The sequence below is a fragment of the Strix uralensis genome, chromosome 3 (assembly GCF_047716275.1).
Source record: "Strix uralensis isolate ZFMK-TIS-50842 chromosome 3, bStrUra1, whole genome shotgun sequence".
In the NCBI taxonomy this organism is placed as follows: Eukaryota; Metazoa; Chordata; class Aves; order Strigiformes; family Strigidae; genus Strix; species Strix uralensis.
Genome location: NC_133974.1, coordinates 107,993,363 through 108,112,502, shown reverse-complemented (window position 1 = coordinate 108,112,502; position 119,140 = coordinate 107,993,363). Strand labels below are relative to the sequence as shown.

Sequence of the window (119,140 nt, the reverse complement as noted above, 5' to 3'; positions counted from 1 at the left end):
GATGCAAGGCTTGCTCTTAATAAGGCACAATCTCTGTGTTTTCCCTGTGACAACCACACACTTCCACAGCCATAACAGGAATTCATACGGTAACAGAAGCTTATCAATACGTATTTCAAATAATTCCCCATTTTTGATGCCTCCAGGAACTTCATCAATAGGTGCCTTAGCAAATAGGTACTTCTGTAAATCAGAGTATCAAGCACACAGAAAAATCAACTACCCAGGAACTGTTCTCAGCAGGAGTCACAAGCAACATCTGCCCTGGTACATTACCTTCTCCATTAGCCTTCTGAAATTAGATTTGACTTTGTGAAAAGGAGTGTGCAGGTACCCTTGTCAGCTCCAGAGGCATGAGACAGGAATGGCACTTTAATGACCCACTTAAAAGTAATGAAACAGCCATTTATCCTAATTGGAGGAACACTAATTATATCAGAAAGTGGTGCACTCTTAGATGGCAGAGTGCAAATGCTATCTAATCAAACTTAATGAATAGGTAAAGTATCCTGACAGAGCATCTGTGCATCACTCACACATTCCTGCAAACAGAAAAATTAGCCTGTAGGGAGCCGATCTGAAAATGGAGGTTTTAAAATGGAAGGTTAATTACGGTAGTTGAATACATGTGCTTTATCTGAAAACAAGTTCATATCATGAGCCTCAAGGGACGTTTTCCTTTTGAAAGAAATTAGGGTAGTTGAAGGGTGGCTGGAACATGGGGGAACACCCAGTGTGGAGGGCCTGTGGTGGTTAATGGGAACATGTGAGGGACTCCCAGTCTTCATTCATGGGATATAAGGAGGAGGTTCAAGACAGCCTTTGAGTAAAGCCTCCACTGATGCTCACCACTGCTGCTAAGCCACAGAGGTAAATCTTATGCTGAAATGTCTTTGTTTTCTCTCTAATTGGCTCCCAGTGAGCAGAAGAGAGAGGGCTTTGGCACTGCTGCTGGGAGGGAAAGGTCAACTCCAGTGTCTTTCCAACCAGACAGTCTGGAGTGCAGCAGAAGCAAAGCATACGGCCATGGGCTGGCATGAAGCACTTCACATCCTTCAGCCTCAGTCCTTAAGGACAACAGGGCCGCTTATGCCAGGCTCTGAAAGAGATCTCATTTGCTCTGCATTAGCCAGGAGAAGGATGGTTGGGATGCAAGGGCTGGGAAGGGACACAAAACAAGGATCAGTGAACGGGTCGTGGAGAGTGCATCAGAGCCCAGCACTCCTAGAAGAGGAGATTATTGTTACAGGGGGGGTGTAGGGGTCTTGCCTTCAGCAATCAGATGGATGTACTAATGCATTTGTATGAAAGTGAGCTGGGCTTTCTATGAGCTGTTCACTGATGGGATCCCAACAGCTATGAAAAAAGGATGAAAACTTTGCCACCTCTTTAAAAAAAAACTCTAACGAGGAATAGCAGTGAATTGACAAAATTGAAACCTCTGCCAATGAAAAAAGCCATCAACACTTGCTCCTGTGAGCAAGATACAATGTTAAAGTCAGAGAACATTTACCCTCAAGCCACATTAGACAGAGCCTTAAAATATTAGCAGAATTGGCTGCATGGAAGCCATGTGAATAGCGCTAGTTTTATATACTGAAGATGCCAAGTAAACACAGAAGCCTTGACCAAACAAGTACTGCACTGACAACTTAGCTAAAAAAAAAAAAAAAATCTATGAGGGATGTAATAAAACTCCAAGCAAAATGTGTTCCCAGCCAAAAAAACAAAACAAACCTCAACAACTCAGGATAAAAAGACATTCACAGCCTCCGAATGCTTACTGAGATTAGACATAAAAGCCTCTTCAACTTATCTTGAGTTGTACTTTCCTCTTAATGTCAAAGGGTACCCTGCTGCATAGGGAGATGTTTATACCCTCTCATGGGAAGCCAGAGGCTTCAGATAAGGGAGTGTCTTTGGAAGAAGAGAGCTTTAAAGGCTTGGGAAGATAGCCTTTATTATCAGCCAACCCTCTATTAGGTTGGTGAGATTCCTGTTTGATTTGGCTGCAGTCTCTAGCCTCAAGTTCCTGCCCTAGCTTTTAAAATAGAACATGATCTCCCTGCAGCTGAAAAAGGGCAAAGGGTGGAACGTGTAAATAGCAATTAAAGCAAAAATCTTGTTTTTAAAAAACCCTCCCCTAAAAGATACTCTGTGCTCTTCCCTAGTGGCCAAGGTTGGCAGGCTGACAAAGCCAAACATGCCACACAAAACAGTTCAAGTTAAAAGTAACTTGCCCAGCTATGTCAAACTGTGGACAACAACACAATCCTGACATCACCCTTCCTTGCTCTCATGATTACAGGCAATTCAACCAGAAGGACAGACTGCTGGGCTGGGGCTCATTACTGCTGGGGGCTGTCCTGGCTCCCCCCCTAACCTTGGGACATGTCTGTTGCTTTACCTTTCTGAAGAGACCTATAAAGAAGAATTTCTGGATTAGGTATTACTATATATTCTGACTATCAGCAGTTTTTGTTCCATATAGGTTGGTAAGACTGCATAGGAAAATAAAACAGCTAAGCAAACCAAATGTGTTTTGGGAATAAGAAGCCCCCATATCCTTCCTTACCACCATGGAGCAGACCTGTCAGGCTCGTGCTTCACAGGAGCTGAGTGCGCTCAGCTCCCATTTACTGTTCATGTTTTGTGACCTTACCTCGTCCGTTTCTCAGTTTTTCACTGTAATGTTATAAATCATGACTTTCTTGTCTCTCAGCATTTCAATCAATATATAAAATGTCAGATCAGATAACTGGTACTCTCTCAATGCACACTAATGTAATTTCATAATGTGATTTCATTTTTCAGAGAAAGAATCAGAGAAGCTATTATTGGAACAGGAAGAACTAGGTAATCGATCAAGGACACTTTAAAGACAAAATTGTTAGAGTTTTGAGTACCATATTTGGCTTTGGATTATACACGAGTGGCTTTTGTGACTTCTGCTCCATTTGTACGTACTACAAAACAAAACTATTTGCAAAAGCTAAGCGCATATACAACTGACCTAGGACAATGTGGATTCATAGGATGGTTAAGTGCCAGCACCTTGGGGAGATCAGTTAAGTCGTGGAAGTTTTTCAGTATCTATAATTTCTTTTTATATAGCATTAGTATCATGTGGAAGAAATCACACTCCAGCTCATTTCTACCTCGTTTCCAAGCAATATCTGACATATGGGATGAATCTAAGCTAACATGTATCTCCAAGTATGACAACATGGTATAGAGATCTTGAAGAGCTGCAAGGTACGAGGTGTGAAATGGAATCAACTACAGCATTTTGGAGAATAATTAAAGAATTCATACAGGAAAAAAAACCACTCCAAAACTCATACTATTGGTTTGAATCTGTGCTCAAACAGAAGACAAATCCAAATGTGCAGTCAAGACCCAATCTCAATCCTTCTGGCTCTGAAACCAGAACTGTGCAATGACAAGATGAAGTTCTGCTCACGTCTCCGCACATTTCCTCTCTATTTGTTCACGGCGATATCATCCCATGTGTGTTAGGAGATGATGAGATTTTTCAGTTAGGATTCTTGGTAGGTTGGCTTCAATAAGTAGGGAGGTAGTCCCTTTCAGGAGCAGATTAGGAATGTCTGGGTGAACTGCTGATAATTCGTGCTATATAACAGCAGCCTGCACATTCAAAGTACTTTGTAAACTTTCCTCAGTTCTCTGAATTATCAGCATTATCATCCCCACCGCTCAGACTTGAGAGCACAGAGAAACTAAGTAGTACAAGTAACTGGAAAAGCCAGGGTCTGGGCCAGAGTCACAATTCTTATGTTTCTTGCTTGAGCCACCTCTTGGACCATCCAAAATCTTTTGAAAGAATAATCGAATAGTTTAATTTTTGCTCAACTTAGTAAATAAACTCATTTTTTTGCTCAAGGACTGTGTGGACACACTGAACACCTCAGTGGGGAATACAAGCAATTTTCTGTGATAGCAGTTTCACTGTACAGTCTTGATGACCTGCCTCTTTTTAACTCGTAAAAGCTTTTGCTTCATAGGGAGGGACGTTTGGTTTAGATTAAAAAAAGTCATTGCATTGCACAGTTATTCTTATAATGTCCCTAATTTCCAAGTACCTTTGCTAAGCAAAATATCATAAACAGTTTTTGTGTGAAACATGGAAATAAGCAAAGAAGCAGAACTAAGTATTACTGAGATAGACTAATTTGAGATGAGAACAGAAGGAATTGCAAACAGAAATTAAGGTATACAGCAAGGGAAACTGGCACAACACTGTATGAACATCTTGATGAGAATCAAAACCACCCAAATAACCTCACTGAAACCACAGAGTGATCTCTGATTTTTTTAAGCACTGATAGGCTGTGGGGGTGCCAGCACTCGAAAGAAGATATAACTTTTCCTAAGAGAAAAGAAGGTGTAAGATTTTGGAGATCCAGGCATCTCCACACAGAAAGTTTGGCAATATGGGAGAAAGAAAGGCATTTTTCTTCAAATTTTATGGTGCTAAAATTAAGAGAAATTCAGACTTCACTGGAGCTGGATTTCATCTGTGGTGTCTGTTTGCAGGGACTCGTGTTGCCATACCGTTAGGCACGCAGGGCAGAGCTGAGAAGTCTGGACAGACATTGATTTTAATCAAGTTACCTGAAAAAAGTCTGTGTAGAAGGTGACTTCAGTTTGAGGTGACAGAGATAAACCAGATACCTTGGACACTGTTACACAGAGACAACTTAATGTCAGTGTGTGCCTTAAAGCAATGAAGGTTATGTGGGCAATTTGACACAGGCATACCTGACATTCTTCCCAAATTGGAGTGAAAAGACCAGCCTGTGATTTATACAAATGGGAGACAAAGCTGCACAAAGGCCAGGGGCAGAAAAGAGATCAAAGTTCTTAAACAAAATAAGTTATCCTTATCAGATTGAGGCTTTTTTTCATTTCAGGAAACATTTAAAATATTAATTTCCAGCAAAAATCTTATTCTCAGAATCATCTTCCTAAGAAATGAAACTCTGGATCAAAGAAGCTTCAGTCTTCTTGTCTTTTTTGTTTGGTTGATTTTCTTTATCACTTTCCTCCTTTTTCAGTTTTTCAGTTGCAAAATAGAAAGATTTAGAGAGAGAGAAAAAGAGAAAATGTCAAGCAGCCACAAAGAAACCCAGACATTTTCTGTACAAATGCTGGTGAAATATTTTGAATTAATAAGGTGTTTATGCTGTATGCAAAGGCCTTCAAAATTAAAACATTTTTAAAGATCATTTTTCTACCATCATTACTTCACAAGCCCTGAAATAACACTCTGAGCCTTACAAAGCATTTCTGACCATTTCAAGATTTTCCAAACTGCACTTGAATAAAATCGTAGTAATAACAGTTTAAACAAAGCCTGGAGGTCTGAGTCTCTGGATTCAGGTATCACTCAGCATCAGTTTGAAACCAAAGAGCATTACGATTGTTTATTTTTTATTCTCTCTCCAGCTTCTCTTTTTAAAGACAACATTTACAGGAGTACAGGGCTCACTGTTTCTTATTCCTGCCTAGCATCCTATGGTGAATGGCAACCAGAACAAAACCAGCACTTGCTACTGCCAATCCATGGCCAGACACAGCTAAAGACTGTAATTTCCAGGGCTGATAAACAGGGTTTATTTCTCTAAATGGCTAAATTTCTTGTATTTGTGTTTTCCTTAAGGGTTTTCTAGTTCAGCCATGTTCTGAGGTTTTCACTTAAAACTCAGGCCTCCAAAATAGTGAGATTTCTGACAACTCCACGCTCATTCCAGCCCCGTGAGTCTGTTAATTCTCTCCAGGCTGCTGGAAAGACAAGGTAGAACAGCAGTCAGTCAGAAAGACACACTTATTTTCATCTCTTATGCAGCTGATATCTGAGAAGAACATCTCCGTGAGGCCCTAAGGGCAACAAGGACTTTGATTTACTCCAGAAACTGCTTTCTTAGACAAGTTGCTCTCTTGGCAAAATTTTTAACAAATTCTTGAACTATAAAGGCTCAGGGAAGGTTTTGACTTCCTGCCTCACTTGAATAAATATTGTTTGCACTGTATCTTGTGTGACTTCCCCAGCCCCCCAGCAACAACACTTAAAATTTCCTGATGGCATGTCAGTATGTTGCATGTTTAAAGGCTTCATTGTTTATAAGATCAATAATTATTCTACAAACACAATATTGAAGAATTATTTCAAATCCTCATAAACTTCAGTACCAACAGGAAGAGGAACCTAGGGCAGGAAAAACCTGCAATTACTGTTACGCATTCCCAGTAACATCAGTACACTGTCTTCCTTGTTCTTCATCTCTCTTCATCTCGGATATCCTCTGGCAGAGACAGCTCAGAGAACAAAAGCTGGACTAGACATTTGTACCAATAAGAACAGTATCTAATATTACACTAGCTAATGAAAAATGTCCAAAGATATCAACTGTCATGCTTCAAGGGGATAAACTGATCGCCAGCTGAGCTCAAGAAAAAATAGCTTCCTCACCCTTACTCCACACAACACTTCAATGTAATTACAAGGGGAACACAATAAGCATTTAAACCTTTTTTGAAACAGCCACAACTGGAAGCACTAGAAAGAAAACACTTGACCAGACAACTCACTCGCCTCAAAAATTCCTACAGCAGTGCAAAAAATAGGGTAGCAATCCAGACCAAGGTAATAAAGGAATTTTGGCTTTCCTCTTGAAATGTTGGCAGATGAGCCACATATGGCTGTTTGCTGCAATTCATGCCAACACATTAATGAGTGTCTGTTAAGGTACTACAGTTACTTCACAGCATATTGTCTGCAAATCCACCAAGGACCCATATCACAGTTTAATTCTAATTCTTCTAATTACTGGTCCTGCAAGGTCAAACTACCTTCGTTAAGTCTGGCAGTTCTTCCTAACTCAACTCCAGAGCATTAACGTCCACTACTCAAGAAAACAGTAATACACACTCTCAGAGGTACATGTACAACTCAGACTCAGCTAGTCTGTCTCTACATATGTTCCTTTTATTCCTTGTTCAGTCGATATTAAATACACCTCTGAGTAGCTAGTTTTGCCTCTGCTTTATTTACCAGGCAGAAGGATTTATCTGGCTGCCAGTGCTGTAGATTTAACCCGTCATCTGAGAATTAGGCTTATCTTCTTATTTCATATATCATTTTTAATAAGAATAATCATGCAATCACAGCAGAGGTGTAATTTATGAGATGGTGCCTTCTCCTGGAGCTGTGCAAATTCTGAATCAGGAGTAGCTAATATGTATATTAATTATCTGGCTCTCCCTAATTCTTGTATCTGTTCCCCTCTGGTAATATCCTTGCCTTATATTTATCTGTAAATCCTGGAACATCCACAAAAGGCTGCAGAAGCAATACAGAACTAAAAATGTGGGACAACCAAACTATGTGTCTTATTTTGGCATTCTTTTCACTGTTGCCCCATCTGTAATATTGCAGAAAGGAAGCAGATACCACGTAGTGACTGGCAGTCTTCCCTCTTGAAGGTCAACATTGATTGGGGAAAATAGAGAAAGGGCAGGTGGGAGAAGATTTAGAGATACAAGAATGAAGTTCACAATTAAGTACCCAAGTATAAAAAGGCTTTCTAAGGAAGGTCTGAAATACATCCTCAGGGAGTTCTGATTCTAGATTCATCTAATATCTTCTGAGAGGTTTCTTCCTGTCAAACAACAAGAGAATGGCTATGTCTGGGCTGTGTGTCTGGTGTGGTCCTACAAAAATGCAGCAGCCAGAGTCATACATAGATTAATATTCAGCTTGTAATGACGCTGAAGTTTGACCCGTTTATTGATCTGAAAACTAGATCAGTGCCTTAAATTGGTATTGAAACTAAATGGGAAGCAGAAAAGAGCAGGCTTTAGATGCCCACTGTGGCCTGAAGCATGGAGAAGGCAGGCAGGCAATCACATGCTGTCCCCACTGAAATCTGTGCATCATCTTCAAACCCAGCTTTAGATAAAACAAATCACAGTAATACAATCTGGAGGTGATGAATGAATTGACATAATGTGGCCAGATGCTGTGTAAGGGAAGAACAGCCAAACTTTCTTAGAAAGCTGGAAGTGAAAGATTACATTTTTAGAAACTAATGTAAACCTGAGCTTCCTCAAGTAAAGTATGCTGATGTGTCTCAAAGCTTCAGCTGACCTAAACACCATAAGTAAACGGTTACCAAGAAAAAACCACCCCAAACTTGTTCTTACAGCCACAACCTTTATGACCAACTCTAACCTTTAAAGAAATCCGGGTTTATGCCTGCTCCTTTATTTTATATTTTTATACACACACTTATATATATATATACGATGCTAGAACTTTACCAGAAAAACTGTTTCCCACTGGAAATTACTCTCTTCATTTCTTCCTACAAGACAGGATGACTGTAAATTCCAGGGTCAGAGAGGGTTTGTTCAAAACCTAAATCAAATGATGGCTCCTACATTTAAGTACAGAGGTGTGCAAGAAAACTGCTGATCTGTAAAACCAAGAATAGATCACCTGTATTTCCTAGCCTCTATATTCACACACTGGAAGACTCTGAACTGGAAATCCAGTATTTCAGTTTACAAAAAGCACACAAGATTTATAACTCTTTTATTAATATGCATATTGCACACAAAGAAGTATTACTAGGTGTCCTGGATGAGTGCTGTCCGCTGCCATAGATTAAAATCCACGCCTTTTCCTGTTAAAACCTACACAAACAAACAAATGGGAACAATAGATTAGTCAACTGAATTAAGTTTTCCCAAGCAGCACAGAGCTGATGGCCGACTGTTAGCAAGAAAATGAACTGGATTTAAAACATCAGCACGGGGAAGACAAGAGACAAGAGCTGGGCACAGAGAGCTGGGCCCAGGGACTACTGTAACCACTGATTCTACCCTCTCATGAAATAGGTAACCAGTTACCCAGAAAAGGAGGTGCTCTGTCCCTAAAAGGCAACTGCTAAAGACTGTTGTATAGGATGACTTTCAACAGAAGTCAACATTGGCTTATGACTTGATTTCCTATTGCAGACCACAGCACAGCGATACACGTGGTAGCTTGAGTACTGAAGGCAGGATAAATAAGACAGGCCAGAGCTTGTGCTGTCCCAGCTTGATTCCATTGGTCGCTAAAGGGAGCAGGGCATGTATCTCAGGTAAGGCTGTCAACCCCTTCCTTTGCCTGGTCAAATAAAAAGATTCATGGAAGCAAAGTAGCCCCTTTGCCAAGCTTGCTACCTCAAAGAGGAAAGAAGTATTTCACCTGTTCCTGTGCTTGTCCAACTTTCCCATGTTATTCCAGTTTCAGGTTTCAATCCACTTGTATGTTAGTTTACAGGAAACAAAGAGACTATACTGCACTGTTAGCCAAAAAGACATTGCAACCTCTGGAAACCTTCGGAGAGTGATGTTCCAAGTTAGGTACAATTCACTGCTCCTAAATTAGGATTTTGGGCTCTCTGGACATTCATTGGGAAGAGACACAGGTGCTTCCAAAAGGTTGCACCCAAATTTGGTGTCTGAAGAAGACAGTGGGAGTACGTCTCAGATTGCTATTGTGCAGTCAGTAGCTTCCTGTCCCACATTTAATTTGGAGGTTTTCTGTAAAGAGAACAGAGGGATTTCGGGCAGGACACCACAGCCCAGGATGCACATGCTTTTTCTTAGTGACAGCAGTCAGCTCTAGGTGCTGGCATACTTATCGTCTGCTGCATCCATACCCAGGCAGGCTGAAGCTCTCAGATCTCACTTTACTGAACTAACTGAGTATATGCCAAAACTTGGTAGCTGGGAGCCAAATTATCAGATCAGCCACTGTCCTATAGAGAAGGGATGGAAGAGATTGAGTCTTCTGACACAGTTCCTGTTTGTCTCCCCCATTTCCCCTTGTGGTTTTTTTCAACAGAGCAAAGAGGGGAAAGAAAATTAGATAGGAGAAAAAACCCCAACCCTTGTGGGTAAAACAAAAGCAGTTTTAATGTAAGCAAAGCAAAGCAAAGGTCCATGCGCGGAAGCAAAAAAAGAAAACAGATTTATTCTCTACTTCCCATGAACAGGTGATGTCAGGCCTTCTCAGGAAGCAGGGCTCCAATACGCGTAGTGGTTGCCTCGGAGGACCAAGGGTGACCCCACCCCCTTCCTCCTTTTTCCCAGGTTTAAACTCGAGCAGACGTTGTATGGTCTGGAATATCCCTTTGGTCAGTTCGGGTCAGCTGTCCTGGTTGTGTCCCCTCCCAAGATCTTGCCCACCCCGTCCCACTGTGGGGGGAAATGTTGGAAGGAGCCTTGGTGCTGTGTAAGCACTACTCAGCAGTAGCCACAACACCAGTGTGCTATCAACATCCTTCCAGCTCCCAACATAAAATACAGCACCATGAGGGCTGCTATAGAGGAAAACCAATTCTGGCTCAGCCAGACCCAGTCCATCCCTCCCGCTGTAGGACAGGTTACAAACAACAGTTGCATCTAGTTGGATGTACTAAGATATGACTTCAGATCCTCTGAAGTAAAAACATACCAATCTGAGAGCTGCGATAGCTTTGAGGAAATCTACATTCAGTCAGGCACACCTAAATGTAAAAACACGAAGAGGCTGTGGTTTCCTCGCTGTCTGGGTTTCCTAAGGAAGGGTGGACCCATTTCCAGATAGCACGGACTTGGGTGGAGGGAAGTGGGAAGACACTAGCAGCAACAACATCCGACATGAATCTCTGCTCTCCTAATCTTAAAATACAACAATGTGAAACCAGAGCAAGTGTGAAAGCTGAAAACTCCAGCAGGGTTTCACATCAATCAGGCTTTTCAGGCTAAAGTGTATCAAAAATCAGGAGTGAGACAGCAAATGTTAAATGTCAGGATGATTTCTGAGCTCTTGCATAGACAGAAGACAAAACAGGTTTAAATCCGCAGCCCTTAGATTTACAGTCCACCTCAGAAGCTTACGCCGCCCCTGCCCCATTCCCAGTCCCCAGGTGGCAGAGGAGGTTACAATACAAACAATAGCTACCTTCGGGGCAAGGCCACTTAAATAAATGAATCGCGCCAGCTCTCCTCCACTGACAAGGGGCTCCAACAAGGCTGTACACAAGCAGCGGGGGCTCCTTCCTCAGCAGGGCCTCTTTGCATGCAGCAGCGACTGCAAGGATTTGAGGAACCAGGAGGGAGCTGCTCTCGGTTGCCCAAAGGAGGAGGAATAACTTGCAGAGTAGCACAATGACAATGGACAAAAGGCAAATTTAGGCCTAATATCAGAAAGATAAATTGCTGAGAGCTCTTATGACTGGAGACTAATCCTCAGGGATTGCATGTCCCAGTGCCCCCCTGCTGCACAGGCCATCACACCTGCTCTGCTGCTCAAGATCAATCACTGCCTCATGGTCAGAGAACTTGGCGGGATATAATAGTGGGTCTTATTCAAGCTCCGTGTCTGGGAACATACACTTAAAAAGCAGTCACACAATGGCATAATTGCAGCCCCTCCAAACTAGCTGGCCCCTTGCAGTATGAGAACCAGCTCTTGTCCTTCAGGATTCATGTTCAGACACTGCAAGGAAACAAGAGCTGAGCTGGAAAGGAGAACTTGAAGAGAGAACAAAGGTGGAGGTAGTCTTGAAAGGAGGGTTGTGAAAAGGGCAAGCTAGACATGAGACATCTGTATACAGACTTGCTAGCAATGAAGTATACTGGGCTTTTGTTTTACTATTATAGGTCAATTCCCCCACCCCCCCCCCCACCCCAGGTTGTTTCAAGCAGTTTTAAAGCTAACTGTAGGTACTTTGAATCATCTGTGTGTCCAGGCCTAGCATTCTGAATGTATTATTTTAAAGACATCACAAAATACAATCAATGAAGTACTAAAAATGGTAAATGAAAACAGAGTTTATACGTCCCTACAGTGCTGGACCATTTATAAAAATACTGAAGTAATGATAACATTAAACATTAGTTTATAATAATAGGAGTTTGAGACTGGGGCATATTATTCTAGATTTTATATATTTAAAATAAATATGAATTTAAACGTAAGAGCATAGTATTTCTTTGAGAGTGCCAAAACAGAAACAGATCACACCACTTTTTACACTTAGCCAGGGTGAACTGAAAAATTAAACAATCAGTTTGAATATCAGTAACTTCTTAGCTACAGAAACCCAAGTATGTATTTGGAACACCATGGAATGCAAGCACATACACACAATTTCAGCTCCATGTACACAGCATCACAAGGACTTAATTCTCCTTTTGAATTTTGAAATATCTACACTGGTCAAAGTTATCACCCTCTGTATTCAGGGGACAAACAGAAGCACAGATTTCAACCTCCCTCCTCCATTGCCCATAACAAACCAGTATCTGGCAAAAGCCAAACAGGCATACTCACATTCTGCTTTTACAGATGGTCTCAGTTTTGAGCTGCTCATGAAGGAGGCAGTTCAGTCTCCATCCAAAGTCCTGACTGGTGACAGCCAAATTTGCTGCACTAATGTACCTGTGAACCTGTATAATAGATGCCAAGTGGAGTATTTCAAAGTTATAGCACTAAGAACTATTTGGATATACTAAGTTACTGGTCATCTTGAACAAGTACCAGCATTTATTGCAGGTTCATGGAATGTGTGCTTTTCAAATACCACTGATTTTAAATGCATATAAACTTACAATTCCCTAATTAAACACCAATCACCTTTTATATGCTATTGTTTGCAACTCTGCTCCACGCTTATTACTCTGAGATCATAAAAGTTACTGTAGCCTCAAATGCTGTGGTTTATACACATTTTCAAGACATTTACTCCCCCTGTATTGTGGACAAGAGTATTTCAATGCAAATAAGGATTTGGGGTATGTTTCTCTCTCTCTCTCCCCCACTACGTCTTAAACGAGGCTAGCTAATTGAAGGTTGTGTATCTGTTATCCAGTGCACCTACTGAGCTATCTCAAATTCTTGCATACGGGCTTGAGTAGCTTGCAGTTAAAATATATTAGTTCAAGTCCCATATTGCTTCTCAGCTGCAAATGATGAAAATGCCAGATTGAGTAACGCTTGAATGAGTCTTCATTATGACACCTTATTTTGGTAAGGTATCTTTCCCCAGTGCTGTTATTTCACATATTCAAACTTCTCTGGAAAGTGATACTGTCTAGAGATATCAGAAGACAGTTTCTTGAATTTGCATTCAACAACAGCATGTTGTTCACCTGGGACATATTAAGCTAGGTGGTTTAAAAAAGTCCTTATAGAGCTGAGAATTGAGAAAGTAGCAGAGCTTACCTCCTGGCCAGCCACTGTAATCCTAGCATTTTTCAATTTTATGTTGCTTTGCTTAATACTTCCTGAATTACTTCTTTAAAGTTTTTCTGTGTGAAGATAATGCTACACAAAAGAAGCTAAGAGTAAGTCATTATCTGTCATTTATGTTACAAAATTCATAATGCCCCTTTGTAAAGATTATACTCTCTCAGAGCTATGCCAAATAAAACACCTTCAAATCATGTAACTACCCACTGCTAGTAGTCAAACTAGTGTCAGTGTAACACAGCACTCTTTATTTCTGCCCTATTTAATAGTGTAATACTGCTGTGAACTGTTAAAAAGCTGACATATTATACTCCCCAAATGTAAATAAAGCTTCTCTAATAAGAAAGGATCAAAGAGATTATGCTACACAACTACACAAGTTGTATTTCAAAAACTCAAGAGAAATGGGAATCCACAAAAGGAGAGGAAGGCATGCTACATGCAGTTTTATGAATACATGAAATACAGAGAAAATTGGTTACCTTTAGTGTATATTAATGTCAAAATGAGCTACAACTGGCACTTAACAGATTCAGTACTAGGTCAGGAAAGAAATCAAGCTATTAGGGCATCTAAGAAAAGCCCAAAATTTTAGAGTCAGATGAGACAGAACCCTAACTAAGAACACAGAATAGAAGAAAAGGTGAATAAGGGTCTTGCTGCTATGACAGCCACAGATTCAAGCTTCATCAGATTGAAAAAAGCATAGATTAGGAAAAAGATTTGATGTTCAGCCATGTCATACCAGATCACTTGGAAAATATTTGGGACAATACTATTACATATTATAAAAATAGATATTGAAAACAAATTTTAAAAACATAGATTAAAAAATATATTTAAACAGACTTTTGTAAGAAAAAGGAGAGTATCTAACCTTGTACTTCAGGATGCTACTGACAGAACTCTCCATCCAAAGCACTGCTAAACCCATCCTTCTGTGCTGCCAATCCTTTTAGTACTGAGTTCATGTGCCTCCAGTTGCCTATTTCTGTCCATTTTTACCTGAACTCTAAGAACATCCATGGGTTCTGCTTTTGCATATAAACATCTCTCTTAGAAAATGGATTTAAGGCCAAACACTGAAGTGTACTAGGAATTTTTATGAGAGTCAAGAACTCAGAGGTTGTGATACCTCTCTTTCTTATGCCAACACAGCTCCAGCAACTCCAATTAACTTACTTTTGATTTATACCATTAAAGTGAGAGTTGAATTATTGTCCCAGCTTGCAACACACAGGTTTTCTTATTACAGAATGAAGAACTTGACCAGTGAGAGAAGGGGAGAAGAGGTGGCTGATGCAGTTATTGACTCAAACGCTGCTGTTACAGCAAGATGATTTCAGGTGACCTGCTGCCAGGATTGGGTAAGGGCAAACAAGCAGAGGTGTCACGCCTATACTCATCTCAAGCCAAGCTGTCCTCACTTGTCATTCATTTGTCCTGAAAATTACTTCAAATATATGTAAACTCAGTAATAATCTTAGTACATCATCCATTTTAAGATTTAAATCATGACATTTCCTATTATTGAATACTGTTATATGCAGAAGAGATGGCTTAGGTGAAATTTTTAAGGGTCTGACATTACTCAGTTTCTATTTTAGACATACTGTTTTCCGATGATCAAGGCACTGTAATATAGTCAGCATTACTAAAGAGTCAGTTATGAATAAACTGCTCCTTTCCTAAGCCACAGAGAAATGTGCTAGAATTTCTATTAAGATAAATCTACGGACAATTTTGGTTAAGGCTTTACAAGGGTTTAAGAAAGTTTGTTTAGGCCTCAAAGCAAAGCCATCCATCTGCTCTGAAGGCTCGTTGCTGGAAGAGTTCAACTTCTAACACTACCATCACTGTGGCCAGCCTGCAGCAAGAGAACATGTGTTATCCCTGCAGCTTTTAAGAAGACAAACCAGCACCAGTTTTAATTAACTTTAATGGTTTGGAAACTAGACTCAACATACATTTTTAACTAACAGAATTTAAATAAAAGTAACAACCATCTGCTTTTCTGCAATATGTCTATCCATTTGCAGGTAAAGTGACATTTATCAAAACCTAAAACATGGAATCCAAATCCAAGTGGGACATATTACCTTTAATACATTTCAGGAATCAACTGAAAATATCTCCAGGAGGCACCTGAGTCTATGCAACTTTCTAAAGTGGAGACCTTAGAAAAAACACTCCAAATACAAGCTGCCAAGTAAAGGGAAACAGAAAAGTCAGAGTTCTTGGTGTGTACAACTACTTAGTATTCAGAAGTTATAGCATGGCAGTAGCTAAAAACTACAACCTCTCTAAACTGCACACGACATGTTTTACAGACTCTCCAGACATCAAAGACCTTATTCTGATAAAATGAGTGAACTGTTGAGATACACAGAGGCAGAATGAGTGATGCCAGACTAATACTACATACAGAATAAACAAAGGATAACAACATTAAAATGAGGGTAGTTCTGCAGTAGTTACACTGGATCCAAATTCAGGAGTCTGCGGAGATCCGTTATGAACTCAGAGAAGCTATTGCCTTTCTTCCACCTCTTGTATATAGACTGAGCTTTTTTTGCAAAGGCAAGTATTGTTTCACACTGTGGGAATACGCAATATGTAGTAGGATAGTGCCCCAACTCACCATCATAAATCAAATGCTAGATGTATTAGGGACTTCAGATATTACTGGCTGAAGTAAAATTTAATATAGCTTGCCAGCACGTGGAAAAAATTTAAGGTCCAATTCAATGAAGTCAGTGTGATTTTGGCCTGAATTACCCATCTGCTACCTATATTAAGTAGTATAACATTCTCTATATAAATAAAATATATTCAACTTTGATCACGTTTGGCATTTCTTACTGTGCTAAAATTTTTGTCATTTGTCAACCTGTATTTTCAGAGCTCTCTTGGACTGACTCTCAGGGCTCCATCTGGCAAAATTAGAGGTATTCCTAATCCAAAGCATTTCAAAGCAATTCTCCCACATTAGGTAAAAAAGACCAAATTAAAGTGATTGCAGGTGATTGTAAAAAGATGGATTTTCATTTTCTTAAAAAAACTAACAATGAAATAGTAACTTAAAAACCCCCTTTATGTCACTATACCACCTGCCTACCCATCTACCAATACTTTGTATGAGGCAGCTGCATTCAGCGTGAATATATATTGAGCCTGGTGTAATACTTTAAAGGACTTACTGTAAACTGCTGTACCATTTTTTGTTAAACTAATCGCTGTATTACCCACACTATAAATGTGATTGTAACCTGAAAAACACAGAGTCTAAGGACAATACAGACAACTGAGGTATCTAATATGTTAAATATAATTTTTTTTCCCTTGGTGAGGTGAATTTGAGAGAGTTGCTCTCAGATGCAAGTCCCACTCACAGGAAGATTCTTGACTGTATTCTTTATTCCTGAAGAAAGCATACTAGCAACTTCAGAGCCACAAACTGTCTTCCCACATAAAGAAGATTACTGTCTTCCCACATAAAGTCTCTCTTTCCTTCCTTGGATAATCAAAGACATGTCACTTTAAAGACTCACTGCACATACAAGTTACAGTAAAGTCTTCCCTCGCCTTTGAAAAGGCAGAAAGCTCATGTCATGTCCCAAGCTACATGTGTCATCATTGCCAGAACAATTACCAAATACCCTCCATGTTTGGTAAATACCCCAGCATGGATTATCCATAAAGCTCTACATCTTCTAAAGCCAGGACCCTGTCACTCCACGGAGGAAGCGCCAGCCAGCGTCAGTGGTAGGGCCCTTACCCAAAGTGGGCAGCCTACAAGAGAAGCACCACACTGAGCCCACATGGTGTGCACACATCCAGATTCACTGTGCGATCCCAAAGCAAGGGAGGACCTCAGTGATAGCGAATCAGTTAATGGAAATCAGAGTACTCTAGGCTCCTCAGCCTCCCTTAGGCCTTGGCAATCATTGACAAGTCTTAGAGAGATGTCTCAGCAGGATGTAATGGTCCTTGTTAAGATTTCCTCAAGTGGAACAGGATCCCACCTCTCCTCGCTTGCTCCTAGCAGCCTGTAAAAACTTTTTTTTTCTCATGAGTTTTATGGGGATAGAGTAATGCACAGCATCATCAGCCCTCAACTGTCACTGGAACCAACTCCTATTCTCTTCCACTCTCCAGGAGCTGTATTGGCTTGGATTTTAGAGTCCATGCATGAATTGACATAGATGCAGTACACACACATGTGGTGCTACATACATAAATATTAACCAACTATTTCAATGGTTGCTCCTTGTCCAGCTAAGTGATTTGGAAAGAATAAAGCAGTTAGCAGGGAGGCAATGGCAAAGTCACAAAAGGCAAATACAACAGCGATACTGTTTGCTAGCCAAGTACGTCAGCTCATTTTAATCTTTTCTAAGAGTACATTACATCACAACTCCTTATCTGTCCCATTTTTTTCACTGTATCACCCTTTAAGAACATACAAATCATAATGAAAATACAACATTAATCTCTCTCGCTTACCTCACCATTATAAAAGAAGTTATTAATATAAGCAGTCGAAAGGGATTTCCTTATACAGAATGCAGTTGTGGAAAACTGGCTTAGAAAAAAACCTCACTTTTGAGCTCATCAGCTCAAAATGTCCTATGTTCTGTAGATGTGTTAGCTGGGGACCTTCCCTAAGGCCCAGGTCTCAAAGGCACAGCTGTGTGACAAGCACTACATAAGCATTACACACTGCTTTGGCAAGGTCTGACTGCAGGTCCATTAAACTATCATAACGTCATTTTTATTTCAGGAACGATTTATTGCTTAGCATGTTACATACACCCCTCACAGAAATTGCACACAAGCAGGTGCAGTGGTCAGGAAGAAAGTTGGACAACAGCAACAGCCCAGTTTATTTCTTATCCCTTTTAATTTCTTTAGATTGCTAACACTGCAAGTCTTGGCTCTTTATAATTAATGGCCCCTATGGTGCACAGAAAATCTGTGAATTGCTCTCATTACAGACATTTAGAAAGAATCTGGATCTAAATTGAGTTATGAGTTTTAAAAGAACTAAAAATGAGTTTTATTTTATATCTAAGAAATAATACTACTCTTCTTAAACCACGTAAAACTATTTTAGCTTTTTCTGTAGATTTCAAACTCTTACTCTGTTCCAGTCACTGGGATATATAAACACTAACATCACTACTCCCAGACAAACCAAAGTGGTTTGCTGTATGATACTCATCTTCTATGTCCCTTCAAGATGAACCTCAGAAGAGCAAAAGCCAGGGTCTTCCTCCAGTGATTCATAACACACCAAGTACATGATACCACATCAGCCCATAAAATCTATCTTCTGTTATCTGTGTACAGTAAATCAACATAATCAGCATAACCAAACGATTATATGAGGAGAGATTTGTCATCAAGGTGCATAGCAATTATGACATACGACACAGTCCCAGCTCTCAAATCTACTCTCCTTGAATGACGAGACCAGCAAGTATTCCCACAACCAAACTGTAGCTGATATTTGACTAAGCCCTGTAGTTACACAAATACAGTGTCTGAAATCCAATGTCTTGGTTACATGGTTTAGTTCAGTATCTGTAACTAAATCTTGAACTTCTCTGGGTAAGAAATCTCAGAGCACAGTATTCTAATTTATGGATTTGAGCCTTTTGAATTAAGCTGATACTACTGACAGTAAGTCTAGTACAGGTGCATTAACCACGCCTTTCTCCACAGTAGATTTACTTCTAGTTTCTATACTTTGTGGGAAAAAGTTCAGTATTGCAAGGCACTCCATGCCCAATTTTATAACTCCTGATCTCATATTATACATAGTATGTCATACACATGAATTATATTTTTCTTGCCATCACTAAGAAGTAAAGAATGTTCACTTACTATTGTTTCCACCTGTATTCTCTGGTATTTAATGGTCTATACAGTAAACGCCAGAAAGGGCGATTTAAAATGTTTTACTGCACTATTTACACAGATATGCAACAATGGCAGTGCAAGTGCTGTTGGCCTCTAAAGAGCTTTTCTTTAGATTTTGTTAGGATAAAGAATCAAAAAAAATCCCCAAACAGGCTGCACTGCAGAGCTGGTCTTTCAGACAATCCTGAATAAACACAGTTCCAGTCCTGCCGCTGTTTCAAGGTATAAGCCTGCCAAGGCAGCAGTAGAATAAAGGTAAATGATGTACTTGGAAAATGTGGCAATCTCAGTCCACCCCAAACGTTTTCAATCTCACAAGTCCTGGCTTTGGAAAAGGGAGAGTTTCTTTGTAACACTTTATTTCTTGAGATGGTTTATAAGGAGAATTCAAACTCTAATGCCCTGGGACAAAAACTAAATTAAGCATAATCCATCTTACGAGTTACAGCAAAAAACCATTCTGGACAACATCAGGTTTTACTACATGAAACGGCTTTATGAAATGTATAAATCTTACTGTTCTATAAAATACATTTTTCGTTCCAAAATGCAAATTATAATAATTAGTGTTTTAAACTTACTTTTAAAAGAAAGACACAGGATTGCCAAATTAAAGATTTATTATAGCGTTTTTATTAACAAACTTTCATTGGAAAGTTCTGGGCGCATTAACATAGGAGGCACATTGGCTTCGATGTTTGGCATTTGACAGTCAACAGAATTGCACTTCACTGTGATAGCCTTGCTACAACAGTGTGAATTTTCACGGCAACCCTCGTAGCGAGCCTCTCTCGCTGACCTATTCAGCAGATGTTTTTTATCATTTTGGTCAGCCTTCAAAACCCCATCATTCTGCAAAGAACGCTGATCTATCTTGCTCTCAGCTTTCTTTTTCTGCTTTGACAGAGAGGCTTTCTTGCTTTCAATCCCATTCGCTTCTGTACCACTCTTTTCATCACACTTGTCTGTCTGCTGACAGAATCCCTTTTGGTTATTTGATACACTGTTCTCACATTCAGAGCAATGCACTATTAGAGGTCCTGCGTTTCGACAGAGAAACTGTGAGGAGCTCATCACCCTTGGAACAGTTCTTACATTTTCCTCCGGGTTTTGATGAGCATGTGAATCTGTCCTATTTATTCTTTGATGTGCCTGAAATTGTTGCACGGACTGGAGGAAAAAATTTTTAGGCAGGGAGTTCTGCGTCATCGTTCTTTTGAGCCTTCCTTGAAGGCAACTGCAGTGGAGGACATGCTGGACTGGATGCACGTACCCTTCGGCAGCTTGCTGTAAAGCATTTATAGGAGCTACAGAGCTTTGGATCTGTACAGCTGCCGGTGAAGGAGAACACTGGTAACAGAAGGTGTCACTTAACTGCTGACATGAGTGTGGGCTCCACTTCACTGCCACTTGCTTATATGCATCGGGACAGCTACACTGCCTGTTTTGAGAGAAAATTGGGCATATGGTGTGTTGGTCAATAGATGTCTGTAACATAGCTGAACTAGCAACATTTTTTATGCTTTTACTCATTTCACTATTATAGGCTGAATGCATAGGCATACATGTGTTTTGGGGCCTGCTGCTGAAGAGCTCTGAGCAGATATGAGTTTCTTCGTAAGTCACTTTCTCTGCAGGGTTACAGATACCTGTTTGTGATGCCAGAGGCTCGAGCTCATAGTGCTCATGCTCCATTTCTGGTTTTTGACTTCTGGAGTCCAGCTGATATTTGCTAACAGGATGTGATTTATTTTGACCTCTGCCCCCTTGGGCTCCTGAAAAGGTCTGAGAAAAGGCATTACACCGCAATTTTTTTGGTAGTGGGATCTGGCCACAAGTGCCCTGAGGTCCAAGGCATCGGCACATGCACTGGAAGAAGAACGTTGCAAAAGCCCAACTAATGCACATTATAAGCATCATAAAAGTGCCAAGCTGCGTGTACGCCAACACTGTAGAGGGCATCATCATTGCTCCAGCTACAAATGTGGTCAATGCAGCCATTGCAATAGCAGAACCCATACGGCTTAAAGAAAAAATTACTTTTCCCTCTCGGTCAGGGTCAGGGGCTAAGCGATAAGCCACTCCGTAATGAACAGCGAAGTCTACAGATAAGCCAACGGCCACCGAAATAGTGACGGATTCTAACACATTTAGCTCCCATCCAAGAAGAACCAGAGAACCTACAGTGACAAAAATAGTTCCAGCTATTGAAACTATTGCATAAAGGCTTATAATTATATTCCAAGTTGTAAGAAGCATTACACTAAACGCAACAGCAACTGAAAGACCCATGGCAATTAGAGTACCATCAGAAAGACTGTCCTGAAGATCATAAAATTCAAGGTTACTCACAAACCAACCATTGCTAAGACCTTCAGGAGCAGAGCTAAGCTCACTTGAAATCCATGAGTCTACCTCTCTGTAGAACTGATGCATTTTCTCATAAGCCAGCGTGAAGAGGTAGGTGCTTTGGAACTCCAACACCACTGCCCTGATGGTGTCATTTAGGTCAAAGCGAGGCCCTGGGGTTTTACTATCTAAATGGTACCCTGTGCTTCTTTCTAGCTCCATTATAGCTCTCTTGATACATAATTCGAAAACTTCTTGTTTGTATGGAAAGCTCCAGTGGCTGCAGCAGGGGTAAAGAGATGGCTCATCACAGTCTTGATTTTCCATCCACTGCTTAAATGTTTCAATGAAGCAGCTTGTGAAGTCTTGTTCTTCAGTCTGATAATAAAATGTTTGATTTCTTAACTTCTGACAGAAACGTAAAATCCAAACCTGTGAAGCTGGGCTAGCGATATTAAAACTGCTATCTAGCTGCAGCTTTCCTTTACTTTTAGGGTTTAAAGGGTCACCATTATCCTCAGGTGTGACACCCCAGATTACTGTAATTGGCATGTGGAGCTCTTCTCCATGATGGACACGTTCAAACATAAAAAGCTTTTTGTATTCTGCATCATATCGTTCGAATGGGTGAGAAGACCTAAATACCTGAAACTCAGAGAGCTCCAATGACGGCAATTTCATCTTTGGATTTACACACACAATATATGCTCCACCAACTGTTAAGGCAAGGAACCAGAAAAGCCAAATATATCGAAATTTGATAACAATGCATGGCAAAACTTTTTCAAAAAATATCCTGGATGCTTCTGAGACTGCAAAAATAATCTTGTGGAACATTTGGCACAACACTGTCCAGCAGTTTTTGTTGTTGTATACCCTCTGCTGAGGTTTCTTAAAGCAACTGAAAATATTGAGAAGATATCGTTCATGTAATACAACTACAGCAGGTAGCCATGTAACCATCAGAACATAATTCACCAAAATGGCAGTGCCGGCATAAACACCAAAACACCTGATTGCTGTGATATTGCTGACATAATTAGCATAGAAGGCAGCAGCGGTAGTAAAACTTGTGACAAACATAGAAAGAGCAGCGTGCTGCAATGTGATGCTCACTGTTTCAGAGGTTCCAGCATGAGGTTTATCAAATTTTGTGTAGTTCCAAACGTCACATAAGACAAAAGCATCATCTGCTCCAATCCCAACAAGAATAATCAATGCTGTGAGATTCATGAATGGAAAGAACTCAAAATTAAATACTACCCGATAGAGAAAATAAGAAATAATCAAGGAACTAATTATTGCAAACATAGTCATCAGCGTGATAAACATGGACTTCGTGTATACACACATAACTAATAAAACAATTACAATGGCTATGGCAGGATACACAGTATCCATCAACAGGTAATCTTGAAACAATCTATGTTTTATTCCAAACTCAATCCCTGTGATGGTTGTTACACCATCCGAAGCGTTCCAGTTCTCAAAGTTATCTAGGTAAATACTCATCATGCTTTCCCCTTTCTCAGTCGGAGAGAAGAGCATGCTGTATTTTAAAGCTGGTAAGACATAGTCAGCTGTCTTTGGGCTTAGAAAATCCTTGTCCACTAGATAGTGAAGGATCTGGTAAACAGCATTGTACTTGGTACATTTGCGAGGCACGTTTGTACACTTGAGTTGGTCCTTCCTTTTGGCATTCATATCCCAGCAGTCCGGCCCCAGGGTTCCGTTGTAGTAGTATTTGGTACATGTGCGAAGCAGCTTTAGGGTGTGAGACACGTCTCGTTCTACAATTTTTTGACACGATGACCTGTTGTTTAGAATAGCAATATAGTTGCCCAGTGTCCAGCTGGGACAGCACGAAGCAGCAGTGGCTCTCTGGCAGAGATCGCCAAACTGGGAATGGGATCTGATCTGTATAAAGACAGGCAGGGCAAAAAATCCAGTTTAAAGTAGTAGTCTGAATTATTAGAAACATTCACCCACAAAAAAAATCCCAAAGTGATGAAAATTCAGCTTATGGTCCTTTTGTGTTAATATTTTAAATTCTTACTTCCACGCACATTGTTTTTGATCAGTATCCTCTTACACCCAGCAGACTAAACCAGCAGTAACTCAGTACACTGACTTGTCACAGTGGCATAAAATTGGCAGAGGTGTTAAGAATATTGTAATTCTATTGTTTGAAGATGCACTGAGGGTTTTCTTTCCAGACTGAGGGCCATTAATTCTATTATCTTGTGCTATACTCCTGAAAATACACAATCAGCCATACATCAATGAAGTTTCATTCTGCTTGGAATCACATACTGAAGTTCCTAGGAGAGGCAGGGACTTACCATCCAGAAAGAAAGGATGTGACAGCTTTATGACGGCTTCCATCATCTGACCTCTCTCCTACAACATCACTGTATGAGTCTTTTTTAGCTCTTGTACAGCTGACAGACATTTCCCCCAACCAGGCCCTAAGGCATGCAGGATTTCCAAGGCACAAGCACAAGATAATTCCGCTGTGGCATGAAGCACCCCAAAAAAAGCCCTGCTGCACAGAGGCGACGGTCATGGCTCTGAATGCTGCACCCACCGTGGGACGAACTCCCAAGAATTGATTCAGGAGCGGAGTGGAGGAAGATGCAGCAGCAGCAAGGCCAGAGAAGTCATGGGGACAAGCAGGCACAGAGTCAGGTCGTGGGGGAGGACTGCTGTTGTCAGCTCAAGTGACTGCCCAAAGCCTAGGAACTCCTACCAGGGCTTTACAAAAATTATAGGAATTTTAGCATTTTGGTTAAGGACTCTCCTTAGCTAAATAAGTGTTAATCCCTTACGTGGATACTCTTCTTTCACTTCAAGAATATTCCAGATTTAGCTGAAGCCAGTAAGAGCACAACTTATCTAAATCACCATAAGGCACTTCTGGGCAAAATTGACAGGATCTATGAAACAGAGCTGAAACTCTTAAGTAACAAGTCTAGGTCAGGGACATTTTCTCAAGTTGGGAAAACTCAATCCTGATAGGGCACAGGGAATATAAATCTTAAAAGCCATAACTTCTGGCTTGTTACACATGATAAATTGGAATTAATCCTTCAAATAGTTAGATATTTGTAAAATTTCAGTCTTAATCAAGTTACACAGAATGAACACATAATAATACAGCCACGTGCCTAAGAGTTTACAGGATTGGGCCCTGAAACCATTATCCATGTATGTTTTAAATTTAGGTATTCTGAAATATATCACTTTGCTTTTTTTTTTTTTTTTTTTAAAGCAAAATCACACCGGTTTATTATTAACAATCCTTTATAATGCAGACAAAAAAACTGCACGTGGGGATTCTCATGGCAGTGATAAAAGCTTTAGTACGGACTTAATTTTGTCAACCAGTTTCTGAACAATAACAAACTGGCATTCCAAAAACCCAGGATAATTCACATTTGATTGTTTCCAGATAAAAACACTCACACATGCAAACTCAGGAAAAGCTGAACAACCTACTAAATAAAAGGAAGCACTGGAATAGCATATCTGTATTTTTCATGGCACATCTCCAGCTTAATCCTATGAGGATATAATAGGCAAATTGGGAGGAAAGGGTTGTATTGTCTTCTCTATGTATTCAGGTTCAAGATGGGACAATGAGGTTTATATGCTGTTCTTCAACACTTGCTGCAGGCCATAAACATTCACTGGTAAATGTTGCCAAAGATAAAGTAACACGAGCTGGCAGCTGGAAATTAGAAATTAAAATACAAAATTTAGCTCTGGATAGCTCATTAAAATACTTTGTAAAATGTTAATATATTGTAGCATTGGGCTTTGTTGGTGATCCAAAGGAATTGAAAAAGGCCATTTTGCTGTTGCCAGACTTAGTCTGCCACTGGCAACGTTTTCATTTATTTTGGAACAAGTAAGGAAACTAAGCTGTGCAACCTGTGCACATGCTGTATCTGTGGGCAGACCTGCCCAAATGGATCTACACAGTGACGGAGAATCACAAATACACCGTTTTGGGGAAGCAGTCTGAGGAGATCATTTACGGTCTTTGAAGTTTATAAAAGAACTGTTTACAGTTTATAGGGAAAACATTCTGCAATTAACAGGTGAAAAAAAGGGCTCTTCTTATGCAAGTAGTAAAAAATTAGAACACCTCCTACGGCTATTTTGTATATAAAGTTTCCATGAAGATTATAGGACTACCATATGCTAAGCAGCTGCAGGATGGAGCCCCGAAGTGTCAGTAAAACATATAGTTAAAGTAGTTACAAGCAGATGGGAATACAATTAACACATAGGGGATATACTGTTAGTTCATACTAAAGCAAATACTAGTTGGTGCTGAAATCCTGCTTATCATCAGAAAAATACAAAAATTCTAAGGTTTGCATTTCCAGAAAATAGTGTCTGATTTTCCTGTCTTTGAATACAGAAAGCTTTGCCACTTATCTCAACAGAACTGTGGCCCTAAACAAGCATGAATTCAACAACAAAAATAACTACAGCCAGAAGAGAGTCTGTAAGACCAGAAGGTCACAAGTCATCAATTTCTTCTGATAGCTGCAGTGCAAGTCAGCATCCTCTCTAGGGACTGACTGCTAGCAGAACTTAGCATTCAGAAGTGGGGCATATCACAGCACTTCATGCGTTCTAAAAAGTGTTAGAAGTGCTTAGAAATTGTTAGAAAGTGTTAAAGTGTTAAAATCATTTAAACATGTTATTTGTAAGTAACAAGCATTTTTTAAAAAATTTGGTGAAAAAAGCGTCAGTCCTTTCTGAGCACTGAGTACCTAATTTTTATTATAAATTTACATGTAGGCCAGCAAGAATTGCAAAACCTAACCAGAGCAATTTGTTTTGTCTAGTAACTAGCTAAAAATCAATGCTTGCTATCATGATGCACGGTCATTCTGCTCAGCTGAGATGTTAGATTACTATATTCTTAAGTAAAGACCTAAATTACAAAAAAGACCCAGAGACACATTACCTGCAACAATATTCTCTCTAAATATCTATACAACTATGGGTGTAGCTGAAGTAACCAACATTTAATTTTCTGAAGTGTTCTTATTTCAAAGGAAGAGCTATTTTTAAGGATGCAAGGTGTGTGGTGCTTGTTTTTTTCAAGTAAAATAGTTTCATCCTTCCCTCAGAAAGTAAAGCAGCATTTGAAATAGTACATTACTATTGAACTGTGCATATAAGGGAAAAAAAAGATAAATTCCTCAGGAGTAATGCAACTATACAAAGATTATTCTTCAGAGGTAATTAACTGTCTTTATTCTGTTATACAAAAATATTTTGGTTTTTTTATTCAGCCTGCATTGCTTTGCAATGATCTATACTACCCGGGATTTACCTGCATCAGTTGTCTATATGACTAAACTTGTACAGTTAAATACAGAGATTAGCATCTGCTTCCTAACTCTTAATTTTTGCCCTTGTAAAAGATTCTTCACCACTGTATCTCCTGATTGAACTGGTGATACGATTGCTCCCTAGCTCAGTTCATTCAAAACTGAGCTAGGTTAGTTTAAATACAGTACTTTGCTCACCTAGCTCATTCTGATTGAAAGAGATAAAGGGTAATCACATGAGCCATCCTGTTGATGCAATAATCACTGATAGGGAAAAAGGAACATTTCATGAGCATGTGAGGACAAAAACCACTTACACCAACTGAGGCCACCCAGGACAAAGTGCCTGCCAGCAGACTGACAAGGGAGATTCATTATACAATGTTTCACTACAGCTCAACATTTTAAGCAAGCAAATGTCAGCTGTTAGGGAAAACAGTTTGGGAATTCTCTAAATTAATAGAGTTGTCTTAAAGGCAATGATAAACAAAATTAATAATTAAAATATTCCTTATTAAATAAATGTGGTATAATATGAATTGCTTAGGTTTTTTTTTTAGGAGAAAAAAATTGGAAATAAATAATTATTAATAGAAGAAAAACATATTGCTTTATTTCCATACAAAGTAACTAATAAACAAAATTTTATGGTTACTCAGCAGTTCGAAGGAGTTCACTCCAGCAAGTGACAAGCTTTTATTTTACAAATATACCATCTCAGTGATTATTTTATTTTAGCCTTTGTCAGTTAACTTCCATCAGTTGAAACTGGACATCAATTTCTGTCAGAAAGTGATGTCCAGTGAAGTGCTAAATTATCTTCTAACACATGCAAAAGAAGCTATGGTAGCCTCTGAAGCTGGCTATTACAATGGTTGTTTTGACTATGCAAGGTACCAAGTACAAGGAAAGCCAAGAAAAATTGCAACAGTGCCAGACAGACAAGGCCAAAATGTCTTCTTTCATTTACCCACTTTTAAAGAGAAAACTAGTATTACTCTGGAAGTATCACTATCCACATCTAATTAATTGGACTATATTTCTCGCTACTGTATCTATGTTCCTTTGATCTCCATCTGCCAACTTATTCTGTTTTGAGCTTTAAAAAAAGAAGTCTGAGTGACCCACTGGGTGAGGCAGCTAATTCACCTGAAGGTGAAAAAGCAAGAAAAATGAATAATTTGCTGAGAAACAAAACCAAAAATCCATGGAATAATATTCTAAGAGGTAACACACAGCAAAAGTTAAGATAGTCCCTTCTGCAAAGAAACTTCTGAAGCAACCCTCCTCCATCCCATTCTGGATGGTGTTAGTAGCAAAATCAAATACATTCACCTATATAATCCGATTTACAAAATAAAAGTTGCTTTTTAACTTCATCTGCATGCTGACTGACCATTTGAAAAGGATATGAACAATGTGAAGTCCTCTCATATGTTATTGCATGGCAATGGGCAGCAAAACAGTTTCAAATACACGCTTTATATTTGCAAATTAAACAAATTAAATGCCATCTCTACTTACCCTCAAGTTATCTACATTGCACATTGACTTAATTGCATTCAAATTCCATAAATTCTCTCCTTCTGTTGATGTAAACACCACTCGTGAATAGCGATCACCTGAAATTACAGGAGGGAGGTTTTATAGGTTGTTTGGGTGTGTCTGGTATCAAAGACTGAGGCAAAATCCCACCATTCAAATGACACAGATGAAATCTTTGTCAGGTCATGGGAATTCACCTCCTTTTCAAGATGAGCTATTTATCTGTAAGACTCAGTCCACATGAAAGTTTCAGTTTCCTTAAAGTGCTTATAGTAAATATGGCATCTTCAATACTATATACCACTCAGAAGCTCTACAGACTTCTATTCAAGCAAACTATCTTCTGAAATGTGACAAACAAATAAAAATCAAAAGATCTAATCAGCAAACTATGAAATTCTTGGCACAGCATAATGGCAGTACACAGATAATAGTAATCAAGGGCTGATTTAGTAAGTAATTTGGGAATATAAATAATAATTATAAAGCTGTTTCTACAAGAATGTTTTTGCTTTAGAAGCAAATGACTGCAGTGGAAATTGTTGCGATATCCTTGAGGCCATTTTAAAGAATTCTACATTTTAGACACATACAGCTTAAATTACAAGTTAAATCACATTTATTAGAAGACAGCTTTTAGGAAAGGAAGTAATTACTTAGTGGCAGTGAGATCTTTATGCATACCTAACAAGGGAAACATATATACAAACACACGGTGCTGCATATATGGTACTTTGGGTTAAGAAACATTATCGCATCCATTACAATATTCCAAAACCCAAAAGGCTGTATTTTTCTCACTGCTGTGAATGTGCAGAATTTTTGCCTTTCACGGGAGTGTAATGAAAAGACTCGGGGTAGTGCTCTATGAACCTCTGACCGTGCTTTAGTATGAAGCAAACTGAAATCTGCAGATCCTGGAGCAAAGAAAGAAAGATACCAGGAATGACAAAAACTGGTTAAGAGGAAATCAACTGTTTTCTTTACATAACGGACTAGCAAACTTTCCCATAGAAGCACAATTCCTTCATGACTGACACAACTGAGACTACGCAGAAACAGTAGTGGAAAGAATGAGAGTGAGACTATCCAGAAACAGTGGGCAGGATAAGAGGAGTTAATTCTGCTACACGTTGCAGTTAATGCTCAGTAGAGTTTCGAGTACACTTCCTCTTCCTTACACAAGATATGCTTGGTCTAATTTGGTTCTGCTCACAGGAGCAGAAATGACAACCTTGCTCACATCCTCTCACTTAGATGTAAGACCATACTGTAATCGAAAAAAAAAAATAAATCATAAATCTGTTTTCCACCCTGGTTTTTACTGGTCATTGCTCTCTCAGATCAAGTAATATAAACAAAAAATTTCACAATTATGTTTTTGTGTTCTGTTATCAGTCCTCACATATTGAAGTAGCTGCAAAAGAGCCCAGGTCATTATATGAATAAAGGCAAGATCTACATCTGCTAATGCATGCTCTCTGCCAGAACAGGACTTATCAAAGTTTTGCAGTATGCCTTGCAAAAAGTTAATAAAGACTTCTTTGTCTTTTTTGACCTCTACTTTAACTTAGACAGTTTCATAAGCCTTCAGTACTTTAAGGGGGGAGGGGGGTTAATTTTTGTTTCTTTGAGGGGGGTGTTTTGTTTGGGTGGTTTTTTTGTGTGTGTAGTATTTTGTGGGGGGTTTTTTTTTCCTAAACAACGCCCTAAATTCTGTACAATATATGACCTGTGGATGTCTTTTACGACATATACAGGAAAAGTATTTTGATTTAGGTTTTTTAGAGTTAACGGCACAGATAAAACTCAGTTTCTTCCCTAGAGTGAATTAAGTGCTACCTCCACAGTTATACACAAACCACTGCTTTTATAACGATCAGTATTACCAATAACTAATAAAAATCCTTACAGGAAATGAAACCACTTAAAGGAAGCACTTTAAGTAAATAGAGTTGCTTCCTAGGAAGAACCAATAAAACACAACATTTCTTCAGACTTCTGCACACAGAAAGAAGGTGCTTATTGTGAATATACCAAGCAAAAAATATTTTCCTAATAAGGGGTACAATATATAGAAGAGCTCAGAAATGATTCAACTGGCAGAAGTTTTTAGCCTTCCTTACATAATTTCTCCACTTACTTGGAATATCACAGAAAAAGGTATCCTTGTGGAAGTTCCAGTCTGCTTGCCTCTTCTCTCTTTCGTAGTGATCATCTGACCATCTGTCATCTTGATGACTAAAACAGAGTAAATAGTTTTACCTTACCTTAGCAAAGAGATTATTAATAGAAGCAGCATCCAAACAAGCCACACATCATAATAGCTCTTACATATGAGAAAACGTATTTTTACCAATGTGACTTTGGTATACAAAACCTGAAACACTCACTGAATTTTTTGTTTAAATTAGAGACTTCAGAGGAAATTACTTTGAGCCCAGTACTGACAATATCAATAATTCAAAGAGAAAACTAAAATGATACACTTTTTTAAAGAGCTTGAGATGGGAAATACCTAGTTCCGTGTGGAAGGCCTTGAGAATTGTAGATGATCAGATTCAACACTTATTGGAATCAGTGGCAGTACATATATTAACTTCAGAGGGTACTGAAGCAAGCAATATGTACATACAAAAAAAACTCCAATAAAATAACATGCATTTTTAATATAAATTCTTACCTTTTAGCTTGTTCATCTGCATATTTGAAAGGATAGTTTGCAAGTGTTGCTTTGTACCCTGTGTTTTTCACCATATTGTTCCATGTGACCAATCTCTGTCCTATGGCTGTCCCTCTTGGTTCAAAACCCTAAGAGAAGAGCATCGCAAAATTCCATTAATACTTTTCATTCTTTCGCTCAAATGGGAAAGTGGAAACATGATCAAAGTGATGGATAGTTTTCATTATGAAGCACAGTTACTCCAGACATCTACGTTTAAAAGATAAAATGCTTTATGACAAGTCAGACAAAATAATGACTGACTGTATAGAGTGATAAGGAATTAAGAATTCTTGCACATACAACTTTTCTCCCCAAGAAGTGATGATGATTTAGTCTATCAAACATTTAACACTTAGTTTTCAGAGCAAGGGCATTCTATAAAGTCCTCTTCTGTATCTCAGTTATCACTCTTTACTGATTAAATATGATTAAAATCACTCAAGTGTATCTCCTCTATTTCTCCAAGAATAAGGCAAATCTTTAAATAATTTTGAAAGTGACTTTGAAATAATTTTAATACCTTGGCTGTTTTCAAGAAATATCCATTACATATGGAAATGTACAGATATACACTACTATAAGTAACAAAAACTTATAGGAACAGTGTATTTTTATTTGAGGATAATAATTAAATACAGTATTTTCAATAAAAGTCCTGAAAGCTACTCGCGGGTAAGACAGCTCATGAAAAGTAAGAAATGACCACAGTATTTAATAGAATCTGATAAAAATTACTTTCAGTCTTTCAATATGGATATAATTTCATCCCCAGAAGGCACTTAGAATCCCCTTTCCTTTAATAGATCCTGGCCCTCACTCTTTGAAACCTGATTTAGAACGTATGGTCTGTGTTGTACTGTGCTGTACATCTAAAACTGGGATGAATTTACATTATTCAATCTACACCAGTTCTGTTGAAGGACATATGACCTTTCAACAGCAAAATGCAGAAGGAATTTAAGCTAGTGGATAACACTCTCTGATGGCAACTGTATCTTTGTATAACCATTAGCTGCTCCAATGTCAAGATTTAATAATATTTTTTCTTTAATTAGAGGAACTACGAGGCTCTTCAACAACTCGTTTCTTTCCTGGATTCATTAGACAGAACTTGCTTTTGCAAGCTTACTCCCAATTGAATGTCTCTGAAAATTGATTCCCAAAGAGATTCATAGTACAGGAAACTTTTCCAGGCATATTAAGAGAGTCGGTTTTTTCCTCTGGGCAGATCTCAGTTTAAGAGGAATCTTGTACTTGCATCTACTGTTTACTGGTATCACTGAAAAAACAGCAAACCAAAAATACTTATTTGACAGCAAAATTGATTAATATTTACTTACCAGCAATGGATCAGAGAAATCTGGAAGATCTGGAACCAATATTCCAACCAGCGCACACACCACTATTAACACAGTACACATGCCCAGGACCACCACAGGCCAGTCGGCTATCAGCGCAGCATAGCTACGTGGAGAGGAGAGAAAAAGACATTACAGAAATAAAAGTTATACACAAAATTAATCCATAGTTCTCTAAAGAACCATGTTGAAACATTGATCTGTTTTCTTTGTTATACTTACAGGAAATTAAACTAGCTATCACAAAAGGATGGAAAGCGTTTGGAACAGTTTATTCCTACACCCTTTTTTTTTAAAGTAAGGAAACAAAAAAAACCCAACTCATTTTCTATCAAATTTCTCTACTCCCTACCGAAACTTTCTATTCTTATATAAAAAAGCTTTTCATGTCAGACTACTATTTTCCTCCCCTAGGATTCTGACAGAAGTGTAGGCTTTATCATAGATTTTCTTTGTGCTGCTACAGAGGTGATTAACTATGGGCTACTGAAACATGTATCTCTGTTGTTTAATACATGTTCAGTATTTAAAACTGCCATGGCAATAATTTACTTAAAATGCTTTTACATAAAAAAATGCAGAAAAAAAAAGCATATGTAAACTGTTGTTCAAGACTACACACAATTTTTTTACATAAGTACTTCTTCCTTGACTTTATACTCAACGTTTGGAATGGATATTATCCATAGTTGGGGACCACTAGAAAATAGATGCTTTGTTAAAAATTTAATGATAGAAAACATCATAGTTTCTTCTTTGAAAGCTCAAGTTTTTTTAAGAAAAATATCAAAGAGAGGAAAAATATACTCAAACCATGTATACTAATGATCCATTAAATCTGTTGTAAATTCAAAGGTGCAAAGGATTTGTGACATGATACATAAACTAATCAGCATTATTTAGTCTTCTAGTACAACACATATCCTTGGATCTTAACTCCTAGCTTATTCTAAATTTTAAGAGTGCGAGAATTTTTATACGCAAATCTAATTTTCATCATTTTCATAAAATATTTTTATTTTTGTTAAATTGACAGCTAAGTATCAGAAAATAAAATGAAAGCCGGAAGTCTTAATTTCTTAAAGATCTGAATTTATAGAGTTTATGTTTCAAGTACAACATAGTCTAATCTTGGGAGCAAAGAGAGTACAGAAAGTCCCAAAAAGTTGAAAAGGCATTAGAAAAATAATTACAGGCTATGAATCATTCTATACCAACAGTCTCTGTACACACTAAATACTGATCAAGAAGATCTATACTCTTATTTCCTCCTCAACTTGCACGCAACGTAACATGAAGGTTTATAGCAGAGGGCTCCTTTGCTTATTTCTACTATCTTAAAAGATTATGGTTCTTTTTCAATTTCAGAGCAACTCATTATCTAATCACAGTTCAATTGTTGGCTCTACAGAAATTTTCTGTCCCACTGCTAAGAAGGGAGGTAATGCCCAGCTCTTCACTCCAGCAACAGCTTCCCAGTTTTCTAACTGTAACATCAACTGCAGTGAGCAAGCTTATTGCTGACTTTCCATAACATGTGGAAATAGGTATGGTCTAGGGGTCTAAATACAGTTTTAAGGAGCAAGGAAGTTCACAGCACTGAATGTAACTCAATTTCCCATTAGGTAAACGTGGAATAATTCTTACATTCTCACACAAGAGGTTAATTAGCAAAAGCTTGAAAAGCAATTTGAAGTGTAAGTTTTTATTAAAGTGAATCAGAAAGGGGCAGCTTGCCAAATGAGCAATTGTACAAAGCAGAAATGAAGGGAAGTAAATGACCTAATAGAATTTTCCTATTTATAGGAGTAAATGTTTTCATAAACACCAAGCTAGATTGGCCAGCTATTACAGACATTTGCTCTGAAGTCATAAAAATTATACCTGAAAGATTTATTTTCCTATTCATCACTAGCGCCAGATTGACTACTTTGACATGTTGTCTCTACACTTCCATTCTCAGCTGAGCAGTTCTTAAATTGGTTAAATTCTTCAGTCACTAGTAACATGTTAATAAGCCACATACAGAATCAGATAAGCAAAAGTGACCTGGGCTAGAACATCAAAAAGGACTAACTACGCTATATTTTAATTTTATTTGTCTGAGCATCATCTGGTGCTGCTGAGGGCTCTGACTCCAACCAAGTTGCCTACAGCCAACTTTGATCCCAACCCACTGTCAGTGGCTAAGCAGATGGCAGTTATTCTGTTTCTCACCCATTAAAAAGTCATAAAATGAGTTTAGTTACTTTTTATTTTCTCTGTGAAAAGTAAGACATTGCCCTGATTTAAAATCTGCAGAAATGACCACTTGCTTGTAAATGTCTGAGTCCAAGAGAAAAATGCTTAAATCAATTCCTCAGCCAAGGAATCACATTCAGAAAGGACATCCTTAGTGCTGAGCACATCCTTTAGTACTTTTCTAAATCAGGATAACACCTCCTGCCTTTTGATGCCTAATTAAAACTATGGTTGTGCAATGAGCTGGACATAAAGCTACACAGATACGTTATCTTCTTTTTTTTTTCCTCCAAACTATTCAAGCACTGAACGATGATTTCTCAATAACTATGACACTGACTGAAATCTCTTCTTATGCCTGCTTTCAATGTAGTTGTTAGAATGGTAACACTACTTTAAGTTGCCTTGTACCATTAAAATGCATATAGTTTTCGTTAATTTCTTTCCTCCTGATGTTTTTCATACACTTGAAAAAGGTTTAGGTTTGGGTTTTCTTTTCATGTTTTCAATTATTAAAAATGCTTAGGAGATACAGTAAGTAATTCAATCTATATTTATCTCACCCATTTAGCACCACTAAAAGACTGGTTTCAAGCAATTTGCCCCAAGGCGATCTAAGACCTCAGATGCTTTCTTCAAAAGAAGGGAAAAAAGATAGTGTTTGCTTTTCCCTCCCATTTTAAGCTACAGCATAACGTGGATAATGTTAAACTTTTCAATTCAGCACCTATCTGCAGGCATACTCGGGTTAAACCACTACCCAGTCTCATATAAAGAGACAGCAACATAATATATATAGTTTCTGTACTGTAAAGTGGTCACTAGGTGCAATAGATATTTGTGTGACTGAATTCATATTAACAGATTTATGTAACTCAAACCAGATATTTAGCGAACAGGCCTGTTCTTCACTGAAAGCAAATCCTAAAGGTGGATTACGTTTTTAATGTATTTTCTCTTGAGATGGTTTCGTGTTGCTATTACTGATGCACTAAGTTCTAGGTAAATTGCTCTGCTGTTTTCTATGACCCTGCCACTCTTCAGAGCATATACAGTCCAAACTTAGTGGTCCTGATTGTGTGGCATTTCTGGTTTTAGGAAGAATAAAAGACCATTTTGATGAAATTTTCTGAACTTTTTCACTAGGTTGTTTTATCATTATTGATGATACAACCAAGCTGCTTCTCAGAACAACCCTTAATCAAAAAGGCACCAAGTCACAGAGTTCTCATGCTTGTGCAGATAGTGTACATACACAGACAGAGGACTATAATAAAAAATGTCATAAAATATTTAAAAACAGCGAACATTGAAATCTGCATGGATTTTAAATTTCTGGCCCAGTATTTATGGAGGGACTACTTGTCTCTCAATAAATAAAGCACGTGAGTTTGGCCACCTTCTGTGGTCTATCCTCTTCCTGCTCCCTCAGGACTCAGAGGTGTGTGACTGGGGATGTTAAAGAGCTTGTCCCTGGCTCCTTCTTCCAGTGTTTATTTACGGACCCACCGTAGATCAGCTCTTCTAAACGTTGTTTGAACTTGCTGATGCTATCTGCCTCCACAGTCTCCTGTGGCAGTTTCAGAAATTCACTACCCACTGCATAAAACAAATACTTTTTGATTTTCAAATCTGCTTTAACTTGATTGTCTCCTGTTTTCCTTGAACATTCCTTACTCTTGCATTGTGTGGGGAATAACAGCTTTGCCATCATCTCATCTACTGCCTTTATGATTCTGTAAACCTCACATGTGACAGTATTAGACCTTACCTTTTTGGTAACTTGAGTGGTCTGGCTGGCCTGGAAGGAGAAAAAAAGAGAGTAATTGAAAATATATTAAATATACATGCATGTATCAATTTGTTTAATTCTTCCCATACACGGCTAAGTAAATAAATTTTAAAAATCAGATATTTTAGAATATGAATTATTTTAAAAGGCATACAATCATATTCAATTGAGTCTTTGCAAACAAGTAATTCAGAGAATAATTACAGCTACAAAGACAGCTGGGTTTTCAAAAGTGGAACGTTATGCAGCTGATTTTTGGGATTACTATTCCAGAGGCTTTTCCACTTTTCAACAAGAGATCAAATAAACTAACATGATATAAATTCAGTACCACTGACAATCATGACAAAGTTTGCATATGATGGGAACTGACAACCGAAACACCATGTTCTTACATTGCAATTCACAAATCTTCTTAGTTGTCCTTCGTAATTCCATTACAAAAAAATATTTTTTCCATAAATTCTGTCTTGCCATAATACAGGAAATAGAATGACAAAAGGTACCTATATAAATTAACTTTTCTATGCAAGTTTTTGTTATTTATTAAAAATCTAATATAAACAATATTACTTTGATGAGGAGATAGCAAACCCAAATGTAAATTACTCTTATCTGCCACTGTTCAGTGAACACTTCATTTTGTTAGCTATTGGATCAGTAAATTTCACATAAATTTCACTTTTAAAAAAATTCCCATGAAGAATCTGCAAGTCCTTTCGAGAATTTCCTGTCTATGAATGTCATACAATCACTCCAAAGATGTAAACATACTATGGCTTCAGTTAAGTTATGGACTTGTTTTACTTTTACCACCAAGAACATATTTAATATTACTACTTTAAAAAGGTATAGAAAACAAGGAATTAAGAAGCAGCTGCTTGCATAAAATAGAGCCCTTAGTATTTCTACATTGAGGTCTCCAAAAGAGTAGATTTGTATGCTTTCACACCACTGAATAAAGAGTTCAAACTTAGATTCCCTGGAAATTTTCACAAAAGTTTAAAGCTTAATTCAGTGCTCAGGAACGAGATTTGCTGTCCTTCAAAGCACAAGATTCACCACACTGTGCTACAATTCTAGTCCAGGAGAACCAAACTGTTCCGGCATAATCATCTCAAGGTAGCTGCAACCATGCCCACACTAGGTGTGAGTACTGCTTAGGCCATATCTATTTCTAACGGAGCAACAGTACAGGGAAAATAATCCACATAAAACTGAGCCTCTGAAACACAACACTCTGCTACACCAAACAAAAAGTACAATCCAATGCAAAGCAGCTCTTAAGGCAGCTACAGGCCATTTTAGATACATATTCAAAGCATTGCTAGCTAACATGATAGCGAAAGGGTGATGAAAATGTAATTGACAGTGAGAGTAATATAAATGTAACCATTCCTGTTATCCCTTTCCTTGGCAGGGAGAATGGAAGAACAAATTAAACTAGCAAAGCCCTCTTTTACTCTTCATCTTCATTCATGGTGTCTCTCCAGCAATATAGTACATAAATATAACTATGATGGATCATTCCATCAAGAATTATAAAGCTATTATATTTATTTCCTCAAGAAACATAAATCCATTTTAATTTAATTGTTGTAAGAAATAAGAATTGTATAAAAGCAAATTTCTATCAGCTGTAATTCACTGCTGTCTGGAAATGCTCCAACTCAACAAAGCAGTAGAGCTGCTAACGGGTACGTGCCCGTAGGTAGTACATAGTAGTAAAAATTGCTCCTTGCAGCCATGAGGAAGCTGCAGAAAAGCAGAATAACCAATATGCAGTTGCAGTTATCAAGGATTAAGAAAATGTACCAACAAGGACTTTCTGTTAAATCCAGACACAAAAATCAAATTTATGAAATGTCTCCAACCTTCAGACTGTAGTCCAAGATGCACAAATCTGACTTTCAGAGGTACTGAACACACTCAGTTTCACATCTGATGCCAAAAACTTCTGGTACCACCACAAGAACAACAGACTTGTCAGCAGTCAAAATGTACAGAAACCCAAATAAACTGAGTTCTGAAATTATTTTGCAACAGTAAGCTGCCTGAGGCTGAAAAGAAGTTGTGGTAGGCTCAGGGGACTGCTCGCAGACCTATCTACAGTCTCAACCACAAAACCAACTTTTCTCAACTAAGGCTAGACTGGATGATAAGAAACTAGGTACTGAAGTCAGAACTCACTAAACTTGTATCTGAAGTTGGTGTAACAGGACTCTGTATGAAGAGAAATGCTTAAACAGACAAGCCTTTTCATGGACTAATTCAGCACCAACACAGAGCCCAAACTGAATATGTGCTTCCGTGCCTGTATGAAAAGGGGGACAAAGCTACAGAGTCAGGTATAACAGATTTTTGTAATTGCAGCGTACACTCTTGGGTTTACAGAATAGAGAGAAATACCTACAGACATATTTACTGTTAATACGGGGATTCAGACATGAATCTCTAGCTTTTATTTGTAAAGATCTGAATTTCCATATATATTCAGTCACTTGGGAAAGTGAGTCCTGTTTTCATGGGTCATAATGGACCCCACCATGAGCAATAATACCATAAAACTATCTGGCACAACCAAGAGCCATACAAGGACAACTAGTACAAGCTTTGTAATTATGCTGACTTGTATAAAGTTTTATATGACAATTTCAGTTTATACTGGCAGATAAAACTGCCTTCCATACTCTTGCACTTTGTCAATTTTAGTACCCACTTTTACAACAAAGTTAATCTACAAGGCTGAAAAACCAAGCAGGTGCTTTAGTTTAGAATTAACTCCTATAGAGGCAATGTTTTCCTCTCCGCACGCTGCAGCAATGCTGTCCACATCATCATACACCATGCTGTACAACTGTTACCATGATCTCCATGACTCTATAAATGGTTAGCTGCTTCATCCAGAGACCCATGTCCAAATCACTACACACTCCCCCCCAATACAAGGGTTTGTTCTGACAGTGAGGTACAGAACCCCATCTGAGGTTCTCAGAAAACTGTCAAGACAAACATTTGTTGGGGAGGACCAACGTGTAACTCTGCAGATGATGTAGGCACTTTCTCAACGTATCTTCTTGTATATTCACTCTTTCCACAGTTCTCCCAGCCCCTTCTGCATGCCAAATCTTAGTAGATGGGCATGTTTTAAATCTCTCCGAGCTTTACTCTGTCTTTCAATTATGTCTCTGTAACTGTATGACAAAACAGTTTTTCTCAACAGAACATAAAATTTGTTTTAAACAAAACTTTCAAAAATTAACTTTGCCTAATTTGGTTTACACAAAAGGGGTAAAAATACCAACACAACCATTCTTCACCATCTCCCTTTCCCATCAAAACCAAACTACATTTCCCTCTGTTTCCTCCACCTGCAAAATATATTCAGTGCTGAACAAATGATGATGATTAAGTTCTTCAAAGTTAGGGAGGGTTAAAGGTCACACCTGCTATCAAACTGTTTTGTTTCGAAAAGCATGCATTAAAAAAACCTGTGCACACCCGGGTGAATTCCAGCAGTGTAACCAATCCCTTGCAGCTGTTGTGATGACTCTATTATATCGGTCAATAGGAAAAGTTATCCCTGAAAACTGTGCCCCAAAAATTCTTTAGTTATGCTATAAAATACAGAAATGCATGGCAAAACCAGATCTTTCCCACTTAATTAATGCTGCTGTATCTAATTTTTGAAGTATTATATTTTTATTTAGCCAGTTTAAATAACACCACTAACCTCCAAAAAGAGGTCTAGACAAAAAAAAAAAATCCTCATCAGTTTTCATGAGAAAGAAATGGTGAATTCCATTATTTTGTTGGGACAAAAGCCAAGTTGATCTCTGTATTAAATTACCCCTCTACTTAGTTCTCACAAGTTTGGTAGTGGAAAGCGACAATCACAGTTGTTTGTGACAGGACTAGTACAACCAAGTTATTACATAAATTACAGTCACTGATTAAAATCTACTACATATTATGCACCAAGGGGGGGAAAGGGAAGGCAGAAGAAAAGAACAGGCTCTATTCTACCACCATTTACTGCAAGTCTCAGCCCCTATTCAACAGGTGTTTAGCTTCATCCTGTCCTTTCCTAATGGTGACTTTAGACTACACATCGTACAATTAGGAACTACATAAAGAAGAGAGAAATAGATTGGTTAAAAATCCCAGACATTTCTCAACATGAAATGTATTTGGATGACCAGCATCCTTCTGTGCAACATGGTGAAAAGGAGGAGTGGTGTATTTAAAAAGTGTTGCTATAACAGCTGAAAGTTTACTGTAGGAAATAACAAGACTATCAGGAAGATGGATCAGGGCACTGGTGTGGATTGGATTACCACAGCTCTAATAACTAATACTAATTACTACACCTCTCCAGCCTAAATAAGCACTTCACCTCAGTGTTTCTACCAATATTTTAAACAGTGAGGTAACAGAAAACATTTATGCTTTTGTGTACATACCAACTTGAATATGGGCAGTTCAATACTCTTTTCAATCTGTGAAAGACAACAGCCAGTGCTCTAGCTTCCTTAAGAGGAATATGCCATGTCCCTCAGCCCCATCCACCTTCAGCTTCTCAATGAAGACAAAGTTTCCTTTCAGCTACAGCACTGAATGAGTTTTCTCATGAAAACTAATAGATTGCCATGGGTATAACAGAGAGGGAAGTTTGGTCCTAATTTCAAGAATCACCATGGAAAGCAAGCTTTTCGAAATCGTAAGCATTATTAAACCTAGTTCTATAACCTTTGTGTCACCTGGACGTTACATGGCACAAAGCAATGTTTTACGAACATGTTCCTCGGCATGGGACCATTCCAAATGAATTTAACACTTAATAATAAAATTATGGATGGTTTACCGCTTTTGCAGTGTATTTGTTTCATTAATCTAATGCATTTCAGGGGAATACAAACCCGAATGTGTCAGAGGACAATAAAAGTATCTAGATATTCCAAGACATTCTTTTGCAGTCTTTCTTTGCAAACCTCACTTGGGAAAAAGGTATCAATTTAAGTTACACCCTTTGCCTCACACCACAAGGAATCAATGCTAGCTGCTTCCTGAGTGGGTGCAAGAAACCCCAGAAAGTAACCGTGAAATAGAAAATTAGGAAAACAGGCTCTGTTTTGAAGCATATTTTGGAGAGAGTTTTCTACCTGCCGTGAAGCAACTAGCATTTTTTAAAAGTGTTAGCAGCTATCAATAACCTAAAAGGTTGAAAAAGATACTAATATGATTTTGAACAGGAACACTCCTGCCTACATTGCTAGTAACATTTTTTTTTTTTAAAGTTAGTTAAAAATCACAGAATCACAGAATCATCTAGGTTGGAAAGGACCTTGAAGATCATCTAGTCCAACTGTTAACCTAGCACTGACAGATCCCAACTACACCATATCCCTCAGCGCCATGCCAACCCGCCTCTTGAACACCTCCAGGGATGGGCACTCCACCACCTCCCTGGGCAGCCCATTCCAACGCCTAACAAGTACATTCCAAAACATACATTTGTACTAACTTATCCAAACAATACCTTCCTAAAACATTTTAAATTCCTATTATAATTCTGGATAGTGCCCTGGCTAAACATTTGATTTCTGATTTATTCCATGCCACTTAGATGCAATTAATTTCTATTTAACAGTATACAGATGTAGAGAGTGGAGCTCAGACATAGAAGGGCTTTTCCCCTTTTTTCCTTAGAGGAACAACAAACCAGTTAGACTTCAAGCTAAAATTGATGCCTGTGGGGCTACCACCTTGACAGCACAGAGGCACTGCCTCGCATCACTGCGCCCTATTCTAAGATGTAAGGAAACAATTAACAGCGTTATAGATAAATCCAAAACTGTCAGTACAGGTGCTTCTCCTTGGTTTTGTTCCTGGGAGACAGCAGCTAAGAGAAGCAGAAAGCTGTGCTCCCAGCAGCACCACCCAGCTGATTTTGGTGCTGTGCTGCAGCTGAGTCAGCTTCCAGCATTGGCTGAAAGGGACCATCTCCCAGCTGGAACCAGCACTAATTGAGGAAGCACTGCTCTTCACACCATTGCCTGCCATCAAGCAGTTTATTATGAACTCACAGCTGACTGGACTAGAAGCATCTCAAAAAGATACGCACCAGTCTTTGCAACCACTTTTCCTACTTCACTGCAGGAACTGGTCTCAGATGAAAAAGTACTGACTGCTGATAAATCATCCCTTAGAAAATCCAGCTGAGATCCATGCTCAGTGACGTCTGAATATGAACAGTGACAGCCAACCATAATTTCAGGGCTCAAGCCCAGGTGCAAGTATAGCACGGAAATGGTCACTGACAGAAACCTGACAGATTAGGAAAAACCCAATTTTCCAAACAATCATTCAGAGAAAACTAACTGGTCAAGTGGACGACCTCCTTCATTCTGGTGCTGAGCTGCATAAAATTTCGAAAATAATTGTACAGCTTACAGTTATTTATCATAAAGTAGTTGTCCCAGGGATGTAAAGCAACCGCTAATAGTACTGTAGATAACACAGCAGCAAAAGCAATCATGACAACTGCTCTAGCAAAATAGGGTCCAGAATAAATGAAAATTGTAGACATTGCAGTAGACATGTAACATCTTCATTTTCTGGCAGCATGGACAAACACTGACAGTTTTGCATAATCTTAATTCTACTTTCCTCATGCAGGTATTTGTAAGAGGGATGTATTATTTCTCTTAATACAAATAACATTATGTCCATAAAAACACATAGCATGTTTGTGAAATAGCATGCTCTTTAGGACACAAATTATATCTTCTTTTTGAAGTACCATGTATACCACAGGTGTCTAAACATACTGATATTAAAAAAAAAAAAATCATTAAAAAGCCAATAGGAGAAAAACTAATTTTGCACCCTTGCTTTTCACGTAAAGATTCACTTGAGTCAAAAATGTTAAGTTACAATAAATAGCTGTACTAACTGAAAAAAACAACAAAAAAGATCAATATAAAGACTCCTCTGTCCAAGGATTATGAGGTGTTTAACCTCAATGCTTTACTTTGCCAGAAGGAAACTATTCCCTTTGTTGGTAGATCTGGTTACAAGAAGCGATAAAACATAGCTTTTTGTCATTATTACACTCAAGGATAAGCTAAATCCCTGCAGGATAGAATGAGATATGCATCATATTGTACGTCTTCCATTAGAACATATAATACAAACTAAATCCCTGCAGAGGAAGAAAATCCTCGTGTTTTCAGAATGTCACTGACCCATGAGAACAATTTGAATTGCTCTTAAATATCAAGCTAGCTTTTGCTGCTATATCACATATAACACCTATGTGCTTTATCATTTTAACAATCACTACAATCACTCAGACAACAAATCCAACAGATTAATTTGCCCAAAAACTTTTTACAAGCCTCCCAATTTAATTTTTTGCTATGTAGAGTTTTCCTTGATTCTAATCATGAACTCTCTAGATGTTTTTTACATATGTAGTGTTTATTGTATTTGTCTGCACTTAGCTTTACTTATTTACATCTATAAAGGAAGAATAGGATAACCCACAGCAGAAGGATGTTGTAAAGATGACAGGGAATTCAGTTTTCTGGTAAGCTGCTTTTTTTAAGCTTTTATTGAAAGCAAGAAAAATGCAAAGAATTTTCTCTCCCACATAAAATGACATGGAACAATCTAAAGGAAGCTTATTTTATCTCTAGATTATCAGGGTAGATGACCTGAAATTAACTGCTATTTCATCCCATTAAAAAAATGTGAAATCTCAATGTTATAGCTTTGCTTAACCTTACGAATTATTTCTGCTAAGACTATTCTTTTGCATAAAATTAAGTAAATTTAAAGTCTTTGTTGTAGAGAGATCAAAAATCAATATGCTATTTGGCAACTGCATTATAGATATCAATTCACATTTTTAAAGTTGAGATAGCTTTATAAAGGTTCTTGTCTGCTCTTCTTTTATTCTTACCTACCTTTTTCACTGAGGATCTGCTCTATGTTCACAGCAAGTATAAGCAATTGTAAGGATGGTGTTAACAATAAAATCACTGTCCAAGTGATTCTTGCTCTCTGATCTAGATTTAGCATAAATGTATATGCTTTACGGACCTACAGCACGCACACTGGGTAAAACCAGAGTCCTTGAACATCGGTGGCAAACCCTACAGACTTAACTAAGCCAAGGTTTTGCTCACTTTCCTTCTGCCATGAAATCAATATTAAACTTTATTAACCTACTTTGAAAAAGTAACAGGTAGTTTTGACATCTCCTAATCACAAACTTCTGGCTCATGGCAGCATACAACAGGAAACTATGTTTCCATCAAGTCAAAAGATGGGAAAAGGTCAATGCAATCATAGTGACATCCTATATATATATATGTATTTTCATTTGGAAGTTATTGTTATCAGTATCAGGGCTGGCAGGCATGCCCTGTGAAAAGTGGCTGAGGACTTTGGGTTTGTCTAGTTTGGATTAAAGGAGGCTGAGGGGTGACCTTATCACTCTTTACAGCATCCTGAGGAGGGGAAGCAGAGAGAGAGGTGCCAATCTCTTCTCCCTGGTATCCAGTGATAGAACATGTGGGAATGGTTGAAAGCCATGGCAGGGGAGGTTTAGACTGAACATTAGGAAGCATTTCTTTACCAAGAGGGTGGTCAAACACTGAACAGCCTTTCTAGAGAGGTGGTTGATGCCCCAAGCCTGTCAGGGTTTAAGGGGCATTTGGACAATGCCCATAACAACATGTTTTACCCTTTGGTCAGCTCTGAACTGGTCAGGCACTTGGACCAGATGATCATTGTAGATTCCTTCCAACTGAAACAGTCTATTCTTTCTATCCCAGTACGATTCATTATCTGCTAAAATTAAATCTTCTATAAATTTATAACATACAGATGACTTGATATTGAAATAGTCCTATAAACAACTCCAAGGTTTAGGGTTTGTTGTTTCTTTCCCCCTCCTCTCCTTTCCCTCGCTGGTCCATATGGATGGTATACATGCAAGAGCTCAGGATTTACTCACAAAGTCTTCAAGTTTAAGGTTCCTTAGAAACTCATTTTTGCAATACTGACTTCTAATGCCTTCCCTCTTTCATCTTCAACTGACTAAATATTATCAGCTACTAGGAAAGCTGGCTCTTTTCCTTAATAGTGTCTACTTGGTTCACTTGTCTTGAACAAGACATAAACCATCATCTCTGTAGGAAAAGCTGATGGTGTAGGAAGGAGCCAAGTAATTACACCCCACAAATATTTTTTTTTGTATTCTTCTTTCCCTAAACTTTTCTCCAATGAGTGTAGTCACTTTTAAACACAGTTCTCAAACTGTCAATAATAAAATTGCCATCCAACATACTTAAACTGGATTGTCCCAGCTTTAAATGGCAAAGTTTATACATAATTCAAAGTATATTCTTCTTCAAAAGGTTTAATTGAAGCTATATATATATTCCTTTAACTTCTGAGGCACTAAGGGCAGGACCACATATAGTACTGCTTGGCAAGTTAAACAAAAGTTCTGAACTATTCAAGACAATAAAAAAGGCTTAGTAAAATACCACCATGAATCATTATTTGAAAACAAGCCAACAGCTAATTTGGAGCAGACTAATATTATTTCAAGATCCTTCACAAGTCTAAAACCATTAGTCTTTTTTCTTTTCTTGGTAATTATAGTGAAATTAATAGATATGTTCTGGGATTTAAATGATGACTAGAGTAGTTTTCAGCATTTTTACTGGCAAAAAGTTCCTTCCTTAGAAATATTTTATTTCAAAGCTGTTTTTATTACACTTCCCAGTTGAATGGAGCAATGCAAGGTCATGGTCACATCTTGCATTTCTCTGACAGACAGGAAATTAACATGACCCAAGAAATCACAACATACACACAAGAAAAACTTCATCCCATGATACAAAAGAGAATGAAAGAGATGTACAAGAGCACCTATTTTTATCACGGTATTTCTCCATGAAGGCTGAAATCCATGTTCTTACAGGCATTAATGATTGACATGAAGCATATGTAAGTTTGACTCTGGAGTAGGGAGACTTCAGACTGTCATATATCACACTTCAACTCGTACATGCTTCAGTCTTCCTTCCTGTGCAGATGTAAGAATTTGTGAATGTAAGTCGCCAGGGGGTTCATTTTTGCTCTCAGAAAACCCCTGACCAGAGAGCTTTTCTGAAGATAGACTACAAGCCCTTACAATTTCTCCAAATTATTAGACTGACTATGGGGACAAATGCTAGTTTTTATCTTTCTACATATTTAATCTCTTACAGCAAATGAAAATACTGTTACTTAAGCAATTTTGTTCTAAATTTAGTGAAGTATTTCGCTTCAAACATACATTTTGGTGTTGAGCTGCTGTTTCAATGTCTATGAATTTAGTTACTTAGAATGTCATAATTTTAAAATTATATAAAACAAGTGTATATTCAAAACAATTAAAAGATTTAGAAGGATTAACTAAGTAATTACCCAAAGGCAGCTCTTCGGCTTATGCTGACAGATCAAAAACTGCACATATATAATGCGTCATCACCTTCCGTACCTTCTGAGATTAAATTTGTTTTGTTTGCTCACTAAGAGCAAACAAAAAAGGAGTATTTACCGAACATTTAAAGGTGTTCAGCATTGCAGCTAAGATCCAAAAAAAGCATTGCATGATTAAACAGACTATAAAACAGATTTAAAATAATTAAAACTGTTCAGCAAAAAGTTAGCAAATGTTCATCCACTTGACTGAATGAACTAAACATCCTACAAACTGGAAATATAACACAAGAATTTTGTGGCAAGGTATCCCATTAACATCACAGAAAAAAATGGAAAAGTGGAAGAAGTGATCCATGTAAGCTTTTCTAGTCCAGTACATTCACCTATTCATGATTTTATTTAAAAAACCCAAAACCAAACTGATTCCCAAATAGAGGGGCCAGGCTTTCTGAAATATGATCAGGATTTCTACCTGTAACTTCCCTTACCTGTACTAATCTGTTAGTGGTAACAACTCATTTCTATTTTGCATTGATAGTCAAGGCTTTAAGAGACTTCTTTATTCAGCAGATATCCTGGGCAGAAATCCAACTTGCTCAGGCGCTGTCTGTATTTCCCTCTTGCATTGTGTTTGGTTTTTTTTTGTTTTGTTTTACTGTTCAAGCATCATTGATTACTTAAAAGCATGCACATCAATTATTACTTACTAGGAGACTAAGACAACATTGACATATCATCAGAGAGGAAGGACAAGCGATTTTGGAAAGAGCTAGAGACAATTATGGCAATTTACAAAGAGCTTTCCAAAGTCGATGTTCCTCATTCTGCACTTTCCCTCCATCATAAGGAAGACTGAAAACTTTTAAGAAGTAGGAATACCCAAATCTTTCAATTTCCATCTCCTTAAAAGTTCTGAAAAACAGGCCACCGGCCACATTTAGTTTAGACTTTTGCTCTCTGTTGTCCAGTGTTGTCTTGTTTCACATTTGAATCTTATCACAACTTACTATTAAATTAAAAGTGCATGAGAACAACTATACACAGTCAAAATATTACAACTAACTGCCATCGTTTTGGGTGTTCTGCTGGTTTTTTTTTTTTCTAAAATGCTCAGTTTTAAAAGTCCTCTCAAAACCCACACTGATTAGTCCTTTTCAAGAATGAACAAAGCTGATGCTGGTTTTCCAGTCAATTTAGTGCAAAAGAAAGTACAAAAAAAATATGTTTTCTACCATTTGCCTCACATTATCAGCTTTATGGCTTCTGAAGACTGCGGTTCAACAGCAGATTGCTAGTTAAGTACTAGCTCTTCTGTTATTCAAGGAAAGGGGCGGGATAAAGGAGGTAAGAAATTCACCTTCAAGCACTCACAGAACCTGGAGCTTGTAAGTGTCAGAGACTAAAGGTCAAAATACAGCCAGGCTGGTACTCTGCTGCACTCAGACCAGAGCAGGAGCCTTCCAATTCCCTTTTTCCTATTGCAAAAATGCTTGCTTCAAAGTAATCTGAAGTCTAGACAAATCCTAATGCTTAATTAGTACAATTAAAGCCTGCAAAAATCCCTTGGACTGACTAAAAATGAGGGGTTTTTAAGCGCACTTAATATTTTTCTAGGCATGTTATTTTTAATTTGGTCAGCCACTGAATTATAAATGGCATTTTTTATTTGTATTCTGGTCTCTGCGTGTCAGTCCTTTGCTTTCAGCTCTGTGCAAGACGAATAGAAAGCGTAGCATGTTGTTTGCTTAGCCAACAACACACAATAATTATCATGGGAAGAGTAAATGAATTAATAAAACCACAATAAACCTCTTAAGGTATCACACTCAGGGAAAATGTAAGACTAAAAGTAAAAATGAGTAAAAATGAGAAAGCACAGCTCAAATTACTGACTGCCATGAAAAATTATTTCTGAGAAAGTAAAAAAAACAAGTTAATTTGTTTGGTCACAGGGAGAGCTCTTCCTCCACACGTGCACAACAGAGAACCCCACATTTGGACTCAAGATTCAGAAGGATGCATGTGACTGCTACACATTCCCTTTCCTTTTCTCAACTACATCAAAATCCCCAAGTACACCACTGAGCTGTTAACACTGTGACACGAAAGGAAGCATCTAGTTTGTGGTTCCCATGTGCCTCCAGCCTCTTCACTCTGAGAAGCCATTGGATAAAGAATTCCTATTTTAGCATGAAATAAATAGCTTAAACGAGAATAAAGACAGAATTTATATTGTTTCCACACAAATTACCAACATGCAGGAACTCCTGTATCTACAGCATGAATCAAGATACTTGCAACATCCTGAATATTGAAAGAAATTATGGTAACAGCTTTTGCCTTTTAGTTGCCAAAGGTTGATAAAAAGTTTCTTAAACAACCTTGAAAATCTGACCTAAAGGATTTTTTTATTTTAAAGATACCTGTTTTTAATCTTCCTAGGGGAAGGGAGTAAGTTCCTTTTATTAATTTATAACAGTATATGCATATGTATTTTGTACAAGACACTAGTACCCATTTCATATAAAAAGCGAAAACAAAAGTATCTTTTAATGCATCAAATACAGCAGAAGCTAACGACTTTCAAAATGGAAAATATTTCGATAGGTGGAAAATACTTTGTTTAAAGAACTCCATGTTGGAGTTCTTGTGAACAACGTTGCTGAAATGAGAATATTTGAAAATATTGTATACACATGTATACATATAATCAGCTCTGCAAGCCACGCAGAATGTACTAGATAACAATTATCCTTTTCCTGGAATCAAGCAGGGAGCTGTTTCATAACAAAGTCTTGTTATTAAGATTGGTATTTGGCAAACATTCCCTTGCTTTTTGAAAAAACAAGAGCTTTTTATTTCTTTCTAGTTCTAATCTTTATGCCAAGTAACTAGAAGGAAAATGTAAAATGGTTAAGAGGCAGCTATAATGTTCTATCTTCACAGCTTTTTCATTTTTATAGATCTCCTTTTTAAAGTATTAAATAAAGTATAAGTATTGAAGTATATCTGCAATACTGTTTAAACAGTGTGTGGCACAGAACGCTCTGAGATACAGCAGAACGCAGAATCCCAGAACCATCACATAAATCTGCAATGCCAAAACAGTTCAAAAGAAGGCTTAAATCTAACTGAAAGGAAGATGTACAGTAAGTCTGGAGATAATAACGCTTTACCAGTTTCCTGACTCTGAAGTACTATGGTTTTTGCCTTGCTTAGAATATAAATTGGTCTAGCAAGTGAAAACTTTGAATCCAGCAGTTCAAACTAACTAAGCTTTGGGAGCTAAAACCTCCAAACTAGGCTCGTGGGGGATAAGGGACAATTTACATATATACCAAAGACTTAACTTTTAGCCAAACTAATGATTCTGTGAGGCTTTAAACTGATTTTATTTTCATGTTCTAGCTTGAGATGACTGTATGATCATAGAGAGATCATCCCACACATCCTTTTATCCTGTCTTTTTTTACCAGACATAATTCCAATGCTTTTTGGAGCAGTTCTCTTTACTTAACCGCTTTAGCCAAAAGGATTAACAGTATAGTCTTGAAACGTAAATAATGGTAGGTGATACAGAGCAGGTCTACTCCGAGCAAAGAGTACTTGTATGAATTTATCGGTTCAATATCGCAGAAGTGCAAGCACTACACGCACTGGCAGCTTGGAGGGGTCTCCTTATCAGCAGTACCATCAATTCTTTCGCAGCTCCCTGACCTCTTCTCCCCTACCTTTTGCCTCCGAGTCCATAGACCTAAGTTTTCTAAATTGTATCACCAAAGAGAGATTCCAAATGAGTTAGCATCAAGATTAGCAAGGATATAAGTAGCTTTTAACTGGTGTTTTCTCATTAAAAAGTTCACATACGAGTCTAAGAGAAGCAATACCATTTGGTACCAGAGACAACGGCCACGTACAGCACTGTTACCCCATGTTTCCCACAACCCTGAGATGACTTACTGAATGATCTCTGCACATTCTTCCTCTTCCGCCCCTATTTACATGCATGCATTCCTATATAAATAATAGATTTTGAAAATACCAGGGAACATTTTGAGAGTTTTCTGGTTTTACATTACCATAGTGTTTAGTTCTGCTTGAATACGCAACCCTTCATTATTTATTTTATCCTCCTTTCATCCCACTAAACATGCTGCTGGGCTGCATAGTTTTACTTTTCCCTAGTGACTTCTAACTCGGTGCTTCCAGTTGTTAAGCATCAGTCGTCATGCTTCTTTCACCTCTTCAGATTAACAGTCTTACTTGATTCTTTTCCCTCATTTCTTCTGTCTACCTGGTGAAGGTTGCTGACGATTACAGAAGCAGATGGCAGCAAAGGAAGGGCAATAACTCCCCAGCTTCCACTGGCTCTAAGCCCCACAGGTTTCTTAAGATACAGAAGTGCATTCAGACAAAAAGGGTTACTTCAACATGAGTCCTCCAAAGGGGCAGGGTGGGAAAAAATCTTCCAATAGTACCTGAAAAGAAGAACTATTCATGCCATGCTCCTAACAGGTAAGTTTAGAAACAGTTTGTCAGAAAGCAAATGAAGTCCCCAGACAATTGCATATGGATATGGAGAGATGGCTGGAATTTCCCAGGGAGTGTTTGTGCAGTCAAAATATTATGCCCACTAAAAAAAAAAAAGAGGTATGAACACGTTTGAATGAAATACATCTTAGATATGTGCACAAAATAACACAAAAAACTTTGCTTGAGATCTTCCAACCTCTGAAAAATATGTAAAAATCGTTAGAATCATTACGACGAACAGTTGACCTATTTTACCTACTTTTACAATAGAATTTTTTGCCACAATCATATTTGTAAACCACCAATCATTAAAAATATTTTCTTTTATGCTACAAGCCTTTTTCACCAATCTAAAAAAATTACCAGTTGCCGAGACATTCGAGTTATGGTGTATAAATGACATTTCCATGTAATTTAGTTTAAACTTCAAAGCTGAACACACTACAAAATTCCAGATCCAGCCAGCTTTAAGAGGATAGGACAAGTGTGGCATTATTTCAATCTGTCTTCTTTATACACTCCAATCTGCAATGATATACCAGAGCCACATTCCTTTAATATTAGGTCACTGACGAACGTTAGGCCTTGGGCTTCAAAACCTGACAAAACCTGTCATGCTGAAACAATTAATTACCTGCCCAGAGCTGTAAGCATTAGTGATACAGTTTGCAAAAAGTGTTCAACCCACTTCATCTAATCATATCTTTTTCCCCCCTCTTAAAATTATAACAATATTTGAATGCATTTTTTAAAAATACAAAGAACCAGAATGAAAGCTAGTTTGACTACACACTGAATTTAATTAACGTATCATATGAGAACCTGCATTTTAAATAACCCTGTTAAAACATGCACATGTTATAAAGCTGGATGATTTCCAATTAGCCTTGTAAGAAAATATCTGGAGAAGAAGCTGTTGTGCAGATTATAGGCTCAAAATGTAATAAAATTAGAGTGTGGAACAAAGATCACGTAAAAATATCACACACTTAAGTGATACTCTTATGTGTACAGAAAGTTATCTGAGCACATAAAGATGAATACACATTTATCACTTACTCTCCTGTTCTCTTTAGCACTGCAAAGTAACTGCCAGTGAGTCAGTTTGCTTCTTCCTGAGCATATATCCATCCACCTGCAAGGCTGTTGGTCCCTGTTTTTACCATCTACCAACATGTCTTCATTGACAATGGCCTCTCAGTATGAAAAACTAGATTCACAATGCAACAGGAGACTAATACATTTAGACACACCTTGTAAACTATTCAGAGAGAAAGTAAGTCTTTGGTTCCATGCTAATAACACATGTGATACAGTCAGATGTATGCACTGTCCATTAACGTAGCCACGGCCAGTTTAAGGAGTTAAAATGCATACAAGAAGTCCAGCTTCCCCAGCATGGCATGGGACCTGAGTCCTATTTACCACATGTTTAGAGCTAAAAGAACAGGTAACAGCAACAAGAAGCTAGGTGGCTGTTAGAAGATGGACTCATTTGATTTGCTGACCCATGAGGCATATTGCAAGTATCTTCTCACTGAGAAAATTCAGTTGCCTTAGCCAGAAGCAAGTCCAGAAATGAAACAGTAACCACTTGATAGGGATATGTAGATTATGCTAATGCATACAGTTGAGTAAATCAGTACAGGTGGTTTGAAGGCCAGATTGTATCCTTATTTTGACAGCTAACAGACAAACATTTATCATAAATCATTATTTGTAATTTATGTACATTTATGTACAAATGTACACCGTGGCGAGGAAGTGCAAGATGGTAAAAAGCATCTTGGCTCAAGATCCCAAGCAGAGAAGTTAAACCAAAGTCTTTGTATTTGTGAAGTGCTATGGAAAACATTATTTTACCATATCTGGAAGAACTTTTCACTGCTCTTTTTTCTAGACTAAGAACAGAAACACAGATTATGGATCACATTTGTTCCCTTCCTCAAGACTATGGAATACAGATGAAGTTTAACAGTCCTGCTGCGCAGAGAGAAAAACAGTGAAATTAGTACACCCATTCTGACAGTTTGAAAAGTATGACTGACTGATTCTGTAATGGCTCAACCTTCTGCATACCTTTGCATACAATATTATATAAAAGTATAAAAGTTTTCATTTTTACTTAACATTTAAACAAGTATGGGGCCAAAAAACCACGTCTGATTGTAAGCAGTTCCAACCCCTACGATTTTTTCGGTTTGCAAGAGGAATAACTGGCAGGGGAAAGCTGATTTGCGCTTTGTATTATTATCCTTATTTTCTGCTTTCACCTTAAGGATAAAATCTTTATTCACTTTGACTTTTTCCACATTACATATTTGTCCCAGTCTGATATTCTCAGAAGTTTAAAATTAGTTCATGCATTTCATCAAGACAAAATCATTATAACTGACTGAAATACTTGTAGTTCCCAAGTTTTTGACCGAGGATGCAGATGTTGGATGACAGGGAGAAGGGTAGCTTTTATTACCCCATTGAAAATCCATCCAGTTTGGCCCAATTGCAACTCGGAAAAACATAACCTTACATAAAAGCTTAGAAGTGTCTTACTGTAACAGGAAATTTGATTTTTAGAAATTGCCTCTTGGACTGACTGATTTTGCCCAGGACCAGCAGGCTGTAGATTTTCCTTGTGATTGTTGCTCCTTGTAGCTGGGACTACTGTCACTGGAACTTCAAAGCTAACAAATATAAAGAGGCAAGTTCATATGAAGTGGAAGATAGAAAGGATTAAGACCTGGAACAATCAAAAATTTCTCAATCCAATTACAACTTTGAAGTTTAGCAGATACGTACACTGAAAAGACATGGGGGCAACTCACTGAACCAGCTGAACTGACAAAGAAAAACCACCCAGTACACTTACGAATAGAATTGTTGAAAGTATTTTTCGATGCATCTTTCTGAGGAAATGTAGGTTTGGATTAGACTATGCAGACATGCCACTTCTTTCAGTGTTTTCTTAGCTATCTCTGTATTGGTTTGTTTCACACTGTGTCTTGTAAGAGTTAATGAGCTTCCAAACAATCCCCAAGAAGAAAAAACAGCCTTTTTTTTCCCCAGAAAGAACTAATTTGCTTCAGGAATATTCATGTAGCCCAGCAAAACTAGTTTCCTGACTTGATTTCTTCTGCAAAAAAGTAAGTTGGTAATGCATCAAAGATTAACTTGTAAAAACACTGGAGTAGAAATTGGGTTCATCTTCCTTTTAGATCTTATGCTTTTGTAAGAAAATGGAATAGTTATGAAAAAGGTTACCCATACTGAGAACTAACAAATGATACAATCTGCTTACCTTATCCTGGCTATGTGTTGCTGCACAGGCTGATGCTGAAAATGGTCAGGCCACTGATGGTGAAGGCAGAAGGATGGGGAGGGCTGAAGACAGCAGGCAGGCTGATATATGGGGGTGTGTTTTTGGCAAACAGATGCTGAATACTCAGTATGTGGCTGCATGCAGCACGAAGTCACAGGAGATGGTGCTGAGCTGCCAACCACTGAATGACATTCTTGCTTGTTATTATGGCTACTTAAAGAATGATGGTATGGACAAGGGTGGCAGCATTGCGACAACATCTGCTGAGTTCTTTGGTTGTCTAAAGGCAGAAAGGATGGTTTGATTGTACCATTAAGTTGCAGGCAGCCATTTGGACTTGCTTTTGTTCTTGGTGTTTCCTTGGATGGGAGCTGTTGGACCACGACATCTCCATCATTAGCTGCAACGATACCTGGGCCAGTAGCATTTGACAAGATGCTGCCATTGCTCAGAACCACAGAGTCACTGACATTGCTCATAGCCATGCTCCAAGTTCTTGATGGATATGCGGTGTTCCTGAAGAAACAAATAAAGCAAAGTTTACAGAGTTTTCAGATGCTCAGAAATAACTTCAGATTGAAATGAGTAAAGCTCCTCTCTCTTCTTCATCTTTCACAACACAGGGAAATAGAAAGGAGTCACACACACGCTGCCAGGAATGTTTTGAAAGGCTTTCATTTGTTTGACAAAAAGTTAAGAGCGAAGTTATGTAAATGCTCAGTGATTAAACCAAAGGATAAGTCAACTGAATAGACATTTGACAGTCTCTGGGTCATGCTAACAAGTAATGGTTGAGGTATATGGGAACAAGATCATTTTGCACAAGACAAAGTAATAGCCACTATTTATGAAAACAGATTTTGGTATAAACCATGTAACCATCCACACCTTGCACTGCAAATTGCCTGTGTGCTTTGAAAGCCAGCAGGAGACAGGACCACCCAGTTGAGATTGTTTAATAATCATTAATGTGCTGGTTTCAGTAACTCCCTTTCCTATCTCCAATTGCTATTGAAAATGAGGCATATTTTTATTTTTAAAGAAATTCTTTTGAAATGCCTTATTTAAATAAATCAAGCCACTTCAGCAGATATCTGTCAAAATTTCTGGATGACAGACAAGGTTTTCAGCAGAAGCTTAAAATGAACTCTTACAAATACTAAAAAGATAGAATACAACCACATGTTTTTCCCAAGCTTAAAAAAAATAATCCCAGGATTCAATTACTGCTTATTGAGAAGCTCCTGCTTCTGAGTGACACATATTCCAAAGGCAGTTAAGAAATGCGCTGTGTTGTAATCAAATGATATTAAAGATTTTCTTCTAAAGTCTTGTCTTTTTCAAGCAGAATGTAAATAAGTGAAAACTAAAACTGGAAAGGTGACTGAGGAGCTTGGCTCAAAATCAAAACTTGTCTGAGGTGCTTGCAGCAGCCCATTTCCCCCCATGCTAACTATAAACGTGTGTTAATAAGATTTGAAAATAAATTGGAGAGGATTATTTTGATAAATAACATGAAAGGTCAAACATCACACTTAGATAAGAATTTGTTTCCCAAGTTACATGGGGGGGGGGGGGGGGGAGAAGGAGGAGAAAGAGGAAGAAAGAACACTAATTATGTACTATTTAGAAGACTACATCAACACTTGCTTAAAACACAGAATCAGTTAATTACAACTGCTTTGGCTAACTTAGTGTTACCTTTTTAATACTGAATTTAATCGACAACATTCCAAGTCCAAATTGCAAGGCTTGCATTACAGACACTGAACTTTGCAGACAGACACAACATACAGATTAAGACAGATAAGCAAGGAAGTTTCTAACTTGTTTTCTTCCCCAATACCTTTGCTGAGTGCTCAGAGAGCTAAGCCTGCCCAGCCAGCTGAGCTATTTAATTGCCTGAATGCTAATTCTGAGCAGAAAGTGCTTTGCAGAGTGGAATGCTACCCCCGGCAGCTCCCCCACGCAGCATCTCCCCCAGACATTGCTAAATCCTTCACTTCTGAAACAAAAATTAATCCTCTGCTATTTGTTCTAGATCATGTGCAGAGCCAGATGCCGGGGGAAATCACTTTCATTTAGATAACCACTCAGAACAGGAGAATATGCTGCTCGACGAGCATATTTTTTCCAGCCTCCAATTCCACACATTCCTGCTGGGTACCCCCTCCCCTGGCTCAGGCAAGTCCAGCTCATGGAGGAGTTTTGGCTGAGCACAGAGAGTAAATTCAAGTGGCTGGCTAAACTTCGTTTCAGCCTGAAGAGACATATTAGTTACATGAAATACCACTGTGTTTGAACAGTCTGGATTTCTCTCGCACTGTAGGCAGCTTCAAAGCCTGCTGAAGTGGACAGAGAGCTGGACATCAAGGCAGAGAAAGCTCCTCTCGAGGCGTCTGGCAGCATTTTAGATAGGCTGCACGGTGACGTTGTTACATTTCTAAGTTAGTTTGACATGTCCATATCATCACTTGAAACTGCTGAACACTGATCAAAGTTACTGTCCTGCAGACTACTGTAATAACTGAAAATAAGGTATGGAGACACTGAAAATATTTAGCCCTTCAAGACAGACGCACCATCCCTCTGCTTTAAACCCAGGACATCTGCAGCGAGCACCAACTGAGATAACAGAACATCATTTTTAGTAGCTGTTTCAAATCAATTTATAAAGGAAACCTCACATTTACGCACAAGGCACACATGTGCCAAACAGAGATGCAAGCTAGCCCGCACCCATAGAAGCTGGGCAATCCCTGCACAGACACGCTGTCTTGGGACCTTCTGTGTATCTGTGCCCCTTGTGAACACCGACATGGGAATTACAACTTTCATTCCAGAGAGCCCAGCAGCCTCCATTTAATATGATCAAAGATAAAATACTTTCTTTTCAACAGATGTAATATCTACCTGCATGCCTTTCAGTTTAAATACAATTTTCAGAAAGACACTTTAGAAACTAGTAAATTCAAAGAAAAGCCAAAGAACATCATCATCAATACCACAACATATAATTCTGCCATTGTTCTTCTATTGAACAGGCTATTCATGAACTATTTCAAGCTATAAAAAAGTTAAGAGATCAAGCTGATTCTTTATTCCTAAGCATTGAGAAACTATTGAGTTCTGGCCATTTTAGTGGAGTCTTTGAGCAAGGCAATGGAAGCACCTGCTTACCTTGAAGCTCTTTCAATGCCATATTACAGTAAGACTACTTTGCATGCTTAAGGTAGCCATCTGACTAAATATCTTAGTCATAGCTAAGAAGAACTGGGACTCAAACCTAGAATATGAGTTGGGCATTTGGTTTGGTAGCTTTTCTTTTTTTAAACAAATGTAAGATGGTTGATGTCACTTGACAAGTCTAATGTTATCTGAGTTTTGTTTCACTCATGTTTGAGGGTATTAAAAAATACGCACTATGGTACTTCATTTGTGTTATACTCTATACAAGCAGGTGCAACTCCACTGACAGCAAAACTCCACCTGCAGCTGTCACACCAAAATATATCCTTAGATTATATTATCTCTCTGCTGTATTTTGTCTCCTCTGCCACAACTGCAGTGACTGGGAACTTACTGAGAGATATAATAATGGTCCAAGGAAACAGTTAACTGAGAATCCCTCCTTTAGAGCATGCACAAATAAGCCATTTAAAATGCAAGAAGTAAAAGCACAGTGAGATTTTACAGACATGGGGAAACAAAGAACCTGCTCCTCACGAAAGAAAAAATAAATCTAAAAATAAGAATATTTGAAAACAAGGTCTTTCAGAATTCTGAATTCTTCCGATGCTGAAGTTTATTTTTGCTGCATTCCTCAGACTGCTTTAGGATTTGGTATTCTCCAACAGAGTGGGGTTTTCAGACTTACACCAATTTACATCTGAAGGCTTTGAAGCAGTGGACAGGTATTCTGAATGAGGTTGTAGATAATGCAGGTTTTAATATTGGCAGCCCTACTTAACAAAAGATTAAACACAATTAGAAAAAGTGTTAACCTACATGTTTAATCACACTTAGGTATCCACCTCTAGCTGGACACAAGGTATTTTAAACATTAATATCTCTTTAGAAATTAAGCCAGCTGGACTGCTAAGGAAAGAAAACTAAAATTATCTTTAATTACTACATGCTTGATAACAGTAACTGCTAAGAAAGCACTTAAGCCATGCAGCTCAAAACAACAGCTTGGAAGAATGTCATATCTGGGAAGTACCACGGTCTGTAGAGGCAATGTTACTTAGTGACAGTTTTATGGAGTAATCCCTCTATTATTTGTGGAGCTAACAATGAACACAGCTTACCCAGCAGACATCTGCCATCTGCATTGCAAGCCCTTCAGGAAATAAAGTAATGCTGTCCCACACTGAAACTATGTAGGATTTGGTGTTCCCTAACTAGCATGTTCTTTTTAGACTTGGATTAAGTTCACCTGTTCCTTTGGCTGCAACTGAAAGAATTTTTCTTTGCTTTAAAGTTTTTTTAAAAAAGAAAAAAAAAAAACCAGACTTAAAAAAACATTGGTTCAACAAATCCCATCTGGACTCATAATGCCTGCAATTGAGAATGATAGAAGTGCAAACTCAAGAGGGAATGATGTAGTGGAAATTCAGTATAACCTAGTATATTAGTACAGATAATTTATAGATCTTTAGAAGATGACAGAGAACAGCTAAATGTTGAGGGTTGTTTTAACCATATAAGAAAAAAAAAATTCCCAAAATCTGTACCTTGCATTAAAACAAAACTAAACTGGTTATAAAACTTTACATTTTTCATTTAAGGTAGGACAAAACTCAAATTTCATTTAAAAGTTATCTAAAGCCTTTAGCTGTAGTCAGCATTGCACCACCCAGCCAACTGAATCCGTCCAGGTTTTCTGTACCTTGCAAACCTGTCAGCTACAAAGCATCATGGTTCTGAGATGAACATGATGTCTGGAGTAACAAAAACATCTTTTCACGTCAAAAGTTCACCTAAAACAGTTGGATTCTAAAAGCAGTGCATTCTTGAAATAAGCAACATTTAACAATCCCAATGCTACCTATTAAGTCTCCTTCCAGACGAGATATTATAATGGCTTTGTCACCTCTTAAGACGCTAAAGTTTTTCAATATGGCAAATGGGTTACATGGTCTCAATCTGTAAACTCAGTTAAATCCTCTCCAGACTTCATTTGCTGTGCCAGCCAGTGCACAGCCACTCTTAAGGAGGGTTTTCTCCTCCTTCACATCACCAAAATTCCTTGTATCTTTCTTTTTTCTCAGTGCTCCCAGGAGTAGCAGGTGGTGCCTGGTGTTTGATACGGGGTTTTATGGGAGACGTCTAGTTATCTACCACTGCAATGGTCTTTAGCAAGTCAAACAGCTTTTTAATGTTTTATGGTTGTTGATCTCCATTTTGGCGCTCAGCTAGACATTTTTCAAATTCTCTAGCTCTTACTCCTATGCGTTCATATGTGGTGCTTGGTTTCTCTCAATACCCTGATTCTTGCTTTTTCATTTCAGCTGTTAACCACTAGGTCTTCCCTGAAAAGCTTTCACTATGCAAAATACAGACGCCTACTAGAACAAGACTTCCCTGTCCTTTCCCCTTCTTTTTCAGGTATTTAAAGTACATTTTAAATATAAAAATGTCACCTTCAAGAAGATCCTCTAGTTCTTATTTCATCAGCACACAGGTTTACCTGAGGTATTAATGCAACTGCTTCACTTTGAGGATTGATACAATGTAGCTCCTATTTTTGAGAAATGCCATTACAGTTGGTTCATTTTCTGCACAGTCTATAAACACCCATTTTCTCAACTGATGTCGCCCTATTAACAGGCAGATTTTCAGCTAAGTACTTGTACCACGCAGTAGTAGTTAGAAGACAATCAGGAAGCAGAAGAGGTTTGCAGAAGGGAAACTTCCCCTCCTCCATTTTGTACCAAGTGTTTTAAGAGCCAACTAGCCCTCCCATCCCTCTCCGCAGCCCAAGAGGTTGAGAAGCTGTCCCATCCTGGACCTGAGACACCACGAGCTCATTTCCTGCGTCCCAGGCTGGCTCGGGAATTGCAGCTCCTGTGACAGGGAGTTTCCAGAAGTCACCGTGCCAGGACCACAGCTCATGCTACAGATGGACACTAGCGAATCAGTGGTGCCAAGCTGGCACACGAACTGACCCACCAGCGACAGCTGTGGGGTGAGGGAGCTGGGAAAGGCCTCAGAGGGTGGGAAAAATGGTATTCTTCAGAACTTCAGAAATAGATTTTGCTTTGCTTTCAAGCTAAAGTTACTCCTCTTAGTACGAACTGTGCAACAATAGCAGACCATTTACAGAAATCATATGCAGGGCTTCGACTAAAGAAATCAATTGCAGTGCTTTAACTACAAAGTCTTTTTAAAGACAGAATTCACAATAAATATAACTAAACTGTAGACAGAAACAACAACTAGGAATCCTGAAAATTCTCTTCCAGAAGTTTTGTATGACCTAAAATGTTATTAATAATTAAGCATATATACGTAGGGGAAATGGAAAAAATGTATTAAGAAAATCCAAAAAAGCTTCAAATATGCTGAGTTTGGAAAGAGAAACAGCTACAAGCAGAAATGACTGGAACAAAACATACTACTACAAGAAAAAAATATGTGTAGTTCTGGAAAGCAGGTATACACTTCAGCACAGTTTAAGAGCATGGAAAGCTATTAAAAAAAAAAACCCCAAACATTACAACTGCAACACTGTCATCACACTAAATCTTATTTACACAACTTACTGACTTTCCACTACCATATGAAAGACATTTAAGTTTTTGTAATTGCAAATATTCTGCTCCAAAATAGCTCTAATCCTGCCTACACAGAAGGGGAGGGGGGGGGGACAACACACCAAAATCTGTCTCTTTCTGGGTGTAAAAGGAGTTACTTGCATTGGAAGTTCCACAGGTTTTTACTTCACCATGCCATGGGATTAACATTTAAATTATTACAGCTGTGAAGGGACACAAAAGCAATACTCTTTAGGATACAGCTCCAGCTATACCTACTATCATCCTGACTATATTAGTGTTACATAAGAGGTTAAGAACTCTCTCTACCATCTGTTTAGAATAATTTTTTTTTTGGTTTTCTGTCCAAATTTAAAAGCTATATTTGAACATCTTTAAAGAATCTCTTACTAATAATAGCATTTTTTCTTCATATTTTAATAGAACCACTAACATAATTTTATAACTACTGTACATTAACCAAGCAAACCACTTGGTGAGAACGCCAGGGCACAGCAGGCAGGTATACATCGCAGTCACACCTATTTGATAAACACAGAGCATTCTTTGCATTTAGCTACAGAAAATACAGCAAAGCAGTTTTACGCTAGCAGTCCAACAATAATTTTCTTCGAAAGCTAAACATGTGAGAACTGATTTTTTTTCCGCTTCATTTCCCCAGCGTACGCTGGTTTTAAGCCTCCCATTTGCTGAGCCGCGCTCTGAAGGCCAAATGATAACCTCATATACCACTTTTATAATAGCGCATCTGTTGAGGTAGCTGGATCTCGAGTCGGGGGGAGGTGTGTTTTTCTTTCTCAACAGGCTCTTCAGCGCTAGCAGGGTCCTGTTCTAAACTCTCCAGCATTTCTAATCCAGCTGTAGTCTTTTACAAGCCCAGGAGGCTACTTGCATTACAAGCAGCGTTGCAGCGTAGATAAACTGAAGGTACACAATGGTCTTAGCTAAACCTACATCCTCGCGCTCTCCGAAAGCCCGAGTTGTTTGAGCTGTAACCTAAGATACACCACGGGACCGCGCGGGCAGATGTGAAGCAATCCCACATAACACGCTCCCCGACGCTTACCAGAGCCCAGCCAGAGAAGATTAGCAGTAAGGGGATCGCAGCCCTCTCTCGATCCAGGTATCGCCCCGCAGATGCCCGGGGAGAGCCGCGCCCGTTTCGCCGCTCGCCCCAACAGTGGCCCGGAGCGGGGAGCGCACAGCCGAGCCGAGCCGAGCCGAGCCCGCCCCTCCCCGCGGCAGGTCAGGGAGCTGGCACCGACCCGCCGGCTCCTCCCTGCTCCTGCGGGGGCCCCGGGGCCGCTCCCCGCCCTTGGTCCCAGCCCCCTTTGATCTGGTTTGGTTAAGGCGGACCTGGCGGGGAGAGCCGCGCTCTGGCGCTCGGCCTGCCCGCGCCCGCCGGGCTGCGGGACCTGCGGCGGCGGGCGCCCGCCTCCCCTTTTGGCTTCGACACACTCGCTGCTGTGGAAAGCACAAGCGGCACCACCTTGCCCCCGGCCTTTCTGAAAGGGAAAAGAGCTCAGGAAGGCGGGACACTGAAAACAGCACCGAGGGGCACGTGTTTTTCAAACTCGCTTCACCCTCATCGGCTCCTGGCAATGCCTTGTCTCCCAGCCCCAAGCTCTCACGTCATCCTTGGGTTGTCAGGCATTTCTTACAAAATACCTCTGTGTGGCTACAAATCTCTGACACTTCTTCAACAACAAAAAAATTGTCATGGAAAAGCAGGGCTTATCCCTCACCCGATTTTAAGATATTTGTACCTGAAATGCCTTTTGAGCTTCCTTCATATCTGAGCACTTGAGGATCTGGTAGTCCAAAAGTAAACATCTCCATATACTCCTCAGATATATTTTTTTTTTTTAAAACAGACTTTATAAATGCAAATTGAATTATTACAGACTATTAATGCAGAAAGCTGAGAACTCCATGAGCGGAGAAGATAGCCTGGTCACTAACAAGTCAAAATGAAAAAACAGAGATTGCCAGATTCTGGGGATATTTAAACTCTCAACTAAAGGACCTCAAGAATAAAGCAGCAGGTCATGTATAGAAAGACCTCAGTATTCAGGTGGGGAACACTGTACTCACTCGATTCCCAGAGCTGTATTATGAAGAACTCTTTCAAATACTAAGGGAAATGCTACAAGCCAGTCCCAACCTGCTCTCCAAGGTTATGCTCAAACTAACTACTAAACCTCACGTGCTCACAAGCCTCCTGTTTGGGGAGGTCACTCCTGGTTTTTCATCAGCTCTGGGTATCTCGGATGCAAACCACAGAAGGGGCATCTATAAACCAGTCCCGCTGCCACTCCAGAGCAGATCACAGTCCACCTGGGACTGGCTTTTTAGCAGAGCTCTCTTTCCCCTCTGCTGATAAACAGGAGCTCTGATTTCAGAGTCAAGTTGAACTGGTTGTAGCAAAAGGAATTTCCCATCCACAAGCACCTTTACTCTTTGTAAAGAAAAAAAAAAAAAAAAAAAAGTCTTACCAAAAGAAACACTGGGGCCCAATTTCCCTCAGTGTGACCTCAGAATTATGCATCCTAACTCTGGTCCAAGTTTTTATGCAAAGCAGCTCTTCTTGCTCACTGGATCTGGTCTTCAACAGGTGGTGAGAGCCTGTGCTGCTTCCCCACTTCTAAGGGGAAACTTTTTAAGTCAATGTTCCTTGCCTTTCTCACTTAGCTTCAATTGGAAAATTTCACTGGCATCAGCTGCCCTTGTCTCTACCTCCCACACACATCAGCATCCTGTCTAGAACATCATTTTTCTAACATTAATGGATTGTCTAATAGAAAACTTGCTTTCCGTCCAATGTAGAGCCATTTGGTGCTAATGATCCAGGATGCTTCTTGTACAAGAAACTCAGATGTATTTATTGAAAAAAATAGTGATACTACAAAGCAGATAAACCACAATTCAAAATGGAAGTAGGACTACAATACGGTATTCACTTTCTGAATATCTGAAATGCATAATACATGCCCAGAAATGTCACAAGAATAATCTCAAAGCTACTTTTCCAAAGTCACAAAACTGTAAATATTTTTGAAAAACCTGTCTACTAATAAAAGTATTTCTTAAATATGTAAATATTACTGTATATCAGCTCACTGCAGATACACTTGTATTTGCTAGCTACCTCAAAGATGTGACAAGAGGCACATAATTCCTCACTGCTTTGATATCTAGGAGGAAAAGTACTATAAACATCTGAAGGATTACAATGTGTTAAAACTCTTAGATTACACGTACTGCACAAAAGAGTGTCACTGTATCTTAGGACACCAACTTACTGCAGATACTTTGTTCTCATGGACAATAGTAAAATGCATGTATAATGTCTGTTCATAGGTTATGCTTAATAAAATGATTCCTGTGCAAACTGTATTTAAATACTGTAGCGTATATTTGAATTATAGGCTTGTGGTCAATTATTGCCTTTACAGTATCTGAAAAGCAAACTCAGCACTGTGAGTGCTGAGAAACCTTCCTCCCACGCTACGCTCTTACCCGCGCAGAGCCTTAATTGTCCAACATCCCCCCGGCACACTCCTGGGTTTGACATCTCCATCATACAGCCTTTAACACCCCCTTCTGCACTATATTCAACTCTGAATGTTGCTACTTATCCCACTGTTCATCTCCAGCGGTATCAGACAAATGCTGACTTCATTTGTGATTAGGAAATAAAACTGAGCTCTGCAGCATATGGAGTGCACGTACAGGAAAACTGGGGGAAGGTAGAAAAGGATGGAAGAATTTAGATCGATTCAAGGCAGATCAGGGATGTCAAATCTGATCTGTGGAGGCCTGGAGAAGATAAATGAGTAACACACTGTTCTATCCACCACCTGGAAATGCATATATGCAGAGAATCTGCAGGAGATCTGCACTGCTAAGTCAGCCTTGGTTTAAGTCAATACAATCCTCGATCCATCAGGAAGTTCTACCTACTTATGGATCTGTCAATACATTTTACAAGTGACAGAATTTCTATCATAAATAAAATGAACTTTCAGAGCTTCACTATGCATTAAAGAGAGAATAAGCAGAACAAAATTTTACAGTTATGCCATCTTGAAGATTAATTATTATTTTTATAATTCACAGATTACTTAAAAATCTGTGATTTGAACTTCAAGCCCTTGAAGACAGACAGGCTTCTCTGGGCAAACAAAAGTACTTTGCATGTTCTGATCAAAGAAAAATCCTTTAAACTTAGAAAAACAGGCAAACCATCTCTTATCATAACATCATGATAAGCAGCTTCTTTTTACTGAGATTTTAAAATAACATTTTTTGTAGTATGCTTAACAAATAAAATCAAGTAGTAGTAAAAATACTAATACATTTCCCAGAATTCTATGTACAATCCTCAGGAAAAAAATAAATACTGTTATGATGATAACCATATTAGAGACTCAGATGAGTTACAGTTTGTGTAATACATAAGGAAATAAGCCTAAAAAATTGAAGCTTACATCTGTATTTACAAAGCATGGCTGACATACTGCATTGTAATGTATGAAGTCTGACTATTCTCTCTATTCAGACAAGATATAAAGAGTTGCAATTCTTGTCCATGATCCTTTCATAGCCTCTCCTGAAGCTAAACTGAAGACACCAGTCAATGCCATCAAGCACCAGCCACTTCTGCTAGCCGTGGCTGCCCGTGACCAAGAGCTGCTACTGAGCTACCACCCTTCCAGCACCATAAGTGCAGCTATTCTCTGTACCTTCGCTTGGCTGGATGCCTTCACATGCCTCTTAATATGACGTGAATCACAGATTCATCTTGTCACAGTGGTGTCTTTTAAAGAGAGGTAGATTCAGAAGGAGCTGAAGGACTTCAACAGTGTTGGATGTTAACAGGAGAGCTGGTGGCAGTTTTGAGTGCTCTGGGGACAAACTGATGCTGAAGGACTAAGCAAGTGCTCAGGGAAAAAGCACAGAGGCTTTTGAAATCCTTGAAGGGCAGAAGGCACCAGAGGTGCTGTAGAAAGTCTGCGGAATTGCTAATGAACTGGGGAGAATAAGGGAATATGGAATAGAAGTAATGAGCTAATTACACATTAAAATGACAGAATGAGTTCTGCACGTGGCACATGTACTCTGCAAGTATTTTATTATGGCTACATTGAATTTTTATTACAATTCCTATCCACCTACAGAATTTCCTGGCTGGTGCTTTTTTTCTTGGACACAACATTCTCTATTGCATCTTAGATGCTACAGCACAGTTCTTGCAGTAGGCAATTTACCAAATGCCATTTAAAACAAACAATGCAGTGGGAGAAATATGGTAGGGACCAACCATTTATTTACTACTATTCATACTGAAGTATATTTTTGCGCAGCATTTGAGGTAATACTGAGATAGCAGCAGCTACTTTAATTATTCAGAGGCACATAGGGCACATAGTGGCATCTTCCAGATTCTTGTGGTACATGGGTCATGCCAAGAACACAGTATTGGGAAAGTTAATTGGACTGAGTCAGCTTGATCCATCAGACATTACTAGGTCTAGACTGCCACTGATTGTGTCACATCTGACAATTTTTCAGAGATATCCATGTGCCTACATGGTGCTACAAAGTGCTCTTAGGTCCACAAATACAAGGTGAAGAAACAACTGACTTATCCAAGACCAGCCACACAAACGTGAGTCATCTGCTCCTAGACCTAAACTGAGCCTGTTCATAAGGCATCACCCCCGAGCTGGAAACTCTCAAAACTGGCATTTGGGATCCTCTGAACAGACAGTGGATTTAATTCACAATTTGTGTTACCCATCCAGAGATGAAAGAACATATTGTAAAAGATTTAAAAAAAAAGCACCCAGCAATGAAAAACCTGTACTTAGATCTGTGGATCTATTTTTTTGAGATACAGTATGAAAAGGAAGTCAATGAAATACAAGGTATTGAATGTAAAAACTCACATCCTCTTATACTGGCATTCTTCTATACACTTTTTTTTCCCCGCCCTCATGGAGTGGAAGACACAAACCTTCATATAAATACAGGTCGTAACATAAGCAAAACTGATTCAGTATCATCATATACCTATGGCTGAAGCCTTAAGTATTGAGCCTTCCATTTTCAGACTGCTAGCTCCACGAGGATGAAATATTGTCTGATCTACAGATGATGTGAAGTAAATTGGCTGTCCTTCTCCAGACTTCATCACAAAATCTTTCATAATTGATATCCTCAAGAAAGGCTGAGAATTAAGTGAGTATAGAGGCTGAAAAAATCTTTTAAGTCTCACAAAGCAGTCTTCTCCAGCACTAGTGACAGGGAAAATTTTAAAGACATGATTGCTGATCATGCTCTATTTGGGTTTTTTTTGGATAAACAAAGGACTTCTGGCTTGTAATTGGGAAATTTAAACTCTACACAGTACATTCAATAAAACAGATACCAATGCATTCTTTTAACATTCTGGAAATTGGACATTTAAGGTCACATCATCTTAAATAACACTGAAAGTCAGAGCACAGAAATAAATTTCTGGGGGCAAAGAGGGTCTTTCATTATCCATGAAGTGCCTAGAACAATGTGCTCTCAGTCCCTAGTGTAATTAAAGACTCAGTTCAGTACGATACTGCAAACAAATACAGCAGGATTCTAAACTATTTCCTTTATTGATTTTTTTTAAAAAGCTCTCAAAGTATGATAGTGACATTTTCCAGTCTTTCCCCACGCCCTGAAACAAGACACTCCAGCAGTATTTGTCTAAATTTTTTCATTGAGATCCTAAAGTTTTAAACCAGGTCATGTGAAGGTTGAGTTTTATGAAATATAAAACTGTCTTGTTTTATCTACTTACAGAACAGAAATACTAACATCAATTTGATGATTTTTTTTCAGTGAAGATCCAATAGAGATAAATCTTTTATTTTGCATGTTTCCAAATCACACGTACTCTGAATTGAAATGCGTATCCGAAGCTCCACAGTAACTCAAGTCCCACATCACACGTCTTGAAAAGCTATTAAGTCTTAAACATTCCCCACACTGGAAGCAATTATTTACATTACTAAAATAAAAAACAAAGTTGTGTATTCATCATGAAAAACAGAAAAAAATCCAGATTTAATACTCTGCAAAAATGCTTTAATATGGAAAGTTTGTAAGACAGTTTTATTAGCATCTCAAATAGTTTTCAGATACTAATATGAAAAAAACTTGTTAAAAGTACAAATAAACCTGGAAGCAGAATTGAAGGTCTATACCTTCTGACTTATCTGTAGCTCACAATGTTTTTAAGGAATTTTTAATAGCTTGTCTTCAGTTGTAACAGTTTTATTCTCTAAACAGAGTGCTCCAATAATAAGCTACATTAAAATGCAGCTGCATAAACATGTTTACACACAGTTACATTTTCTCATTCACATTCCTTTCTCACAGGTGTACCTTTTCCACTATGAACTAACTCCACTTAAGTGTATCTTATGTAAGTGCACGCATGTATAATGTCACTTGTAAAATAGTCCAGACTGACCAGAGGGAAAAACTAACAGAATGCTTTATCGGAACATAAAATAAACAAGTGACATAAAAAGCAGTAATTCCATCACTCGTACACCACCAGTATTTAAATTACAACCACCATCCTGATGTTACAGTGAAAGCAACTATTGCAGTATAAGTTTTTTCCAAATGACAGAGAAATGCATTTTACCCGTATCGTTACAGTAACTATCATATTAACTTGTCTATAATCAAAGAAATAAGGAAGAACTGCACTTCTCCCATCATTTGGAGGAATTCATATAGCAACAATCCAGATAAAAGTCACTTTTTCAGATTCATATTCTTAGTTCAGGAAACAGCAAAGTCTTTAAACCTAAGGGATTCTTTTAAAAGTAATTGATAACTTAGTGTTTTAAGATAGGGACCATTGTTTTGCACTTAATTTCAGGGAAACTAAAAAAGTAACATGAATATTTATTGCAACTGCGTAAGTATTGCCATATAATAGGTATGCAATATAAACGGTTACGTGCAAAATAAGCATTTATGTTGCAGATATCAGAAAATTATTAATTTTGTTGTTCATTTCATTCACTTTCACAACTAAGAAAGTAGCAGGTTCTTGCTATTCGTTTAAGAGGAAATTAGGTGACAAGTGTAGTTCTGAAACCTTTCTTCTACCTATTGCAAGTTCAACCTTCAACCTAGTGTGCTGTTCCCTTGGCTTAGTAAAAGTAACAGGAGAGAAAACCCCTATGAGCTTCTTAATTATTAATTTTTCTAAAGGATTTTCAAAGTTAACTGCCTAAACCTTCAAATAATGCATGAAAGAGCTCCCCCCCTTTTGTGCACAACCCACATCACACCTTCACCTTTCCTCATTAGGAAAGTGAAATTAGGACCAAAGCTAATCTTTTTTTCCTTCAGGAAAAAAAAAAAAAAATCTAAGTGTTTGGAGTAAACAAGCATTGCTAGAGCCTATAGAGGAGCTTTTATTTGATGTGAGCTTTACTGACACACTAACGAAGGCCTGACAGGCAAGGCAAGAGAAAACGCTATTTGAGCACAAACTCAATGTTTGCTCTCTAGCCTGCTTGCCTGCCAGAGGGTTACCCAAACACAACTCCGGCAATGGGAAGTCAATCTTTTCTGCCTGTCTCTTAGCAAACAGATGTGAGCCTGGGAATTTCTCATGCATTCAGATAAATCAAGAACCAGACCTTTCAGAGCATCAACCTCTGTAGCTTTAGAAGGAGATGCCAGATTTCTCTGGGACCCTCTGATTTCACACTGTTTACTCTAAACTACAGTTACTGCTTGTCAGACACAAGTCACATCATTTCCAAAGCTGTTCACTAAAGTAAGTTTCATATGTGTCTGTTCTACCTGCTACTTTAAGTCAAAAATCTTGAGATCAGTCTAAACTATGAAACATTCCACTACATGCTTTTTTTTTAATGCTATCTCTATTCCTTTTATATTATGCCTAGGGATATTGAGGTGTATCTTCTCAAAAATATGATTTGGTGTTTTCTGCAGTGCACAGGTTCCCTGGAGCCACACAGTTTTGAGTTATATTCTTGTCAGTGCAAAACTGCAACTGTATACCTTCCTGATCAATTCTCAAATCAAAAAATCCTTTGGAAAAGCACAGGGTATATAGAAATTGCATTACAGCTGTATTACAAACCAAGATATATTATTTCTCTGCATGAGGTCCATTTAACAAACCAAATTTTTGTATTGAAGATGTCCAGTGTTGACCAAATGTCTAAGATTACGTACTTGAAGGCTTTTTAAACCTGATGGTACCTCTTGAGATTTACATTCAATAAATACAGTTGGATAGCTATTTAAAGATTGAATTCAAGATCAGACTTCAATTAGATTACTTCTACTACAGTCTGTGATATATGTAGCCAATTCAGACAATACTGGTTTTTCTGATTACTACAGTTCACCCGTTTTGTATGTACTATACTGTTTCTAGGAGGATCATCAGAATAGGATTTGGTTCTCTACTGGTCTCATGAATTGTAGTACCAGATTAACTCTCTTCACATACAAATTAAGGAACCTGAAGAGGATCAGGTGCTGAAACATATTTAGGAGTAGTTTCTTTCTGTACCCAGGAACTAAGGATCATGAAGCGCTCCAGGACTCTGAAGCAGCAGGACTGATACCAGTCTTCTGCACAGGAAACCAGGATATGGAAACTGAGAGGACAGTAGTCACTTTTGTCATTACAGAGTACAACTGCGTAGAGATTTTTTTTTTATACCCTGGCAAAGAAGAGTGACTGAGTGTATGCCAGCAGTACCACAGCTGTACAAAGTCAGCACCAGTAAACCACCTCCATATCAGACAGAGACAAGCATACAGCAGCTGCCGAAGACTTCTGGCAGCCCTGCAGCAGCAGCAGCTGCACAGCCGTTCCATGGGTAGGAGAAAAGTTTGGTCCCTTTGCAACTCCCTCCCTTTCAGCTCACTTAATTGGGCCGTGTACCTGTTCCAAGGCACGGGCACTGCTACTTTTAATAAAGCTAAGAAATCGGTTTACTACCAAGCCATCGAACCTTCATAGAAGTGTTCAGATATTAAAACTTGAATATTCTTTTTACAATTTTAAATCTTATTTAACAAAACAGCCTTGTTTAGTCTGCAGTATTTAACAGTCATCAGCCAGATACTATTTTAATATGAGCAATGCATGCACAACATACTGACCTTCCCAGTAAAATTCACAGCCCAACCAGCTATTGAAAGCAAAAGAGCAGCCACAGAGATTGCTCCATTTGTCAGAAGATATTCATCTTTGCACATACCCTTTCCAAAACAACTTTTATATAAATCTTCCAGAAAAAAAAAAAATCTTTGCCAAAGAGTTTGCTTTAGAGACAAAGATAAGGAAAAAAAAAAAATCTAACCTTGAGGAAAGCATCCCAATCAATTTGGGATGACTTGTTCTTCACACTTGCATGACATATCCACTTCCCCCCGCAGTGAACAAAAAGGTATCACATGGATCTGGTCATAGTACTCAAAGTCAAATGCATACGAAGTTATTGCCAGGCATTAGAAAAGACTGTAATATCCACCAGCGTTCTTCCCTCCTTTCCAGTACAACCAAGTGCAAGATGTCAGGGCAGGACCAGCAGTTGTGCCTGGCGAGTGGAAACAGGTGACCCTGAGCTCCTTGGTTACTGGCATATTATAAACCAGGGGTGAGAGCAAGCTGCGCATTTCAAGAAGGGGGCAGGGAAGAAGGGAGAGAAAGGAACCTGGAATGCTGGCCCGAGGTCAGAGGACAAGGAATTTCACAGCTAGGCGATAATTTCAAGAGGCAAGTGCCTATCATGCAAACATGTGCTAAGACACTCACCCACATACTTCCTCCTCACAGATTAGTTTTAATCCCAATAAATTTTCTAAATTCAGCTCACCATATACCTGCACAAGCACATTTGCTGGCATAAGGATGGCAACCATAACAGGCAAGAATAACCATCAGGAGCGGGGAGATGTGCTTCTTTCAGTGACACTAATTATTTAGGTCCACTTAGAAGTATGTATGCATTTAATATCTATATTGTAGTATACACTGTAGAAGAAATAGCTTTAGAGTTGATACTCAGCACTAAACAGAAACTTTTTTAAAATTTTGCTTAAGAAAAAGCACAAAGGACAGAATATAACTAACAATTAGAACTGCAAATCAAATGGAAAAGTGTAAGCAAGATCCTTAACTTCTGGTTGTAAGTTTTCTATAAAGCAAGTTATTGCTGAACTAGTTTCGAATTCTCACAAAATAACAAAGAAGAAACAAAGGGCTGTGTTTGAAGTGCTTGCAAACTGAAATTCCATTCCCCGACATACAGGAATTTCTTTCATTAGGACAAGATGGAGAAGAATTCAGTGATTAGCATTCTAATTCAATACTAAAACCTAGTCGGGTACAATTGGTAAAGCCACTGAGGGGATTTTCCCAGGTTTCTTGCTTTTTTGTTGAATGACTGCACTTTTCCTTTCAGAGCTAAACAAGTCTACAGTTCAACAACGTCATTATCTTCTATGACTTTCTTCACAAGTGCTGCATTACCACCCTACTTACACAGCTACTGTAAACACTGAGCAGAAGCCTCCATACTCTTCAGATTACCAGTCAGAGCACGACTGAAATGGTCAGGCTTCTTGTGCACAGAACATGTCTAAGAGATACCAGCCATCATGAGCTAGTTTGCAAGGTCACAGGTAAACACGTGAACAACAGCAAACAAAGCTGTATTCCATTAAAACAGCATGAGTGAAACACACATGTCTGCCATTAGATGGAGTTAATTCAAGAAAAACTGCTGCACATTACTGAATTCTGCATAGTACTTAGAAAAAGCATCGTGACTTCAAAAATAAAAGAACAGCCAGATCCTGTTAAATTTACACTCACCCCCTGTACATTTAAAGATGGAAAGAAATACTTCCCTCAGGGAAGTGGGGCCCATCTTATAATTTCTGGATTAAACCCATTACTATTAGCTACAGAATGAAATTATTAGCGACAGGTTCACTGAATTACCTCTTTACAGAGGTCACTAGAGCTTCCTAGAAACCTAAAACTGCCATTGTAAATTTAGCTAATGACAAGTGAGTTTTTTAAACCATCAAAACTAGAGGTAAACATAGTAAAGAACCTGTTTTAGTACCCTAATTTAGTCATGCACTGAAGTACAACACATTTGCATTTTCTTCACTTCGAAGTTATAAACTGAGAAATACACGAGTGCTGGCATGCACCACTATTACATCAACATTTTACATCCACAGATGTAGATGTAGAACTTCCATTGATTTTCAACATGCTCATTTCTCTTAAAACTGTAACACAAATCACGAATAATTTCTCTGGCAAGTACACAAGCTGTAGCTTGATCAGCACATTTAAAATAAGATTAAACAGGGGCTTAAAATAGGATTAAACAGAAGCTTTCACCATGCAAAATTGTTATGAAATGAATCAATTTTGCATATATCAAGAATCTGGAAAAAAAAACATGAAGCCACACGTACAAAAATCTTACTTTCATTCTGTGTTTATTACTGCCATTTTAAAGCTTTGCTCAATTATTTACAAAGGAACTCAGACAGAAATTGTTCAATCCACCACTTTATAGGCTGTGCTTGGTTCTGTTTAAGCTTCCAAGACTGCTAATAAACTGTGTACTGTTTTATGTAAAATACATACACAGTCCCTGAAGTACAGCCTGTGTTTCCTCCCTCCCAGGTAAGCGACCTCGTAATTGGATTACAAAGTCCTATTTCTCTTGCTTGTGCTCTCCTTCATTCTGGTCCTGTAAATTTTGGATTCCTAGTTGTACAAAGGACCCTTGATACCAATCTAGTAAACAGCTGAGTAGTTAAGAGTCCTCTATTTGGTGAGAAACCTGTGCTTGAAATCCTTCAGATGGATTTCAGCATAAAATCCAAGTCTTACTTTTCTTGGAGTTATCATACAGTTGCCCAACAATTATATCAAAGTATTGCAAGGCATCTGGAGACACTTCCTTTATGGCTGTTGCAGTGGAACTTGGACACCGGAACATTGGCAGAAACAGCACTGGGCACAGCCTCTGCTGTAGAACATACCAGTATGCCTTGGTGCTTGGACTGCAAAGGGACTGGAGTGCTACATTTGCTTAGATCAAGCTCTCCACTCCTCCCCCATGCAATGAGGGCCTTCATCCCTGTTAACCCTCCTAAGTTCTGATCTACTTTGTCATATGTTACTTCAAGAATTTCTAGAAGTAATGACGTGCTGTCCTACTAAAAGCATTTTGAAATCCCTATTTTTAAACAAGGTAAACTAAACATCTTTAATTCTGCTGGTTCAAAAGGAACTGACTGGTAAAATGGTGCTATAGCTGAATTACTGGGGAAGAAATGGAACACCCCACAAAACAGTCATGGTAAACCTTACACTAAAATGAGTGTCACCTGTCACAACTGAGCCATGTTCACTAACATTAAACAGGAACCTACTAAAGTCCTCATAGTCCCATAAGCCTTAAACAGATTTAAAACACGCTCTATTATGATTTATTTTCCCAGTAGAAAGCTATTGTGCAGACATACTGGAATAGCACTGACCCCGGTCACATGTTCCCCGGAACTATGACCAAAATTCAACATTTGTCATATAGACCCCAAATCTGAAGTCGACTGATAACTTGTAATTAAGAGACTAAACTACCAGAGAGTGCAGATTTCATGATCTAAACTCAATTTACTATAAATTCAGTTCCTTTTGTGATTTCTTTTTTCTGCTTAAGGTTTTAAGGAGTTTAACAACTAATACATCTCATGCAGTAACTAGAAATACCAAGTAACAGACAATGATGCAAAAAGCTGGAAAAAGTGCTTGATTAATCAACTGTGAGATTCAATATCACCTTTTGTGCAGGGCACATCTGCTTCTGAGCAAGGCAGACAAAACAACCTCTTCTCTGACGTGCCAGTTCCTGTCATTGGTGGTACAGAGTAAGACCATGTTGTTCAATTACCTCCTGGCACTGGGCTTAGCTCTTCAGATGTCTAGGTTGAACAAATGGCCTTACTGAAATAAGAATTTCTTTGAATTGTTCCACTTTTCAGAACTTGCAGAGGACTCTCAGTAAGATTAAGCCAAGAGGGAACAGCCACTTAAATACTGAAGTGTCATCCTGCAAATGAAGCTTCAAGATAACAGATATCCATAAGTAAGTATCCAAAAAATACTGAGAAATTCACAAGAAAACTCATACGTTTAAGTCCTAGAGTGGTCTAAATTACTCCCTCTCAAAATACTATTACACTGTATTTCATTAATATTCACTATTTCACTATAGTTCCGAAGTTCTGTGGGTTTAGCTCCCCTTGCAGCAACTGGCATCTAAATACGAAGAGCAACTTCTGCTAGCCTTCAAGACACTAGGTGATCTCAAATTCAAACTCTGTCAGGGGCTGCACTCAATTATCTACCATCTGGAAACCATAAAAATCAAAATTATATATGAAGGGTAACAAAAAAATACTATTAAAACATGATGGTGATGGTAAAGTTTGACAACTTTCCAATAGAACTAACTGGAAAACTGCCTTTTCTGATGACCCATACAACTTAGAGCAAACTGAGTGAGTGCAAAGAGCCCTGAGGCATCAGATAAGGCTACCCAGCAGGGTCTTCTACCTGTGGAGATGAATGCCCTGAAGATAAACTATTTCCTTCTACAAAGAAATGCAGAATTTTTTATTTTATCTTTTATATTGGATCAAAAAAAAAAAATCAAATTTCAAAACACTGGAATTCTTTGCAAAAGGACAGTTCCCTTTCTCCAGCCAACTCTATATGGTCTCTTCCTGAAAAACACAGCACTGTTCAAAATTAAGTTAAAGGATTATTTGGAATTGTCTTGCATAAACACAAGCCAAGTATCAGCTTAAGTTACTATAATGGTCTTTATATAGGCTCATAAGTCACACAGAAAATTTTGGCAGAAACAGACTTCAGTCTTTAGAACATACACGTTTAGGTATTTGAACACAGTGCCAAAAATCTCCCAAAGATAAGTGAAATACACCAGAAAAACTGGTTTTAATATCTGAAGAGTTACTCAACCTGAACTGAATTTATCAAGATAAGGAATACATTTTTCTTGCTATTCTGAGGACAGACGAATCTTTCTGCTCAATATCTAACAGCTGTTGCAAACAACAGATGCTGGAAATTCTCTAAGAGATTCTACAAAATCTTTTATAAAGCAAAATACTTTGCAACCTAAACACCAGAGTTTCTATAATGAAATTAATTTCTATGCCATGGTCTTAATTTCAGATTACTTCATGTATTCATTCAACCTACAGCCTCTAAGCTTTACATTCAAGAAGTTCTCACACCAGCAGTAATCTTCCATAAAAAGACTTGTTCACTTAACAGTGCTAGTCTTTGCTCAGCGAAATATTTGTTCCTGCGACCTGTCAGAAAGTGACTGAACTCTGGGCTGACAGAAAAAGCAAAACACCTAAACAATAACTAAAAAGGCTACATTTCCAAAACTGAGACTTCTTGTCTGTGAAACTGGGTAGTTTATTCTACATAGAACAGTTCTGGTTTTTTCCTTAATCCAAGAATTAAAATTGTAATTTACTAAAAAGCTTACTAAAATCGGAATTTACTAAAAAGCTTTTCTTCTTTCCACCCACAGTTTTAAGCCAAATGTGTCTCAGCACTGGATCCCAAACTTTAATTTCCTTCTACTTCTGCTATTGTTACGCCAGCACTTCTAAATATTTACCCTTCCCAGATTCCTAAAATGGAAGGAGCCAGGGTTCTTTTGTAGTGCAGATGATTTGCACAGACCCCAAGTACTGGAGAAATTCTCACGCTTTCATGGGAGGGAACTGGATTTAGGGGACACTTTGTCCATGACAGGGTAAAGTAATCTTTTAATAAATTAAAATTGAAGGGTCTTTCTAACACAGAGGGATTATGTATACCTTCCTCATGTACAATGATAAACATTAAAGGTATTAATAAACATTCCTTAGAGAACTGAAGATTTACATTTTTCAAGAAGTGTAGATGTGATTAAATTGCATCTATGTCTGGAAACATTTAGCACTAAGCTGTTGAAAAGTCATTTTACTGTATATGCCACTTAAATTTATCTTCCAAAAAATTAAACTGTCATTATAGGTAAGGATTCAGTAAAAGTAAATGCTTAATCAAAAAACCTAAGGAAAGAAACAAAATGCAAGCATTAAACAACATGAAAAATGAAAATAAGTGCCAGTTTTATGGCTAGTGAATGTTTTGGAGTCTCTGCAGGGACAGCTTAGCCACTGCTACCAAAGGGGAAGCCGGTTTGGTCTTTGCTGGCATCACACATTCAGCAAAGTGATCTACAAGAGAAATGCTCCATATCGTGTTTATTTATTAAATCAAACTCATAGTCTAACAAGTTAAACTACAGCAAATCTAAAGGAGATGTAAACACGGAAGACACTATGGAGACAAAAGCAGTTTTCCTTTTCTTCTTTTTGTAAGCACACACCGAGTTAAATTCTCCTACTTAACACAAATCTGTTACTAAGGTATTTATTCCTCCTGGTGCAACTGAACAGACAGAGGGTAATTAAAACTTGCTAAAGCCACTGATCATGCCATGTTAGCTGAAGCTGCGAATAAAAGTATCAATATATTATAGTATTCTTTAAAGTTGTTGAATTATACACTCTTAACTAGGAGGAAATCCTTCCAGAAAATCTTTTTCAGCACTGAGCCTCTTCTGTTTTCAAAGCAAACATTTATTTGCATGTATATTCCATCCAATAAAGTTGGATTTCCCCCCCTCATAGCTGCTGAAAACTTGGGGGATAAGAATCTAAATGAGATCATCATCCCCACATATTCCAGATTTCCTTAAGAATCTGTACAAGTGTATGTGGTAATTGACAGAGGAATATAATGAAACTTAAAACCAGTTTTCTGCACAGTGGGGAGCTACAGCTCCTCAATATCCAACTCAGAACACTATACAGGCAAATCAGAAAAGAGCAAAGAAAGCAGAGGCTCACAAAATCTGCTTTTCAGTCTAAGGCAGCAAAGCAATTATGAACAAGTCATAACTTCTATAAACCAGAAAAAAAATGCTTCAAAGGTACAGTTGTCACTACTAAAGCCATTTCACACAGCTCTCTCAGTACCAATAACCATCTCTCCTTACGCTCCAGGTACAGCACCATTTCTCTTTCTTTCATACAAACGCTTGCTTCTTTCTCATCTCCTGCTTCTATTTTCCTGCTCCTCTGTTCCTGAATCTTCCTAATTACAAAATCTTCTGAATCAGCAGAACCAGAAACTCAGGAGATTAATTTCTAGAAGCAGCAGCCTAGATAAGAAAGGAGAAATCCCTGCATCTGTCCTGTAGGCAATCTTACTGCATAAACCTATCTACATAAACACTATTTATCATTGCAAGAAGTTTACATGTGCAGGACAGTTTTAACATATAACCAAGAGGTTTCCATGGGCATGCAGGTTCTACAGACTCCATTAACCAGTTTCACCTTTTAATCATTGCAGTGACCTGCACTGCATTTGCACCTTCCACAACACTGAAGTGTCAGGCACCATAAAGCTCACTGATGAGGCACGTCTCCAATTTTCCAGGTTAGGGTAAGATTATTTCAAAGCTATTTATCCTCTTAAGGGAAACAGTTGGAAAACAAAATCGAAAATTTTGTTCATGAGATTAGTGAGAAACTGTAATATTCAAAGTTGTCACTAAAATGATTTTGTTTTTACAGACTGACTTCAAGATTTCAGAAAACCCTTTCTAAATGATTCTTACTCAGCTTGTAAGTTAAAATAGTTATGTTTCACCAACTGCAGATCAAGCCAGTCAACTACCTTAAACTGTCAAAAGACCACTGAACAAACAGTAGCTATTTATCAAAGCTCCTATCTTTATAAAAGAAAATACTGAAAACCAGTGCTAGAACTTTAAACCCTTGAAAATAGAACTTTAAAAATAGCAGTGGATACTGACAAATTGTAGGCAGTTATTTTTCTTAAACTTTCTTTTTATACTTACAAAACCTGCTTTAGAAGTCGTAAGAAGAAGAGAAGTTTAAAAAAGAACAGATCTTTACCTCTACCATTTAAAGCTGATAGCTGAACAGCTAGAAGCCTGTCCTATACACTTACTGAAAGGATAAAAGCACATTACCCAACTCCATCTGCAACGGGATCTGTGATCCGTCGGGAGTACGAGAATTCAGAACTGATAATCATGAAACACTTTAAATGCTGTATCTCCTCTGATTATCTAAACCCTGCAAGTATCACGTACCTAGTTTTCAAAGCAGGAAAGCCAAGGTGTGTGGTACATCACTATAATGTGGAATGTGGAAATACTTCCAACATACTTTAACATGTTTCTAACAGTATTTAAGAAACTATTTTCTAAGATTGATCTTATATTCTTTTAACTAGAAAAAATGAGAAGCAAAAAGGAGAACAGCCCTAAATGCCATCAACAGACATACTATATGAGTGAGTGATATGTTTCCTATGGACTGAAATCAGAAACAAAGACACTGTTATCTTTCAGTCTCTGAAGAACTATGGCAGATAAGTGAAAGAAAACTAGTAGGAAAAAAATAATCAATATATGAACTCTCAATTTAACTAGTTCATGAGCAAGTTATAGAAGATAGCTTTTTCTTATCAAAACCATCTGGAGAAAAAAAACCCATTTCCTAATAGCACTACTGGATTTTGTGATTTTTCTAAGCTGATAATGAAAATAATACTAACCAGCTATAATGAATATTATGACTTTTCAGGGTTATAACGTGACTTCGGTATTATTAGGTTTAACAGATACCGAACGATGGAAGAGATTTCCAAAGATAAGTTTAATCACAATAACATTATCAACTTGTTTGATGCATCGAGTAAACACAGCTGCTGGCTTCAAAACTATCAGAATTATCAGAAAATTTTAAAAAGCTGAAAAAAAATCTGAACTTTTCATAATCTCCTAACTGCAATAACCAAAGGTTAAATGCTACTGAAGACTTGATCAAATTTTTTAAAACTTTGTTTTATCAAATTATGTGCTTTCCCATTTATGTGGTTTAAAAGGGTACACTTTAACCAAACCTGACTTAAAAGCAGAGAGATAAGGCAGCTAGCCAAACTGGAAAACTATAAAAGTGTCAAAGTTAGGTGAATATGTGTGAAAGAAATATGTTGCTAACACTGAATAGCAAGGTAAGCATGCCTACCTTAAGCTAGAAAAGCAGTTTTAAAGAACAGCCAAGATCAATTTTCATAGGAAGGAACAGTCTTAAAATGGGAAGTGTTTTTTATATAGAGAGTTAACAGTTCCGTATATATTATAAGTAACATCCAGACAACAGGCCACAGACACAAGCCTTTCAAAACAGTTAATGCCTGATATTCTCCGGAATCTTGCCCTCTCCAATGCAGACTGTATCACGCCAACTCTGGAGAGTGGAGGCAAAATGGAACAGAAGAAAAAGCACCTGGGAAGAGGCAGCCCAGTTCTAGGAAAGATGATGCCACTCTGAAAGGCGCTGCAAAAGAAGAAAAGCAACTTGAAATAGTTCTTTGTGTTACTCTTCAAGATAAGATTTTAGTGATACTGAAAATAATTCTCAAAGGGAAACTGAAGAAAAATTAAACTTCAAGCTACATGAAAAAAGAGAACGCGTTCACAAGATGCAAATACTTATTGCAATTTTCTTCCATCCATCACCACAAAACATGACACTGTCCATGTTCAGATTTCCTACAACCTAAGTTTTTATTGATGTTTTAATTGTCACTAACAGCTAGAAAAGAGGTCACTTTCTGTTCCTGGATTAGTTACCTTGAACACAAATGAGCTGACAACTGTAACAGCAGCCTTTCCAATACAGAAGAATTGAAATCATGAACTTCCCAGAGCCTGCACAAAGCAACCCTTTCCTTCCTTACCCAGCCAACAGTGTGACTCATGAGAAACAGCTGACTGCACGCAGAATGAAGTCTCCGCTGGAAACCAGGCTCATTTGATGTACTTCAGGCAAGTGAAAAACTTCATTATAACATTCCAAACAGGTTTCCAGGAACAGCAGCCCACTGAATTAGGGGCTAAAGGAAGAGGAGTTGTCAGTTGTAACTGAATCAGAAAGAAAAACAGGAACACATTTCCTGGGGTTTTTTAAATTACACTTCAAGAGCTATTGTTACTAATAGCTGCTCCAAGCTGTAAAAACTGCAACCTTGGAGGGCAAAAGTCAAAGAAACCCTACTGATTTTCCCCGGATTACTCACAGAATTAATAAGATCATTTGGGAGCCAGCCTTGAGGTTATCAGAAGTCTCTCGTCACATGCCCACAGTACACTTTTGCAGCATTTCTGTTTACAACTCTTTAATGAACTGCAGCACTGAAGCGGAAATCCTCTTGCCTGCCAGTAGGTCATGCTGGAATGCAATTTGGGTATCTACATATTTTGCATTTCCAATAGCAAAGTTAGGAAAAACTGAATAAGTTTTTAGTGGTTTTTCAGTACATGGTTCTAAAACATGTTTATAAAAGTGTATTCACCACTGAAGAATAAATATCAAAACTTACATACCAATATTATTACTGATAATATAAGCAAAATATCTTAATTATTCATGATATAATCCAACAGAATATTGCCTTAAAGTGCCATAGGAAGCGTTCCTTTTAAAAACACTTTTTAAAGCAATAGTTTCAGGCAGGCAGAAACAATCCAAACAATGAGAGTTCCGTAGCTGAATTGTTCACTGCTGTTTTGACACATGAAAAATCCTAAGTACCCACGAAACTGAATGGAGACTATGCTGCAAACATTCTTGTCAAGGAAGGAATCATAGGGTTTTAACTACAGGAGTTCCTTCACTACGCTATGTTTAGGCACTTAAGAGTGTTTTAGCCCAACCACTGCTACAGTTTGTGCACAAGTATCTCATATTCTGAGCATCTGGTTCAATGACATTCCCCACATTATTACCTATGCAGAACAAAACAGACACTAAGTTGGATATCATCTTTCAGCACCAAAAACATGGCTTGCCAGCCAGAAGCTCAGACATCCGCTGTGAATTTGTGATGGGAGGTCAGCAGGAGACAAACCAGAACTGGTATGCCAACTACAGGATAGCCTCTCAGTATGGCCACAAGAGTAAGTCAGAACCAGGTATACATCAGATAAATAAAAATGAAAATACACATGAGAAAGCAGGACCTCGACTTGCCCTAATCTGAAAGGCTCAGTCAAACACCCAGCATTGCTGGAAGCGTTGTGCATTTCAAAGTGTTACACATTTGAAAGTAAATCCTTTCTTTTGGTCTTTTGGACAGATGTTCTAAGAAGAAAACAAAGGGACTTGAAGACGGTGAATCAGCGTAGGAACAGAGTGACATTACAGGAGAGCAGAGAGACTGAACATCATCATCAGGTTGGAACACAAGGATTTGACCAAGATAGGCTGGAAATAGTGATAAAAAACCCCAAACTTACTCCCCCTCCTTAAAGGGAAAAGCCAAAAAGAGGCAAAAATCCCCAACGCAGCCTCTCACAGGTAAGAAGTTGACTTAACTTTGTTATCAATTTGAGAGAAACCACAATATTTTTGTAAGGATTTTTCTGGTTCGATCAGTACAATTGCTGGAGACTTAAGATTTCAGGCATTCACTGTCACAGCTTGGAAGAATGTTTTGCAATATTTGACTTCCCTTCCTACATCCCAGGAAATCCAAAATGGATTCCAAGCAAGCAGAAAAATTAAGCATCTTTAGCCAGTTATGTCTGTTTTACTTGAAAAGTTACAAGCAGAACAAATCCAGCACATCAAGAAACAGAGGTAGCACAGAGATAGATGCAAATACACATACACTTAGTTTCCAAAATGAAAGTCCGAATATGGAGCGAGGTTTTGTGTCTCAACTGCTGTACACAGAAGTTCACTGTCCTGAGAAGGGTTAAAAGAGTAAATGTATTTCAACATGCAAACCTGTGCATGGTTTTAGCACATTAGAAATAGCCTTGAAGCACTTCCTGAGACATACTAAGTCATGAATCTTATTGTATGACATGCAGTTTTAAGAGATCTCATGACACTGCTGTTGTTTACTACCTAGACACCGCTGATTCACTGTTTGCAGGCATCTGTTGCAAAGACTGCTGTCACATGCAGCATTTTGAATTCAAGTTCAGCATCCTGTTTGTGTTGGCATGAACTTTTGCCCACTCTTGACTGATTTAGGCTTTTTGCACAAAAAAAGCTGAAAATGAGTTTTAGAAATTCCTTTTTATGGTTTAGGGCAACGGGGGGGGGGGGGGGGGGGAGGGAAAGAGAAGAGAAACAAAGCTTTTAATAAACTCTCAGAACAGAGAAACATGGGTGCATATAATTTTGATGTTAAGTTACCACTTATCTACACATTTTGTCACAAAAAAGTGTAAGAACAATGGGTACCTGTTGCTTTCCCTGTACTGCTACACCACCCAGCTAGGAGAGCTGCATGTCCTGCCTTGGAATCGACCCCCTGATTTCAGTCCACTCCTAACAGCAGCTCTTGGCCCCATTCTTCTATTTGTCATGCATTCTGTCTATCATCAGTAACATGAACTGAATTTACCATCTGAACAGGCTGGTGACAGCAGTTGGCCTGCCTGCAGAACATCGCTGCCTTCAGCAGCTACCTTCAGTCTTTGACAACTGTTCAGTACAGATGTTTTTATATCTTGATTGCTTCATGAGTTTGAGCAGCAACATGTCAGCTGGAACACTTAACTAATGAGACAGATGTACACAGGCTGGTGATATCAATGGCAGCAGGGATGAAGCAGACAAGTAGTTGGTTTTAAGTCATGTAGGTTACAAAAGAAAACCACTTTCCTGGAGAAGACACTTAAAGTGATAAGATGCAAGGATAACTTCCATTACCTGGAAATGACAGTCACATCAACTTCCTCATCTGTCAATCTTGAAAAACAGACAAAAAGTCTTAGACTATGAAAAGCAGGTGTCTGTCCTGGAGCTACTGGGACTGGCATCACAGAAGTGTAAGGTAGAAGCTGACATTTTCCTTTCCCAAAAGCCTTATGGCTGGTAGTATCTGAAGGCATCCATTAGCTTTCTTACAGGGCTTTTTTGAAGACTTGCATTTTTTTGAGTAGTAACTACCTGGGTGCCTAGAAATGGCATAACTTTTCTCTGAAAGGAAGCGAGTTTAGGGTTGTAGTCATTCTTTCACATACTTTGTGGATTATTCACCCAAACCAGTCATATCAATGGAGTTTCAACAGAGAAGTCCCACACTCTTGCTATTTTTGAGCTACAAGCATAACTTCACCCTACTGTTACCCAGGGATTCCAACCACTACTAGCCCAACACCTGTATGGATTCTTAAAATTTCCCTGCAAACCCTTCTATCACACAGGTTAACACCATTTTTTCTCTTTGAGGCTGCTTCACCAGTAACCCTCTCTTTTAGTTTGTCTAATACAATTAAAATCTAACTTCTGTGTTTCCTGGATGATGACTTCTTGTCAGAAGTATGTTCAACTTGGGACTTTTAGACCAAGGTGCAATTTTTACGTAACAAGATTAGTAGGAATTATGATCACATTCCCATTCTCTCCAAAACGTAAGTGGTATGGATTTATTATTTCATCTATAGTATCTTCAAGCAAAAACCTTCAAGTCTCATAAAAAACAAAGTGAAAGAGGACAGCCATCTACCCTCTAAGTTTAGACATTACCAACAAAACAGCAATTATCAACAAGTAGTTATTTAAATATTTATAATTCGAGTATTAAAAATAAGTAAAATTTTAAATGGCTTAACCTGAAAACAAGGATTGAGAACTTTTAAGATACCAAAACACTAAATATACTGCATGCGGAATGGTTCAGAAAGTAACTGTACAGTTTAGAGATTAGGAGTAAGAAATTAAGTTCTCTAACATGCTAGTTGATAGCCAGCTTCAAGCACTATTCATTAAAAAAAAAGTTATCAAGACAACTTTTTCACTGCTCATGTAAATCAAATGGATGCCTTAATTTCAGACTGATGGTCTCAATGAGTCAAGAATGTCTAGGCACACAGAAGCCTGTTTCCATTGCAGTAAACCATCAATATGATTTTTTTTAAAAAATGGAAATCTCATTTCTTCACAGTAAAAAGCTTTCACTCAGTAGAAGCCTCTGAAGTAATGGGAAAGGAGCAGACTTGCCTTCAAGAATGGCCTGAAGTTATCAGCATACCTTGAAGATTACCACCAAGTCAGAAGACTCCCAAGCATATTCCAATCAAGGCCGCTACTACGCATTTTGTGCTGGGTGCACAAAAAATGTATATGAATTAGCAGTCCGAGGAACTGTGTCATGTTGATCTTGCCTACTACATGAATATAAAGTACCTTACTCAGTACCTAAAATGTAATCAAATCTGTATAATTTACTTAAAAGATAAATATTTGTGTGCAAGCTGATGGCAGATTTCTAATACTCTTAAAACCTGATTTATGCCAGGAATATGATCTCATGTTTGTATGTTCTTTACTTGAGGTGGAAAATTAACTAGTACAAACTATTTGTGCTCATTTGCCAAGATCACATCTCTGCAAAGGATACTTGAGAGAGAGAGCAGAACAAAGTTTCTCATCAGTATCAGAATATCATGCCACTTAACACTTTCTAAATTATTTTTTTCTATGAAATCCAATTTTTCTTAAAGTTTGGAAGAGAGTTAAAAAGCAGCAGTTGTACCTGGATTGAAAATAAACAGAGACTCTACCGATTAGACTTATGAGGGCAGGAAGGAATCTCAGTGTAAATTCTTAAGTGGAGCTCTGCTTGGAATTTCAACAAGGTAGTTAAGTATAGACCACTTCAAAGTGGGACGTGTCTATACTGATCGCTGGAACATACAGTATTGCAGAAGGGGAAAGTCAGTACTTCAAACAGCATTTGAATAAAATACGGATTTTAAAAAAAAGCTGTACGCTACAAGAAATATAACAACAACAGACTGACAGAGTATTTGAGCAGGTCTGCTTTGCATTTTTTCAGTTAACATTATTTATGCCCATATACAAATATTTCACTGCAAGCAAGCAGAACTTAACTATTGGCTCCAAATACCTTAATACAATTAGAATGAGTTTAAACATTAGTTATGCCATGGTTCCTAATGCTTCTGTGCAGACTGCAGGGTACTGCAAATCCAGTTTGTCTTCTCTCTAGCTGACCTTCAGTAGTACCACACCTGAGCTTGTCCTGTCCAAATTCAGAAATGTGCGTCTAATGTCTCTCCTCCAGCTCATGTCATTCATGATACTACTTTCGTTGATGTATGATGTGTGCCAACATCTCAGCTTCTTTCTTCTGTCTGCTCATTTTCTACTTTCAAACTCCAAGCTTTTGCAGACAATCAAGAGAAAACACTGCTCTGTACCATACACATATTACATTGCCTGGATTGTCCGGAACACTGATTATTCCTAATAAACTCTTCCTTCATGCTCACTGACTCCCTCAAAAGATTTCCAAGTCAAAACTCCTCTCCACAAAAGCTAAGTTGTCAATATATTAATTTTATCCAGTTTGTCTGGTGCAGGAGTGGGACTTACACCATTTCTTCCCTTCAGTCTGCAAGCACAAGTGAAACAAGTGTTTAATCACAGTATCAGAGAAAAGAATTGGCTGCTGGGCTTCAAGTTAGCTCCTGTTTAGCAACATCAGCTAACACAAGCAGTAGGGCAACTGACCACTATTTTGGCAAAAAGGCGTTGCAGCTATTATACAAGATCCAGATTTTTTAGAAGGAAAAGGGGAAATTCATTTGTCTTTATCCTAAAATAGAATTCCTACTTTTCAGTTTGTTGTTTTCAAGGGTTTTTATAAACAAATCTGCAATTCTGAATTTATAATTACTATATCCCAATGCCCAAACAACTAAATTTGCATTGAAAATACTTTTGGTGGACTGAGGTGCATGGACTCAGTGAATTGAAACCTTGTCTGAGGTAATGTCAGCCAGTTGTTAATAGGGTTCTAGGTGCACTGTCAGAACTGGGAGTACATGCCAAAAGCCCTAGCTCCTTCTCTGGAGACAATATTTCACTTGTAGGATGGAATACACATAAAGAAAAATAATATACCTGTCTTTTACAACAGAAAGTAGTTTTGATAGATGATCAAATAGGTCCTGTCTTCCAATTACCACAACAAGATTCAGGGTGGTTTTTTGGTTTTGTTTGTTTTTAAAATACAAATATATGCACTCTTTTTCTGTCATATTTTGTTCAATGAGCTTCAGAAAAAAATATGCCATATTCTGCAGATCTGTAAACTGAGAACATATGCTAGCATTATGCATACCACAATAAAAAGAGCATGCCGCCTGTTCAGCTGAACATCTCTTCCTGCACATGTACACAGATGGAAACAGCTGTTGCCACTAAATATCTCATAGAGCTGAAATGCATTTAAGAAATTCTGCTCCATTCCCCAGGCAGGACACGCTCTTACGGACTGCGGCAAAGCTGGATGGGGGAGGAAGTAAATGCAAGTAGTGAGGTGGTTTATCATTTCCCCTCGCCCCGTAATAAACTATGAGAAGATCCTCATGAGAAATTAAGACCAATACAACTATTATTTTCTCCTGTAATTGTTAATCTAAGCAGCAACACTGTTAAATGCACACTTCCGCTTTACAGCACTGGCAAAATCTAGCACTACACCATTAAAATATGCAATCTGCCCATCAAGTCACTGTAAGAGTAGGCAAAAAAAGTAGTGTCTGCAACACTGGCTTATGCTGAAAAAAACCAAGGAGGTGGGAGGATGAGGTAATGCAAAGAGGGAAAGCAGTTTATCACTCCAGTCACTCTCCCCTCGTAGAGGACTTTGAGCACTCAGGAACAGCAGAGGACTATATTCCTGCTCATGACCTTTCTTTGAAAAAGTGCAGTACAAAGTCTCGAAAAGTAACAGAAAAGTCAGGGTGGAGGCAGAAATCTGGCATTCCAGGACTCCCACTCCCAGCTTAAAACTTCAAGGCAGACCAATTGATATTTCAGAGTTGACTGATTTGCTCTACTTTCCATGAACCAAGAATGTTGAAGAAATTTTAACTTAATCTCTGTTTAATGTCTCACATTAATCATGTTAAAATTTTGCTTCTGTCATCAATGGCAGTAGTTGACCACTGAAAGTGAATATCCAATAAGAAAAATAAAACTAAGAATCTCCTTGCTCCAGAAAATGAGCCAGAAGTCCTTTTTCTTGAGGGTTTTTGAGGCAGGTTAGTTTGGTTTAGATGTTTTCAGAAAGGTGTGCATCTACAGTAAGAGAAATTACATGTAAATCAGTACAGAAGTGACACACTTCTCTCCAACATTTACCAAGTTATAAGAAGCCATTAGCAATGGTATTGAAGCATACTTATTTATGGATTAGAAAAGGTATTACTGCTTTCTGTAGCTCATTAAGTCATTTCTCTTGTAGAAGAAACTAGCTACAATATTATACACTGCTGTATATACAACTGTAGGTATTTACATTTCTGTGTGATTGAAATATAGGAATGATTGTGCTGAATCAATACACAAGAGAATGGGGATTTCTCAGTCTTCAAAAGTGACAAAATATCTGATTCTTCAGAGAAAAATATACAACTGCCACAAGATGGACAACTCAACGAGGAATGTTTTTCCTAGACGTTTTGAGCCATAAATTCATAACTATGAAAGTTTTTTTTACTCTTTGAGTAAAGTTTCACAAGATAAATTTTTAAGATAAGTCCATGATATATTTTTAAGATAAGTTTCAGATATGGCAGAGGCCCTATCACTGCAACCATATAGCCAATTTTTCTGATCCCCAAACAAACTATGCCACTTATAATCCATCTCATACTTTCAAGAACTGCAATCTTTGCATTGCTATAAAGCAACTAAATTTGTAGAATGATTAGTGCTGGACACTGTTTTCCCTATCATAGTATTACTTTGCAATTGAATGATTAAAACTGTCATGGCACACAAAAAGAACACACAGATGGGTACAGACAGTCAGCCTCTCTGGGCAACCTGTTCATCTTCAATCATCTACACAGTAAAACAAGGTGGTTTTCTTATGTTTAAATTGGATTTCTTGTATTTAAATTGGTGCCTGTTGCCTCTTGTCCTTTCACTGGGCTGGGATGCAAACAGCAAGAGAGCCACAAATGAAAACTGCTGCTCAGAAAGAGCTGCCAAGCACAGTAAGAGAAAAGATTTCTCTAATCTTTGGGTAATTTTGTACTGTTTTTCTTGGAAATGTAGAAGGTAAATATTTCTAGCCTTCTATTCAGTCACTGTCCCTTTAAAGATGTTAACCAAGTAATGTGAACATGGGAAGCAGGAAAGAACATACATGCAAGTTTTATTTGCAAGTTTTACTCCATGCTCTGTCACCTAAAAAAACCACACGTTTTCCATTTCTTTAGAGAAACCGTGCCAGTATCTTCACCCAGACAGCTGTATTTTTCCTTCTCGTCAAACGAAAAAAGGTTTAATTCTAAATTTCAAGTGTTCCTACAGTCAGCTCCAGACTTCACTCCATTACTTATCCAAGCAACGAAGCAAACAGAAGGAAAAAAACCCCGAATCAACAATTCCATGAACCACATGGAACGATCAGTGTTTAAATTAGGCATTGATGCAATCTTAAAGGCACATTCTCCTCCACGGCAGGATCTCATCCTCCACAGCTTCTACCCAACTTCCATCCCACCCAAGGACATTCATTAAGTTTTCACTTCTGCAGTAGGGTGCACTTATGTGCGCACTATATTTTAAATCATTTAATTGTTCCTGCTTTGTAACAGTCATTACCTGATCAGATATGACAATCATTAAAACAAAAATAATGAAAATTATGAAGAGATTCAGTAAAAAGAATCCTCATTTACTTAATTGCCTTTTAAATCTAATTCATTCAACTTTTCTGCTTACGGTTTTTTAGAAATACTAACAGCTCATTTGATCAGCTCTCTAAATAAGAGTCAATTACTGTACTGGTAAAAGGCATCTTTAGTGCAGCTGCCACCCGAGACCTCTTCATTGTTGTTCTCTTGATTCCTCAGGTCCTTCTCTCAAAGGGAAGTTCTTGTCAGTGTTGCAGCATCTTTCTCAAAGCCTGGGCTTTTCTTCTTTGCCAGCATCAAGAAACTGATTCCCAATCACAGAATTTCTGTCTAACCTCCATCCTAACTCTCCCTAGTAAAACAAAACTCTTGCCATTCTGACTATAGTACTTTGCCAGAAGGCAACAGGAAAAAAATCCATCTATATCAAAAGACACTGAAGTTACAGAAATTATTTACCTTGCAACAAAAAGGGGTGCACCATACTAAAAGCTACATGGAAAATAACTGCACAGAGAAGTTAGCCAGAATTGGGAATTTCTGTTCTCATTGTCTCGACCAGTTAAGAAGTCTCACACATTCATGAGACTTGCATGTTATATTCCCACTTTAAATTGTTTCCCCCTCAGCTGCCTGCATCTCATGCATTTGCATATAGCGCCTTAATTTTCTTCCCCATGTCCTATTAGCAAGATGTAGCTGGATGAAGGCACCAAGCATTTGGCACGTGGAAGTCACAAAGCAGGAGAAAGAGAGCAAAACCTTATTATAGCCAGATGTTGTTGCTCTTACTGGAGCTCCACGCTCAGAAGTCTCATTAGAAAGAATATTGTTCCCAGTTGCAGCCTAACAGTGGAGAGAAATAAAACAGAAGTAAAGCAAGTTGTCTGCTCATGACAAGAGAACATTCAATAAAAATCTAAATTTGGCACCTTGACATCTTTGAAATCAATCAGCCTTTAGAATTCATTACCACATGATGCTAAACATGGAATACAGCAAGATTTAATGCACTGCAAATTTTTATGGTTGACAAGAACATTTAGCTGCTCATACTATTAATGCCAATGGAAAAACTATTGGAAGATAGATAAAAACCTGATGTTTAACATGTTAAGCTTTTTGTGTGTCTGCCATAACAAGTAACTTCACCCTCTCTAAGGTAGTAAGATTCCTTACATAAGATTCCAGCCCCATCCCTGCCCCATCAGCCCTGGTGCTCTTCAGCCCCTGAACTGAGCTGCTTCTATTGGCAAAGATCATGGAAAACCATTCTCTCCCAGACCCCCTCATACTAGGTTATATTTTTCCTTGGTTGGCAAGCCAAGCTGACTCAAAGGTGGACCTGACGTGTGCCAGAGCAGGTGCAGAGACAAAGCTATCACAGTGGCTTAGCTGCAGTGTGCAACTTCACCCCCAGAGCAGGAAGCATTTAACTACCTGCTGAAACATTTGTCTTAATAGTATCTTTGAAAATGACATTTTAAAAGTGCAAGTCTCTCTTCATTTATTCTAAAGGAAGCCTGGACGACTAGCACTGACTAGGTCCTTAACCATTTAAAGAGCTAAATTTATCCATGATGAGCTCTCTCGAACTATTAAGCTGAGGCTGCCCCTGCAAACAGATTCTCCCAACTACTTGTCACAACACTTTCCTTGAAACTTCTGGCAGTAGCTGACATCAGAGGTGACACAGTAAGCAGTCAAATTATAAATCAAATTCAACACTGCCATTTCTATATTCTTTAAATGCCTGCCTCTGTCAAGGACAGATCTTATTTTCTGTTGCTACTTCTCCCCAAACATCCCATATACTTTCTTCATTCTTCCTAAACTTGCTTTTTCTCCAGCTTTTTAATGGTGCACACTCTCCCTTCCGGATTATTCTGTTCCTCTATGTTTACAAGAGGATCGTTCCTCCTATACATACCCAGCATTCTGACAGCCCTTGTTCAGACAAGGACTGAACTTCTTTCAGCCTGCTCACTACTATTAATGCTCAGTCCTCTGCCATCTCTATCTCATATCTACTCAAACTACTGGAATACTAAAAGTAGTGAATAAACTGATACACCAAAGGGGTACTGGACAGCTCTCCCCTTATTAATGCCTTTTAACTCTCTGGGCTAGATATGATATTTCTTTTCATGTTAGTACCAGCACCATGTTAATATTTACTTACATTATCAAGATTATAGTGCCACCAAAGAATACTAAGTCTCAACTACATATTCTCAAGAAATTAAATTCTAAAATTAATCTTACAAAAATAATAATTTTTTAAAAAACCTCTAATGACTATTAGAATGAGGGAAGATATAAAAACAATGAAATCTGGCTGAAGCAGTTTCAAAGCACAGTATCAATTATATATGAGTTTCCAGCATTTCATGATCACAAAATGTAGTTATCTTCCTTACACTGAATTATGACAAACTATGCAGTCCTTCACTATTCAAATTTTTCTCATGTGTTGAACAATACACAACTAGTATTTCCAAAGATCTTCAGCTCACACAAAGTGTCTTCAGTTTAACCATAGGAGATAGTAAAAATCTTTACGTCTACTATGATCTTGTGGTCAGATAACTGTTACATGGCCTAGCAAAAAACCTAAATAAATGTGAATATAGGATTGGATTTCTAACTTGTAGCTAAAGGTACCAACGTAAACACGCATTTGCATCTATTCCATTATTTCCATTTGCAGAAAATTAAGGTGTAAGTACACAGTGTTTTCAGCACCTGCACACACGTAAGAAACGGGCCATTCCTTTAATTCAGCCTCAGAATTGCAGTCATTCCCTATAAGCTTTGGTAGGCAGGACAATTCAGCTAGAACATCCCAGTAGTGAAACCACAAACATCCCGGAGACAGAATATGGGAGAAAAAGGCATACTCAGGCATATTTCAGACTCCTCCCAGAGGAGCAGCAACTTCACATTACTCCATATTTGTAAAAACCTTTAATTCAGGCATTCAAATAAACTTCTATAACAAGCACTGAACACAGTCTTTTAAAAAGACAGAGGACCACTTTGAGTAAAATTTGTGTTGGAAAATGCTGTATTTCTGTTTAAAACTTACTAAAGGAAATTACAGAATCCTTAGAAAGCCAGAGGAAAAAGTATATATATTGTACATGAAATACTCTAAATTGAAATAACAGAACAGACACACAACATAATAGTTGCAAAAGATACAATAAGAATTTACTTAAATTCAGCTTGGCTATACACATTCTTCCTAAAAGGTGACTATATAAAATCAAGTATAAACACATCAAATGCAAAATTGGGATGAAACTCTCAGAAGCTATCCAGACTTTCAGCCACTCTTAGTCACTGCTTCTTGCTTATGACAGATGGATTTCTGTAGGAACACTTTGTTTTCATCAATTACAGCTAAATCACTTCACTAAGGTTATACTGTGTGGACAAACCCATTAAAATCCACACCTGTTCAGACAGACAATTCCATCTGAGCAGTAATTTTTTTTTTTTTTTTTGCTAGAAGTGTTAGTTCATCCTAGCTCAAATCACTATCAATTTCTAATAGCCCAAATGAAGTAATCTGGTCTTTGTCTAACTGCCACTTAACCCAAATCTCCTATAAGAAAAAAATAAAAATACAAACACCAAAATCTAAAATTACTCTGATAAACACCACTATTGGCACTCTGTGTGCCCAGGCCAAGCAGCAACTACAAAATTTCTGTTTGGACATGATGAAGCCCTGGATATCCAGTCCCTGGCTCTCTGACTGACCCCTGATCACCCAGAATGTTTGAACAACTTCAGCAGTTTTTCCATGAAACACTACTGTGACTATAGCATGATACAGAATAAGCGATCCTCCTCTTACAGCACTTTAACAGTCTCCAGCTTCTCCCATGAATGTAGACCTAACAATTAAAATTTCATAGAATCACAGAATGGTTTGGGTTGGAAGAGACCTTAAAGATCATCTAGTTCCAACCCCCTGCCATGGGCAGGGACACCTTCCACTAGACCAGGCTGCTCAAAGCCCTGTCCAACCTGGCCTTGAACACTGCCAGGGAGGGGGCAGCCACCACTGCTCTGGGCAACCTGTTCCAGTCTCACCACCCTTATAGTGAAGAATTTCTTCCCTGTATCTAATCTAAATCTACCCTCCTTCAGTTTAAAACCGTTACCCCTTGTCCTATCACTACACCCCCTGATAAAGAGTCCCTCCCCATCTTTTCTGTAGTCCCCCTTTAAGTGATGGAAGGCCGCTATAAGGTGTCCCTGGAGCCTTCTCTTCTCCAGGCTGAACAACCCCAACTCTCTCAGCCTGTCCCCATAAGGGAAGTGCTCCAGCCCCCAAGTCATCTTTGTGGCCTCCTCTGGAATCACTCCAACAGGTCCATATTCTTCTTATGTTGGGGGCCCCAGAGCTGGATGCAGAACTCCAGATGGGGTCTCACGAGAGCAGAGTAGAAGGGGAGAATCCCCTCCCTTGACCTGCTGGCCAAACTTCTCTTGATACAGCCCAGGATACTGCTGGCCTTCTGGGCTGCGAGTGCACATTGCTGGCTCATAGTCAGTTTTCCACCCACTGCTACTCCCAAGTCCTTCTCCACAGGGCTGCTCTCAATTCACTAATCACCCAGCCTGTATTTGTGCTTGGGATTGCCCTGACCCATGTGCAGGGCCTTGCACTTGGCCTTGTTGAACTTTATGAGGTTTGCACAGGCCCACCTCTCAAGCCTGTCCAGGTCCCTCTGGATGGCCTGCCCTCCCTGCACACAGCTTGGTGTCATCAGCGAACTTTCTGAGGGTGCACTCAGTCCCACTGTCCACATCACTAACCAAGATGTTAAACAGTACCGGTCCTAACACCAACCCCTGAGGAACACCACTCAAAGGCCAAATCCACACGCTAATTTTTATCAGATTTCACTGTCATCCTCTCCCAAGAGCAACTCAAGTATTTTCCCCAAAAGTATTTTTAAAATTAGATCTTGTGAGCAACATATAAGTTCCTTCTCTTAGAAGCACAATCCCGTTTTGTGCAAGTTTAAGATACTAAAAACCCATCTAAAAAGCACACCGATTCCTTGGACAGTTAATTATTAATAGGTATTAAAGCTCAAAACTTTATCTGTTCTCAAATAACTGAAACAGCTCTCCGATAAAGCAGCAAACTGTAGTACAGCATGAATACTGTCACTGTCTCCTTTTAGCAGATAATTTCATTTCACCAGTGCAAATTTTACCATAACTACCTTCCACTGCTTCTCCCCTCTCAAAGTTTTCCTGTTTCATAACACTCTGGAAACCCAACATCTTGCTTTGAAACAGCTTCGAAGAACTGGCCTATGGCCAACTTGCAACTGATACTACAGTTTAAATACCTTCCCAGCAAAGTTGCACAAACTTCAAAATACTCTGGGATCAGTCATTAAAATGTTTTTGTTTCAGTTACAACACTAATGAAAACCAAATGTTTAAATTTATTTTAGCTAGCTTAATGGTCTAGGGACTTTGTTTAAGAGAAAGGTCTGAATCGAACCTCATTTACCCAACTGAATAGACTGGCAGTAGAACACTGTACAGAGATACGGATAATACTTTAAAAAGATTTAATTATAAGAGCCACAGATTTAATTAAGGAGGCCCAATTAATTGCCTCAATTTGATGATTCTTCTCTAAAGTCTTCAATTACAGCACACCCAAAACTATGCACTTTTAGCTGCAGGTTTACAAGGTTCAATTTGCAAACAGGTTTAAGACCCACACCTAATGCTATGCTACAGGATAAGCTATTGCAAACTGGATGTTTTTACTACCCAAATAAGGTACACAATAACAGATTCTGCCTGAAGTTTAAGCCTTCCGAAGTGTCTGCTTGTGAAAGATTTCACTGTCTTATGCAAGTGTCTCTCTCAGTTAATACACATGCCACATTCAGTGAACACAGGAATATTCTGGGTGGGAATCGTAGAATACTAAATGAAATGCTTCATACAAAGCTGTCTTTCAGCTAAGAGTCATGACATTCTGCTGCTGGTTAATCCATACCCTCTACAATTAAGCCAGCGAATTCTAAGATGGTTTTGTACAGGCTTAGTAATCTATAATGATGTTTGAGCATCGTTTTACCCCTAAATTCATTTTAGAACATTTTGTACATACTTCACAGCAAAGAATATTAAAGTTCTGCTGAAACAAAATGAACATAGGCTGACACAAATATCTACATTTTCAATTACAACACTGTTGACCATTGTCTGTATCTCAAGATATTTAAAGCATGCACCACCTGTTTCCAACTAGCATTCAAACTGTTCAACCACACGATTAATGACAGCTGCTAAAAAGTCTAAAATATCAGGGAAAAGAAATAAAAGTTTAACAACAGCTATGTAGGATTAAGGCAAGCCAGAGTCTTTTGCTAAATATGAGTCATTATAATACATACACATATATTTGCACTGCACAGCATTCTCTTCCAAGACCATTATAACTCAAAAGTTAACAGTTTCTATCTGCTAGAATGCCAGTGCCCATGTGTAACAACTGTTCCTAGGACAGGAGAGTGAGCAAGCCATATGTGCACTTCCAGAGTTGTACATACTTAAGAAATCCCTAGCAGGGACTTCCCAGTACTCATCCCTAATGTATATCCATGCCATTTAGCCAGGAACATACAAAACAGAGCAAATAACCTGCTTCAGAGGTGATAGCAAGCGCACAAATGTCAACCCAGAAAGAAAAGTTGAGAGTTGTTTAAAGTGAGTTGTTTAAAAATCAATGATTTATTCTCTTAAATATGTAAAAACTGGTATACAGCAAGAAATTAAAGGTTATAGATCACTGACCACCCAGGAAGTAGGCTTTATAACATCAGTTCTAAACACTCTGCCACTTTATGGAGCAAGAGATCCCCTCAGCTTAACTGCAAGCTTCCGAGTCTGCTCAAAACCAAGAGAAGCATGCCAGAGATGGGAAGGGGGACAAGTAACCACTGGGAAGTACAAGCGCATTGCCAGGGTGGGCAGAGATGCAGTTAGAAAAGCAACAGCTCAGCTCGAATTGAAACTGGCCAGAGTTGTCAAAAAGTATGAGAAAGGGTTCTTCAGGTATGTAAACATGCAGAAACAGAAAGAAAATATTGTCCCACTGTTAAACAGGAGAGGTGAGTTAGTCACCAACAACGCTGAAAAGGCAGAGGTTCTCAACACTTTCTTCACCTCTGTGCTTACCAGCACTGTTGGGCCCCAGCTCTTGGGAACAAAAATCCAGGTTGATGCAAACACAAACCCACCATCACTGAAGGAGGAATTGGTATGCGAACTATTACAGGAGCGTGACCCCTACAAATCGATGGACCCTGACATTATCCACCCGAGGGTGGTAAGAGAGCTGGCTGATGTCACTGCAATGCACATCTCCATGAATCAGACTTGAGAAGTCATGGAGATCAGGGGACATCCCAGAAGACTGGAGGAAGGCTAACGTAACCCCCACCTACAAGAAATTCTTGAAGTGACAGGAAATTATAGGCCCATCAGTCTTACTTCAGTCACTGGGAAAGTTATGGAACAAATCCTCCTGGGGGCTATCACAAGCCAAATAAAGCACGTGATTGGAAAAAGCCAGCACAGATTCACCAAGAGCAGGTTATGCTTGACAAACCTGATCACCTTCTACAACAAAATAACCTGCTCAGTTGATGTGGGGCAAGCAGTGGACATCGTCTACCTGGATTTCTCCAAGGCTTCTGATACGGTTCCCCACAGCCTACTCCTAGAGAAACTGATATGATATGGTCTAGACAAATGGTCTGTGTGGTGGGTGGGGAACTGGCTGACAGGCCACACCCAGAGGGTGGTGGTAAATAGCTCCTTTCCAAACTGGCAACCTGTCACAAGTGGGGTCCCCCAGGGATCGATATTGGGCCCAATGCTATTTAATATCTTCATAAGTGATCTGGAGGATGGGATCAAGTACACCCTGTTGAAGTTTGCTGATGCTACCAAACTGAGTGGGGAAGTGGACACTTCAGAAGGGAGAGCCACCCTGCAGAAGACCTGGATAGGCTGGAAGAGTGGGCTAACAAGAACCTTATGAAGTTCAACAAGGACAAGTGTAAGGTCTTGCACGTGGGAAAACATAACCCAGGAGTGCAGCACGGGCTGGGATCTACCTGGCTGGGGAGCAGCTCTGTGGAAAGAGACCTGGGGGTCGTGGTGGATAACAAGCTCAGTATGAGTGGTCAGTGTGCTGCAGCAGCAATGAAAGCCAACAGGATGCTGGACTGCAACAAGGGCATCACCAGCAGAGACAAAGTCATTATTCCACTCCACTCAGCGCTTGTCAGGTCACACCTGGAATACTGTGTTCAGTTTTGGTCCCAGCTACACAAAAAAGATGAGGACAGGCTGGAGAAGGTCCAGAGAAGGGTCACAAAGATGATCAAAGGGCTGAGAAGCCTGCCATGTGAGAAAAGGCTGAGGTTTGTTCAGCCTTGAGAAGAGAAGGCTTAAGGGAGACCTTATCACCATGTTCCAGTATATTAAAGGGTGGCTACAAAGAAGATGGAGGCTCACTTTTTACAAGGAGCCACATGAAAAAGATGAGGTGTAATGGGTACAAGTTACTCCTGGAGAGATTCTGATTGAACACAACAGGAAAATTCTTCACAATGAGAACAATCAGCCACTGGAATAATCTCCCCAGCGAAGTGGTGGATTCCTCAACATTGGACATTTTTAAGATTCAGCTGGATAGGGTGATGGGTCATCTTATCTAGACCATGCTTTTGCCAAGAAAGGTTAGACCAGACAACCCCTGAGGTCCCTTCCACCCTGGTATTCTATGATATATTTGAAAGTGCAAAGTTTACTTATGAACACTGACATTCTTGCGATGCTTTCCAAAGTACATAGTAGAACTCTCCCTGTGTAAAAATCCTTCTTTCTAGTGTATCAAGACACTGAAAAGAGTAACTTTTTATATCCCTATTTCAGAGTTTCACAAAAATATCACATACTTACAGTAATTCCATTAATTTTGCTATTTAAGAGGTTCCTTGCACAGAAATTAGAAGATAGAATTTAGTAATAAATAACTGATAAATGTTTTTTCTGTTAATCCCAAAAGGAGAAGAAAGGACTAATACAAGAGAAAGGGATATTTAGACTACTATACTTAGGTTTCACAAAAAAACCCAACCCAACATAAAAGGCATCCAATGCCTTAGGTCTCTGCTTTGGTCACAACTCGGAGGTTTACAGATGATGGACATCACATCAAGAGCACCAGAAGCAAAGAATTCTTTTTCAGAGTTTCAGCTAAACTATCTCTAAAAGCAACAGCCAGCATGATTAAATAGTTCAGCGATTTAAATGTGAGTGAAAAAGTATGGTAAGAATAATTCTGTATTCCTCTTTCTTTTATAAATCCACACACCTGCTCTTCACCACTTTAAGAGAGAATCAAGACACAACATTTATCCACATAAGAGAAATAACTATGTAAGAGAGAAATGGCTGAGCAATATGAATTCAACCACACCCTTAAAGAAACTAACTATAAAAATACCATTTCTCAGTATGATTTTTCTCAAAACCTGGCAGCCTTACAGAACAGTCACATACATAGCTCTAGCCAGCAAAGAGGTCCTCTTTTGAAATTAGAGACACACAAGAATGCCTTCATTTATTAAACTGAGCATTCCTACCTATCTTAATTTCTCTCAGGCATTCAGCACAGAACATTAATAAAAAGCATGTGGATCAAACAAGCAATACCCCCAGAGATCAAGAATAACAAATTTCTGCAACAACACAGTTGGAGAGAAGTTCCCACTACCAAGTACTGTTTGCACACAGCAACACAGAAGTGCAAATGATGAGCTCTCAGGAGACTCCCGCATCCCATGGGGAACTTTTAAGTTTTAAACCTAACCTATGGTTTGGGACAAACTTCTCAAAAGTGAATCTACTAAACAGTAATACACATTCATTCCTCTCTCAAAGGAAAATAATCACATCAAAAGCAGATTATGGAGAAACAACAATACTGAAGAAATAAGTCTCAAATTCAGAATATTAAGACTGATTTTTATGGCTCATAGAGCAAGCCTAAATTTATTGCATGAGATAGAGAATCTTTTATGTGAACATGCTGTGAAGAAAAAAACAGATAAATATTAAGTCTTCCCCAGTGAAGCAGAACCTAACACTTTCCATAGATTGAGCATTCTCACTTTAATGCCTCATCCACTTGGCTATTTAGTTCAAAATGTACCTCATATCACATGAGCTATTCCAGAACAGCAACAGAGAGGCAAGTATAGCTTAAGAACAAGGTGGCTGCTCAGCTTCCTTCATATCAACACACTCACAGGAGCAGTCATCCCTTTCGGAATAAGAGAACAGCATTCTGGGTTAGTATCTCTTCCCCCTCCCTGCTGACATTCTCCATCTGAGGCATTTTCTCACCATGCATTAAGGGTTAATCTGAAAACACTGAACAGAGATTGCTTTGTGAATATTTAGGATCTTGATGGCTGGTAGCGTCAGCTTTGGAAGCTAACTGTTGGGTCAGCCCAAGAGGATTGATGGAAAATGAGGTAATCCAGCAGATGTATAGTGCTTTGGGTTTCCTTCCCCTGTCACTAGCCCAAGTAGCTTTTCTGCCTACAGCACAATTTCCAAGTATGGAAAATAGACATATGGGATGATTAGAAAAAAATACAAGGTGACTTTTACCTAGCAATCTACTTGGAAAGTAGGCTTGAACTGCCATAAAAGCAGACTAACGCAAGAGTGTTTGGTCACTGGCGATTACCAGAACTTGGGATTGTTAAGACAACACCTAATATAATGAAATAAGCACAGACTGCAAAAGGCATTCATCCCCAAGCACTGCCATTTTATAACATCCTGCTGAATTTGCAAATTTATGGTATATGGTCTACATTAGAGCCAGCAAGGAGCCATACTGTATCAGGTCTCAAAACCCAAAGCTAGAAATCTGTGGTTTTCAGCAATTCCAGTGGGACAATTCTCAACTTCATTTAATTTTAGACATGATACTAGAGTCATCAAATCCATGCCCACTTTCCTCCCAAAGAAACTGAACTTGTGTCAAAGAAAATTAGACTACAGCTTGCCTCGCTGTTCTGCAAGATAAAGGTTCCCTCCCTGACACACTCATGACTGGATGTTTGACTACAAAGAAGGACCCAACTAACCTGTATCTTCAAACAGGTACAGAAAGTAGAGAGTATGTGTTTCAGATTCTGAGTGGAAAATGAAGATGTTTATTGGTGGGGGCTGCTAAGTGGTATTTATCTTGCACAAATCACTAGAGATATTCTGCACTACATCCATAAAAGCCATGAAAGAGCTCTTCTATTAAACAGGTATAGTTTATAAACACATCTATCTCTGTACCTATCACTTCACAAAGACACCTCTCTGGCTATTGCTATGGATACCAAACCCATGGAACATCTTGTTACCTCCATTTGGAAACTCAGCTCAGATGTACTGCACTAAAATTAGCACACTAAGGGTACTTTATTTACACATTTTAAAACACACAAGACACTCCTTCATAGAGACATTTCAGGTTTGTGGAACACACAAGGTATAAGACTATCACGTTTTTGTCAAAATACCTTTAATAAAGTTTACATGTGAGATAAAACAGGGTTGACATTAGAGATAGCATAGGAAGCCATTGGTACACAGCATTGTGCTACACAGATCATGCCCAGGCTTCTCCCCCACTCAAGAAACCTGCCTTTGATTATGAAGTGGAAGGGGACAGAGCCTTTGTGGCTGTGGAGTTCCAGAATTAAGTTTATCTCAACATGTACACAAGGCTCAGTTTTACCAAGAAAACTGTTGCTAATTGTTTCTTTTGCCCCATTAAAAGTGGTCATCATATTTTACAGAGCTGCTTCTTTAACAGGCGTTTTTCTTCCTTACTCATCTTTCACTTTCCACACGAGGACATTCACCTCTTCGCTCTTTTCCACTATGTTGCCTCTGGACTTTTGGCTTCTTTGACCAAAAAACTAATCATGTGTCCTGCAACAGTTGTTCGCCTTGTCCTTAAGGACTGCACAGCTTAGAATGAGACATAAGCAGTACGTAGCCTAGTTGTATCTTCGCTATGACAAAAACAGGGCTCATTTTCTTCAGCTTTCAAACATGCCTGCCCATGCCAGTTACAGTGTGACTTGGGGAAGGAGCAAGTTAACATTTGACTTCCGTTTTAATTGTATACTTTTTCTAGTGATTACTCAAGAGCAGAGTCTGGTGTGCTGTGCAGGTAGTTTGCAAGGGCTTGAAAGTCAGCGGTCAGTATTTCTGAATCAAGATTTGAAAGGTTATATAAACACATTCATCTCTGTGATCCTTATTTTGGAAGGGGAAGAAAGTAAATGAGTAGTTAGAAAGGAGCAAAGCAGATGGTTTGGAAGGCAGAGAGCTGACCAGAAACATACTTCAAGTGTTGTATTATGTAACTAGCCTCTCCTGGACATCTGATCTACGCATGCAGGAGTTTTATGGCTTAATTTCCTTGTTATGTCAGCTCTCAGCCAGTCAAAATCCACCATCCCCTTTTCCCAGCTCATGAGAAGTCTAGGACCTTTCCTTGCTTCGTGCATGAAAGATGCATGAAATACAGCAGGTTTTACAGTGGCAATGCTGCATTCCTCAGTTCCTGGGCACTGCAATAACACATGTACATTGTCTACCTATTGACATGCTGATTGACAGGACTCCAAAGTACTGCAGGACACACAAAATTTACTGCAGAGGACAAAAAGCAACCTGAGCAACTGACAAGCTAGTGCAAAGTAAAGACAGACACATGAACATCTCTGCATTAATTCATTCCAAAGCGAACTTAATCCATTTTCAAAACAGACAGTAGAATTTACATTCACTGGCCAGTTAACTCCCAGTGAGAACAGCATCATTTGGATGCAGAACATTCATTTGAAAATAGCTAGCATGAACCTTCCCTACCTCATTCCTATGTAAACAAACATTAAGAACCTGACATATCCATGGCAACTTGTGCTGTGGAAACGAGAATTCAACATAACCTTTTAAAAAATGATGCCAGTTCTTTCACAAAGAATTCACTGAAGGAACTATAAACCCTGTAGGGTGACACTGTAATAATAAATTTAAATGTAAATGTCAGTGGAGGCCTAGCTTAAAACCCACACCTGCAGAAAGAAGCCTGCAGGGATTTCAGTCTGATGCTACCAGTTAAAAAAAAAAAAAAAAAGGTATTTCATTGCCCTAAAGACCCCACACACCCTCTCACTATTCAACACTGCTGGTTTCTTGAACCAGAATGACATCATACTAGCATGGGCCCCAGCCTGTTAAGGAACTTAAATCAAAAAAAGAAATTCATAGGATAGCTGTATTGCTATAACAATGATAAAAGTCAAATCAGTCTACACTGACGTAGCCACCTCACTTAGGAAAGCTAAGTAGTAAAAAGAACTTGGATGCCAATAAAATTTAAATACTGCAGCTTTCTGTACCCTTATAAATCATGAACAGAGTCAAACTATACTATACATCTGAAGTCTTTGAGAAAGGAGCCATCTTCAACAGTAGTGCGGAAGAAAAAAAGTAAAGGAAGAAAACAAGAGGCTGCATTTTCCATATACGAAGACCAGGGAAAATACCACAGTAAATTCTACCGTGATAGGTATTTTTAACCTACCAAATTTTTAAATGGTTGTTCTTTAACGTGAAGATACTGTAGCAGTTGTCAAACACAACCTAAGAATCCATGAATGAAAACCCTGGGCTTACATACTAACTTTTAAAGCAGAAAGAGATATATGTCAGAGTTTTCATCTCTGTAACTACAGACAAAAATTAATCCTTACAGCATTATGTTCTGACGTGTGGAAAACAGGGCCAGTAATTAAACATGCCCGTCAGCAAAACATAATTCAACATCATATCTAAGATTAAGATGCTGACAGTTCTGTCTCCCAGGCCCAAGCTCCTGCTACCAGGCTACACTTGCCTCTTATTCATGCATCTTGTTTGCCAGGTTTAGGAAAAAGGGCATTTAAGATAAAGGCTTGTATCTGCTAATGAGGGAATGTTTTATTTTCTATCTTAATTCTAACTTGCAGTAATGAGCAAAGCAGTCTGAAATCTCAGAATCTAGTATCAAACTTTCCATGGGGTTTGAAGAGTCTAATTTTTCCCTTGTTCCCAAAACAATTTTATACGAAGCTGGGGAAGAAAGATGATTCTGGAAGTTTGTAGCCACCAGTATACACTAAGTGTATATCAACAGGAATATATTTACAGTCATGCAATGGAAATGAGACAGGAAATTTATAGAAGTAGTTCCCCCCTCTCCCCCAATGCAATATTACTCTTCTTTGAAGAGCAAGGAGTGGAAATGCAGATGTGCAATTTTGATAGCAAGACTGTTAGCACAAAAGTGAGAAAGTGATTAACATGGGCCCAATGCTATTAACCACTTTGATATCTTTTTAATTTGTATGCCCCTGCTTTCCAGAAACCCTTCTAGGATTTTCTAATACTATTAAATAATGGTAGACAAGGAGCTCAATAAATCAGCTAATACTGCCTCTCAGGACTGAAGGAGAAAAGCACAGTCTAGACATAGCTAATCTGTGCCTTATAAGGCACTCTAAAAATGAAAATACCAGTCTTCCCAAGCAATCTGTTCCAGTGGTTCACAATTCTAGTGTCCAATTACATTATCTTTGTTGCAGTGTAAGCACATTACCAATGGTTCTATAGTCAAGTGGCTAGAGTGAAAAACGCTCTCTTCTTGTTTATATCTCACCTGAAGACAACTCTTCATTCTCCCTGTAGTCTTCTGTTCTTTAAGGAAAACAGTTCAAGTCTTTCTGTGAATAAAATAATTACATTTCAAGACTTTGTTCTCTTTACTTTCTTCTACACTCTAAGTACTCTAGCTTTTCCTGAGGTGAAATGCCCGAGCCTAGAATGAAGGACTGTCACGTGATTTATGGGAAATTATCCTGCTTATGTATCACAGTACATCTGACTTGTTTGCAACATCTATGTTAACAGAACCACGTCTGGTTTGTTAACTGCAACATCCCCAGCTCCTTTGCACAAAGCTCACTCTACTTCCCCGTTGTCTACTTGTACTGAGATGATCAACAAATGGAGGATCTTGAGTCTTGTCTTTATCCCAAAAGGCATATTCTTCCTCAGACTGCTTCTCCACTTTCTTCAAATCATTCTGAACCCTAACCATGTTTTCCAACACACCTGCAGCAATTCCTGGCTTGGTACCATCTGCTGCTAATATTGCATAGTCTTAACATTTCACTTAAGTTGAAATTAGTGACAGAACTCTGCAGAGACCATTCAGTCTAGACATCCTCCGGTCTAACAGTGATCCACGAAACTATTTAAGGTTTTTCACCAACGTATTTAGAGAAACTTTGCTTTTCATACAGACAAAAGCATTAGAATAGTTCATTAAACCAAGATGGTATTTGCTCCATCCAAACAAGACTGGATACCATGTCATGAAAGGAGATTTGACTGCTTGTGAATTTTGAGAAAATCCACATTTATGTTTAACACCTTTGTATTTATTACTTGAAGAGCTTACCAAACAGTTCATATTTGTTGCAATGTTTCTGCAAGTAGTCTCCAGTTCTCTAGCAGTTCTCTTCCACCTGCCCCTCTCAGATACAGGTCCTGGCTTGGCTTCTCCCCCTCTTTAAAGAGCTTCATCTGTCTACATGGAAACTGATAACAGTTCTGAGACCAGGAACCATGTGAAGCAAAATAACCTTGTTTGAATTTCATCTGCTTTTCAAATTAGCACTTTTATAAGTATTCTTCATTATTTTCCTTATCTAAGGAAAGTTCCTACACTTCTGTTTCTGGGGAGAGGTATAATTGCATCTTATCCTGAAATAAAGATAAATCTGAAGCAACAAGTCCACTAACCATACAGTTTTCTCAACATCATGTTACATTTCTCTACTTAGTAGCAGGCCAAGCCCTTATTCTTCTTATCACCATATATATATGTGGTATAAGTACACTGTCTTAATTGTAGTAAGCATAAAAGGATGCCCTTAGTATCAAACATGCTTGACCAGATACAGAGAAAGAGCTAGCCCTGAAGAAAAACATCTCTAGAGACAGGAACACACGAATGTAAACAGCTTGTTGTATAGTACAATTCCTTTGTATCATGCATTTCTACTATTTAACCATGTTTACCTTTTATTCTTTATTCTAAAATTGTTTAACCTAACTTTGTCTCAGTGTCAGAACTCTCAGCCAATATGTGCTCTTAACCAACTTTACAGAAAGAAAACCATACTTAATGAAAGTAGGAAGCCAGAAATTTTAAATATTTCTGAAAAAAGGTTCATCCAAACCTTTTCCAAAAAGGTTGCAACCAATTGATTTCTTAGAATATTTTCACTACTCAGTTCTTTCATTAGTTGTCTTCACCCTAATTTAGTAAAAGCCCAGCAGCATCTCACATTCAAGTTATCAATAGTCCAGTAAAACAAAGCCTTATGTTACAGATGGAAATGATCCAACTGATCACCAAATACCTCATCAGTGCTAAATGAGGTCTCTTGCCTCCTATTCTGGTTGAGCTGTACCAGTCATGCTGGTGTACATTTGACCACGTGTTGAGTTCATTCAACTTGCTAACCAGAAAGCTAACTTAAGCAAGTAGTCTTCTGCTGGCTTAGCGAATTGAATAGTCTTATGCCACGAACACATAAGCAGAAAGCAAGACCACATTACTGGGCTTGTATGCTGTAGTAGGAAGTTCTGATTTGTATTTCCCAACAAGGGCTGTCACCCTAATCTAGAGCATTACACACAGTAAGAGCACAGCTGCTGCACATGGCAGCCACATCTGTAACTAAAACTACTTGATACTGTTAATTATAGATAGACTCTCAGGAAGCTAGTCTAAATTCACTGAAAGAAAGTAATTGTGAAAAAGAAAAATTTGAGCATTAGAACAAAATTGCTGCATCAGTTCCTACCACCCCCACCTGCCCTTCTCCATGCAATAACCATAAGTGCTTGGTTTTGCCCATGTTTTATTACACTAAATAGTAAATCATGGAAGACTACCCAGAAGCAGCTCACACATAAAAGATAACTAGATCTTATTAAGCGCTACCAGAATACTTACTTTGTTCAATCTTTTCACTTACTGTATTTGTTTTCGACTCCACCCGAGTCATTCTGCTTAGAGCTGTAATACAATGGAGAAAATTTGTAACACAAATAAGAATATAGGTTTCCAGTAAAGGCAAACAAGATACCACAGAACATCCTCTTAACGGGGTTAACAGAGCTGGCATTAAGCCTTGAAGAACAAAGCAGTATAATCATTTTGGGATATCATTCAGACCAACTATTACCAGTTTACTAAATATTAATTTGGAACCTCTGACAGTAAGTCAGTGACCACCAGACCCTTCCCTGAAAGAGAGAGGGTAATACTGAAAGGTAGGGTAGACAAGAAGGAGCTCTGTAAATTACTGTTGGACCTCAAAAGTAGAAAGAAGCCTCAGTGGCTCATAAACCCATTATTACAGCTTCAGTTTGTGGGTTTTACAGATTTAGCAGACTAAGTTCTAAATGCAGAAAGGAACTCTGAACAGTATATTCAAATCACCTTTGGGGATTAGAGGAAAAGATGCCAATTAAAAAAACCCAACAAAACCATGTTTGGCACAAGCAAGCAGATGCTAGTTTCTCCTGCCTGGATGGTAAAGAGAGTAGAAATCAATATATTTCTGAAAGTCAGTAACTTTATTGTATATGTTACTGGTAAAGCCATGACAAAGAGAAGTTAAAGAGCTTTACAAAGTAACAGATTTTGAAAAGTTAAGCATAGAGTGATAAGCCTCCCCCAATCTATCTGTCACAGATCAGTGACCAAAATCAATTTGCAAAAAAATCATTTAAAAACCTCTCAGATTTCCCAGAAAGCAGTTTGGTTTGTAGAACTCAACCATATCCAAGGCAATAACAAACAGCCATGTGACCTCTCGTGGAAAGGCCATGAAAAAAAAAAAATCTGTCTGGAGTTTGTGTTGGCCAGGCAAATCAATATACTTAGTCATAACTCAACAGCACTACTTACAAAGCAAGTAATTGTTTTCTGACTAATGCCATCTCCACCATTTTTTAACAGAGAACAAGTTGCCAACGTACTGAGTTTACAGCAGATCTTAAATCGGTTTTGCTTGACAGCAGATTAAGTAGAGAAAAACAGTTTACTGATGCGGCAGTTAAGCAGTTACACATAAAAAAAGCCAGTTATAGTTCACAGACAACCATAACACTACTTTTCGGCTGTCTTAACGTATAAACATTATTACGCAATGATACATTTACAAATACTATACTCTAAAACTCTTCATACAAATCTTGCTTTTTCACCATCAAAGAAAATACATGATGACTAATTCAGGCCCAAAAACTTTCTAGGACTACTCAGGATCTTAGACTTTACTGTCACAGAAGTGAGTTCTAAACTACATTAGTTATCTTACTTTTAGTTTTAATAATGATTTCGGGTTTAATTCCATTATGTTTTTATAAAGATATCAGCATGACATACATTTCACATGATTTAACTTCAAAGAGTTAAGATTAAGTTACTGAATTCTTGCAATACCTGCTGTAGTTTTTTATGGTATTAAAGAAGCTAGCAACAATAAGTGAGAACATATGTTTAAGACTAGAGTAAAGTTTATTCCAAGAGGCAAAAATTTCCTTCAGCTTTATATAATTATTTTCAACTGCATACATATTAAAGAAAAAATTTTAACTTACTTACATACTCAAACTATGTGGCATAGTACTCTGTAATTTTCTAAGCCCAAAACATCACAACTGCAGCAATCTTTAATTAATTACTTAGTTCTCCAAATCCCCCTCTTCCTTGCTCACACCCAAAGACATCTCCACATCACCCAGTTTTTATGCAAATTCCAAGAACTGCTGCCCAATGAGCGTGTTCCAATGTTAAATATTTTTACCTTTAGAAATGGATCCTATCAGCTGTATTATTGAGCATAAAAACTACTTTCAGCAAACAGGAGAAAATTCCCGTTTGACAGTCTTTTAAGTTCACATCAAGTCTAGAAGGATCTTCAGTCCAAGTCTACAGACAGCAAGCACCTACCATGTCTTAGAACTAATAGGAAAGCACAAAACTCGGAAGACTACAAATGAAGAAGCCTCGCAAAAATGAAAACAAAAAAAGAACTCCAAAAACCCCAGAAATCCCAGCTGTAACTCCAGCACTACTCCAAAGCACAAGTGTAATCTGAGCAGTATCATTCCACTCACATTCCAGGTAGAATGGATTTTGTGTTTACAAAACCTCACAACTGATGCTCCATCCTGTGTATAAATATTTAATCACAGACAAGCACTTCACAAAAGGCAGCTTGAACATGTATCAGTGGCAAATGCATCTTCCCTAAGCTAAAACATAGAAAAATTCTTATGTTACACGTACAATTAAATATGACATTGATAAAGAAGCCTTAAAGGTATGCACATTGAAAGAACAGATTTCTTAAGTTAGTCATTTTATATTTAAGATATTTTTAAAGCATACTCATTGATCAGACAGGCAGGTGCAAGTCACAGGAAGATTATGATGCTGTACTTAAACATTCCAACCTAAAACAATGCTCACTGATATACTCTTCAAACACTCAGGGAAAACAGCAAATGCAATACTTTTCAAAAGCAAGCCACAAGCACAGTATTAGCTGTGGCAATAAAGCTTCCTGCCTTTGAGATTTACTCCTTGGTACAGCTCCAACAGGCATGTCTTATCACATGCAAGGATGGCAACGGCATAGAGAAATACTAGGAAGTCTAAAACAAGGCTGTTTACAGCCCTTGACCAACCTTGGTTACATAAAGACAGAAGATAAAGAATTAATGCTTGGGGAAGGGGCAGAGATTCTTGACAATCCAGGAATAACAGTTGTTTAATTCCTAAACACTATGGCTCTGCACAAGAAAGTGCTATTGCTGGGCATGCACCCGTCACCCCAGAAGGTGTTTTCAAATGACAAGGGAAATATTTCCTCCTATTAAAGCCAGAGCTATCCCCTTCCCATTTTGTCTGCATGTCAAGTTCATTCACAAGGAGAGACTATACAAGACTAAAACACAGTATCCATCTGCTAATAGTTATGGGTTAATTCAGTCCTTTTTGTTAATTTGTGTTACATAGCACAAGGGTTATGTTGTACTATAGACAGCACAAGAATGGTTTTATCATGCTGTGTTTCTCTGTTTCTACAAAAACAGTAATGCTATAGATTAAGATATACAGCAAGACCTTTCTTCAGAGACATAAATGTAGAAAGCTAACATTATTTCCAGTCATAGGCTGACTATACCTACACACCAGAAATCAAGTTTTTCACATCTACCATAGAGAATAAAGATGGGGAGAGGAATAAGAACAGGAAGGGCAGAAAGAGCGTTTCCATTCACAGCTTCTGTAAGCTGTGCACACTGTGACCGCCACTCTGGGCTCTGCACCACTGTGGACAGCCAGCGTGACACCCTACCACGTCCCTCTTGAGGGTACCGGTACAGCTCCTCTCATTTTGTGCCTCATGCCTTAAGCTGTCTCCATACAAGCCCCTCAGTTCCCCACCTCAGCACTCAGGTTTCCCTTCACAGGGACGGGCTCCGCATGCCCCCATTCTCATCTCCATCTACACACTCCAAGACCATGCAGCACCTTAGAGTCACTAGTTCTTCTCATGCCTGCCACTCCTTTCTACTTAATTATATATAAGTATTTCTACTTAATCTCATGTGGCACTTTGCTGCTTATATACCAACCAGTTCCTCCCTCTGTCTCTCCTCCACCTACCCCCCTAGAAAAACTCATTCTCATGAGGTCTATGCTACCCTACATAGTCACTAGCAACCTTTAGTCTCCTGTAACCCCTGACTTCACCCCACTCCATTTCCCCAACACCTCTTTCCTTGCCCCACTCACCTGGCTTGATTGCTTCCACTTTTAGGTCTTTTCCTTCCAGGTTCACCACCTGATACTGGTTCTCCTTCCCCACAACTCTCCCAGCCAGATTTATTTCTCTTAATATTGCATGCTGGAGAATCTCCCATGGAGCAATTTAAACTATTAATAAGCAGAGAGTAAAGGTCAGCTTAAAAAACCCAACACCTTTCACCTTTATAAAATTGCTTCACACACAGCTGAGGGGTTCCCAGTGAAGGAATCCTCTGTTATCCTAGCTTTCACCAACTCAGCTGGGCTGTGCTCCTTGATGCCTAGAATGTTTCTCAAAAGCTCCTGACTTGTTAGATTTGGTGATCCAAAAATTATGTGACAGATAAAATTCACACTTTTTTTGACTACTGCAAGCCTCAAAAAATCAGAATTCAGATGGAAATTTCATGTGGCTGTTCTTTTAATGTCAAGACACATGCAACAACAACATTAGTGTATCACACATCAAGAAGAGATCCCCTTAAAAGGATAATTTAATGTAAGGGGTCTCATTTTTTCGGTAAAGCTAAGAACTATTTTGTTTACAACAAAACACCATTCTCTTAATAGTTATTTGCATGAAAAACTTGGGTCAAAGAAGCAGTAGTTACAAGTTTTGATTATTTTAGCATTACAGTCTCACTGAATGTATGATTTAGATGCTACAATCCACTCTTACACCAAAGTGAAAGCAACCTGGGGTTTTTTTCCTTTTTTTTTTTTTAATATAAGAACATTTTCACACCTTCCCATACTGTTTAATTTTTGCTGCACTTCACACTAAAGCCCAGCTGACTCTGTAAAAACTGCTCACAGGAAGTCACACTAAACTCAGAAATACCATATGGTCACTGAACAAGAAAATAGCCATGGTTACCAAACCAAATTAATGCCATTGATCACTTTAAAGAGAGATAGTTGTAGGCTTGCTAATTATCTGAGGTGCTTATTATGTATTTCAAAGTTTGAAAGTAATTCTATACATCTATCAAAGCTAATAAATCAATCAGCTCTGTTAAAGGCTTAGAGGAAAAGTAGAGCTTACTGCTCAAATCTATGGTGAACATATGAGAAACATTACTATGAAAGCCAGTCAAAAAGCCTCCTCATGGGAAAGGGTAACATTATGAGAACTAAGTGTTTTCACATGTTCTTTTTACCTTTGTTCTTTTATAGTCTTATTTTTCACCTCTTCTACGGCAAGATTTTTTTGGAGGCTACTAATCTGAATTCCATCTCTTTCTTCTCAAGGCCCCTTGGGACTGCTTGCCCCCATCAATGTCTTTTGTTCTTGCTACAGTAATTCTCTGATCAGTCAAAAATAGTTTTACATGGCATTCGCCAACAGAGTTGGGAATCTGCAATGGCAGCAGATTTGGAAAGAAGGAGTAAGAAAAAAAACACGAAGGGAAAAACCCTACTTTCTCAGCAATGCTGTAAGTCTGTCTGCTAAAAACTATAGAGAACATGCTTCATTCTGAAGTGATGCCTCTCACGCATTAATGAGCAAGCAAGGCAATCAGACTGAAGCAAAGGTACTGCTCTATACAGAGGACAGCCCAGCCACCGACGCTCAGGTTCCATGAAGGCAAAGTCACCACTGCAGCCTTATTTATCGCATTATATAACCTTCAAACAACCTTAACTCCACTACAATGAGTTCAAAAGCAGGTTAAAAAAAAGGTAAATCCAATCCTTGCTGTTTTTTCCCTATATATAGGCAACACCCCCAAAAGGGGAAAAAAAACCCCTTCCAAGTTATGTTATGCAGTCTCACATCCTAATGCAGTCTTCCATATTTTGCACCACTGTAGTTATCAGGTCCCAATTTCAGCATCCATCTGCCTTTAACTGATGTACACATTTAAGCTTCTAATCTCAAAATAACTGTGTCCTCAAACTAGGCTATTATATTACTACAGGATATTACTCACTTCACTGTAAAGGAGGAAATAAATCTTTCTGCAGAATTTGATTTTCCTTTCGATTTAATGACTCCCAAAACATCTTCTACTACAATCATGGTGTAGTTCAACCATTTTATTCCTAAATAGAATACTAATGTTAAAGGCTGTTGTGTTTTGTTACTTGAACATTTAAAGATAATTACTTAAGAAAAAAAAAAAGAGACCCTGGATGTTTGTTTGCATCTGTAATTTGCATCTCAGTTCACTTGTACATTCAGCAATCAGCACAGCAGTATGCCAATACCAGTGGCAGTTTCTGGGAGCTACCAAAAAACCGGAGCAGCACAAGTCAAGCTTATTTCACAGAGTAAAAGGCAAATGTATGTAAAATAAATATAAACTTGTGAATGTTATAAACATTATAATATACTATGAATGTTTATAAGCATTATTGAGTCAACAGTTTAGTGATTACAAACTTAAGTAGTTGCCACAAGAGCGTGTAAATGCCAGTGTTTTACATATTTATGTTTTCCTAGCTTCCCCTCTCCAAAGTCTGTTACCTCCCCTTGGCTGTTTCACACTAGATCTCTTCCACCTCTATCACTGCAGGCTGTTTGCTTAAGGCTCTTACCCCTTTGCCCAGTTAAGAAATCCCACCTTACTCCCAGTCCCTATCTGTCCCAACTGCTTTGTTGCATTTTTACTCCCCTGCAATTCCACCAGTCAACACTTTTAAAGCTGAGCACATTTATAAAGCCCACTGACAATCTGGATGCCTTATCCTGTTTGTTACTGTTTTACAGGTTTGTCTAAATCAGTTATTCTATAAGAAGCTACTTGCAATTCTGATCAGACTGCTTTTGTTCATTTAAAACACACACATGCTACAGACACACTTTTGAGTAACTGCAGCTCTTCATCCCTCTCCTGAAAAGAGATGGCTCTCATTTGCTGACATACAACATGAACCATCAACCATTCTGCAAAATCATATTTTTCAATCTTATCCAGAGGCTGAGAACACAGATAGAGTCCTATTGCCTTCCTCACAGAAGTGTTTTTAATTAAACTTCTAATATCCTCTCCTCCTCCACTAGGAGAAAGATGGGAAGAAACCACCAGGTGAGCCGTCCTTCACGTGGGAGCTAACCATTCCGTAAGTGGGGTACAGTGATAGCTAGCTGCAATAGCTGCAGATGCCATCGCTGGTAACACAGTCACTGGTCACCTGCAGCGAATCCAGAAACCGGAGAGGCTTGTGCGCTACTCACGATGTACATCTCTGAACAAACCTCTGCCTTAATGGTCTCCCCAGCGCATCTCCAGCACTTGCCACCACCACTGGAAGCAACGCTTAAGCAGCTTGTCAGAATACGGGTTGCGCAGGCAGAAGTCAGGAGCTGCCATATGAGTACCCTGTAGAAACCACTGCCTGTACACCTTGTGTTCTCAGAGTCTTTGCTCCTAACAAATGAACTAGGCAACTACAAGCAGTGTGTGCCTGAACAAAGACCAAAAGCACACCAAAGGCTGATCATATTTCAGTTCACAATGAATGAAAAAAGTTAGGTGCCTAAGCACCTTTTTTTGTTAAAAAAAAAAAAAAAAAAAAGCCCCAGCTCCCACTAAAATAAACACAAAAATTCAAAAGTGAACTTAAAAAAATTTTCATTTGTACATGTTTCAAAATAAGGCTCAGAAGACACATGGGCACCGCTGGCTGCCCAGCGGCTGCGAGGGCAACCCCCACCACCCGCACACCTCCACCCCAACGAGAGCTCTCCCGCCCCCGCGGAGGAGACGCCGGTGTCCCGGGGGGACGGGTCCCGGGGCGCTACTCCCAGGCGAGGGGGTTACTCCCCCCGCTACAGCCGGAGCACGGGGCCGGGGCCGCCGCCGCCTCCCCCGAGCCACCGGCCCGACCTACTCCAAAGCGGAGGCGGGGGGGAGCCGCTCCCGCACGGCGGCGGGGTGGGGGGGCCCGCGGCGCGCCCGCCAGCCCGGAGGGGCTGGAGGCGGAGGGAGCCGTCCCGGCGGACGGGAGCCGGCAAGCAGGCAGACAGGCTGCCCGTCCGCCTGCCCGCCGCCCGCGCCGCGCTGAGGGGCCCCGCCGCCGCCCGCGCCGGGCTGCCGGCTGCCCGCCGGAGCCGGCTGCGGCTGACGCGGCCGGTACCGCCCTCCCGCCGCGGGGGCCGCACACCTCAGCGCCGGCGCGGAGAGACCGCCCCGCGGGGCCCGCCCGCCCCCGGCAGGCTCCTCTCACCTCACGGCCGGGGGCGGGCGGGGAGAGCCGCTGGCCCCCCCGGCGGCGCGTACCTGGCGGCTGCCGGCGACAGAGCCCCGGCGGCGGCTGCCCGTTGTTGTTGGCCCGGGTGGCGGCAGGAAGCTAGCAGCCCCCGCGGCGGCGGCGTCTCCACCGTGGCGCAGTTACCATGGGACGGACGCCCTCTCCCTCCGGAAGTCACCGCCGGGAGGGCGGGGAAGGGGGCGGGAGAGGCGCCATCTTGAGCGCGGCGCCCGGTCTGGCGCCTGCCTTCCGCCATCTTGAGTGTGGCGCGGCCGCAGGGCCGTGCGGGCGAGGAGGTCGCCAGAGGGCCCGTCCCCGTCCTCCCCCTGCGCCCAAGCCCTGAGAGCGGGCAGGGGTTGTGTCGGGGAAGCTTTCTAAAACTCTCCAAAGAATGACAGCCTCATACAGACAGTTTTTAAAAGAGATCTAAACAGAAGGAAGGTCGTATCTCGGGTTGAAACGATTCTCTTCAGTGTTAGATAATTACAGTAACGAAAGGAGAACGAGCATAATGCTACCAGTGGAAAATCTGGTGTTTTTTTTTTTTTTTTTCTGGAGGAATTAAGTAAAGAAACTAAACCTGGCGCTCTCAGCAGCTGCCCTGTAACTTGAGGTGGTTGCAGAGGGTCTCTGTCATCATGGAGGAGAGACAGGGTACGTGGCAGAAAGGCCAGGAAGAGCAGGGAGGAGGGGAGTGTGATGAGGGGCCCAGGCTCACCCAGGGCACCACACAGGCCACAGCGGCCCTAGGATGGTTTCAGCCCAGGCTGTAACACAGATCCCTTCTCTGGCCCCTGCAGCATCCCCCTGCATGCAGTGCACTGTCCTCAAGCTTTTAAAGAAATTTCAATACTGTATATAAAAATCACACATAGAAAACAATATTATCTAGATGGGTAAATCCAGTGCTGAAATGCTAGGAAAAGCTTGCTACAGCCGTAATTGTGCCATCTTGTGCATATGCTTCAGTTTTTAATTACATATGCATACCATTTTGTCCCAAGTGACCTCCACCTCATTTAGTGCACAGAATGGGCTGAAATACAGGTACGTTGTTACTCAGAGACACAGAGTTTCCTAACTTTTGAGCGCTTTCTTTTGCGGTTGGAATAAAAGTACATCTCCATAATTTTTAAAACCAGGATAAGACATTGGATAATTTGCAGTGATCCTTGCATGTGACAAGCTGTTACACTTTCATCCCGTTGCAAGGGTAATGGGCTAAGAGTCGCTCTGAAGCATGTGAAACACCCCGGGTCAGACTGTCGATGATTTGCAAGTCAGTTTGCAGCCTGAGTCAGAGACACTGACCCCCTCCCTTCTTTCTTGTTCTTCCTCTAGGGTTCACTTGACATGGTTTTTATTAAAGGCTCATTATAATCTTGAGTTCTGACTCAGACCTCATCCTAAGTGCCAGCAGCACGTCTCCTGTATAAGCTCAAGAGCTTGTGTTTGGTCAGACAGGGGTAGGATCAGAGCATGAAATGCTGTGGAAGTTGATGTTTTTAACTCTGTCATGTCTGGCACTACAGATGTGCTCAAGGGGCACTACAGATGTGCTCAAGGGGCACTACAGTGAATGGGAGAGAGCATATGAATTTTAGAGGAGATAGTCTTCTGCGAAGCAGTGTGAGCAAGTGGAAGAGGAAAAGCTCTAGCCCGTCTGGCTGCAGACAGACTTTGCTGCCAGGCCTGGTCGCTTAATATCATATTCTGCCACTTAATCTCTAATTCTTCTATCAGCTCAAGCGACTACTAAATCACGTAATATAGTTTCTGTAATTCCTGCGACACCTTCCCTTTTTTCACAAAATATACCTACAGGATATCATTTGTGCTTCAGTGATCCCTCCAGTGAAGTACTCTAACCTCGAGAAATTCGGGATGTTTCGACACCACAGCTCCTTGTCTTTCATTGCCATCTAGTGTTCACACGTGGAAGAGATGCTGTAAACTAATGGAACTTCTCATCAGTTCGATTTGCCGTAATTAACACATTTTGAAATTGATAGATGGCACTGATAGAAGATATCTTTCTAAATTAGCAAAATATTTCTCTATGTAAAATCTAGAGATATATCCATATTTTTATTTTATGGCATTAAATTCTGACACAGATCTCTTTATTCAAAATCAATAGCACTCACAAATCAAAGAGAGAGAGAGATATCAGTTATTTACTTCTGGCTACACTGTTCTCTGTAACTAATTAGATTTCTTCAGAAAATAATGGACACAAAAAAATCCCAAACGCAACCCTGAAATAATCTATCACTCTGCTTCATTTTCATCTCTCCCAAAAAGGAGTAGCCATCCAGATCAGAGCCCAATCAAAATTCTACTTGCAAAGTAAAATTGCAAAGCTTGGATCCTTCAAAACATCTACAAAAAGGAGCAAGGTGGTTTGAAACAAAGAGGAGAGAAAAAAATGAGGGATTATCCAAAGATCATCTGTCTTCAGTTTCTAATCTTTTCTCCCTTGATGTCTTTCTTTACAGTGACTTCTTATTCTCATCCCTAGTCCTGATCAGCAGTTAAATAGTTCATAACATTGAAACACCCTTGTCTGTCTTTTACTGTTAACGCATAAACTTACTTAAGAGACAAACATGAGGGACTTACAAAATCTCCCCATGTTTCTATGAAGAAAGTGTTTAGCAGCCAGTACAGATAATTCCCCCTTGAAGATCTCAGATTCTAAATTAAGATACAAATCCTGAGTAGCAAATACAATAAAAGGAATACAAACACAGAAATTCATATGATAGTTTTGTGCATACTCAGATCCTTATATATATTTAACACAACTTACCCTCCTACCTGTTCAGGAAAGAATTGGAAAGTCATTATTTTCTGAATTAGTCCAGCTAAAAAGGAAACAAAGCAAGGTGCTCAGCTGCTTTCATTCCAGTTAAATTTAATTTTAATTAGAGCAATTTCAGATCATCCTTCTGGCAGCTGTGTTTATCACACTTTCTTCAAAGGATAGGAATTAGCATTGACTGACATTGCCATCAAAGCTCATTTATTCATCCGCCCACATCCTACCAGCTCTTCTGAGTTTGTCTGTTTATTTAGCACTTTAATAACACCACAATAAATAAGATTTCATTTCGAAGTGTGCATGGT

At 38.8% G+C, this 119,140-nt stretch overlaps 1 protein-coding gene and 1 long non-coding RNA gene across 23 annotated transcripts; both read right to left on the bottom strand.

Moving 5' to 3' along the window:
* Positions 1-19,844: 19,844 nt before the first annotated feature.
* On the bottom strand, positions 19,845-116,189 carry DISP1 (dispatched RND transporter family member 1). 22 transcript variants are annotated; one of them, XM_074863792.1, is made up of 13 exons: positions 112,975-113,365; positions 111,803-111,943; positions 107,942-108,004; positions 106,376-106,527; positions 105,572-105,635; positions 91,513-91,566; positions 54,936-55,472; positions 36,578-36,607; positions 32,548-32,671; positions 31,166-31,293; positions 30,626-30,723; positions 28,462-28,559; positions 19,845-23,500 (listed from the first exon to the last, which is right to left on the bottom strand). In XM_074863792.1, the coding sequence occupies exons 6-13, from the start codon at positions 91,536-91,538 to the stop codon at positions 19,856-19,858; spliced, it is 4,686 nt and encodes a 1,561-aa protein (XP_074719893.1). In that variant the 5' UTR covers positions 91,539-91,566; positions 105,572-105,635; positions 106,376-106,527; positions 107,942-108,004; positions 111,803-111,943; positions 112,975-113,365; the 3' UTR covers positions 19,845-19,855. The 22 variants fall into 22 exon arrangements, with proteins under 22 accessions (XP_074719893.1, XP_074719898.1, XP_074719899.1 ...); XM_074863797.1 differs by having other exon boundaries at positions 107,964-108,004; XM_074863798.1 differs by having other exon boundaries at positions 106,376-106,515; positions 107,964-108,004.
* On the bottom strand, positions 67,849-83,883 carry LOC141941306 (uncharacterized). Its single transcript, XR_012628273.1, has 3 exons — positions 82,101-83,883; positions 81,762-81,945; positions 67,849-81,358 (listed from the first exon to the last, which is right to left on the bottom strand). It is a non-coding gene; the product is annotated as an uncharacterized LOC141941306 (long non-coding RNA).
* Positions 116,190-119,140: the final 2,951 nt, after the last annotated feature.

Coding starts and splice junctions, on each gene's coding strand:
- DISP1 (XM_074863790.1), bottom strand. CDS start 91,538: ATGAGACTTCTGAGCGTGGAGCTCCA. Junction 32,672..36,577: donor CCACTCAAGTTACCAAAAAG/GTAAGGTCTAAT, acceptor CTCTCCACGTAG/CTATGCTGCGCTGATAGCCG. Junction 30,724..31,165: donor GCAGATGAACAAGCTAAAAG/GTAAGAATTTAT, acceptor ACTCTGTTTTAG/TCATCAAGATGACAGATGGT.